The sequence below is a fragment of the Eleutherodactylus coqui genome, chromosome 1, assembly GCF_035609145.1.
Source record: "Eleutherodactylus coqui strain aEleCoq1 chromosome 1, aEleCoq1.hap1, whole genome shotgun sequence".
In the NCBI taxonomy this organism is placed as follows: domain Eukaryota; kingdom Metazoa; phylum Chordata; class Amphibia; order Anura; family Eleutherodactylidae; genus Eleutherodactylus; species Eleutherodactylus coqui.
Genome location: NC_089837.1, coordinates 121,786,653 through 121,923,407, shown reverse-complemented (window position 1 = coordinate 121,923,407; position 136,755 = coordinate 121,786,653). Strand labels below are relative to the sequence as shown.

Genomic DNA, 136,755 nt, shown 5'->3' with positions numbered 1-136,755 from the left:
GGGGGGTAATTCATTGTTCACCAGTCACAATACAACTGCAAAAACTCTCCCAAAAATGTCACTTAACTGTAGACTTTGAAGTTGTCTCATGTAAATATATGACAGAACTGTCGCCTTAAAGGGGTTGTCCCGCGGCAGCAAGTGGGGTTATACACTTCTGTATGCCCATATTAATGCACTTTGTAATGTACATTGTGCATTAATTATGAGCCATACAGAAGTTATTCACTTACCTGCTCCGTTGCTAGCGTCCTCGTCTCCATGGTGCCGTCTAATTTTCAGCATCTAATCGCCCGATTAGACGCGCTTGCGCAGTCCGGTCTTCTCCGTGTTGAATGGGGCTGCTCGTGCTGGAGAGCTGCTCCTCGTAGCTCCGCCCCATCACGTGTGCCGATTCCAGCCAATCAGGAGGCTGGAATCGACAATGGACCACACAGAAGACCTGCGGTCCACCGAGGAGGAAGATCCCGGCGGCCATCTTCGCAAGGTAGGTAAGAAGTCACCGGAGCGCGGGGATTCGGGTAAGTACTATCCGTTTTTTTTTGGGGGGGGGGGGTTTTCAACACATGCATCGGGTTTGTCTCGTGCTGAACGGGGGGGCTATTGGAAAAAAAAAAACCCATTTCGGCGTGGGACAACCCCTTTAAGTACACTTATTAACCTCCTAAGTGATATGACTAATTGTAGCCTCAAGAGCCAGGAAATTGTTTACCCTTTCATGTTCCAGTGGTCATAACTTTATTTTTTTTCATTGATTTACTTGACTTGTTGAAACAGTACATGCGTATTCAACAACATTTATTAGCTTTTTACATTGCGCCCCCCCCCCCCCCCCCCAAACTTATCACCATTGTTTTGCTATTTTTATAGCATTCAGTGGCTAAATATTAACTTTACTGTATGATCAGTAGGATTATGATTGCCAGATTTCAAGTTTCTTTTTTTTTTTTTTTTTTTTTTTTTACCACCTTTGCATTTTGCATAAAATCCTATGTATGTAAGATTTTATAGTATGGGTTAATACACATGTGGCATATATAAATGACCACAGATTACCCACCTGGATGGTGATCGCAGATTTTGCAATTGGGTCATATGAGACCGGCCTATAGTAGAATGCAATGGCTCATAGAGATATCACACAGCAGTACACTGAGTGTATATATTTAAAAAAATTACACAAGGCAATTTTATTTTTTGGTTTCCCTTTTTCCTCTCCACTAAGGATATTTAGATGCTACAGTCAGCAATGACTGCAGGGTTAATGGTGTAGAAGAGTGATTAGATGAGCCATTCCATACTCTTCTGGGGAAAACCCCATATGTTGCAACCAGAGAGCAAATCTGCCCTGAGTGATAAGGGGGTGGATATCATGAATCAAAATTCATGACCTGTCTCTCCTGGTAGAGGGAAGTATGCAGGAGAATCAGAGTTGCTCTGCTGCTGGCTTTTCTTCCCTTCCTCTTCACATACTGACTGAAACTGACAGTGAAAAATTCAGTATTCCTGTCTACACTTCAAAGGGCTGAAGCTCCGAGTTCTCTAAGGGCAACAGACATGCTTGATTTATTTACTGGCACCATAATTTTAAACCCCAATATAAATGTTGCCTCCAATAGACAATTGACCTTACCCCCTGCAGGAGAAGAGAAATTGAATATATTCTGCTATAGGGGGAGAAGGCCACACAGCTTGCAAGAAAGCACATTGAGCACTTGGCTGCCTTCCCACTGTGACACTGCTTCTGTGAATTAGCTCAGGGCAGTGACTGGTAGTACCTGCTTTTGAGGTGGCAAGGGCCCTTATGATGCCCAATTGTCAGTAGATGCCTACAAAGCTATGAGGTGCATAGTGCTAAAAAAAAAATAAAAAAAATTTAATGGGATCTGGAAACTGGAGTTCTCTGGTTGACCAGATCCATTTGAGTATCACCCGGACTCTTAAGAGCCTATAAACAACATGCAGAAATTTGACAAAAACCAAACCTTGTTCCGTCGTTGGCTTGCTTTGGTCATATTGTAGACAGTGGAGGACGGTTCCTATTGCAGCAGGCTGTCTCCCAGTCAGATGTGAGTGGGTACAATGGCTACACCTTGTCAATCATCTCTGCACCCTTCCTCCAAAACATCACCGACTGTCTCTCCGCTGTCTCTAACACTATGTCCTCTCTCTACCTAAAACTAAACCTCTCTAAAACTGACACTGGTATTTCTGCCCTCCACTAACCGACCTCATCCTGACATCTCCATCTCAGTGTGTGGCGCCACCATAACTCCTAGACAGCATGCCCGCTGCCTTGGGGTCATATTTGACTCTGATCTCTCTTTTGCCCCCTACATCCAATCTCTGGCCCGAACATGTCAGCTGCACCTCAAGAACATCGCAAGAATCCGCTCTTTTCTCACTGTGGAGACGTTAAAAACGCTTATTGTCGCCCTCATCCACTCCCGGCTGGATTACTGCAACTCGTTGCTGATCGGCCTCCCCTGCACCAGACTCTACCCTCTCCAATCCATGCTGAATGCTGCAGCCAGGCTCATCCTCCTGTCCAGCAGCTACTCGGACGCCCCTGCCCTGTGCCACTCACTGCACTGGCTGCCCGTTAAATACAGAATTCAATTCAAACTCGCTACCTTCATCCACAAAGCCCTCCACAGTGCAGCGCCACCCTATATCGCCTCCCTTATCTCAATCCATCAACCAGCCCGGGCTCTCCGCTCTGCTAATGAAACCAGACTGAGTGCCCCTTTCATTCGAACTTCTCATTCCCGCCTCCAAGACTTCTCCAGAGCAGTACCGGTTCTCTGGAATGCACTACCAAAGGCTACCCGAGCAATCCAGGACTCGCAGAACTTCAGGCGTGCTCTAAAAACGCACCTCTTCAGGGAGGCATACCGAATTCCCTAAGAAAAAAACCTCTCTGTACTCCGCCTGATAACATGCTCCCCGACCTACTGACTGCAATCCCTGCTAGCCATCATAAACCGCTCCTGCAGTCACACCGTTTCTGCCGTCACACGGCTAAATGTCTGACCATTGTCTATGTGTATAACATCGCTCACACTTCGCCATACCGTGCACATCAGCCCCTTTACCTTCTGTCTCACCCCATTACTTGTAGTATGTAAGCTCGTTGGAGCAGGACCCGCACCCCTATTGTTTCCATCAACTGATTACTATATGTAACCGTGGTTCTGTAATGTTTGTATTTTGTCTCTCTGTATTCCCCCTGTCTATGTAAGCACTGCGGAATATGTTGGCGCTATACAAATAAAGTTTATTATTATTATTAATTATGAGACAACAGGGTTAAACTGAGATTTAAACAATTAGCAGAATATGTTCTGAAATTACAAAAATACAACATTTAGGCCGCCTGCACATGGGCGGAAATCCCGCGGCGGTATTTCCCGCGGGATTTCCGCCACTGAAAGTTTGCATAGGAGTGCATTACAATACGCACTCCTATGCAGACGGCCGCGGTTTGGCCGCGCGAAATCTCGCGCGGCAAACAAACCGCGGCATGTCCTGTTTAGTGCGGGGCTCGCACTCACCTGGCCGCCGGCTCCGGTCTGCGCATGCGCCGGCTGCGCGGCAGCCAGCACATGAAAGAGCCGGGGCCGCCAGGCGCGGGTGAGTACGTGCTCGTCACTGCAGGCTCTCGGGTCGGGTCCCGCGGCGAGAATTCTCGCTGCCGGATCCGACCCGCTCGTCTGCAGGCGGCCTTAGTTGGTAAACCGCTCACCAATCCAGTGTCAATTATGTTCTGCAGCAGGGTATCTTTCTCCATACAACGGGGTGCTGGCTGTAAGCAGCGCTGTTAACCCTTTGAATTTTTCAATTCTGACAGCGGCATTTAAATGTAATGACCGAAGTGCGGGATCCTGTACAGCCTCCCCTGTGATGTAATCGTGGGTTGTCTTGCAGGTGTCATGGCAGCTGGGGGCCTTCTGAAAGGCTCCAGGGCTGTCGATGCAAACTGCGTATCAGATCGTGGTAAAATGTAATGCTATGGCATTACATCATAGTGCAGGAGCGATCAAACCACTGCAAGTTCTTGTCCTTCATGAGGACTAAAAAAAAAGTATTAAAAAAATCTAAACAAAATACATATTTTGGTATCACTGCGTCAAAAGTCCGATCTATCAAAGTAACGCATTTACCCCACATGGAACATTGTCAGATAAACAAAACTAAATACTAGAATTGCGCTGTTTTTGGGTACATTTTTTTGTTTTGTTTTTTTTTGCAGAGGGGAGTAGGAAGTGCAATTTCATCCTTCGCCTCAGGCTGCAGCAAAGCTTTGGGCACCCACAGGGCCTTTGTAATGACCCATAGGCTCTCCGTGTGCTGCTGTGTGATTATCTCTATGAGCAATTGTATTCTCCCTGAGGCCGGTCTCACACCCGATTACAATTGTGGAATCGTTACGCACTCGGATGATCTATGATATTCCGCACACATTGAAAAAATAGAACATTCACATGTCCGCGCGGATGAGCAGATAGCGATTGCGCTTTCCGTGATCGGATTTAAGATTGAAGCACAGTCTATTTTTGTGAGAAATTCGCACGAACGGCTTCCATTGAAGTTAATAAAAACCGTCCGACCCGCGGATAGGCAGCGGGTACTCGTGTCAGCGTGGGAAAAACAAATATTTAGGGGAAAAAAAATCTGTACCGTGCACGATCAACGGTGAGACGACTACGGCATTACAGAAAAGTGAAGGTACGCAGGCTCGCCAGCCGAGGTCAGAGTCAGATTCCACTGCGGACTCCCGCCTGTGCTATCCGGATCACCCCTGTGAGACTGGCCTTGGAAGAAGGACATAGAGCATGCAATCCTACATACCATGTGAATAAGGTACAGAGGTGTAGTGGGGAGGTCTATAAAAGAGCCTGATTCCCAAAACACATGGCATAGCTGAGGTTTAGCTTTTCCACAAAAAAAGGGAGTTTAGCAATAGAGCATTATAAAGTTATTAAAATTTTCTACTACTTACCATGAACTTTGCTGAAAATGTTAGAATCACAGAAACCTCAAAATTCCAGCAGAATTTCCTATTGTAATTATTCGTTACACATCTCTTCATTCCTTCTGCAAATCACAATATGTCAACAGGATGTCTTGTAAATTTCAGGCGGCAGCTGTAATCGGAAACTCCACTATGTAACTGAAAACTACATATTTACACTTGCTTCAGGTTATTGTAACTGCAATTTTCCAACATTAGCTAGAGAATGTAGGAAAACAGTGCCACTGTGTGGACGGTCATGGGAACAGCTACTGTATTTAAATCTGAAACACTATCTGCAGTAACCACTAGGTGGCAATGTTTGGTGTTTCTTTATTTCTGCACAAAATAATAAAGGGAATAGTTATCAGTGTGAAGGGTCTAGAAGGAATGGCTTCTAATGTTACGTATCTGTTTTGTCAAAACCTTTTCCAACAACAACAGACGTATTGCCACAGGTACTGCTTTGAGCCTTCAGAATTGAGGAACTACGGTAGTGATTCAGAGCGGCCATCGTTGACCTGCATGCAGTGTTGTGGCACACACAGTCCATATCATCACTGAAAAGTAATAGGTTATATGTGAAGTACGAGGGTTGCTCTGGAATTTATGGCTCCTATCTTATTGTGTTGGCACAATGGCATTTAGCTGTCAGTCCACCATCAGGGCTGATGCTGCTATTGCTCCTCTATTTTTTATTTTATGTAGCTAGAGAGGATTGGGCTCTGCTCTGCATTAGCAAAGCCAGGGTTATTGCAATCTAGATTGATTTTGAATAGCTATCTAGGGATTTGATTCACCCAGGGATTATTGACTGAAGCATTTTGTGCACTGGTTTTCAGTGCCAAGAGTCTATACTTCAGATTTTTTTGCATTTATACTATTCTATATATTTAAAGGGGTTCTGTCATAAAAAAAAAATCACTGCATCAATGAAAGGTACACATGATAGGCTAAATAATAATAATCTTTATTTGTATAGCGCCAACTTATTCCGCAGCGCTTTCAGGCATGGATAAATGCAAAACAATACAACAATTACAATATGAGGTACATTTGGTTTGAAACAAATGGGTTGGGGGTGGTACAGGAGGCGCAAGGGAGGGGGTGGGCAGGAGCAAGGCATGGGAAATGCAGCCAAATAAGGGATTTTATGTGGAAATCAGTTATTAGAAGGCAAACATGGTGGGGAGATAAGGAGATGCAGGGGTAGAGGTTGTATGCCATAGGCAGAATGGAAGGTGTGGGGATCCATAGGGAGGGGCAGGGGACCAGGTCAGGAGATTTGGTATGCTTCCCTGAAGAGGTGCGTTTTTAATGCACGTCTGAAATTTTGTGCATCGGGAATTGTCCGGATGCCTTGGGGTAGAGCGTTCCAGAGGATGGGTGCTGCTCTGGTGAAGTCCTGTAGGCGAGCATATGAGGTTCGTATTACAGGGGTGTTTAGTCTGAGTGTGTTAGCCGATCGGAGTGAGCGGGCTGGGTGGTGTACTGACAGCTGACAGGAGGGAGGCGATGTATGGTGGCGCAGCGCCATGCAGAGCTTTGTGAGTGAGGTAGAGGAGTTTAAATTTAGTTCTGCAGTGGATGGGCAGCCAATGCAGTGACTGGCATAATGTAGATGCGTCTGAGTAACGGCTGGATAGAAAAATGAGCCTAGCTGCCGCATTTAGTATGGATTGGAGTGGAGCGAGTCTGGTGCGGGGAAGGTCCATGAGTAGCGAGTTGCAGTAGTCAAGCCGGGAGTGGATGGGGGCAACCACGAGTGTCTTTAGCGTGTCCGTGGTGAGGAACGGCTGTATTTTAGCAATATTTCTGAGGTGCATGTGGCATGTTTGGGCCAGAGATTGGATATGGGGGGTAAAGGAGAGGTCAGAGTCCAGTGTGACCCCAAGGCATCAGGCATGCCTTCTGGGGGTTATGATGGTGCCAGACACTGGAATGGAGATGTTGAGGGAAGGTCGGTTAGAAGGTGGAAAGACAAGGAGGTCAGTTTTAGAGAGGTTAAGTTTGAGAAAAAGGGAGCACATAGTGTTAGAGACAGCTGACAGACAGTCGGTGATATTTTGGAGGAATGGTTCAAAGATCTCACGAGAGGAGGTGTATAGTTGGGTGTCGTCAGCGTAGAGATGATATTGGAGGCCGAATTTGTGGATGGGTTTGTCCAATTGGGGCAGTATAGATAGAGAAGAGAAGGGGACCAAGGACCGAGCCCTGGGGTACCCCAACAGCGAGAGGAAGTGGAGCGGAGATAGAACCAGCAAAGGAGACACTGAAAGAGCGGTCAGAGAGGTAGAAAGAGAACCAGGAGAGAGCAGTGTCCTTTAGACCAATAGAGTGGAGCATAGTGAGAAGGAGGTTATGGTCAACAGTGTCAGATGCAGCAGACAGGTCAAGGAGGATCAGTAGGAAGTAGTCACTTCTCCACTTTTCCGTCATCAGGTCATTTGATACTTTTGTGAGGGCAGTTTCGGTGGAGTGTAGAGAGCGTAAACCAGACTGGAGGGGGTCAAGGAGTGAGTTGTCAGAGAGAAAGCGTGTAAGGCGGGAGTAGACCAGGCGTTCTAGTAATTTGAAGATGAAGGGGAGGTTTGAGACGGGTCGGTAGTTGGCAGCATCAGTCGAGTCCAGGGTTGTTTTTTTAAACAGAGGGGATATGATGGAGTGTTTAAATGAGGAGGGAAAAGTGCCAGAGGTTAGGGAGAGGTTGCAGATTGTAGTGAGGTGAGTAATGAGAGCTGGGGAAAGGGACCGGAGAAGGTGAGAGGGGAGAGGGTCGCTAGCGCAGGTGGTGGGGCGGGCAGCGGAAAGGAGCCTGGAGACTTTTTCCTATGTCGGTTCTAATGTAAAGAGTAAGTGCTGGAGGCAGTGCTGAGGGAACTGTGATCGGGGCTAACCAGGCTAAGTTTTCAGAGATTTCTTTTCGGATGTTGTCGATTTTTTCTTTGAAATAGGCAGCTAGTTCTCCAGCAGTCAGGTCTGTCACAGGGGCCTGTTCTTGAAAACGTAGTTTTACTGGATGGAGTTTCGAGACTCGATGGAATACCGTAATGTCTATAACTCCTAATTACACAAGATCCCAGAAGGGGGTCCGCATTGCAGGTAGATTAGAGCCATTCCCACAAAGAGGAGTTCCGGGTCAGCATTTTTGAGGATAGGAAGGATGACTCCTTGTCTCCCTCTTTCTTTCTTTTTTTTTTACTTCTGTCTCTCTCCACCTCCCCTCCCTCAGATTTTCTGATGTTCCCCTCTCCCCCTCCCCTCCAATTAGCGTTTTTTTAGAATAGGGACAGTTGTCCAACAGAGAGGGAAAGTTCTGGTTTGTAGTTAAATTGATTTTTTTTGTTTTTTCTAAGTCAATTAAAGATAGGAAATAACAAAGCTGAAGGTGGACTCTTTCATCACTTAAAGGAATGGGATGGTGGGTTCTAACTGGGAGCTTACGCCACCCATACATTAATGTATATTCCACCTACTTGGTTCGGCAGTAGAGAACCAAATGGGCCCATCTGGTTAGCAGTTTTATGTAACCCATCAGCAATGTCAAACGTGCATTACCAAGTTTGTTTTGACTTATATGGTTCCTGACGATTTTGAGCTGTCCAAATGAAACGCGTTGAACCCCTTTTTTATTCGGACTCTTGATCCATCTAAGTGAACCTTGACTCTTTCTTTTTATTATGAGCCTCTGAATGTTTGACTTATTTAAGTCATACAGTGAGCCATATCTGAAGTGCTACATGCTACATCTATGGCACTTAGTTTATCCATCTAGTAATGGAAATTTGTCCGATTATCTGATTAGGAAATACTTGATACGTTATATTGTGAATTCTCTTTAGTAATCCTGGGAATAATATGAGATATTCTTTATTATGCAATATGGAGATATCAATACAGAGTAGTCTGTATAGGCAATATAGTGGATCAAAGCATTGGTATCCAGCACTAGCCTATGCAGCGAGGTATTCTTTATGGGGACCGCCATAACTCAGTAGTTGTTATTTTTCTCATTTTGCATATTGGGATTACGATACGATTCTGATCTATTATCCTAATTATCCAGTATACATATCCTTCAGTCCTCTCGTTTTCTATCCCGTAGAGGATTGCTTCTCATTTGGTTTATCCAATCCTGGGAATAGTCATTAGTTATTTGTTTGTACTAGCCCTTGTTGTTTTTATATTTAACATTAATAAAAATTATATTTTATATTATAGGGTTCTTTTTCTGTGAAGGGAATTTGTACTTATTAGATCCCTCTGCCTCGGTGATTGCACTATGGCAATAGAGTTTGAATTTGCTCACCAATATCCGGGCAATGCAATAGATGCAACAGGAAAAGTCTGACAAAATGACATCAGACCTGAAAGTACATATAAAGCAAAAGTGCGTAATTGAATTCCTCCACGCAGAAAAAAAATGCACCCACTGATATTCATCAAGGCTTGCTGAGACCAAACAGTGGTTGTCAGCACAGTGAGGTTCATCCCCGTGGATTATATCCATGGAACTTGTAAGGCCCTAACTATCGCATTGGAAATGCATTAGTCCAGCTATTCAGGTGGATGAGCTGATCAAGGCAATAACGTCACTGTTGAGATGTGCCACCCAATGCCTCACTGTGCTAATAAAGATTGTTTGGTCTCCGTAACAAGCTTTGGTTTATAAGTACCATCATATCAGACGCTATTTTGTCCGACTGCCCGTCTGCTGCCATCTGTTGCTTGGCAACAAAATTTACCGGATGTCGTCAGGAAGGTTTAAACTCCATTGCAATACCGCCGGCATCCGCTTATGATGTCGTATGTCAACATAGTAAGATAAGGTAAAGTCCCCTGTTGCACGCACTGACTCCTAGGGTGATGTCACATCATGATGTTTTCTTGACAGACTGCTTTTGCGGTGTGGTTTGCGTTTAACTTCCCCAATTATCATGAGTACCCAGTCAGCAAGCTGAGTACTCATCTCATTTTACTGACCTCCAAAGGATGGGATGCTGAGTGAACCTTGAGCCAGCTACCTAAACCAAGCAGGGATAGAACCCACAACCTTCAGGTCGTGAGCAAGAGCTTAGGACTGCATTTTTGCTGCTTTAAAACTCTGCACCATATGGGGCTCTTTTAGTTTTCATTTTGGAGCGACTCTCTTAACACCCAAAAATGATAACCCCCAAGAGACGTGCTATATCTTCAGCTTTTGACGTGTTGTCCACTGCTGAACCTGATGGTTGTTGTTGGAATGACCTTCTAGTAGGTCAGATAGAAGCTAGCTACACTGATCAGCCATGACATTAAAACCACCTGCCTAATACTGTGTATGTCCCTTAATGCCATTAAACAGCTGTGACCCATTGAGGCATGGACTCTACAACACCTTTGAAGGTGTCCTGTGGTATCTGGCACCTACGTGGAGCCTCCATGGATCAGACTTGTTTTTCCAGCACATCCCACAGACGTTTGATTGGATTGGAATCTAAGGAATCTGGAGGCCAAGTCAACACCTTGAACTCTTAGTTATGTTCCTCAAACCATTTCTGCAGTGTGGCAGGTGCATTATCTTACAGAAATGGGTCACTGCCATTAGGGGATACAGCTGCCATAAGGGGGTGTATTTGGTCTGCAACAATGATTAGGTTGGTGGTATGTGTCAAAGTAACATCCACATGTATGTCAAGACCCAAGGCTTCCTTGCAGAAAATTGCCTAGGATGTCACACTGTCTCTAGCGGCTTGCCTTTCCATAGTGCATCCTGGTACCATCTCTTCCCCAAGTTCTTCCCCAAGTAAGTGATGCACATGCACCTGGCCATCCACATAAAAGAAAATGTGTTTCATCAGTCAAGGCTACCTTCTCCCATTGCTGACGCTCTTGTGCCCGTTGTTGGTGCTTTTATATACAGATCAGCGTGGGCTCTCAAACTGCTCTGTGGGTGCATAGGCTCATACACATTAGGCTCTGATGTGATGTGTGAACTGACATCTTTCTATCAAAGCCAACAATAACTTTTTCAACAACTTCTTCTGTGGACCAGACAGGCTAAACCACATACATCAGTAAACCTTGCTTGCTCATAACTCTGATGCCCGTTCACCGGTTGTTCTTCCTTGGACCACTTTTGGTAGGTACTAACCGCTGCATACTAGGAACACCCCACAAGACTTACCGTTTTGGAGATGCTCTGACCAATCATCTAGCCATCACAATTTGGTTCTTGTCATAGTTGCTCAGATCCTTAGGCCGGGCTCACACGAGCGAAAGATTACCGCGTATTATGTGTGCACTCTACGCGCATGTAATTTCCGGTAATTCACAGGCAATCAAGCACATTGCCTTACACAGTTTTACTCAGTTTTACGTGTAAGAATTGTGCAATAAGCAAGTGCAAAAAAGAATGCAGCTTGTTCTATTTTGCCTCATATTGCAAAAGAACCTATTGTTTTCTATGGGCGTGTAATCAATGATGCATGTACATAATTACATTGTGTGTGGGCGGCATATATATGCGCAGTTGTGAAGCGACAGCATGGAAAATATAAAGAAAAAAAGAACAGGCAGACTTTCACAGGAACAATTTTTGTGCACGCATTTCGTGTGACCTACCCAATCCTTCTGCCTATTTTTGCACAGCAAAGGTCTCCACAGAAGTGTATGGGGGGTGGGCAAATACACACACAAATCCGCAATATGCTGGGCAATTCTATGATAAATAAAACACACCTGGACCACATAAAGCTAAATAGACTTTTAAATCAAGGCGGAGGGAGATGTTGCATGCATATGAATATACACGCGCAAATCAACCTAGTTCACTGTGCAAATATGTTGCACTGAGGCGAGCGTATTTGCACATCCGCTTGTCTGAAGAAGCCCTTACTCTGTTTTACATACTGTAAATAGCTCCGCAGTGGTTTATTTCATAGTATATCTTTTTAACGATGCTTTGACTTTTTTCTGTTTTTGCCAGAAAGTTCAAAACTCTCTGCTTCCCTCTGCATAGCCACAGATATAGATATGCATCTAGCAAGCGCCCTCTTGTGGTGGCTGACGTGCCTGCTCTGCTGGGAGTCTGAAACGTTTCCCTCTGGATAATCCTTGACATTAAACAAGTAATTGGGCTAAGTGCATTCAGCATTTCTGCATACAAATGAAACACTTCAATGAGTAATCAGAGATGTTTCCATTTGCTGCTGATCGGTTCCATTATATGACGGTTCTGTTAAGCTGCTGGGTGCAGTTTGCCTGCTTCCGTAATGTAGCAAGAACACGTAGCGCAGAAGCAGCAATGTTAACGAACCTTAAAATGTAATATTTTATACAGTGCAGGGGCGTACCTAAAGGCTCAGGGGCTCTGGTGCAAAAGTTCAGCTCTGTTGGGTTCCTGCCTCAGTCATCTTGTCTCCTATATTTTGCTATTATCCGCCAGGTTTTTCCATCTGCCTCAGTTCTGCTTTGTATTGTTCATGTTGGTTATTACATCTGCCTTTTCTGTCGGTATTCTACCCTTCCCATCCTGGTACACCAGCGTCCCTTTTCTAGCCCTAGTGAGAGTAGGGACCGCCGCCCAGTTGCCTGCCAGGGGTTAGCCAGGAGTGGAGGCAAGCAGGCAGGGACAGAGGTTGTGGTTGAGATCTAGGGCACCCAGGCTGGCGTATCAAGGGTAATATATCGTAACAGTATGTGGTCTGTGAATACCACATGCAGTTTTTTTTATGTGTTTTTCTTAATTTTGGTTCAAAAGTATCCCATAAAACATGAAGATACTCACACACATGCATTCAGTAATTGCCTTTTTACCTCAATTTCGAGCTGCGTTTTTGAACACTTGGTACAGCTCTTGACAGCGCTTTTTAATGCACCCCATCATTGTGATGGGTGAGGAAGTGTGTCAAAAAACAGATAGATAGATAGATAGATAGATAGATAGATAGATAGATAGATAGATAGATAGATGAGAGAGACAGATAGATATATACCCCGGACCACTTCCCTGTGTGAGGAGACCAGCACACATGGAGACGCTGTACACTGTGCAGAAGCGCAGGGGGATGGCATCATCATCAGCTTCCCTCTGTTCCGTGCTGTACCATGTGTGTGTCTGCCTGCCTGCCTCTCTCCTTCTACCCCCTCCTTCTCTTCTTCTTCTCTGCTGCTCTCCGGCTCGTACTGTCTGCCGCAGCACAGCAATCACACGACTGGCAGTGCGACAAGCCAGTAATGCACTGTATGTGCATTTGTATATGGTGGAGGGCAGCCTCTGAGCCAGTGATTCAGTGTATTAAAACTCAAAAACTGTTTAATGGTGACTGTGCAACACCCCAGAGGGATGACTCCAGACACTCGACTACTGTGCAGGGCTGGGAGGGTTAAGTGTTGGCTTGTCAGAGCGGCACTTACCAGGCTCTGGTTCCTGAGGGATGACACATAGCCAAGGCAAGAGCAGGATTGCAGGCCACCTTCGACACCCCTAGAATAGGGAATACCAATAAACGGGTTGATGGGGGTAGTAGTTAGTTTAGTTGTTATCACTTGTGACGCCACCGTTCCCACACACCGCTATACTATGCGGCTGAGAAATAACACAGAGACTTGTGTATAGTACCTCTGGTCCCCAGGAATGGTTAGGGCCCGGTATAACTTTAATTGAAGAAATAACTTTCACAAACTATTATTCAAGGCAATGCAGGTACAATTCTCTTAAGTGCAAGTAGACTAGAGCTCAGAGGTCAGGGAGGATACACAGGGTGAAACCGGTCCTACAGTCCACGTTATCTGTACGGCACCGCTCCTGGACTGGGAACACTCCAGAGGAGGAAGTGGGGTAGGGGTCTCTCCGCAGACTCTCTGGCAGACAACTATTTACATGAAGGCTTAAACAATAACACCCCGCACGGCAGGCGCGTGGATGTGACTCAGTAACGTACCTCTGTGCGGTGATCCGGACTCTGGACGGCCGCACAGGAAAAGCCTGTAGTGTGAATTGGTAGCTGTATGGTGAGCTCCGCTATACAGAATTATTGGGAATTGCTCTCTCTGTCTAGGATCTTGGGACTCACTCCACGCATATCCAGAATTCACTTGCTACGGTATATCTCTCCTCTTCCTCCATCTTCACCTACATGGAAGGTGAAGGTGCTTTCATGTGACTCTGTGTTAGCACTCAGATTGAAGACAGAACTCCTGAAGATGGACTCAACTCCTTTTCCGCTCTCAATCCCTCCTATGTATACCTTCACTCATACCACATAACATGACAGACTGATGCATCTACATGCAGGCAAGGATTTTATTAGAGTTAACCTCTCAAGCGCCGCAGCTCTGCAACACACACTGGATATGACGGGACAAGCTTTGCCCAGTGCATCTACATAGGACAAACATGTATGACATTTATGGAGGAGACCAGGATGATGTTCTGGTCCACTACAACTGCTGCAATTTTTATTCTTCAGAATTAGATTTAAAAATGTAACTGTGCTTTTAAAAAACTTTTCCTGACTCAGGAACATGTGAAAATTTTTAATCGCCGAGGGACAGGGGAATTACACTTCTTTCAATCACTAGAATTAGGCAGTTGCAGCACTTGTCTGAGTGCTGTTACTGGTCATTAGCTAAAGATGGGCCTGTAGACTTTCTATTGAGTCAGTCTTCATATAGGGAGCAGCCAGATCCCCAGTGATCAAAACTTTTCACATGTCCCTATGATATCTAAAAAGCTTTTCAAAAATATAGTTACACTTTAATTACTTAAAGGGGTTCTGTCAGCCAAAAAAAAAAATTCTATACTCACCTGTACCTCACTGGGCCGTTCACCAGACACCTCCTCGTCTTCCCATGTCCGTCCTGTAGGCTGTATAAGGCAGTGCAGAAGCTGGCAAAGTTCCAGCTCCGCAATTGCCTCGGCCACTGCCGGGCAGCAAGTACTTCCGTCCGGGTCAGTGGTCGGTACGTGACGCATCTCTCCTACGCCGGCCACATATTAACTTTTTCTTCCCCACTTCTGCCCTAATCAGCAATTCCAGCAACCTGATTGGTTGTTTAATGAATCAGTCAATCCCCCAAACATCGCTCAAGGGATTTAAATGCCGCTGTCAGTTTTGACAGTGGCATTTAAAGGGTTAATTGTGCCGATCAGCTGGCTGTAATAAACAGCCGGCACCCGTGCTGTATCAAGAGGTCGCCCCATGATCTCTCTTTATACATACCCCGACCCCGCAGGACGTAACTGTACATGCTATAGCAGGAAGAGGTTAAAATACCAAATTTGGAAGAGTGAAAAAGTACAGATGCTTGTTCTTCTATTGTTGTAGAGAGAGTAAAGTGGAGCACCTTGTAGGTGTACAAAGACTGCAACGGAGGAGTGGAGGAGGAAGGACCGATCAGCTGACCAGGCACATGCTGTCAGCACCGCAAATACACAGAGGTCAGAGCGAAAGCAGCGAAAGTCTGGGGTTTCGTTTTCCTGCTCCGTTTGGGGAGCAGGAGACAGGACTCCCTGTGGCAAAATGGCTCTGTCTCAGGACACGCTGAACGGACCCTGTTGATGATAGGTTTGCCACCTGGCCAGGAAATCACTGGCCTGGCCGGTATTTTTATCGCCAGGCTGGTGCTGGTATTATTTTTTTACTGGCCCTATTAAAGGTCTTATGGTCGCTGCATCGGCTTCGGCTGCTGCTGTCTTGGCGGCGAGGGGCCTCTACAGCACAGTGGTCAGCAGGCACCGGGGTCCCTCGGCAGCACAGTGCGGAGCGCGCGGGAGCCAACAGCGCACCGGACACCTGAGCAAACCCCCTTTTGTTCATCAGGCAATATTTAGAGTTAGTACACCGTTATACTGCCTCTTGCCAGTAGATGGCAGCTGAGTCTGTGTGCTGTAGTAAGGTATAGTTTAGAAAGTCTCCTTTCTGTGAAAATTGGGGCACTCATCCCTTATATGTTATAAAGAAATGTGAGTGCTTAGGACACTTGATCTCCTTCTGGGGGGAAGGAATGTGCTTCTCCTATTTCTGCTACTGTCTATAAAGAAGCTGAGTTATTAAAGGGAGAGAGGGGAGGGGTGGGCATCTTGTAGGCCTTGTGGTTAATGCACAATATAAACCCTAGTCCCTTTGGGTCACCAACCTGCTGTCTCACTTGAGAGGTATGAACACCAGCCCTCAATAGTTCCCAGTGGCCAACTCACCCATCACCACTGTCTTGATATACCCTGGTGCTGCTGCCTATTGGAGGTTTTCAGGCCACTAATAGTTGCTGCCATGGGAGGTGGTCACTATTAACGCTGGGGCCACTCTGGGGGATGTCACACGCGCCTGCGTGTAGATTGTATGCAATGCGAGCATCGGCAGACGACAGCGTGTTCTTGCAAGTAGATGACGTTCAGTGTGAATCATACTAAACACCATCTACTCGCGAGAACACACTGGCCCGGATCCCGCGCATGCGCACAGCTACTGGACGGGATCCAGGAGATAAAGGAGAAAATGCCACGCCCCCAGGCACGCCCCTTTTAAAGCATAGCCGGTATTTTTTCGTGACAAAGCTGGCAACCCTAGCATGATGGGGTTTCTGCTCAGCTGCCCAGCTTTTGGATGAAAAAAATCACTACATGCAGCTCTTCAGTATTTTGAGCCGGATCTGCAAAGGAATCTCCAACCGGAGGTTACAACACAGATGTGAAACCTTATATAATAAGCCTTACATAATAAGACAAATAGAAGGAAACTGATCGTTTGGTCCTTTCCTCAAGTGCTCCCCAACTTTTATTTCCTTACAAATAAGAACAAAAGCAATCAGAAATGGGAACGGGCAAGACAGCACAAGTGGAAAACTAGCCCTACATCGTGTTTAATCCTCAGCCCTCTCCCTCCATTGTAGGGAACTTAAAGGACAAGTACTTCCTTTGATGATCATGAAAAATGCTGAACTGCATTAAAGTCAAGAAATTCAAGAGAATGGTCACAATCTACATCTTCTACCTGCTCATTTACTCTAAGTAAGCAAAGTTCTCCTTAAGTGTCCTGCAAACATTTGCTAGCTCCCCCATTAATCTCATACTGCACGTAGTCCTGTAACATGGGCAATGTGCACGTAGGCAGACCTGTTCTCCCAAAGTTCAGAGATGATAAAGATTGTAAACTCTTGCGATTATGGCAGTCACTGTTTTCTTTTGAATTGTTGATTAATTTATTAGTCTGCAATATCAGATTTTATCTTTACATGTTCCTTCTGAAATATAAATATAAATGTGTTGGCGCTATATAAGGATTATTATCACATGATCTCTATACATCAACTACATTGGCCATTAGCTGTAAAACTTTCCTCATGACCTTCAGCGAACTTGTAGTTAGGTAAGGGTAGTACTGACCACCACCATGTTGTAATAAATGAGAAAAACATGTTTTTGAGACAAACCCATGTGTAATCTGACTGATGAACTATACGTCAGATGAGCAACTTTAACACTGTTGAGTGCTGTATGCAAATTATAGCCCTTTTTCACTTACGGAGAACCTCATGATTCTTGTTTGCCCGTGTGAACAAGATGGTGAAGTCATTACCAGCTCGTTCGCGCTCGAGTAGTCTGTCTAGACAGGCAAATCATTGCTGGGAGTCGTGAACTTATTGTTCAGTGTTTCACATTCCTGTGTATAAATGTAACGAGAATTCGAGACGAGAATAATTTTCATGCCGGCTGAAACTGAACAAAAAGTACACGATTCTCGTTTGTCATTGGCTCGCGTTTAAACTGAACAATTATATAGTTCATTGTTGTTAGTTAGAACGATTTTTGGAACAGTATTCATTCTATCCAAATACCCCTTTAGCACAGAAGAGTCCTCTGTGTGTAGCCGCAGTGCAGAAGTGTCTGGCAGTCCATTCCTTAAACATGCCTCTCCAGGCTTGATTGGCATCCCCATCCCGTGTCAGTACATTTGGTGTGCAGATCACTCACAAAGCCCTCCTGTCTGTACATCACCCAGCCCGCACACTCCGATCCACTCACACACACTTAGACTAAACACCTCTCTAATACGAATCTCACATGCTCGCCTACAGGACTTTACCAGAGCAGCACCCATCCTCTGGAACGCTCTACCCCAAGGCATCCAGACAATTCCTGATACACGAAATTTCAGAGATGCCTTAAAAACTCACCTTTTCAGGGAGGCATACCAAATCCCCTGACCTAGTCCCCCTGCCCCTCCCTATGGCTCCCCACACCTTTCACCCTGCCTATCACATACAACCTCCACCCCTGCACCTCCTTACTACCCCACCCTGTTTGCTTTCTAATAACTGATTTCCATATGGAATCCCCATACTGCCTGTGTACCCCCCCCCCCCCCGTGTACCTCTGAACTCACCAAGAACCAAAGTAGGTGTCAGTATTCTCTCTCTTGAGATATCATTGCCCAGAACAGCAATATTGCAAAATATTTATGTTGCCCGTCGAGTGAAACACCCTGTATAAGGTGTACATGGAGCTGATAGTTAGAATTGTTACATGTATTTTAGTGTTTCTTAACAACATTTCACAGAGAGATCCATTAAACTTTGAGGTCACTGACTCTCAGTGTCTTGGTCAAGGATAAAAAATGGTATTTTTGTAAATGCTAATAATTATGGTAGATGCAACCTAATATAAATGAATGTCGTGACTAGCAAGTTCCAGTGACTCAGCCAATGCAAGAAATCCCAAACTGATGACCACACTGCATTCAAATGCAATGCAGCAGGGCTATAGTGCATTCTTTGGCCACACAACATGGGTTGCACTGAAAGCTGCCATGTAGACCTAGTGGGCCTGCCATGTAGACCAATTGCCAGTGCATATGGTTACAACTCAGGACTAACATGGTGAGCCACACAAGGAGTCATGAGCTCACGAGTCTCCTGAGCCACTGGTTGCGATCACTGAAGTAGAGGTTCTTAGGTTTTATTTTTGTATTGGAAGAGTGTTCTTTCTTTACAAGATGTTTCCTACTGTGGTTTCAGTGGCAGGGATGCCATGGACTCATTTACAGTGAATTCAAGGATTGCTAGGGTAAATGCAGTCATATATAACAGCAATTCCTTTGTCCTGACATCTCTGTTATTTGGAATGTTATAACTCTACAGACGGACAGGTTTGCTAGAACCACTTAGCTGCACTCATAATGCCAACAAGTGGACATCAAAGTAGATATTGAGCTGAGTCAAAATGTCCTCTACTGCTGGCTGGCCAAGCTGCATCCACCCGTCATTTCCTCTTATGGGGTGTGCAGGTCTATCCTGTCTATTACTGTATATAGTCTAGGGTCTCAAGTAAGTTCTAGCATCTTAAGTCTGGGGTCTAATTTAATTTTGGGGTCGATGAAGAGGTCTTGTCAGCTAGTTGAGCATTAAGTTGGGAAGTGTTTTTGGGGGTTGTGGTTTTGTTTGTAAAGATTTGGGCCATCTGTGATTTTTGGCTCAGTGTTGATGCATCGTTCATACCTGTGACATGTTACCTGGCCAAAGTGGCCAACTGCAGCCTGCAGAGGTGTTATCAATATGGAGAACATGACTGCTATGGTCTGGTGGCATGTTGCCTGTATGGGATCTCTAGTTTCAGGGATAGCATTGTACTACTAAGGTGCCGAAATCATAATAAGCACATGTCACAATTAATTAAACCATTTCAGATATAAGATGACACTGTGATAATTCAAAATTAGAAACCATGAGACATGGACCTTTCAAAAAGATATCTACGTCTTGGCAATGCTGAAGAGGGGCGCTGTTTAAAAGGATTGGTTGTTATACCCCTGAGCTCCAACTTGTTGGTATCCCATGTATTCTTGTATATTAGTAAGCACTGAAATTGCAACGTTAAGCAGATTTCATTTGGTCAGAACCGTTGGTAGCAATTTTAGCACAATAGACATAATTACAATTGTGTGGTAGCTGACTGCAACTTTGCTGCAATTTAGCCCAATCACACTGACATGAACAGAGACCACGCCATTCACTCATATTGGAGAGGAACTCTTAACTTTCATTAAAACAAAATTGTACAAAAAGTCCCATCTTGTTACTGGTCTCAGGAAACTGGACGGCTGAAATCAGTGTGTAGTCCTAGTTGAGGTCCCATGTGTCCTTTGTGAAAACCGGGGCATTACAATATAAAGAGCTAGATATTAAGTTTATAATAGCTGCTATTCTCTCAATCATTTCCTGTATGGCACTTAATGGGTGCTGATGCTGAATGAACAGGATGTGGTACTAAAGCATCCTGTTCTGTTCCGTCCAGTCATTATGTGAATTGTCTCTAGAGCACGGGTGCTACACAAGAACTATTGTGTTTCAAGTCTCAAATTAGTTTCTTATTAAAGGCATCCACTAGTTACTTGTGCAGCAGGAGAAAAAAAAGCATGCTAGAAAAACAGTGGGGTATTCCTTCAAATGACAGTGTTTAACCATAGCAAAAGCTACCCTAATTACGTGCCAAGCTAACAAGATCGCACATTCATACACGGTAGGCTCAGACATCAGTAGTACAGTGAAGGCAGGGGGTTATGTAAGTGTTACACAACTGTGAGTTACTGCATGCAAAATGTGTGCACATTTCTTTTTTCCATTGAAATCAATAAAGTAAGTGAAAACTTGCTGCTGGGTCATATACATAACATGCAGACAGTTTGGCCGTCTGCATGTTGAGGGATGTGGTGTTTTTACCTGTCCTCTTGTATCAGTTTATCAGTGAAAATCTCCCTTTTCTTTGATTTTGAATGATTTTAGTGTAGGTACTCACAAATAAACGAGGACCCTTGACGTGGGTTGTGAGCTTTCATATTTTGGCCAAAATGCCTCTCATGCCACACTTACAGAGGTTGTTTCTGACAGTTTGGTCAAATACATGTAGACCAGTAGCCTGCTGCATGAAGATTGTATCTACATGCAATCGTGCCTGCCTCTCCCTGCCCGCTGCATGAAGATTGACAGCTTCTCCCTATACATAAAAAGTTCTGAGTCAAACTTCAAAGTGTATGCAGCTTTTCAGAATAAAACACCCATGGGTCAACAATCACCCCCGTCCTGCCACCATGCTGCCAGTAGTTCGGGGTAGCGTGAACCTGGTGACAGAATCCCTTTACGTGCCCTCTTCATTTATTTAAGCAGTGTATGCAGTATGTTCAATAGCTGAGTGTGAACACTTACAGCTAGCATGTGAACACTGAATCTAGCAGGAATTAAGCCTAACCACTTGTCATAAAGTAGCAGTAAATGAAGCTGCACAATCCTTGTACCATCGCCTCTGTGGTAATGAAATAGAAGTGTTATTTATTTTTTATATCACTTGAATTGCTTTGCTTAATTTGATGTACTTTTTGTTTTAGCAGTAGCAGCAACTTTTATGGCTTCTTTTAAATAATTACTACATAAAAGAACTCAGAGAACAGAAATGATTCTGATATACAACATGCCCTGGTTATCGGCATAGTGACAGGTGAGGGGCTTCACATATTTTATATTTTTTTATAACAAATTTATTTTAACCTTTACGGTGATTTTTATACTGTTTTCTCCCAAAAGATGACATAAAATCCCTGGGAACATATGTAACACTACATATTTCCCTAGTTGAAAAAGAAAATAGTCAAATAACAATTATACAGATGTAGGAGGTCTAGTTAGGTCCAGCAGTGAGGTCACATGACCAGAAATCCTGCGGCCACTAGACCGTATTCATCAACTAGGGAGGCCCAAATGGTAAAATACCGTCTCATGCCTTTTTCAAATGATAATCATTCTGTGTAAATTGGCCTTAAGGGCTTCGACAGACGAACATATGCGTAAATATGCTTGCCGTAACGGAGCGTATTTGCATATGAACAAGGTTTGAAGATGGCAATAATCAGGTTGTTACATGTGTGTCAGAGCATGCATGTTACTCCATTTCCGTGCAATAGAATGGCTATTTAAAGCCAAATTTGGGCCGGTTGTCTTCTTTTTCCTGCGTTGTCCACAGGGTCATAACAGTCCCCTTGTTTTTTTTAACCTGCCATAGACTTCTATGGCAGCTTGCTGCACACAACGCAGAAAACATAAGCGCGCTGCTCATGAGAACGAACCCATTGAAATCAATTGGGGCGATTCGTCACTTTTTACGGTTATCACTACTTAGACTTCTGTTTCAAAATAGGATTTTATCTTTATTTTTTTCTTCTCCCCTTCAATAACACAGAGTTTGAACGCTGCAAAGTCTTCTTATCTCTTACATGGGAGCTCAAGCTGAATGATTAGTGTCACTTATGACAAACTAGTGGTTTAGGATGCATAGTCTCATATTTAAAAGGCAGAAAAGAGAAATATAAACAGACAAAAAATATCACAGGAAATGGCCATATACTTATTGATATACTGATACAAAAGGACAGGTAAAAACCAACATATCCCTCAACATGCAGACAGCCAAACTGCTATATGGAGGAGCAATTGCACAGGTGTAAGGTACTGATGAACAACCACTCACACACCTTCCTTATAATGAGGAGGTGGCTGTTTAGTACTATTCTTGCACAAAAAGGCATATACAGGGTATCAGGCCACATGATATGTATAGTGCAGGCTTACAACCTATTAATGAAGCACATAGAACAAAGCAATAATTCATACCAAAGCCCTCTTCTGTCTCCAAGATGCTGACCTATTGATGAAACATGCGGGGTACCTGTCCTGACAAGGACGACTCCGCCTGGAACCTAAAACTAGATCAACCTATTATTCCCTAATGTCAGTGAAAACGGGGAAGAGGGGAAGAAAGAAAGGGATTGGAAAAATGTAGATACAGTTATTAAATAATATCCATGATCAATTATATGCATAATGCTATAAAGAGCAGAACCCAGCCATGTAGCTAGCTACATGCCGCTTGCAAGCCCAGATAAATGGGGAGAAGTGGAGAAAGCAATGGCAAACTACTCCCCTATTCCTGCCAAAATACTTAATGGATCACAGCCTGACAAGGATAAGAAAAGAAGGAGAACGATGATCCATAAAGTGACCAAAAGTCGGCCACGACTGAACGGATAATCATGATCATCATAAAGAGCAGATATCAAAGATCCATCACTCCATTAAACCTCTTCCTGCTATAGGACATACAGTTACATCCTGCAGGGTTGGGGTAAGTATGAAAAGAGATTGTGGGACTATCTCTCATCATACATAGCAGGTGCAGGCTGTTTATTACAGCAAACACCCGGTCGCAACAGCTTTGATCAGCCACACGGCTGATTGGGGCCGTTAACCCTTTAAATGCCACTGTCAATTCTGACAGCGGCATTTAAATCCCCCGAACAATGTTTAATGAGATCGCAGGGAGCCATGCAGGTGTCATGGCACCTGAGGGCCTTCTGAAAGGCCCCAGGGCTGTCTTAGCAGACTGCCTATCACGCCATCCTTGTGGGGTGGCTTGATAGAATGCCTGTCAGATTGCAGTATAATGTAATGCTACAGCATTACATCATAATGCAGGAGTGATCAAAGCATTGCTAGTTGTGGTCCATTAGGGAGACTAAAAAAAAAAAGGGCCGCGTCATTAAGGGGTTAATAAGATATCTTTTTTTAGGTATCTACTTGCCACCATATAGCAGATCTGAAATAAGTACTTTATATTAGCAGCCCAAGAAATCTCACTCTTGATATGTCACTCAACTAAAATCACCAACTAAAATGTCTCCTGATATGTCACATGGCGTGTGCAGGTGAAATGCCTCACTACTGATCTCAGGGCATAAACGGCAGGAAGATAGTTAAAGTAGTCATGGATGTAAGGGCACTACATGTAACAATAGAACGTGTGTTCATTAGCTCATGATAACCTCAAAGCATCTGAATAATCAGGTGAAACAGATATGATATAACATGGCCAAACATTGATAACTCAAGTCCCTTTTGTAATTCTATCCACTGCGAGGATATCAGGAGCCCATGACCACAGCAATTCCCCGCTGATTGCACACCAGGAGACAGGAGTGTGGTCTCTTGTCTCTGCAGAGCTGCGATTGATTACGGATACATCCTCGCAGCCATGGGGAAATTCTGTACATGAGCTGCTTAACAGTCTGTCCAGATGCTGCTGCATTATGAAGTACCTCTCCAATCCCAGAATAAGATTTGTCATTTTGGTCTTCTAGCAGGGATCAAGGAAGGTGGCCATTCATTAATGATCTGATATTTTGATGTGAGCTATGCAACGGTCCTTCTGCAAGCACTCATATGCCTCAAAGTGCCTAAGGGTGATGGCCCAGAGTCCATGAGGTGAGGCCTAAGAGTGTCCTCTGGCTGGTCCCGCAACATAGAATACCTAGGATTAGTGACAGACGGAAGGAACGTTGCATAGCCCCCTCCCCTGCCTCTGGACCTATATTGTCCCCCTCTTCTTCCTCCTCTATACTTCTCCCATAGGAGGAGAAATGTGTTGTTGAAGATGCCCCCTTTCTTGCCCTTTAAAGCCACCATCCCTGTGATGCTGAGTAATTGAGTAATGGCGGGCTGGCAATTTTAAGCAGCTGTGCAATGCTTGTGTTCACGCTCCGTGCGTGTGGATGGCTGGGGTGGCAGTTTTTTGTTTTACGTTCCTATAGTTGGCGGATGGAGGGCTGGCTGCTGATTTGAGACATGGTGGAATAAGCGGTAGATGTCAATGCCAGGGAAGGCAGTGGTGACTCAACTTCTCTTCTCTGTTTGCCACTGCTCGCATTGAAGGCTGCAGCCTGACTGTCTATTGAGGAGGATAGGCCTGAAGTAGGCGTGCTACTGCCACTACACATAACTGCCTCTCTGTGCTTAGAGGCTACTGCATGACCAGGGAGGGAGATGAAGGAAGAGGCACCTACAGCAGTGGAAGAGAGAGCAGGATGAGGCAGACTCTTTGCCCTTTGGCCCAGGTTGGCTCACCAAGGCATCGGGTGGTGGCAGTTGTTGTGCCTGTTCATACATGTTGTGTTGAAATTGCTTTTAGGGTGGTCGCCAGAAATCAATGTCCAAATTTCTGTGACTAGAACCCCTAAAAAGTTGCCCATTGGTGTAACCATGATATTGTCAAAGTTTCAGCTGGATCAGATAACGTTACGACCTGCGTCACTCAACCTTTAAAGTATTCTAAAACAGCTATTTTTCTAAAAAAAAAAGGGGGGGGGGCTTTCCGCTATAAACGATTTATCCTAGGAACGTGTTTTTTTTAAAGTTTTGTAAAGAATGTTCCTGGCTTCAATTTTCACTCTCACAACTTGTTTGACAAACATACAGATCGGAACATATTTGGCTTTTTCGTGGACCAGACCCAGAAAATTACCTTTTTCAAAAAAATGAAAAAATTTGCTATAAACGTGCTAAAATTAATTTTTATCCATGCTTTTGTTGTTCATTGAATTCTTTGCATTCAAACACATCAAAGTAATGTTTCAATATAAGTTTTTTCACTGTATATTTTTTTAAAATATTATATTTCTTGTTTTCCAGAGCTGTACGTAACAATGGATTCAGAATGGATTCAGAACCTCCGACTTTGTCCTCTACAGGTACAAGTGGTGTAAGTTCGAGGTAGAAAGACAAGATTTTTCTGATTGGATATACGTATGTCCCATCAAATTACTGGCAGTAAGCTGCCATCCAATGGTCAAGTTTTATGCAGTTTGCTTTACAATAAACGCCAAGTTAAACTAGAAACCATAGATGCTGCAAGGCTCACAATCCAGGAAGTACTACTTTTTTGGCAGAAAGCTAAGATATCTACCAAACATTTGAAATATTGTATTATGAAGCTTGAAAAACTTCATGAGGAGTGGAAAAAACAGCAAAAAAATGCAACCAGAAGTGTAAGTCAAGCTCAAAGTAAGAAAGTGGAAGCTTTTAAGTCAAGTTTTGATGACCTGTTTGATATTGCACATCAGGACTCACTGAAGAACACACATGAAGAAGACAGACAGTTATTGCTCCTTCAGAGACAATAAGGACATACTGGCTGCATGGGAGGAGACGATATAAAATTCCTACCAGCAAAAGAACAAAGTGCACAGAGAAAAGCAGCTGAGAAAAAAATCAAAAAGGAAACCTGTAGGTAAGCCTAGATTGCAGTAAAAATGTAGTAGCTAGTACCTATCTGGATCTATTTTGTTGTGCCTACCTAGCACCTTGGGGTATTATTGTATCTTGACGCCACCAGAACCTAGGTGTTTGACAGGGCAGGGATGCAGGAACGCCCCTGTCATGCTCCTAGCTCTCGATTGGTGATTTCTCAAAGGTCCTAGCAGCACAGCGTGTAGTCACCCCCCTGTGAAGCACCCTATATCTTGTCTCCACCACTACTTCCGGTGGTGACAAGATACAATAATACCGCACTTTGGTACCTTGATAAATTTTGCTGCATAATTGTGGCGAAGTCGACTTCTCCCATGTAGCCAGTACGTCTCTTTTGCCAAACTCCTCAGACTGATCCATGTGGACTGCTTCAGAGGGTGCAGTTGATTTGGCATGGCATGAAGTACAGGGGGGATGCTCATGGCTAATTGGTGCAGACTGACTGCTGTGTACCTGAAACTAGGAGGAAAAGGAGATGGTGGTACTTGAAGCATGTTGTGTCATCTACTCTATTATCTGTTTTACATGCTGTGGATGTCATGCACAACCAGAACCAATTATAAGGAATGACAGTTAGTAGTATTAGTGTATCTTGATGCCACTGGAATCTAGGGGTTTGACAGGAGGAACGCCCCTCCCACACCTCTAGCTCCCGATAGGGTCAATACCTGAAGATCCTGCTTTAGTCTGAAACACCATGGGATGTAATGGGATGTGACAGAGGAGCCCAGTGCAGCACCACAGTTAGCCACCTGTGCCCCGGGTCCGCCGCTGTTTCCTCCCTGGTGTGGTCATGCAGTCAGTGGGGGAGGGATGTCCCATTGTGTGCCGTGGCGCAGTCGGGTCACTGCTGTTGTCCAGCAGTGTACGTCCGCTGGCGTTCATACAGTGTCTCCTCGTGCCGAACACACTGTACTTAACACACACAGGGGGAAGGGGGGCTGCCACTGGCAAAGCCGCTTGACTGCATTCTGCAGTTCCTGAAGCCGAGCCCACTCTGTGCTTCAACACAGAGGGGGGTTCCGCTGGTGGGGAAGGCACTTTCAGAAGTGCCAATGCGCGCCTGCAGCGGGTGCCGTGCATGGCAAGAAAGGGATCTGAGGGTCCTTTCCGGTGGCTCAATGCGCGGCTGCTGCTGGGGGGGATGTCCATCCATAGTCAGCTGCTGCTGGGGGGGTGGGGGGGTGGGACGACGTGGATGGAAAGACTGGGAGCTGCTGCATTACCTTAGTGGGTTGCTAGGACCTGCAGCACAACCTCCTCTGCAGCCAATAAGGTACTGGGGCCGCCCACTATATCTTGTCTCCACCAGGACTTCCTGGTGGCGTCAAGATACACTAATACCGCAGTGGGTTTGTCTCGCCTCCTGCATAACTGTTCCATCAGTGGGAGCCGCTTGATGTATCAACTTTTCCCACCCTCTATCCCTTGCTTTCTTCTTGTTTCCTTTTTATTTATTTTTTTTTACTTTTTAATGTAGTTTCATGCACTTTATCAACTAACTTTGTTGTTAGCTGAAAACCACTGCTAGCTGCGTATGGCCTGCAAATCATTGCTAGTGGACAGGTCAGTGACTTTGAAGGATGTCTGAGGCTACTAACACGCACTGTGTGTATTTGCTGTTTCCTTGTTTTTGTTTTCTTTTTGTTTTATATTAACAAAAAAAGCATCACCAACTAAATAAGCTGAAATCCCTGCGAGGCACAATATGTGAGAACAGAAGACCACAGAGTATAACTTGCATCTGTGAGCTGTCTATTTTTGGCGCAGCAGAATTGAATTCTTCAAACTGGACTAACTAAGGTCTGCAAATAATTCGTAGTCGATGGACTGGTGACTTTGAATGATGTCTGTGGCCACAAAGAAAGAACTGCAATATTCCCCACGCCAAAGTGTTTGTCTGCTTTGCTGCTATATACGTTAACAGCAGCAAAAAAAAATATCCTCTTCCAATATATAGACCACAATTTGCATGGGCATATACATGTTATGCAGCAACTTATGCTTTCTCCAACAGGACTTGGGTAAAGTTCTCGGCTGGTATACAAGCTTTCACATCAGTATCAATATATCATTGCGGTAACTGCAATAGGTTATATGTCGGAAAAAAAATAAATCAAATTTTGGTTTATTGCACCCTGGTGGCCAATCTAGTGAACTACACCAACTGCAATATGTTGTATGTTAACAGACAAAACAACAGATCAATCATTATCACACATTTAAAAAAGCAGCCAAGATGATGGGGGCAAAATGGGAATGTTTTTGTCTGTCTTGTGAAATTTGATAGATTTGGCATACAACCTATTGCAATTAACACAATATATTCTGTAGAATATCGGGCCCTATCAACAATAGACCACCCTTATATAAGCATATAAATGTGATGCAACTTGCCTGTCCTGTGCTCAACTGTAAAATGGCCGCTGGTTACACTGCGCCTATGGTATATATGGCTAGGTCATGTGATGCAGGCATCCAATGAAACTACTACCCATATGGAAGATTGAGGACACATTTGGAGACATCGCAAGGCGCCCTGGTTGCACAATGACCTCTACAGCAGGCATTATGGGAAATTTGATTTCTGCTTCAAAGGGAATTTGTCACCATTGTTTTGCAGACAGCAGCATAAGATAGGGACAGGCACACTGATTACAGTGATAGGTCTGCTGTATCTATATGTACAGTAGTTTGGCTGCTACTAATGAAATGCAAGTTTCTTCCAGAAGACTACAGCAAGTAGTCCTCCATATTGGTAAGCTGTAGCTAGCCCCCTCACTCCACTGTCCAGTCATTGATTGACAGCTCTGTATGTACACTGTGTACATGTAGGCAAACAGTTATCAATCAGTGACTGGAAGATGGGGTGATTGAAACTAGCTGCAGCTCATGAACATTGAGGACTACTTCCTGTAGTTCCCTGTGTCTGGCTGCTACTATAACATACAAGTTTCTCCCAAACTACTGCATACACACATAGAGCAGACCTTACACTATAATTAGTGTGCCCATCACTAGATTATGTTGTCACAGAGGGCTGCAAAAACATGGTGACAGATTTCCTTTATGGGTAGCTTCTCATAGCAAATGTCATTCAGGAGTGAATTTAGATGCAAAGATGCACGTGTAATGTGGCTATGTGGAATTTCAACCATCTACACTAAAAAGTGTGAAATCCACAGTAGCACAAGGGGTTAAAAACTATTGCATAAATATACATATTGCAGTTGCATTGTTAATCTAGTTACAGGACCTTTAGACAGGTCACATGACTTTATTTACCAGTTTTGATGCTGTGGCCTGACAGAACCTGAGCTGCCCTGATTGGCTGTAGGGCTTTGTATAAAAAGGCAATTCCTGGACTGTGTGAGACCCAGCTGATTTTTGAGCATAGTGCCTTGTAAGGATTGAGCTGCCCCAGTGTCACTGCCCCTGCATCAGTAAAAAGGAGAGAGCCTATTCTCAGATGCTTGGTGCTTCCCAGTTGTTGTGCAAGAGGGAAATCTACCAATCATCCAAGGAAATATCAAGTATAAATGCTGCACATGCCGAGCTTTTACTGAACGAGCTCGTCAACAAGAGCAGATAGCCCAACAGCCAGTATCAGGATATTCAAGTTTCAGTAGTGTGTAAAACAGGAGTACAATCACCCAGCTTCTCTACCTGTATGACAGATTGGTTTGACTTCATCACTGTACAGCCTCCCCAAAAGGCACTATACTAATAGTTCGGGCAGGGAACAATGACTGCATATTTCAGCTACCAAAGTTTTCGTAAAACCGAATTACCATTGGAGACTTATTTTCAAACAGCCACAGTAGAGCAATTTGTCCTTGCCCAGGGCAAACCTGTTATGGACTGTGACATTTCTGCATTGCATGATTAGGGGCGCCCTATATATTAGAAATACTAAGTTGCAGCATTAATTGAACGTTAGTGATCTGTCTGCATTGTCTTCAAATGCGGTTGTAGGTCATATCCTTTACCATATATTCCGTAAACTATTGTTTTTCCTTATAAACTTGTGTGAAGCCTTTCCATAAACCTTCATGTTCCGCAGCTGCCAACCACTGCAGTAGAAAGTGTCATGCGTCAGGTTTAAAAACAAAAAACAGTTCAATTGTGCATGGAAATTCTTCATTCACTACAGAGATGAAGCAGAGTCCAGTACATGTCACTGTGCATGGCCATGTCTACTGTAATTGCGCTGGATAGAAGGCAGGTGGAGCCAATGTGGCCCATGTCCATTGAGCGCTGAGGGGTATTTTTAGCCTGGGTTCACACACACACACCGGAATCCCGGCGAAAATCCCGCGGTTTGGTTGCAGTGAAAAACTGCGAGATTTCCACCAGGAGAAGCGCTGCTTCAAAACCTGCGGCACATAGCTGCGGGTTTTGAAGCGGCCTGGCCGCTTGCTCTTCGGCTGCGGACGGCGCTCCCATAGAGGCTTCTGCTGGCTTTGCCGTGGCGGATTCGCCGTCCCGTGTGGACGAGATTTCTGAGAAATCTCATCCACATGGCTGGCTAATCCCGGGATTTGCGGCAGTGAAATTCCGGACTAAATTTCTGCGGCAAATCGGCCCTGTGTGAACCCAGCCTTAGGATTGGACTACCTGACTAATCTGCATCACAGCTATGCCCAAATGACTATTCCAAAGTAAGTTGATATTGGTTTACATTGTAAGCAACATTGTTATAGGCTGTATGCGATATCACTCAGGACAGAGTACTGGGAATTCTTCGGAACATTTTAGGCTGCATTTACACAAGCGAGTGCAACTTCAGTGAATGAGAAGCGGACCATTCTGACTGAGTGCATTTTCCATCAGTTTGTATGTAAAGCAGGTTACGTGTGAAAAATTGATAAAAAGGCAGTCCAATGGATGTATCTTAAAGCTCCCCTTTGAGTCAATGGGTGTGTAAGAAAAAAAAAAAGAGCACATGCGATATTCATGCACAGATTCAATGGGTGCTTTCAGTTCAAGAATCGCACCAGCAGAGGATATGCTGAAATTATTTTACACAGGCCGTTAGTCCGGCAGCCCTGCGTAGCTTCTTTTCTTGTATTGCGGCTTGCCTTCGGTCAGGTGTAGTACAGTAGTTTTATTTCTTGAAGACTTGTATTCACCGCGGCACCGGTTAGCAATGACGCAGATGCCTGCAGCCCATACACAATGTTGTGTATTTGCTGCGTGGTGGACGGCCATCCACAGCAAAATAGAGCATGCCATGATTGTTCCTCCAATCGCAGAGTACGCAATTCGTATTCGTAAGTATGAGTGAAAAAGCAAATTTACATGCTGTTCAATGGCCGCATCTTACTGCAGATCCTGCAATTAGAATCTACCTGTGTGAAGCCTAGTCTGCAAGGGAAGTTTAACCCCTTCCCGCTATAGGATGTAGTTATGTCCTGCGGGGATGGGTAACGTATGAAGAGAGTTTGTGGGGCAACCTCTCTTCATACAGCGCAGGAACCTGTGGGCAATAGCTGCAATCAGCCACATGTCTGATCGAGACCATTAACCTTTTCAATGCCACTGTCAATTCTGACAGCGGCATTTAAATCCCCCGAACGCTGTTCCCAGATCGCAGGTGTCATGGCACCAGGACTGTCTTATCAGATTGCCTATCAAGCCATCCCCGTGGGGTGGCTTGATAGACTGCCTGCCCGATCGCAGTATGATGTTATGCTATGGCATTACATCATACTGCAGGAGCGATCAAAGCATTGCAAGTTGATGTCCCCTAGGAGGACTCAAAAATAAGAGTAAAAATAAGATCAATAAAGTTTTACAAATTGTAAAAAAAAAAATAAAGTTTTAAATCACCTCACTTTTGCCATATTTATAATAAAAGAAGCTTTGCCATATTTATAATAAAAGAATCTAAATCATAAAACAAAATACATATTTGGTATCGCCGCATCCGTAAAAGTCTGATCAACATAGCGCATTATTTACCCCGCACGTTGAAGATCGTCCGAACCCCCCCCCCCCCCAAAAAAAACAGAAATGCACTTTTTTGTTGATCTGGTCTCCGAGAAAAAATGCAATAAAAAGCGATCAAAAAGTCGTATGTATTCCAAAATGGTACCAACGTAAACTACAGGACGTCTCGGAAAAACTGAGCCCTCGCACAACTATGTCGATAAAAATAAAAAAAAAAGTTATTGCACACAGAAGATGTAGGCAGAAAATGTAAAATAAATAAACTAAATAAAAGTAGTAAAGCAAAAAAGAAAAAAAACAAAACACAACGCTATATACGTTTGGTAGTGTAGTAATCATACTGACCCATAGAATAAAGTTATGTTATTTTTGTTGCAGTTTGTGCACCGTGGAAACAAGACGCACCAAAAGATGGCGGAATGTAGTTTTGTCTTCATTTTACTCCACTTCGAATTTTTTAAAAGTTTTTCAGTACATTATTTGGTACATTAAATAGTACTATTGAAAAATAGAACTCGTCCCGCAAAAAACAAGCCCTCATACAGCTACGTCATGGCTGGGAGGGGAGGAAAAAACAAAAATGGGAAACAAAAAAGAAAGGGCCACGTCCTTAAGGGGGTTAAGAAAATATAGTCTATCACATATTATCAATAAAAGATAATGGTCCTCTAAACACCAAAATTTGGCACAAGACCTGTTTTCTTAAAGACTCTGGGCTGCTTTCTCAAAAAAAAAAAAAAAAAAAGCAGTGCGTAGCTTGTCAGGAAGGGGCATGGCTTCCCTCACCAACACATTTATGTATCACTTATATTAGCCCCTGCCTGGCATGCTTATCTCTTCATATTAAGAGCATCTTACACTGATGAGATTAGAAACTGGTGCATGAAATCCTGGTGTTAACCCCTGAAGGACCAGGGTGTTTTGTACCTAAAGGACCAGACACCTTTAGGGATTTTAGCCATGTGGTGGTTTTACTGCCCCATTTTTTTTCCTTCGTCAGCTACTAAGCTTTTTTTGTTTTATTGGGGCTAAAAAGCTAAATTTTACATTACAGTTGAGTTTACTAACTACTATTTTTAATATAAAGTATATGAATGGGTTCTTCATTTTGTTTCAGACGTTTTCATATACAATTTGTATAGTTTCGGCATACAGGGTACATATGGTGACTGTTTTGGTTGGCATCGGAGGAGAATCATCTTCTTTATGTATACAAGTTTCTCTTTTGTAATTTTTTCTTATTTTTGTAACTTTTTATTTTCTTTAAAGCCTCTGGGGGTAATTCATATTCTGAAGTTAAAACCAAAACCACTTTTACCTTGTAACGGGGGCTTCTATGGATGACATCTAAAGTTGAAAACATTCAATTAATGTGACAGTCATTGGCAGAGCTGATGTGGGTCTGCTAGGAAGCTGCAGCTTTGCTGTAAGAGGGGCACCCGGTGATCATGTGATTGCCAGGTCGCATAGCAGAACTTACACTTCCTCTCTTCAGTACATAGCACTTATTGAGTGCTATACAGCCTGAAAAGGAAAAAGCAGAAGCGGATTTAAAAAAAAAAAAAAAAAAAAAAAAAAAAAAAAAAAAGGCTCTCTTTTCCTCCAGGTCCTCGGCTGCGTGACAACTGAGGACCCGACCGATTCCTGTTTGATAGCAGAAGTATGGTGTGGGATTTAAGATATTGCTCCTGCAGTAGGCTAGGATTAATTTAAGCGCTTGGTCCTTAAGGAGTTTAAATCTCCCAATCAACTTTAATAGGTCCAAGTTCTGCCAGTTTCAAGCTGACAGAAATCAGATGTCATTTACACGGGTAATTTTAATAAGTCCTTAACCCCTAAATGGCCCATTTAGACAACGTTTATCGATCAAAATCTGGTCCAAGCAGTCCTTTGAGTGATAACCGTTGTACCAAAATGCACAGCCATCATGCAGTTTTTGTGCACGATTCGCTCCTCGCTCAATTCTAGTTTTCTTGAATTGAGTGATGAACTCTTAGCGGTGAAGGCTGTTATCACAGTCAGCAGCACTGATAAGATTCTTTTAGCTAGTGTCCCGCTGGTAGTTCACAGTGGGATGCAAGACGTAAGCGCAGAGAACAATACAGCTGTTCTGCATAAGCAGAGTGATAGCGGCAGTGTCCTGCTCCGCCTGCATAGCTCTTTAGTACCTACTATAGACTATGGCAAAGATGATGGCTCAAAATGGTCACTCAAACTATTGTTTGAGTGACTTTTGGGCGATCACCTGTCAGTCAGTGTAAATGGGGCCTAAGGATGCTTCTCTCTCATTTTCAGTTTTTCTTCTCCATTTTCAAAAATTAAATCACAACTCTTATCTATCCATGAAGCTGTATGAGGGCTTTTTTTTTTACCAGGACAAGTTGTATTTTTCAATGGTACTATGTAATGTACCATATAATGCACAAAAAAAAAAAAAAAAAGTTAATTCTAAAGTGGAGTGAAATGGAAGATAAAGCAAATTCTGCCACCTTTGGGTGGGGGAGAGTGTGGTAGATCGGGTTTCTAAGGTGTAAATAAATAGCAAAAACTAGTGACACTGCATCATACACGTTGTCATACGCATTGCACGATCGTTGACCTACGCTGCAGCAATAGACTGCTCACAGCGCGGTAAAACGCTGCGTAATCTAAGCATATGGCCGTGTGAATCAGCCTTTACACATTATTCACACAGCAGTTTAAACAATGGGAAATGGGCTACTGTGGGGCCTTAATGTACTTCCAAATACCTCAGGTTTCTTAATCCTCATTGGGTACCAGTTTCAGAATTGCAATAAGCATGGCTGGGGTCAAATAGACCCCACTAGTTTCACATAAGAGTCAAGGAGGCTCTTCTTTACCCTCCAGTGGAGCAGTATTTTTAATTTTTAGTTTTTTTTGTCAAATTCTATATCGAATCCGACAGTAAAGCGGGTCCTGCAGAATACAGAGCACCATTGTAAAGAGTGCCTCTGAACTGCCACCACACACAGGGATGGATGGAGATGCACCGTGTCAAGGCACACCAACGACCGCACGTGTGAATCCAGCCCTAACGCCCCAAATAACATCTGTAGGAGGTATGAGAAAGGAAAGTGCTTGGAAGACATTCTAGAGTCAAAACTGCAATTTAATAAAATTTCAGAAAAAAGGGTGTTAAAATCGATATCTTTACAATAATTGGACAGATGTGTATGACTAAAAAACAAACAGATGTGCTCGCAGATTTATGAAATGTACATTTGCAATTGACTAAATGTAAATACTCCTTACACACTGCACTCAATCTGCATGTTGAATTTATTAAATACATTAAAATCTGCAATGTAACAAAATTTGTTTTTCCGCATACGAAATTTAACACCTTTTTAAAAGAACAAAAGATGGCTCACTTTTTTTTTTTGTTTGACAACTAGTGTACTTTTTACACTAGCTCGTCTCCACCGACACCAGCTGTTTGCTCTGTTTATTGGACGCAGTTCACAGATTACATATACAATAAGAGTGCTGAACAAAAACATGAGGTACAAAAGTGGTTCAGAGATAATAGGTCATGCAGATCATGCTAAACAGCAAAAAGGAAAATAACGTGAATGATAGAACACTGAATAAAAATACAGAGAATGTGCATAAAATTAAAAAAAAAAAAAAAAAAAAAATTACACAGCTTTGCTTCTTTGGTTACAAAGTAGGTTGAACAATTTCACAGTTTTTTTTTTATCCCACCCTAAAAAAATTATAATAATTCACATAAGTTTTCTAAAAAGCATAGGAATCATGGCATTTTTATTTATTAATTTTTTTTTATTTATTATTCCTCCCAACAAAAATCTGAAAGAAAAAAAAAAAAAAAAAAAGAAAGAAAAAAAAAAAAGTTTTCTTCATCAAAATAGCTAATCTATCATTTATTTTAGTATCACAACTGTCGCGCTCCTGTACAGGTGCAATAGGTATTTCCATACTTATGCTTTACAAAATTTACATTCAGACTGGATCATTGTCTTATATCGTAAAATAAATACCAAAAAAAAAATAAAAAAAATAAAATAAAAAGATTGCTGTTAGTGTTAGATATACATATATATGCCTAGATACGTATGCTCAGTTATTGCCCTACTGGATGCAATCCTGTTTTATCTACTATTTATGATAGATTTTACATTTATTCTCTATATAAAAAAGGAAAAAAAATAAAATAAAGAGTGTCTGTGACATTGTTCATACATATTAAGAAAAATAGCAGCCCTGTAATAAATAAAAACACATACATTTAAATGAAAAACTAAAAAGAGGCAAAAAAAAAAAGTTTCTTAAAGTATGGTGGCTCTCGCTAGGAATACAATGATTGGTTTTGCTTATGTAGAACTGACAAAACATGGCTCAGAGTATAGTCTAAAAAAAAAAGGAAAAAAAAATAATAATGCGTCCCCTGGGAGAGCCACCACAGCTCCGCAAGTAAGACCCATTGCTGGATATCAGACCTTAACAATCAACTCAGGCAGCAATTTATGTTACAGAAAACCTTCTTGCATCAACCAGATAGGAGGCTGCAAAAGTAGTCCACAAAAGGATAGACTATTATATAATCAGTTGCTATTAAATCGATATTGACTATGCCCATTGTAGGAGCAGCGAATGAGGCGTTGTTCCTTGAAGCCAACCAGCACATCAATAGTCGGACATATTAATAGCTGTAAGACATACAGAAGCGATCTAGGATACAATGATGCTCTTTCGTATTAAATAAATGCTGCAGGAAGCGGATGAAGCCCGATATACAAAGATGTTGACTGTCCAAGATGAATTACGGTAGTTGACGAGATCATAGAAGTGGGTGGCGCTAAGCTGGAGGCTTACCGCCGATTTTCCGCTGACCTCAACGTCATTGGACGCAGACAAGTTATGGAGAGTGGTAACATCTTCCATGCATTTCCGAACACCGTAGCTACTTATCGGTATGAGCGACTTTAGTAACAACACAGCTTCATTTATAACAAAACATGCATTTTTCACACGTTTTCTAGAACATAAAGTGCTGCTCTTGACCTGCACACATTCATTGGGAGTACTCATGAATGTGTGTGTTTGCATATGAAGATGCGCCTACATATAGGTAAATATAGAGAGATTTTTTGTAATTTTTTTTTTTGCAATCCGACTGTTAAACTTGATACGCAAAGCAATAGGTATCACCTCTCTCACAGCGAGAGATCAGGGAGTACGATTGTCTAATACTGAAAAGGCCAAACACACAAAATGAAGCATGGCTACTTGCTCTTTTTCTCAAATTTTTCATTTTTAAAGTGGAAAGAACAGCAGTGGCACACAAGGACAGATTGCTTTCAGATTTTTCTGAACGAGGCGAGAAAGCAGTTTTTTTGTACACTTTACGCCGAAGAAACATTCGGTTGCTGCGGGGGGTGTGCGGTCTGTGGAGCGGTGTGAGAAGTTGTAGTCACTGGAGGCGGCTGCTGACAGGTGCCAACACCCGCTGGGGTTGAAAGTTGAGACAGCTGATCGCTGTTAGAAAGGGATTTTAACAGTGCATTTTCACGTTCAAGTGTAGAGTTTTTCTCTATCAATTCCTTTATTTGTTCCTTTAGGACTTCCACCTCTTCTCTTACGGCGTACATCAAATGGCTTTTAACCAGGTCCTAGGAAGACAGAAAACACTATTAAAAATCAGCACGCAAAAAGTGTTGCAAAGTAACTAAGGATGAGCGAGTATACTCGCTAAAGCACTACTCGTTCGAGTAATGTGCCTTAGACGAGTATCTCCCTGCTCGTCCATAAAGATTCGGGGGCCGGCGGCGGGCGAGGAGCTGCGGGGGAGAGCGGGGAGGAACGGAGGGGAGATCTCTCTCCCTTCTCTCCTGCCCGCTCTCCGCCGCAACTCACCTGTCAGCTGCGGCGGCCCCCGAATCTTTATGGACGAGCAGGGAGATAGTCGTCTAAGGCACATTACTCGAACGAGTAGTGCTTTAGCGAGTATACTCGCTCATCCTTAAAAGTAACTAAAACTACCAGTTTAGTGTCCAAATACCAATAGGTCTAAAGAGAATAAAAATATATAGGTTTTTTTCCATTCATTCTATCTGATGAGGGCTGTAATAAAAGTGGACAGAAAGACAAGTTTGCAGGAAAGAAAAAATAACACTAATTTAGTTTTCATCTAGCAGCTGCATTTATTTTCACCAAAGGCTGAAAACGTTTTCGGTTTTGATTGACAAGTTTCCGGTTTTGACAGGTCCATTATGATTTGAAGTATTCTTCCAGATATCAGGAGTAGAGATGCCAGTGCAAGCTGGGCAACCGTCCAATGCCCAGCTAGTATCAGGCACAGGCTCTATTCTAATTAAAGAGGAGACCTGTGAGCACAACTCATTGGTCTTTAGACAGTTGTCTCAGCAACGTATCCACCCAGCATGCTGTGGCCCCTCAACTTCCAATGTCAAATCAGAAGGGAAAGCATTTCTTTCTGACCCTTTAAATTTAGCAACAATTTGTTTCAGTTGCCCTCTACCTTTAAGCTGTCAATACCCATCAAAAATTGCCTATACCCCTTATTGTGCTCTAGTGGTAATTGGCACAAATTAGTATTTTAGACACCTATTGGGTTTCTGCTCTAATGCAGAAACAAATGAGAATATGGCTCAGCCTGGCAAAAGCCTTGCTCACGCCCGTCAAAGATGGCACTTTCACACTATAGTATTAGGTCAGTACTTGTATGCCAAAACCTGGAGAGTCCAAGACACAGCAGAGGTGCAAATCTTTCCATTATACTCTTTCCTTGCAGGTTCCCCTCCTGGTTTTGGTTTACAAATACTAACCAGATTACTGCTGTGTAAAAGGGCCTGCAGAACCAAAGTCAAAGGCTAGCGTTAGATACTAAGAGATTGGTGGCCCAATTGGCTTGGTCAAGCATGTATGCCAAGTATTTCCCAGGTAATAAAGAATTTGGCATGTTGAACCCAAACGTGTCTGATCCTACTTTGTTGGGCTGCCCTCTTTTAAAATCGGGAAAATCATTTGTCTTATCTCGTAATGTGTAACACTCATAACTCACTTAATGACACTCAGATGCATGAATCAAATGGGGAAAAATAAAAAACCTCAAGGCAACATCAAAAATAATTTCCACATCAGAAGTGTTCAATGTGAGCCCCCTTTGTCACCGAACACTCATTAGATTCCTGCCGAACACAACTACAGGCTCATTGTATTAGCGTATCCCAACTGACTGATGCAATGGCTTCGGTATACTCGCAGATCATGCATGGTGGCATGCAGACTCACATTGCCCCAGAGGAAGGGGGTGTGGGTGAATAAATCACCACAAGATCCAAGGAACATGCAGACTAAGGACGAAGTTCACTGGTGTTACAACTTGCATGGCCAATCCATCTGTTTGGTTGTCTTCTACAGAGATAATTTCTGACTGCATTGTGAAATATGTGCGGGGGGGGGGGGGGGGGGGGGTGAGTCCGTCTTGTTGGAAGATGAAACCTGGCAGAAGCCATATTTGCATCGTCCTGGTATGAAATCCTGGGATTGTTTCCTCAGAAAAAAAAAAGGGTGCCGTACGCTTTCCAACAGGTTATAGCACAAAACACATTCCCCTTGGGGGAGACGCACATATCCTCTGTGTAGACAGGTGGGTTTTCCCTCCCCCAGATTCTGATATTATGTTTAGTAACTGAGCCTGAAAGGTGGAAGGTGGCTTCATCACCAAATACGAAAGACTCCATGGAACCATCGCTTTCCATTACAGTTTGCCTACTCTCACGGAAAGAACGTCGCCTCACTTTGTCGTCCGGTTTCAGGGCCTGTAATAATTGTGATCCATAGGGATAACATCACAAACATTTGCGCAGAATCTTCTACACAGTCGGCTGCAGGACGTCCAATTCTCCGCTTGTCCCGATGATGGATTTCGGAGGACATCGTGTGAAACTGCATGAACCCGCTCTGTTTCCATGCTTATTGATAAACGGCCGGATGACTTTCACCTACAAATGCAATCTTTTTTCCTTAAAATTGGAATACCACTTAGAAATTGTGTGCCCACTGGGTAGATTTTCACCAGACTGTTCAAAAAGAACATTTCACATGAACAGACTGGTAGACAAAAAAAATATACCAAAAGGCACAAGTCTTCATTGGCAGCTATTTTGTCTCATGTCTCCCTGACACAATAAAACTTTGTGCCTCATTCAGCAAAACTAACAGTAAGATATCCTTGTTGCCCATAGCAACCAATCACTGCGCAGCTTTCATTTTACCTCAGCAGCTTGAGAAATGAAAGCTGCGCTGTGATTAGTTGTCAGCAACAAGGGGGGTCTTACTGTTAGTTTTATGGAGTTTCCACCGATCTCAAGTTTCTATATCAGAGTGTCATTAATCATAAGTTATGAGCTTTTCTAATAATCCTGCATAATGTCTGCTGAAGTCTCCACACTCAGCAGGTGTGCTTATTGTCATCCAAATACTGCAATTTAAGGTACTTTTACACAGGACGACTATCTGAGGAATAGCGGCTTAAAGGAGGGGAGTCGGCCACATTTTTACCGTGTAAACATCCCGACCCACAGGGGGCGCTAGTCGTTTCATTTGGGCTTACAAAAAATAAAAATAATCATTTTTTGATCAAAAGTTGCCTGGTGTTGAGTCCCAGCCGTCGGTATATGAACGACTGTAGGGGTTTGGTGAAGAACCCGTCTATGAACAATACCTTGGCAAAAAAATAATGAACATTCATCACACGTAAAAGCGAACAGTGTGACCATCTTCATGATCGCTGCTCCGTGTAAAGGAAGCTTTAACGATCCAATCAATGGCACAGTCTAATGGCCCTTTTACATGGGGCCAACTGTTATCAGCGCTCCTGCAGTCGTTTAGACGTCACAGCTAAGGTCGTTGGCGCTCGTGCAGAGCATTCAGACTGATAGAAGTCACCACTAGATCGCGGGCTTCTTGCTCAGCGCTCTACTGTCTATGTGAAGCGCTGAGCGGGGAGTGTTAACACGCAATAAGAAGCCCACTTGAAAGTCAGCAATAACAAATAATAAACGACTTATGCATTTAACGCGGGACGATTATCGCTCAATTTCGTCCATTTGAATGAATTTTGAGCGATAATCGCCTTATGTAAATGGACGTTAAGAGAACAAGTTGCTCCTGAATGTGTGATGCACTTACCATAGCCTGCTCTATCTTGTTGTCAATGGCTACAACATTTGCACTTGATGAACTGAGGAGAAAAAAAAAAGAAAGAACAATTGGAGTTTGCTGCATTGCTGGGATGCGAATAGTTAAGACTTTATACACAAATGACAAACTAACATGGAAACCGGTCACTGAACAAACAACTTTTCATCAAGTCAAACTTGTCAAATTTTAGAAAAGTGTAGATTTCAAAATGGACAATAGAGAAAGTAAGCAAAAGCCTGCAAAGCCAAAACCGTGATCAACCGTGCTGCAATGTAAGGAGGTACAAGCAGCTGATCGTTTTAGTCCATCTCCCCACAATTAAGGTCAGCAACATTTACACTAATTATACTAGTGCTTGAATCTTCTCCGCACAACCAAGGACTCAAGAAAACCCCAAACCATAAAAGTGTTGATAGAGGGAACAAGTAGTCATGTTCAGCTGGAAACTGCCATTCTGACAGGGCTGTAAAACACAGCCCAATACCCCTACCCAAGCCGCTACAGGGGATATAAGTCTACACACCCCTTAAAATGGCGTTTTTAAAAAAAAAAAAAAGATAACAAAAAGACAAAGATGTGATGCGGACGGCATGGAGGCATTCAGGTTCTGTGTGTATGGTATGCTGTAGCATATTGCTCCACATTTGCTGTAACAAAGTTATAAAGTCAGGTTGAGAGACCCCCTAAACTAACACCCCCTGTCCACGGGTGAGGCGGAATATCACTAGCGTTATTCCACCACCCAGGAGCAGGGGAGAGAACTGTCTCTGTGGTGAGCCTATCTGACAGGTGGCTCACTGTGGAGAATCGCAGCATGCTGTAATTTGAGTCCCACGAGTGGAGAATCGCTATGGTTCTCTGCTCATGGACAGGGGGCTGCGCTTTCCCATCGCTGGGATATCCCTGGATATTACTACATTGCTGCAAAATTCTTGATTCTCAGGCTACAATGACCTCCAATAACTACAATAAAGAAACCCTACGGCTGCCTTCCTTTCGGGATTCTAATCCATCCTCCTAAACAGGATGCAATCCCCTGCTTGCTAGCAAACCTAAGGCTGGGTTCACACAGGGCTGATTTGCTGCGGTTTTGCAGCGGATTGCCGTTGCATATCCGCACTGCGGCAAAACCGCTGCGTTTGCAGTGCAATGCAGCACAAATGAGATTTGCCAAAAAACTGTTCTCACAGGACGGATTTTTCTCGCACAGCTGCAGTGCGGAAATGCAACTGCGGCGCGGTTTTTAAAGATGCAGCATGTCCATTCTACTGTCTCTTCCGCAGTGCTTTTTTGTCCATAGACCTCTATGGACGCAGCAAAATCTGCACCAAAATGCGCGGCAAAATGTAAAAAAGCGCTGCAGAAAAAAACGCTTACGGATTTTTCTGCATGAAAATCCGCAAGCCAAAATTAACCTTTGAAGCGGTTTTGCCGCAGAAGCAGTTCTTCTGCGGCAAAACCGCAACGGAAAAACCACGGCAAAACCGCCCTGTGTGAACCCTGTCTAAAGGAGACAGAGCAGAGTAGCATAGCCGCCAGCCACCATTAAAAATCTGTGGGTGACCTGAAGAGGGCGCTGCACACAAGATGCCCTCAGTCTGAATGATTTGGAATGCTTTTGTAAGGAAGAGTGGGCAAAGATTGCCAAGTCAGATGCCTATAGACACCTACCCAAAAAGACTGAATGCTGTCAACGGGTGAATCAAAGGATTAGTTTTAGGGTGTGCAACTTTTCCGCCCTAAAAGACTGCGTTGGTATTTCAGGGAATTGTACAGATAACGGGTCATTGCAGATGGAAATACAAGCTGAAATTATTCATCCTTGTCGGGTTTTTTAACATAACAAAAACCTGGCATATAAAACCGCGGTGTGTAGGCTTTTCTATCCAGGGATGTGGCTGCAAGCTACTGACTGGAGTGGCCACCAAGCCGGTCTGCCAGCACCTGGGAGGGCGGACTTACAGGTTATACATTAGTTACAAGCTTCCAGAAATAATACTGACGTTCAGTCCTGCCTTTAATTGGCTATTAGGACATGCCAGTTTAATTAGATGCTCAACAAATAGGTCATTGCCAAAACCATGGCAGAACTTTCCGCCTTGCATGCTAGTAGCGAAAAAAAGTCCTAAATATCAGGAAAAAAAAATTCATAAATTTATCAGTTTATTTTTAGTTGTTAAGTTACTTATTGTTCATCTTTTATTATTGTGCTATGGTTTATACAAGTGGCATCCTGACACAGGAGGGCGACTGCGGCAACAGTCGGAGCAGCAGGTGAGGAACAAGCAGTGGCTGAGCCACACGGACAGTGGACCCCATCAGTGAGTGACAGGCAATTGCCGGTGGCTACAGAGCTCACAGCAGCTGCAAATAAATGCCCGCACGGAGCACTGAGGGAGCGCTGCAACGTCTGTACTACTTTTTTTGGCTGCCCTGGAGGGTTAGGGTTTATTTTTCCTATTAGGCTTACATTTATAGCTGTAATGGCGTATTTACAGCTAATAATGTAAGCCTAACACGAAACTAATCCCTAACCCTCCAGGGCAGCCAAAAAGCAGTACAGAGGCTGCAGCTAGGACCGTACAGAAGTCACCCAATCAGGAGCTAGGGTTGTGACAGGGGCGTTCCTCCATCCAAGCCCTGTCAAACCCCTAGCTTCCTGGTGGGGACAAGATACAATAATACCCAACACTGCATATTTCAAATCTGTAGCACGTCCATTTAGGCTGTGGATTTTACCTCTACAAACAAGGTGGTGAAATCCACATGTTCCTGCAGACTGATGTGGATCCACTCAAACTCTGCCATGAGGACGTAGCCGAACATACTGTTGCTTTTCTCGCACTGACCCTCTGTATGTTAATAGGGCATGCCTATACATGGACACAGGCCGTGCCATTCTGCACAGCCAATAGATCAGACTACGGCTCTGCTGCACATCACATGCTAATCTAAATCACAACATTACTGCATTTATTTCAAGCTGCCACTACTGCAAACCAGCAATTACAAGAATTAAAAAGATTCTTAAATAATGTTTGAGAAAAGCTTTTCTGATCTCTTCAAGAGACAGTTGGTATTAGTGTATCTTGAAGCCACCAAGAAGAAGTGGTGGAGTCAAGATTGACAGGGAAGTGGGGTGGGGGGTGGGGGGGGGGGGTGACGCCCCCTGTAGCTGATTGGCTGCAGAGCTCACAGGTCGATAACGTTCAACGTGTCAAGTCAACTTTTTGATGGCGGCTCGGGTGTAGTCATACCTGAGAAATCTGCCATAATGAAGTGAGATGGGCAGTAATATGCATGAGCCACCATTATTATCCCGAAGGGCAATCTAACCGGACTGACTAGTCCATAACCGGTCCGCCAGAACTTGCTAATTAAGGAAGGTCCTTATTGGCCATTTCTCAATGATGCCAAATCACCTTAAGCAGACTTCACCATAAAGCTATGGATGGCTGCAGGAACCCCCCCTATATTACATGTACGTCATGTTAACAGAGGTTATATAGAATACTCTAACAATATTGTTGACAACCTCTGTACTAAACCTGAGCATCAGCGTACAAAGGGACGTGGTCTGCAAGTCTTCACTTCTGACTTCAGTGTTTTTCTGCTCGGTAATATTTAGTAGTTGGGTCATGTGAACGCAGTCGGTTGAGATAAGATTTTACTCTATTTTAAGTCCAAAGTGGTAAATAGAGTTATGGAGATCCGCTCATCAGGAGACACAAGAAGTCCTGTTACCAGTTATGTAACCGCGCCGTGAATACAGTATCTGTAGTTAGTGGGGCGGATGCAGCACAGATTACTTTTGCGGCTACAATGGAAAATACCTGACTCGCTAAAGTTTTCACACAAGTCGCTACAGATCACTGAAAGTGTTCTATTGACGGCCATGATTTACAGCCACCAGATGATCTTTAGGGATCCATTTATTCCAGCACTGCACAAATGACTGAAGTACAAACCAAGTGGTTCCTGAGATCTGACAGTTGGCAACAAGCCTTTAGCATTCAAGACTCTAAAGAAAGTATTCCCTTGTGACCCTCCTGGAAAATTCCACTTCCATATGGGTTTACAACTTGTATGTATAGCCTGCAGTTGTGCAAAGGAAAGATAAAATACATCTATAGAACTTGGTTACTCATTAACCCTTCACAAAACACTAGCAGTTTCCTCAGACTTTTCATAGTCTGTATCAGTTTCCGTATTTTACATTTTTGTTTTTTTTTTTCTTTTTTGAGACGCTAAAAAGCAAAGAGCTTATATGAAAATAAAAAGCCGTGTTTGGCACTGGAAGCAACTTTCTAGGATATGCCATTTGACTGCAGGAACCCCCATTGACCCCAGTTTACACTGCAACCCCCACCTAAAAGTTTTTTTCTTCTGCACAACGACATTTACCGTGCCGCAGTTCGCTGTACAGAATGGACCAAGAGGACCAGAAGGGACTTCCACTCTTTCGTTTTTGTAATCAATTGGGTGCCCAGAAATCAGATCTTCTCTGATTACGTTATGGCATATCCCAATATAACATTATGTGAGGGAATACGCCTTTAAAAAAGGTGTTCTCCCCCATCCTGTGGGTAAGGGATAACTTCTTTCGGTAGGACAACTCTCTAATCAGCAAGGGTCTCAAAGATCCCTGAATGAATGATGCAATGGTCCCACACGCACACTATTTCATTGGGACTGCGAGAGGTCTAGGTCCTGCTATCCCCCTACTGAAATGAAGTGGTAGCGTACACATGAGAATGTTATCCCATGGATCCATAGGCTTTGGACCCCCCCATGTAGTGATTGGTGGTAGTCCCAACAGTTCAAAGACTGTTTGCAGGCATGATTGAAAGCTATGTGTTTAGACAGAGGCTGAAAAACAAAAAGACTGAGTGTTTCCTACAACTGTATCCAATCTTCTGTAAGCCAATTACATCCTTGAGGACTATCAGGACTGCTGACCTATCAGTGCAGGTAAACTCTAAAGGTCCATACTGACCAGCTGTGTGAACAGGGGTCAGAGGGGGCTTTTAGCTTCTACTTGTCAATGAACGGGTAGAGAGAAATGTGAACAGCGTAGTAGGAAGTTTGATATCTTAAAGAAAAACTTGGAAGACTTCAGAACCTTTTAAGTCGCCCCCCCCCCCCCCCCGCGCGGATTTGTTGCAGAATTTCCACAGCGGATCCGCAGGTTAGTTACAGTACAGTTAGAGCAGAAAATCCACAGCATTCCCCCCTGGTTTGAATGGGATTAACGAAAATCCTGTTCACATACTTTAAAAGTAAACATTTCCACTGCCGCGTTTCCGCAACGTGTGAACGTACCCTTAAGCTGTATGTAAAGCAAACTCATCGTTCAGAAATGGTGTAAATAGGTAGCTGTGCAGCAGAAAGCCCATAAACTAGATTTACCAGCACCAACCTGGTGAGCAGAGGACATGGAACAAGTCACATTAAGGCGCTCCTCCTCATTACACAGCAAGCCCTGTTCTAGGAAGGATCACTAATGAGTCAAGGTGATGAGCAAGACCTACAAGTCTCATCGCACATGGCCCATACGAAGACGCCAACTATTCTGCACACCTGGGTAAACAACAAACTTATTGAAGGCACTTACAGCTCCAGTGTCTACATAAGGAACCTTCCAGAGAGAAACACTACATTTTCATACCACATTTGGAGTTTTCACTTTCATTCTTTCTAGATCTAAATAAGGTCGCCAGTTCGAGATATTTTTGGACTTTTCCTTCCTCTTAAAACCAAACCTGTTGATACAGCAGCGTCCTTCCCATCAACTGCACACCTTCATTTCGTACTAGGATGTTCATTACCCTTCTACCCTTCTTACATTTTCAAGCACAAAAAAAAAAAAAAGTGGGGGTGGGCACACAACCATTTTTTGGTCCAAGTGCTACATTTTTACCACCACTGAAAGTAGTTTGGTCTAACAAGCCTCATCTCCTTCCCCTTGAGTACATGGACATTACAGGGTGGAATGTAGTAGGCTGCAGCTGTTTGACAGCTGACACTCGCCACAAACCCATGTGACCGGAGCTAGCACTGACAGCTTACACAAGCGGCTACTCCTGAGCAAGGCCTCCGACTCACTACGGCCCCACCGCCCAGTGATACAACTGCTAATGGTTGCCATAGGAGCCCTGGACCCACTGAAGGCTCGCAGGGCTCTGTTATGGGACTCTATACGATGGCAAATAATTTTTTTTGTAAAGGAAAACAAGAAAAAAAACTCAAAAATCCTTTCCTTAAGTAGCAAAACAAAAAAGTCTATTCCTTTTTTTGGCAGTCAGTATTGTCATTATGGTTAACAAGTCATAACTGTACCAAAAAGGGTATTTGAAATGAAGTTCGGTGTAATGGGGGGAATTAAAAGAAAAAAATGCAATTATTTCCAATACAATTTACTGTAGAATATAATGTACCATTACAAAACATACAGCTAGGTCGTCGAAAAAAAATATAGTTATAGCTCTTGGAAAGTGAAAAATGGCTGGCAATTAAAGGGTTAAGTCATTACCACCTGAGACATTTGTGGAATATCGAAAACATATGTCATAGATGTCCCATCATTGCAGGTTCCACTGCCCCCACCTACCAGGAGTATGGGGACCCTCTTCTCCACCATCTGACACATTAAAGAGGATAAGACCATTCTGGCACGCAACTTCTGCCGATATAGAATATCAAACTACAGAAGTGGCCTACAACTCTCAAACAGTTTTCAGACACTGCGATTGAGTTGTGGTTTTGACAGCATCATCTGCATGCACAGGCGACCACCTAATCTACTACCTCCTCCTGGACTGCTACACAGGGGTTAACCGAGACCATTCTCTCAATATGGCGCCACAGTGCACTATAAGTGTTTGAACGGTCCTTGCAAGCATGCTCGTATCCAAAGAGATGGTTGGGGGCCACAAAGCCTCCGCAGAATACCTTATACCCCATGAAACTGATGTAGCACACTTATGGCTCGCGTTCATAACACGGCAGAGGAGAAAAGAGCACTACCACTTTAAATACAGAATCTAACAGTGCCCGTCCATGAAAGTAAAATGAAGAAGCTCATTTTGATAGGCGATGATGAATGAAAGTAGATAAACTCACCTATAACCACGTACCCGCCGGTGCGGAAACAAGCCCATGTACGAACGTCTACATGTCATGTTGTCTTCCACAGTTAATGCACTTAAATGCTGCAAATCTAGGGAAGCGGAGTGATGCAGCGCCTGCCAAGCTTCAGCCCGTCCAGGGAGGTGTGCACTTGTGCAAGAGACTAGTGTGTCACCAAGACAGGAGCAAGGCTTTATCAGCGGGGTGTGGAGCTACCTGCCATTCCTCATGATAGATGATGCATGTACACAAGGGGTGGGGATAGCTGGGTTTATGACTCTTTCTTGTCTTCTGAACCTCTAGGAGTCTGGTCATCCTAATCTCATTAGGTTAAGTTGATCTAAAGTAATATACCAGACACGTGTTTAGATACTGAAGACACAAACATTTAGAAACCCAGCTAAAGAGCCTACTGAGCATAATCCGGAGCTCTGATCCCCTCCACACAAGCGGCAGCGTGACTGGCAAGGGAGGCCCGTTCAATGCCGCAGATATGACGCAAAGCACACTAGAATAACTGCAATATAGGAACGTGTCACCCCTCTGCTATCAACAGAAGAACACTGCAGAAAGCTGGGCACAAACAAAAGTCTACAGCTATGGACTGAAAACCTAGTAGTAAGTCATGCCGCTCTTAACCAGCTGGTACACAAGTGGTTGGTAGATGCCCCCAGATAATCTAATGTCCGATAGCCGGCTGCCCCCAGAGATCTGTGGTCAGGGGACTGGAGGATCAGCAAGCTGGATTACTACAAGACCACTCAGGGGACCTCCGGCTGTTAATCCCACCTCTTCAAGATAATGAACACTCAGCCAATTCAGGCAGGTTTATGCCGAAGATCGCTGTTGGCAGAACCCAGGTGTACAGCCACTTTTATTCCTCACCAAGTGACATGTAATCCAAGTTTCTATATAATAAGACTACGCTTTAACTCTGCAGCCATTTGTGGTTTTACAGTTCTCCAACTACACAACATTGAAGTTAATCTGTCACTACCCGATGAGGGTGGCAAATGTTACCAGCAGGGAAGGTAAACCATCGATTGAGTCAAGTTCCAACAACTTTAGTTATTAGAGGGGTGATCCATTTACTAAAATGTGTCCAAGTTGTCACCCATCCACTGGACAGCTGAAAACTGATGGAGCAGTGGTGATCGACTGCTGGGAACACAGGGGTCCCGTTTGCCCCACGTTTGTTCATTGGAGGACTGCAGCTCCTACCCGATCTGACCAAGGTTGAGTGCAATGGAGCGCTGAGCGTACATACAAACGGGATCAGCACGTTCTCAGGATCACTGGTCGTACCCCCACCAATTAATAAGTTTTCATCCATCCAACTAAATGGGTAAAACATGAAGTATTTAGTAAACGAGAACCCCTCTATTCCACACACACACACACACACACTAAGTTTCTGTGCTCTGGGAAAGCCTATAGAGCAATACCTCTCTACAACATGTGGCTGCGGGATGTCCTGAACATATCACTGCGTTGTCATTGTCCCTCGTACCACCACTAGGGATGGCCGGCTGCTGTGGAGTGTCACATTGCACCCACTGCTGGTGTGATGGCCTGGGGGGGCATCTCTTACAACAAAGGCAGGATTGGGGCGCCCACCCTGAGATCTCCAGACATGAACACAGTCAATATCCAAAACTAAAAATCGGGATTAGTCGCTGAAGACAACCCAATTCCACTCCATAGCAGTCCAGTTTCATTGTTCTTGACACCACTCTAAACAGAGGCGATGGTGGGAGGGTGTCAAAGGCAGTACATGTAATGGGCACCATGAGACCAAATGTCCTCCAGCCAAGTGCCTGGAAATTGTTCCAACAGACACAGGGGTGTAATGATGGCGCCACATGTCTCTGGATGGTGGATAACGAAACAGTTGGAGCTATTCATGCTTGTTGGGCGATCCTCTCTACTTGTGGTCTGTCGAAGAAGTTCTGAGCCCGGTCACCTTGTGAGTGCCCTCACACATCCACTGGTCCCAACACCTTACAGTCTGCTCAGCAAGCCCAGGTGGTGGCAATTTGCCCATGTGCCCATCCAGCACAGAATCTGCCTGTGCCCGCTGCTGGCAACTCTATTTACCTGTCATTTCTGTACTGTGGATGTGCTGATGGCGCACATGAGCAGTACAGATTTCCCTGCGCCGTCACTCGGCGATGACGCAGATCCCATGACTATTCGCAATGCTCATTGTGGAAGGGCTGCGGGACGGACGGCTTCCACTGACTTCAACGAAAGCCGTCCGCCCAGAATCCGGGCTAAAATAGAGCATGCTGCGATTTTATTTTCAGCACATTGCATCCGCAAATTAAAATCCGCATGTGTGCGTGGAGCAGAGGAATCTCCACACATTTATGGGCAAATTGGGCAGAGGATCACCAGGGCCAGTGACAAATGCAGGATCCCTAGTTCAATTTGCCCGTGTGCACGAGGCCTAGTGCGCCCCCCTCTCAAACTCTGACATCTAGTGGTCAACAACTTCTACACAAGCAGAATTATTTTTTTTAAAACAAAGTTTAGTATTAAAATCGTACATGCCAGCAGAATTTATAACACATAGAAAAAAAAAATTGAAGATGGCTAATCTTGCCCCCAGAAGAAAACAAAATGTATTAAAAGCGATCCAAAATGTTACATGACTAAGACTAGAGCTAATACCAAAAGACAAGCCCTCACAGAGCTCACTCGCTGGAAGAATATGTTATGTTATGGCCCTTGGAATGCGGCGACAGACAAATCTTTAAAAAAGATCTTAGCGTACAATAGCAAAAAAACAACATTGAATACAAGTTATTCGGTACATGTACTCAAAAAAGTTATGCCATTAACAATACAAAATGGTCTTGCAACAAACAAGCCCTTCCATATTCATGTTGACAGAAACATTAAAGTTTGGGCTCTAGGAATGTGACAACTGCAAAAAAAGAAAAGAAGTTTGGCCATTAGGGTTCAAAATGGACCTGTCACTAAGGGGTTAACTAGAAAAGGTTAGGTGAATTTCCAAGTGTGTTGGCTACTAACTCCTGGGATGTGCTGTATTGTCAGCTGTGGAACCCCAGGATATAAACTAACAGCAATCACAAGTCTGCCATTCAGGATCATCATCAGGCGGATTACAAGCTGTGTGATCAAGTCTTACGTTATCACCATAATTCCACCATCTAATGGATCACTAGGATCCAAGCAGCTGACAAGTGACGGCACTAATTGTAGACCACACAAACTAGGAGTGTCTGCCAGAGACAAGCCTCCCATAGTCCCAGACCAGCTACCTTCCACAAGCATCTAAGGAGGGAGGAGGGAAGGGGTGTAGCTGACCCAGTCAGCACGATATAGTCGATAATCACTAAAACTGATGAAGTGAGACAAGTAGTAGTTATTACATTTCCTTAAGATCCCCCCCCCCCCCCCAGCCTGCCATTGAGGTAATATTTACATGCATCTGTCATAAGACTGTAGAACAATTGCATGAGTCACTTGTTTCGCTCAACAATGGTACTGACCTAGAAAGCCTGACTCCTAACCCCAACCTGTATTGACTCATCCAATCACAACGCCATCCAGAAGTTTACTTAGTTTAGCAAGATAAATGACCTAATCCAGCCAGTTGCCTGGTCTCCTTCCAAAACCAGTTCTCGGGTTACATTAAAGGAGGCTCGCCAGAGCCTGAGAAGTGCTGCTTGTGTGCATATATTACACGTAGCTACACACCAAGCGGTAGTTACACTGGATTTTACAGACGTCTAAAGAAAAACAAGTTTAAAAAATAAATTTTAAAAAAGTGTGTAGGTTGCCATGGTGACCGGACATATACCTGGGAACCGCTCCAACAATTGGCCAATAGAATCAGTGCCCTTCTAGAAAGCAACATGGAACGCCCAAATCCCCAGGCCCAGCACCGTGAATCCTGTAGGAGTCTAACATTTACCCCTACAGGCCGAGGACAGCAGCTTGTGGTCTGACAGAGCAGGAGTGCTCAGGATTCTCTTCAGCCGTGCATTTCTATAGCTCTGAAGTTTGTCACTGGCCATATGTCCACTTACTACAGCCCTTCTACAAGAGGATGTGGTTAGTCTGCTATCTCATGCACCCTCCTTGGACAACAGTGGTGTAGTCAAGCTGTTAGACGCATTTCTAAGGCTTTTTTACACGCAACGAGTATCGCTCAAAATTCATCCAAATGGCTGAAAATGAGTGATAATCGTTACATGCAAACCCAGGAATCATGCACTTATCATTTGAGCTTAAAATCCACCGTTCAGCCACTGAAAGACTGAGCAAATACATTCCATTTAAAAGCATTTTGCTCATCTTTCAACAGACTGCAAGATGTTCTTCCTGTGGCATGTTTACACTAGCAGCAAGAAGAATACAATCTGCCAGTAGCCACAAGGAGAACAAAGGAATGTGTGGCAGCTGTTTGCACAGCTGGAAGTGTTAAAAAACACACCCTGGGCTCTGCAAACAGCTCATGGAGGTCCTTTTACATGCAAATGAAGGTGATCACGTGTTAATGACCATCATCACTTTATGTAACTAGATCGCTAAATCTCATTCCTTTGCAAGATTATCTTTGCCTGTAAAATGGCCTTTAGATAGGTTTCTTTTTCAGGTTATAAATTACATCCTAAAAGTCCTGCAGTTTTTACAGTGACCGCTAACCCCAATAGTGGTCTGATACTCTGTAGAGAACTTGTCAATAGTCATCTCATTATCACCATCAGGACTTCAACACAAGGATATCAATCTCACACTTGAGCTGTCATTTCCAATGTCACAGCACACCTCCTCCCCCTCACTGCATAAGTCATGCCTAGAAGGGTCTCCCATTGAAGTAAACAGGTCAGCTCCTGTCCACTGTGTAAATGGTCCATGAAGCTACTGTAAGCAGATCTCTAAAAGCTGTTAACTGCAGCTCCAGTAATACTGTTTTCTATACATGACTATGGCTACTATCAAGTGAATTAAAAACGAAAAAAAAAAAAAAAAAAAATTTAAACAGACAAAATTAAAAACAGATTAGAAAACTGGAAACTGTTCCAACATGTGGTTACTACTTGCAGAACTGCTACATTCTTCTAAAAGAAGGAATTTTGTTGAAATACTAAAAGAATTTGTCAAGTCTCTAATACATTACAGTTGGTTATATGAAGGAACTATAACTACCCACCACCTTAAAAAGGGAAGTACAAGTGATTGTCTATTCTGAGGAAAGGTCACCAATAGTTAGTTGATCGGCTGGGGTCCACTGCTACACACGGGGGGGGGGGGGGGGGGGGGTCGTAGCAGCAGCTTCAGCTCCATACCTGGGTGTAATGGCGCTGACAGCGGGCGCCCCATCAGCTGATCGGCCAGGGTCCTGACTGATGGACCCCAGCTGATCAACTATTGATGACCTATCCTGAGGATTTCCCTGAAAAGCCACTTGAAACATTTTTTGCAGACAGGTCAGTCCAGATAACAAAGGAGCGAACCATCTTTTTTACACTGGGCAGTGAGTGGGAAGGCTCATTCCAACTAATGGCTGTCATGTGATAAATCGCGCCTCCTAAAAAGGCCCTTAAGAGATTTTATCGGAAGGTTAACAAGCTTATGTACAAACAGCATTCGATGTTATCTGGAAGTTACTTCTCCAATTTGTTCTATTTCTGAAAACTTAAGTAAAAATAGTGCAGAGGAACCTCATCTGTCCACTACAAGCCCGGCCTGGGGAACTAGGACAAGTGACAAGTCAGCAGCAGGTTGCTACAGTATTGAGCAAGTCATGTCACACAACTTGTCTGCCGGCCTCGCTCCTCACAGACCTGAATAGGAAGAGTTATATAAGAGTCCTGCACTCGCCCCGTAGTCATTCACTCTGAAGTTGGACAGTCAGTAAGGGACAACTAGTCCTTTCAGATACATAAGTGAAGTCATCTTGTCCACTCTGAAGATTACCATTTAGACTTGTACATACTATTGAGAATAATGGGCTCGCAGAGGAAATGGAGTAGCTCTCCGATGCAACCAATTGTATCACTTTTATTCTTGAAGATGCACCAAAATGAAAGCTGGTTGGTCCCTATGAACAAGAAATCCAGTTTTATTCTAGTTCATTAAGCCCCAAGATCTATTAAAATTGCCTTAAAAATGCAGGCGATTGCCTCACCAGAACACAAGGGATTGGGAGTCATCTTCTTGTCCAGGGTGCCCATTGGGGCAGTAGTCTACAAGCAGTGGCTCTGGAGCCACATATGGCTTGCCGTGTGCCTCACTTGTTACAGTAAGACATACATAGTAACAGTGTTACAGGCACATCATAGCCCCGAAAAAAGGAGAATTTAAGTGGATTAAAAAATTTTTAAAAAAGTATGCATCAAAATCTTAAAGCTGAAATACTTTCCTGAAAATTGAATTTCAGGAATTTCCCCACATTTAAAGAGTAAACATTTTTTGACTTGAAAATGCACCAGGCCACCATATAAAAACTGAAGGTGACTCCAAGCATAGAAGGCTGGGGAACTTTTGTCTTAGGTCCCCTGCACACGGGCGGAAATTCCGCAGCGGGATTCTGCGCAGAATTTCTGCCCGCAGAAGCTGTCATAGGATTGCGTTTTCTAACGCAATCCTAGGCAGACAGCCGTGATTTGTGCGCGTGAAGTCACACGCGGAAAACAAATCGCGCCATGCTTCATGTCAGAAATTCACTCCCCGGCCGCCGGCTCCGCTCTGTGCATGCACCGGCTGGCCAGCACATCAAAGAGCTGGAGCCGCGGGAGAAGTCAGTGCAGCGCTGGTGCCTGCAGGGGCTGGGGTCGGGTCCCGCTGCAAGAATTCTCACAGCGGGATCCGACCCGGCCGTCTGCAGGCAGCCTTACGGTATCATCGGCCCCATTCCCATCTGCATAAGGGCTTTTCATTTCTCAGTTCTGTTTTTGGAACACAACTGAAGTAAACAAATAAATGGATGCTTTGCACCCCCCAGTAATCTCAATGGGTTTTTAAAGAAACCGGAAAGCAAGCGGTAACCTTCCGGTGTGCTTCTGTTCTGTTTTTTCCGCAGAAGCACACTAAAGATTTCAGTTTTTAAAAATTCATTGAAATTCATGGGGAAAAACACAGATCCATTTAACTTCAGTTTCTTTGTTCCACAAATGGAAGAGAGAAGCAGAAAACCCCAATGCAGATGTGAATGGGGCCTTATTCTCATTTTGAACAAGTGGCCACTTTAAGGTTTCGTTCACATCAGCGTCAGATTCCTTTCAGATTCCCACTATAGAACAGGATGCACCAGCGCAGCGAGCGGGCCATTTCATCCTGTAACTTCCAGCAAAACGCAACACCGCTGGCTGGAAATCGAACCGACCCCATTAGAGTCAATGGGGTTCGTTTGGCACCATTCAGCCAGGGATGCAGTTTTTCTGCTTCTCCAACGGAGCCCAAAGCCACGTTCACATGTCATTTTTGTGGCCTGCGGTTTCCCCAATGTTCCTGTTAGGTTTTTTTTTAGTGCTGTACCCCTTTGGCTGTGATCGGCTCTCTTCAGAGAGGTGGAGTTATGTTATGGTCACATCTCTGTTTTTTTTTCTATTAACGGATCCATTTTTTTTTCTTTAAAAAAAAAACAAAAAAACAACCCCCCCCCCCCCCCCCCCCACACACACAAAATACTTGCTTTTGTGCAATGGCACAGGAACGGGCATCACCAGGACGAGTGTTGGCATAGTTTGCCTGTCATCTCGTCCTGTGTAAGTGGGCTATTACTCCTGGGAAGGTGTGACTTTTGCACCCTCTCAGACTCTTCAGGAATTGGGCAATCTCACTCCCGTACATAGAATAAAAGGCAAGGGATTAACATTCCCAAACCAGACACATGTTTATAGACTGAGTACCAGGTACATGCCCCGCTCCCTCTGTTTTCCCAAACATGTGGTCCGCCAATATCCTATGGCACTAGGTAGTAATTAAATGGAGCCGATATAACCCTCGTAGGCAGGTCCTCTCTCACCCTGTACCAGTCACTCGATTACTGCCTTTTCATCTAGGTCTGTACAGCACCCTGTAAACAATGGCACTTTAAAAACAATTTAGTGGACACTGAAAAAACAAACAAACATGAATTGGGGTTTTCAGTTGAACTGCTCATTCCACTACAAAACAGATTAAGAGCAATGCCTGAATGCCTTCTTTAGTCAGTGTAGTATAAGGAGCTGACCGTTCTATAAAGCCCGCATTGTTGAATCCTCCATCCGTCTAAATGGCACATGGGATCCTTCAATGATGCTACAAGTAAAATATTCCTGGATTTTATAGTATAACAGATAGATCATATACATTTATAATCTGCAGATTTGTAAGGATATTTGTGAGCAGTATTTTTACTGTCATTTTACTATTAGATTTTTCCAAATTGAACCTTTAAATCGCCTACAGTATAAATGAAGATGCCATGCTGCCTTCTGACCACTAGGTGGCATTATCAGCCAAAATTAAAATCCATGTATAGCTTAGTTCTACAACACAGGGACACACAAACCACATGCTGAAGATCCCTCTAAATATCAATACCTACAGGTAGTCACAAGGAATAGCCCGTGATGGTACCTCAGACTGCATCTAGAGCTCCACAAGTTGGCCACAAAAGGTAGATGGGGGAAAAAAATGTATCACTTCATTAAAGGGGTTGTCTCATGCCGAAACAGGTTTTTTTTTTAATTCAATAGGCCCCCCCGTTCGGCGCGAGACAAACCCAAGGGATGGGTTAAAAAAAAAAAAAAAAAAAAAAAAGTTTATTACTTACCCGAATCCCCGCGCTGCGGTGACTTTTCTTCCTTTACCAAGATGGCCGCCGGGATCTTCACCCCACGATGCACCGCGGGTCTTCTCCCATGGTGCACCGTGGGCTCTGTGCGGTCCATTGCCGATTCCAGCCTCCTGATTGGCTGGAATCGGCACACGTGACGGGGCGGAGCTACGAGGACCAGCTCTCCGGCACGAGCGGCCCCATTCACCAGGGAGAAGACCGGACTGTGCAAGCGCGTCTAAAAACGCCAGAAGACAGCGCATTTAGACGGATCCATGGCGACGGGGACGCTAGCAACGGAACAGGTAGGTGAATAACTTCTGCATGGCTCATATTTAATGCACAATGTACATTACAAAGTGCATTAATATGGCCATACAGAAGTGTATACCCCCACTTGCTTTCACGAGACAACCCCTTTAAGGTCTCAATCAGAGGCATATGAGTCCCATGTATTTAGCATGTTTTTTTTTTTTCATGTATTGAAGTCAATGGAGACCATCCGACCCACAGCTCATCTGCAATAGACATTGCGAATAGGTCGAGTGTCCACGGTCATCCGCAGTACAGGAAAAGGCATGTGGGGGTCGCAGACCGGGGTCACAGTCGTGTTTCACATGCGGAGTCCAGATCGCCCGAGTGAGACTGGCCTGAGTGGTCCAAAAGAAATCAATGGGCTTTTAGTACAGTGTTTAGTACATGGGACACATACATCCGTGTGGGATCCGGCTGCTGGAGTCACTAGTTTATGAACAGGGATAGTAGGGCCAGGGGGAAAAATGGTTTACTTGTTAGCTACTGGCCAGTTCTTATTTCTAACAGAGCAGCATGATTGAGCGCTTGGCTCAGTGCACACTAACAGCCCCACGCGTAATGCATGTGCCTTAAGTGTATCCACAAGGCCATAGCCCAAAAGAATTTCTTCTGGCCTCCATTGGGCTAGTATGTGCTGCAGTCAGTTTTCAACTAAGTAGGAAAAGCATCCCAAGGCTGGTGTCACACATGGTCCCGTAGTTCCCCACCGCCGTTCAAAAGTGTAAAAGTGATAGCAGTAGGTCAATAGGGAATTCTGAGACACCAGAAGGTGCCAAATAGCTGCTTTTTCCCCAGACTCCTCTAAATGCAGACTGAAAGAAAAAGGTCACCCAAAAACTAGATTTATAAGACGCATGACATGCATTTTATTTTTTGTTAGCATGCCTAAACCCTGCAGGGTGCGCTCCCAAGTGGCTGCATGCTTCACCCTTCCAACTGGATGCAAATTAAAGGATTTAGATCTGCACCAATTCCGCAGCAAGTCACTTGTGTGAACGCACCCGAAAAGACTAGATGTGAAGGAAGACTAAAGGCCCTTTTACACGGGCAGACAAGCTTTTCAGCGACTGCACGATTGCCGACGCTAAAGTCGTGCAGAGCATTCAAACAGAAAGGCTTGTCGGCGACTCGCGGGCTTCTCACTCACCCACCTCCTATGGAAGCGCTGAGCATTTACAGAGGACAAGAAGCCAGCGAGCCAACAAGGGGTATTTAACCCCTTAAGGACCAGACCCTTTAGGGGATTTTAACCCATGTGGTGGTTTATCTGCCCTTTATTTTTTCCTTCAGTTACCAAAATTATTTTTGCAACGTTTTTCTTCCCACCCCCCCATGACATATAGGGCTATATTTTTAATATTTTTTTCACTGACTTTTACCCCCCACTTTTTAGTTTTATTGGGATTAAAAAGTTCAAGTTTTTCAAACATTTATAGTCTTTTTTAATTAGGATATGAGTTTTCTTTATGTATATATTTTATTCTGTAATTGTTTTACTTATGTATGTAATTAGGTTTTTACTATCTGTGTCCCCCATTACATCATAAGACCTCTGGGGAACATTCACATGTTTTTGTTTCTGTTATTTGACATTTTTTCATTGTAAATGAGGCATCCATAGGAGCCCCAGTTACAGGGAAAACATCCCTTGTAGTGACAGTAGTCACTGGCAGAGCTGATTAGGATCTTCAGGGAATCCCGGCGGTCACATGACTGCCAGCCCGTGTAGTGGAAGTTATACTTCCAGTTTTACTTTTTAGTACATAGCACTCATTGAGCGCTGTGTACTAAAGAGCCAGAAAGGGTTAAAAACCCCTCCTGTCTTCTCTAGGTTATCAGCTGTGACCAACAGCTTAAACCCCTCCCCTCCGTATTTTTATTATTGGCTGGGTTTAAAGCCCAGGACCAAGCGCCATAAGTTTACGGTGCTTGGTCCTCAATTAGATAAGCTGAGTGAAAAGTCAGCTTAAACAACTGCGGACGACAAGTGAGCTATTTTTTATTGCTCAAATTCTCTTTTAAGCAAATTTTGAGCGACAATGGTTAGGTGTGCGTGGGCCTTAATGAAGACGTGAGAGGTAGTTCACAAGCTTTCTGCAGACATTAGATTTTACATTTAAAGCAACTGCTGCCCAAGAGATAAGCAGTGCTGTATGGATCTAATAGTAGGCTACTGGGCAACCTGAAGCAGAGAACGGACTACGGCACAACGTGGCAGTCACCACATGGCTGCTGTCCAGCTTGACCGATAGTGATGCAGATGAGAACCCTCCCCGTGTGCAGGGCCGGTGGGGCTTGCTAATGAATGAAGTGTTCACGAGCTCTAAATTGTGAGCAGCTGCACAGTATGCCCAAAACCATGCTGCCATTAACTTACAGCTCGTGATCCCTTAATTCATTAGCAGGCTGCACGGTCCTGCACCACTGGGGGGGGGGGTCCTTTAACCCCTTAATGACGCGGCCCCTTCTCTCCCCTCTCCCCCCTTTTTTGCATTTTCTCCCCCCCCCCCCCCCCCTTTAAAAAATAAAAATCGTAACTCCTTTATATATCCACTGACGTTGCTGTATGAGGGCTTGATTTTTGCGGGAGGAGTTGTATTTTTCAATAGTACAATTTAATGTATGAAAAAGTTTAAAAATGCCAAGTGGTGCATCTTGTTTCTATGGCGCACAAGCTGCAATAAGAATGACATAACTTTATTCTATGGGTCAGTACGATTACTAGGGTACCAAACATTTTTTAAAATTTTCTGTTGCCATCTTCTGCACGCAATAACGTTATCTTTCCATTGACCTAGATGTGCGAGGGCTCATCTTTTGCGATACGTCCTGTAGTTTGTGTTGGCACTATTTTTAAATTCATACGACCTTTTGATCACTTTTTACTGCTATTTTTCCTAGAGATAGGGTGACCAAAACTGCACATCTCTGGTATTTTTTTGTTCTGATAATGTTCACCGAGCGGTGTAAATGCGTCACTTTGATCTGATACCAAATATATGTATTTTTGTTTTAGGATTTAGATTCCATTATAAATATGGCAAACGGTTTTTTTAAATAATTTTTTTAAATTGATATTTGTTTAAACTTTATTGTTCTGATTTTTACTTTTTTTTAGTCCCCACAGGGCAGAACAACTTGTGATGCTTTGATCACTCCTGCACTACGATGTAATGCCATAGAATTAAGTCATACTGCGATCTGCGGTGATGGCTTGATAGGCAGTCTGCTAAGACAGCCCTAGCCCTGTGGCCTTTCAGAAGGACCCCGGCTGCCATGAAACCCACACGGATCCATGTGAACATCATTCGAGGGATTTAAATGCCACTGCAAGAAATGACAGCGTTATTTAAAGGGTTAATAGTGCAGATCACTTGCGCGGCTGATTGCAGCTATTGCCAACGCGTGTCAGCTGTAACAGCAGATGCGCACGCTGTATTAAGAGGTCGTCCCACGAGCCCTCTTCATACATACCCCGACCCCACAGGATGTAACTGTACGTCCTATAGTGGGAAGGGGTTACAGGAGTTGTCACATGAAAATAAATTGAATCACTTATCCACAGGGTAGTGGATACATAATTGATAGTTGGGAGGTGCAAACACTGAACAAGAACACCCATCCTGAGTCTGCTGAGTGAACGCAATGATGATGCACAAGTGTGGCCACAGCTCCATTCAGAACCTACCTGCGCACCACCATTCCATTAACCTGGGGAGGTCCCAGCAATCACCCCTATTGTGAATAAGTGATAAATGATTTCAAGGCATAACCCCTTTAAAAGGTGTTTTCTGGCTAAATGTTGTTGATAACTATTGATGACTCATCCTGTGAATAGGTAAACCGCCAGGGACCTACCATGTGGGATCCCTGACAATTAACTGATCGCCCAGCCCGCTGTCAGTGCAGTGGGACAGGATGTCATCAGTGTCAGAAGAGACAGAGGACTTAAAGGGGTTGTCTCGAGGAAGCAGTGAATTTTTTTTTTTTGCCCAGTCCCCCTAATTAAGCATACATTACTAAGCCCCCCTGTAAATGACTTTTCTAGCTGGTTTGTACTTACAGTTCCAGCAACTTATAAAAATTTTCCCAACATGGCCGCCGGCTTTTTTCCCCGTCACTTGCTGTAGCCCGACGTGCGCGCTCCCGAGACGCTACCAGCTGTGTCTCCCTGACAACCAGATGCCCCGCACGGCACACAGTCACCCACCGCCAGGCAGCAGGTAACCGACGCTAGACCCCTGACAACAGACGAAGGCCCCCCCGGCCCAGCGGCAGCCCCCCCCCCCCCCCCGGCAGAGCGGCAGACCCCCCCCCCCCCCCCCCCATCACTTACCTGGGCGGCAGGACGGCGAGAGAGCTGGGCGGCTTCTCGGGACAGCTGGGCGGCTCAAGTTTCTGCACCTTCCTCTAAGAGAGGATGGTACAGAATGGCCGCTCCAGCGCGCTCCCGAGAAGTTACAGCTCGTCTGCGCATGCGCAGAAGAGCTGTAGCGGCTAGCAGGCTGAAGCGGCTCGTGCTGAGAGTAGAAGACCGGACTGCGCAAGCGCGTCTAAAAAAGCAAGCCGCCAGCAAATTTAGACGGAACCATGGAGACGAGGACGCTAGCAACGGAGCAGGTAAGTGAATAACTTCTGTATGGCTCATATTTAATGCACGATGTACATTACAAAGTGCATTAATATGGCCATACAGAAGTGTATAGACCCACTTGCTGCCGCGGGACAACCCCTTTAACTCCCAATTGATTTCAATGGAAGTGAAGCTCTCTTACGCTTTCAGTTCCGACACAGATGACGTCCGGCCCCACCGCACGGACAGCGGGTGGACAATCAGCTGATCTGCAGGGATCCTGAGTGGTGACTCCTTATCAATTAACTATTGATAACCTATCCTAAGGACAGGTGATCAATAGAATTTGCCAAAAAAACCCCACAACTTTAAAAAAAGAGACACTGTTCCAAAATAAACAAATAAATTGGAGGCTGCGTTCTTGAAGTGGTTGTTCTTCGGATATGAAACCAAGACACCGGATTGGCAGCAACCCCAATACATAGTCATTGACGTGAAATAAAAAAAGGTAATGGAAATTTAGCATTATGGCCAATAACCACATTCCAACTGGCGACTACTGCGTTGAGTAAAACACTACTTTTAGATGAAAAATGTCACTAGCAAGGAGCTGTGGGTCCTTTTATGGTTCCGTAGAAAAAAAGAGGAGTCTTTTTCCAGGCTCTCCATGGAGGACAATCGTTCCCTACTCTTGTGCCACAACTATCCCCGTTTATACCTGAAGGCTGCTGTTCCTTAGATGCGAGTGCATACTGCGGCAATGAGCACAGCACTAGCTTACAGACTTGAGTGCGATCGAGCGTCATGTTTAGACACACCTCAGTTGAGGTACGATTGGGTTTTCTCACATTGTCATGTTTGTAGTACACCCACTAAATAAATAGGGCCCGAACTGTTAATTCCTGTTGATGAACTGGTTTTTCTCTTTTACCGAACTCTAGGGATAAGTCACATAGCAACCTTAACGACAAGACTCAAAATACCACTTCCCAGAGGAAAGGAGAGAGACGCAGAATAGCCAATGTGCTGAGCTGGAAGCAGTCAGCATTGTAACACTTCGGATGGTTTCAGAGCCTGGATCCATGTCAGCAGTTCTGTAGACCGTGTGCGATGTGAAATACATTGTCTTGTAGATTAATAATGCCATCATGCAGAGTAAAAAACATACTATACAAAAATCACAAGTGCAACAAGTCCTGGGCATTGTGATTACAAGCACACACTGATCACACAATGCAAGGCACAAGCGCGCAACTCAAGGAAGCCCAATCACTTAAAGGTTACCAGCCCACCAGAGATTAGCCGAATGCAAATTTCATTTAATACATTCACGAATCACTCAGAAACCAAAGCGGCTCCAGGCCCTCGCAGAAGTACAGTGAGGGCTTCTCACCGATAGTCCCCTACCCCACATCTTGTTCATTCCTGTACTCTGACGGACTCCGTGCACCCTTTCCAATAAGGGAAATTAAACTTACCTTTTCCATTTCTTTTTTTTTCCTGTTTGGGACTTCGACTGATTTAGCAACTTTTTCTATGTTCATACTGTTAATCCCACTTATTGCTCTTTTACGGTATCCCCTGCTCCCTTGACTGCTCTAATCCAGTTCCAAGGTCTTCCAAAGCAAAATAGAAATACTGTAGATCTAAAAAAAGACTAAAAGGGGGAAAAAAAGGTTGGACACAATTAGATTATATAGCTCCCTCCACATGTACCAAGGATCACAGGACTTGGGAACTGAGGTTTCTGGAGCAAAAAGATGCTATTTGGTAATGGTTTTGCTTGGGTGCAATACAAAAAAGATTGACCCTTCAGCAGAGGTGATCATGAATGTATGAAGCAGATGATAAATGATGGCAACACAAGAGACTGTCCGGTCTGTCACGGTACAAGACTAGGTCCTAGATAGGATCTGGGATCCATAAATGCTGCCAAGTATGTCCTATGGAAACAGTCCTGTTTTAATGCAGCACAGTAGGAACATACGCAAGACCTCACAAGGCTTCTACATCTACCAAAAAGTGCTATGGACAACCTCTGGTCATGGAGAAGGAAGTCCTTCTACCATGTAATCCCTTTCCAATTCACTAGCTGACTGACCTCAACTAGCTTACTCCATGAGCGACCGTGGGTCTATGGCTATTAGAGGACTATGTGGGTCAAGATTTGTGTAAGTTCAAGCATCATTACTAGCTTGCACTAATGCCATTTGGCCACTTATAATACACTCCAAGAGAAAAAATAATGCAGCCAGATAGAAATGTTGAACCTGCCGTAAAACTCAGCATGCGGTTACATCTCAGGCAGATATGTAAAGGATTACAGTTGTGGTCTGAATTGAAACTGGGCTCTTGCCATCAGAGGCTTTATAGGCAACGGGGAGAGCCTTTAACAAAGTGGCTCTCAGAGGCTACTTCTGTATATTGTACCTCTTATTGAAAATATTGACTTCTAGACATGCCTCCAAGATGCATTGAAGACACCTTGCCCAGTTAGACATTGTGAGGGGTCACATTATTGGAATAAGAGAAGTAGGATGGTAGTTTTGACAAGTTGTTAGGTGGTGTTGGGAGCAGTGGTTATGCAAGGGCACGGACACCGGACGAACAAGCTCTGGACAGTTCAGACCGACCACCAGTATAGGGCATGGTTAAATCCAACAAGCATGAGCAGATTGGTTGTCCACCATCCAGACATAGGTGCAACCTTCAATACCCTTCCCGGACCATTTCCAGGCACTTAGCAGAAGGAAATTTGGTGCCCCACTGCCCAAGAAATGTCCTGCCATTGGCAGCTCAACACAGACTCCTTTGTTAAAGTGGTGTCATGAATGAGAAATCTGGGCTGCTATGGACTAGAGCCGTATTCCAGGTTCAATTTGGGAGCTACCGACGGTCATGTTAAAGTACGGAGGCCGTGTGGTGAGCTTTTCCAGTAGGATAATGCTTGACCGCACACACACAGGAATGCCTCCATAACATTGCCACACTTCTCTAGCTTGCCTGTTGGCAGGATTTATCGCTGATCGAGCATTTATGGGACGCCAGATTCAGCAGCTTACAAGTGCAGGATATGGAGGCCAGGATATGGAGGCCCAGTTGCAATATCTGTGGGCAAATGTGCCGCAGGAGAACCTACAGAGCCTGCATGCCTCCATGTCCGACTATCTCATCATGTAGGCTAGCGGAGGGCCACCGAGGTACTAGAGCCTCCTATGAATTGGACAGTTTTCCACAATAAACGAATCCTTTCACATTAATATTGTGATCATTTACATATATAAAGTTTCATTCGATTTCAGCAACTCTTTTGCGCATTATTTTTCGTCAATGAGTGTACTTACTAGGCACCACTGTGGAGATAGAAAAAAGGTCAAGCCCTTTTGTGTGTCTACTGAAGACCTATTGAAGTCTGTGACCTCTTCAGATGTTCCTTTTACAAGAGGTATTTTATATACAGCTTAAAAGAAATTAAAATGTAATGATGGCAAAATGAGGTACAGAGGAATTAAAAGGAGTTCTGTTACATACATAGGAGCACACGATTTGCAGTGGGCTTTCCACTCCGGCTCCCCTTTATTACTACATTTTGTCACCCTTTTATTACCTTCTTCGAGTAAATGGTTCTAGAATAGCCCAAATTGACCAGATAACCAATACGGTTGGTGTAGTAGGGAGAACGGAACAAAAAGAAAACAAAAAACCCTCCAATGAAACACTAAACAATGTTGTACATCAAGGGAGAGTAATGCAAGTCTTTCCCGTTACATAGAGGAATGGAAACCTGGGACAAAGTGTAAGCAGAGGTAAAACCGACAAGGGAAGAGCACCGGCAAGATGACAAAACACCGGTTAGAACACTAAAAAAAAAAGTAAAATTAGGAAATAAAAAAACAGGACAAGAGGGGAATAAATAATAACTGGAAGACACGAACTGGATTTGAGCAATGAAGGGAGCAGGTAAAACCTGTAGTTAAGAATCACACTCCTTGGAATTACGATTTACAGAGCCAGAATTGATCCACCAGCCTGCCAACGCTCCATCATTTTCATAGCACCGCTCCCTCATGTTAGATTACAAAAATCAGATAGAAATCAAGCTTTATTGCAAGCAGTTCATGCAAACTTCTGCATGTGGCCATACAGTAGTCATACCCATCACCCAGTCTCTTTGACCCTCGGAACTTGACTTGAAATGCTTCATAGAAAGCAGAGGAGGGATTCCTGCGAGAGTCAAGAATCAAATGAAAAGAAGTTGAAAACATTTGTGCTACAGGTGATAAAACACAGGGGGGGAAATATTACAGACTGTTCTAACATCAAATGCCCATAGATTAAAGGAGGCCCCCCACCTTATAGTTTGCATACAGGTCTATACATTTGTAGAATTGGCATCTACATTCTTGAAAAGATGCACTTCTCATGCTGCTCTGGCAGCCATCCGGGTGGAGCTGCTCGGCGAAGTGCCTACTGTGGCTTGAATGACGTCCCTTCAGCAAAGCAGTCATCACAAGCCTTGAGCATGCAGCACTGCCCTCTATTTCGGGGACACACACCTGTGCATGCACCGCAACCCATTGGAAGAGATTTTAAAAACCTGCTTCTGACCACATCTCTTTGCCGAAGGGATGTAAATCGAGCCAGGCAGAAAAAAAAAAAAAAAAAAAAATATATAGATGGGAACAGACAGCACGACTCCAAAAAAAACTAATTTTCATCCATCAAGTCAACACTGAAAGTACTTCTCTTGAAGAATGCAGGTATGGATTACAGAAAGAGCGCCATGTATATACACTACAAGGGAGGGGTGCTGGTGGTTCCCTTTAAACAGGACCATCAGCCGAGTACGAGGAGTATACAGCTGTACTTACGAAGAGCTAAATTTAGCCTTAAAGCAATCCTGCAGGCTCACCCTACCTTAAACTTAGTCGCCTCAGTATAAAGGTGGCTATTACCTGACTCATAAGACGCTGGTGCTTTATAATTTGTACTTGCTGCAATAGAAATCAGCTCTCCATGTACTGACTCCCTGGTGACCCTATGATAAACTTGTGTTTACGTACAGCAGCCAATCGGGGTAGAGAAAGCAACAGCCTGAACCAATCAGCAGGCAGTGGGTGTAAGATTCCAAACACATTGTAGCCAAGGCCGGTCTCACATCTGCGTTGGAACCTCCAAACTGGGGTTCCGTCACAGATCGGGCTCAAAATGCCAGAAGTAAAAGGGTTGCATGCAAAAACCGGGAAGCTGGGCGGAAATTGAACGGACTGTCAGTCAATGGGGTCCGTCCGGAACTGTTTAGTCCCAAGACGGAGCCAGTCGGTCGTGGGGATTTCCCTTTCCTGCTCCCAGGATGGCGCTATATGCTGGCTAAAGCCAGTACTGCATGAGGTGACACATTGGATAGGCTCCAACAGCAGAGAGGCTGGCAATATATAGTAAGGGAACCCCGACGGACGTCTTCCAACATCAGAGCTGTCCAGCCTTAAAGCATAAGGTCTTTAGACGTCAGACAGTGGATTGGAAAGGGTTAAAAGACTTTCTAGAGAGTGCCAAGTCTATTTGGCTCCATGCAACAAAGGCCACAATTGGCCATAGACCAAAGCATTGCTATGGCTGGTCTTCACCTAAAACGAAACCAAGAGAAGCCATCAGCAGCAAAAAAGGTGGATACTTCGAGTCACCCAATTAATCTAGCCATCGGTGTGGATCTCAGCATTCAACCCCAGCCTAGTGAACGGATGCCATGTCGCAAGTCCTTTAGGGCTGGAGGTACACTAACAAGGAAAACTGCCCCATTGAATACTGGTTCAAATCTGTGGGAGACAGGATCGGGGCAGATTGATATAGTTTTGCAAGAGCTTTCAGTAAAACCTTTACTTTAAATTCCTAATTCAAGGTTTAGGAGTCCAGTGGGAAGTCCTAGTCAGTGATACATAGCATACATAAAAAGGGAAGGCTTATTCAAGAAAGATTGTCAATCACTGGATAAGACCGCCCACTTGACTCCTAACAGTGAGGAGTGATTTCTACCAATTGGAGGTTATGCTGAATTATATATGTTGTCTGTAGATAACATGTTATGTGTGACAGGTTTCCTATAAAAGTAGATAAAGCTGTACTAATGCCATTCTATACCAAAAAGGTGAGGGAAACAGTTTCTCCGTATAACTCATCTGAAGGCAACAACAACTGCAAGCAGCAACATTCCCGCTTCATTACATACATGAAATCCAAAGAGAAATGTCTGACTGGTATTTTTATAACTGAAACCTAGACTTAAAATAGTAAATTGAAGCTAAACTCGTGCCAGCGAGAAAGCTGCAGCATCACTTTTCCTGTAAGTACCCACAGCTTTGAGCAGAACTGGTTCCTCTTCCTCTTATGTAGTGGTAAGCTACACTTTGTACGGTCTACCACCTGCTAGTAAAAGCCTTCCTCAGAAGATCGGTACTAACGATTTAGAACATGTCCATTATTAGTTCCAGAATCAGACAAGCAGTAAATGGTGTGCAAGGCTACATAGTGGGGAGCACAAAGGAGCAACTGCAATCCCCGATGCTTACAGTGTTCTCATACATGGTAGATTGCCATTGAGTCTTCTCCGTAATTAGGCTTTTGCTACATTATGATGCTCAGATATTACTACCAACCAGCCGCATAGTAGTATACGGTATAGCCCTAGGAAATACAGTTACAAGCTCCAAATCTTTTTAGGACTATATGAGGAATACCGCGTTAAGCACCTCCCCATATGGCATATCACATAAACACGCCATTACACTCCGATCACTAAAGTCCAACTGCCGATTAGGAGAAAGAATGGCCTGAGGTCTCTCGGCATTTCACCGGCTGCCCACCAGGGGGATGGAGCCATGCCTACAGAGCAATGAGCATCGCTATACAGGGAAAATTTGTAAGAGGGCCCCAGCTAGTGAGCTTACCCCCTTGTTCAAAGCATCAGTGAGTCCTAAAGTCAGAAAGAGTCCAATGACACGCAGGTCTACCCTTGCAGGACTCCAAATGGTGACTAATGAGACCAAAATATATATATATATCATTTAGTGCCTACCTTTTTAGGCTGGGAAGCCAAAAGGCACCCAAGTGATGTTTTATCTTAGAGTCCTGCTGCATAGTAATAAATGTAAACTAACTATTCCATACCTCCTAGTACTTATTGGATAGAGGAAAGTTTAAATCTAGCATTCTGGCTACCCGCAGCCCCAACTAGAGAGCGCTGGAGTCCCCGCATCCTGTGATATGCAGTAGCCAGCTGTCCTCCCTGTTAGGCCTCGCAAAGAAAGGCATTTTTTCCAGCGTTTAAGGGCTCCTTCACACAGGCGATAGAGATTTCACTTTAGGAAAATTATGGCAAAATTGCAACTTTTTTCCCGTGATTTTTGAGCGCCGGTGCTGCCTTTTCTTGCAAAAACATCGCTGCCGCTTGTGCACTATTGTTCTCTCTTGCAGCATCGCATGAGTCAACACATCGCAAATGTGAAGGAAACTATTGAAAATCATTGGTTTCATAATTCTGCCTTCTCACGCATTCTTGCATCACACGATGCTTTGCCCATTAAAAAGAATGGACTGAAAATGTGGTAGAATGTGGGTACTGCGTTTTCTTCGTGCTGGCATTGCTTGGCTGCGTTTATAACTCCACTGAAGACGCAAACGCTGTCAAAAACACGTCAACGCAGCTGGAAATGCAGTGAACTCTGCGGTAAAAAGGTAAAAATGGCCTGTGTGAGAAAGCGGCCTTAGAGCGGCGCCTGGAGGTGGCGAGAGCGTAGAGCACGTAGTTTTCTGTGGACGCTGCCGGTTGGCAATTAGTCCAGAGAGACAGTTCAGTGAAATCGCCAGTCGGCTGGCATGTACTAGTTTGAGTTTTTCTAACTGTAATGTCGATCTTTTGCCGACCAAAAATGGAGATTTGGCCGCCTAATTTTTAGACTTCGAAGCCGAGAGGCACCCATGTGATTTTTCTTGACAAGGGTTCAATCGGCATGGATGTTGATCGTGGCAGTTAACCCTTTATAGGCTGCTGGTAACCAGCAGACATTCAAACCCCTCAATCACCTTCTCAATGAGATTGTGAGGGGTAGTACAGTAGCCATGGCAGCCTGGCGCTTTCTGACCGATTGCCCAATAGACGCTTGTGGCATGTCTTACACTGCCTATTTTTATAATCACATTCTGATTTTTTGATAGTGGAGAGGAAAAAAGGTCCCATTATTAAGGGGTTAAAGCACGGAGGTTTGAGGTGGGCGCTGTTGAGGACATGAAAGATGTCAAGTTCTTAGCGGAGATCTGCACAGATGCGTCCCAGGTAACCTCATTGATTCCACGGCAGCGGAGAGCAGTTGCTTTAGGTCGCCTACATTCTATGGCCTCGAATATCTGCAAGGGGCATTTAAATCTTGGAGAGTTCTTCTACCTTTTCATGTCACTCAGGCCGTTGTATGCCACCTTATCTATGAATGAAGCAGCTTTACTCTTGCATCACCATTTATAGTCATCCATAGGATTACCTAAACAGATTTAAAGCCCGTGTGCCCTCCTTATATACTTCATGCCAATTAGGGATTGAATACAAGCAAAAGGGAAAAAAAATAAAATTTTCCTTGCCATGACCCTTTTTTTCCTGTGCAGGTTTTTCAGATGTCTCAGTGCCTCTCGATCTGTAATTGCTGTTGTCTATGGCCGTCTTCTCCTGGGCCTTGGACACATGCATGGTGCTCCCAGAAGGCTGTCGAGTCTGTTGCTATAAGCAGCAGCCTGTACTCTGCAGGTGAAGATCTAGGACGAAAGATGTGGCATTTCAAATTCCTCTGCAGACCATTGCCAGTGAACAGCCATTTCCACCGTTGCCTCCTTCTATAAAGTCTGCACTCGCTGGGATACCAGGACATTAAACTATTAGATGCCCCAATAAGAGATGGAGTAACAATAGCCCTATTAGGACATGTAATAGAGTGCTTTAAAAGTAGAACTATCTTGGTGACAAATCTGCTAATTGGTTACAGAAAAAAAAAAAAAAAAAACCTGCATGTTCCTGGGCTTTTGCATACGCAGTACTAATCTCTCAGATGGTCACGTGCTGCTCACACGATGCACATGAAATACGCGCACACAGAACAAAAACGTGGCATTTCCTAATTTGGGTCAGGAAGAGTTCCTTAAGGAGAAATGATAAGCACCTAGATGATGTGAGGAAACTTATAAGGCCACACATGCTCCTCAGGCAAATATGCAAATGGAGAGATGGAACAATACCTCTACAGCGCCACTTATTGAAAGGCAGCATTACTGCGAGTCAATTTTTAAACAAGCTTTACAACAATGACTGGGAAAGGTCAGCCAAAGCCAGAATAACTATACACGTCCTATCATGGCGCTTATTACACTTGCATACATGCCAGGTGGACTATAGGGATTGAGCGTACGCGTGTACGTGCTGCATACTCCCACGTGAAGACAATGCACGTTATACGCGAGTGAGGCCCCAGGCTGGCTTCACAAGGGCGAGAGTATGGCACATGATTAATGCATTTCTAGGCGCAGAGATATGAACCCCATTCTTTTGAATGGTGTCATACACATGAGCGAGGTTTTCAAATCGCGGCACGTTTTATCTTTCTGTGTCCTCTCACAAAGCAGCGCCCATTGTTTCCAGTGGGGCCGCTGGCAGCATCGCTAGGGTCACACAATGCAAGGTCTGCTGTTGGAAGCAATGGGAGAAACTCCATACTTCCCTGAAGTGGTGCAAGGCTGTTTTGACACAAAAACGCCGCACATTGGTGGGGAATTCACATGTTGGCGCGGGCACAATATAGGGACAAGATTAACCAAAAGTTCAATAATTCAAATTTTGGTGTTTAAAAAATAAGAAAAGGAAAAAAAAAAAAAGAGGATTTGGGGGGGGGGGGGTTATTCCCAATCTCCTCTGCCATTTCTGTCCATAGAAGAGTTGGTTGGCTTTCCTGACACCGAGCAGAGGAATCAATATCTGGAGAATGGAGTATTTTGGAAATAAACACCTTATGGGCAAGTGCATCGTTTTGTGATTTCTAAAACCCTTAACTAGGAACCTGAAGATGGCAATATCCCCTCTAAAGTAATTGTTTTAACCGGTTTTCAATTACCGGACGCCAGACAGGGAAAGTCCTCCTAGGTCTATCTAAAAACACACACAGTGGGTATTCCCATATTCAGGAAGCAGTACCCACCATCAGGATAACAGCGAACTGCTGCTCTGCAGTGCAGCAGAATCTCTGCCCATGTATACAGGCAGGGGTGTTCATAAGACCTTCATGTTTTCGGGCCTCTTCAGACCTACTTATGGCCTTAATCCAATCCTGTAATGGTTTACATGTAATATCCCAAACACAGCACCCCTGGACAGGACCTGAACCAAACCACTAACAGGTCTCAGTTTTGACAGCTTGCTGTTCATTTCTTGCATTTTGTGTCTGAAAGTATAACATGGTGGACTACACCATTTTTTCTGGCGCAAAGTACTGGAAAAGAATGATACCTACTGATACGGAGCCCTATTAGTCTCCATTTCAGCAGTTTTCATTAATGGCCAAGAAAGGTCCCACTCAAGGGTGCAGTTTTCTGGCAGCCGCTTGTTCTGCTCTAGCCGTTAGAAGCATGTGCACAAAGTCAGGAGGTATACTGTTAGCCAAAGGTACTGCAAGTATGGCTACCTTTAGGCTGGGTTCACACAGGCCGGATTTGCAACGGAAATTCCGTCCAGGATTCCGCCGCGGCGAGTCCGTCTGTGTCCACTAATCCCGGTATTAGCCAGCTATGTGGATGAGATTTCCCAGAAATCTCATCCACACGGGACGGTGAATCCGTGCGAAAAATAGACAACGCTGGAAAACATCCAGCGCTGCAATCGAACGCATTTCTTCGAGGCCTCATAGAAATCAATGAGATCGTTATACCGTAATATTCAAATGCTGCGGTAAAATTGCCTGTGAGAGGTCTTGCTGCTCATTGGTAATTTGTAGTACAAGCTAATTCTCTTGTAACATTAATGCTCGGCGCAGTCAGTGGGTCCAGAAGAAGAGGACGCCAAAGAACATGCTGGCTAGACAAACTGTACCACCGATTGTGCACACAGTATAATCTCGGCCCACAAGAGGTTCTAGGCAAAAAAAAAAAAAAACACCCTGAAATGTTGTTGTCTCAGCAACCTTATTTGCATATTTTTGCCTTTCCTTGAATTTTAATGCAACAACCCCCAAATGTGCTTTCACCAATGGATTCTACGCACCAGGTTTAGTATTCCTGGTTATTTCTACTAAGTACTTCCCACTAGAAGAGTGAGACTGAGCAATGAAAATTTGTGTTTCAGGAAATTATATGACCCCAGACAGGAATACATGGAGCAACCAATCACAGCGCAGCTTTCATTTTATCGCAGCACTAAAAGGATTGAAACCGGTTGCCTATGGCAACCAATTATAGCACAGCTGTTATCTTCCCTCAGCAGTGTAATATCTGGCTAGTGCATTCACATAGCATTAATCAGCATGGGTGTGCTTCCAGGTATTTATGCGCACGTTCTGATATCCTCTGTTCTTACGTAAAATGTCATGTTTTGCATTGCATGGGTACCTGGGCTATATCGATGTATAACGCATCTTCAGCACCAGGCGATGAACACTGCCGTAATTAAAAATCAAAGACTCAGATTTCCCCTTCAATTTTTATTGCCAACAGCAACCAATCACAGTTCAGGATTTGTTTCTTATACTTCTGATGTAAAATAAAAGCTGCGCTGTGATTGGTTGCTATGGGCAACAGTTTTTTATTTTGGAGGACTTCCCTAAGTGCGGTGCCAGACTCATTGCTGTGGCTCACTCTGTATATTCCAGGACTGCTTCTCATAAAATTGCCGTGCAACGCAGCGGAATACCTTCTAGTGTATACATGAAGTCAGCTGCCCTGCTATCTTTATTAGGCCTCATGTCCACGGCAAAATAGCATTTTAAATCCGCAGCATTTCTCCCGCATGCGTGATCCGCGCCCCATAGGGATGCATTGGACACCCGCAGGTAATTAAATACTTGCGGATGTCATTTTCCTTGAGGCGCGGGTTGCGTGTGCGGGAAAACACCTGCAGCATGCTTCATTTCAGTGCGGGGCTCCCGCAGGCTTCTATGGAGGCCGTCTGGATCCGCGGCACACCCGCAGCTAAATTTCTGCTCTCCGGCGTGGGAGAAAAAAAAAAAAATAGAGTGCCGAGCACATCCGCCGGGCCGAAGAAAGAGGAGTCGACCGCGACAGAGGGCAGATCCGCAGCATCCGGACAGGTAAGTAATTCTTTTGGGGCCTCATGTCCGCGGGAAGGGAGGGACCAGCTGCAGCATTCTGCATAGAGAATCCACAGCGGGCCTGATTTTCCCCGTGGACATGAGGCCTTAGGTGTTTTGGGGAAAGGTAACCAAATTGAAAAAAGAAAACTGATTAATGCAGTCAAGTCACATTTCTGGGGCTTATCTAAGCCGCACAGTTGCCAGTTTCATCACTTTTGTAGTAGAACAGCCAGACTGTAGCCTGTGCGGAGCTAAAGGCAGAGCTAGGGCTTTGCAGGACAGAACCCGTTACCTGTGCCAGGAATGGTGCCTGTGGGCAAGTAATCATCACATGAACAAAGGGCTCAGCAGTCTGTCAGATAAAAGGGAATCTCAGGTGGAGAATAAAACCCACCTGCCTGCACCCCTGAATCATCTTGTAAGCGCACACTTGTGCCCCCAGGTAACAGATCTCACTGCCCGCTCCGACCTCCCTGGCAGGAAGCCTCACATCTCTATACAACTATATCCCCGATATCTGGGCAAGACCCTTATCCTTCAGAATATCTAGTGGGAAAAGCATTTCCACAGCCAACTGTAGGACTGCGGAACAAGACCGCATACGAGGGGGAGCTGATAAGTATGGAGCCTTACCCAGAAAGCATTGAGGTAGGAGGCTGTAAATTGCAGGGTGTACTTGTCTATTTGTCTACATTCAGTGATGATAAAATCATCTTCCTGTGATTTTAACTTATCTTTTTTTTCCTGGTCCCAAGTGCCCATGGCAGCATCTCCAAAGATGGTCAGTGTGGTAGAGCATAGGACCATAATAAAAGTTTCTCCAAGGGAAAGGCGCAAAGCAGATCCATGATGAAGTGTCACAAGCTTTGGGTGACAGCAGTTAAATGTTGGGTTGTAAATTTTAAAACAACTTATTTTGGTGTTGAAAGTGAGAAACCCAGTGGAAGGCCGGTCTCCGTCTCCTTGCCTGCAAACGTGAAAGCCATCCATGACATGATCGTGGAGAACCGGCAAATATCAGCCAAAAGTACTACTACATATCTGGGGATATCATGTGAGAGAGTTGGTGCCATTATCCACAACGACTTGGGAATAAGAAAGCCTACAGCCAAGTGGATCCCAAAACTTTTGATGATCGAACAGAAGACGAGACATGTGGAGACATCGGTGGCTGGTGGAGCATTTTGCAAGAAAGGAGTCCGATTTCCTGGAACAAACTGATGACTGGTGATGAGACACGGATCTGTTATGATCCAGAGACAAAAGGAACAGTCTAAGGAATGGAGGCATAGTGGTTCCCCCAGACCACAGACCTTCCATGTGCAAAGGTCAGCAGAAGCAAATGGCAACCATTCTTTGGGATAAGAAGGGGGTTCTGCTCGTGGACCTCCCAAAGGGTTCAACCATCATTGCAACATATTACTGTCCGGTACTAACAAAGTGGAGGCAAAATATTAAGGAAAAACCAAGGAAAGCTCTCCAAAAGGTGTCATCCTGTTGTGTGTCAATGCCCCGTCACACACTACAGGTGCCAGTATTACAAAAATGACCTCCTTAGGCTTTCAACTGATGCCCCATCCACCCAACCTGGCTCCGCCAGACTACTATCTGTTCCCCAATCTCAAAAAACACCTAAAGAGACAATGTTTTTGGAGTGTTTTGGATGCAACTAATGCTGCAAATGAGTGGTTTGACCAGAAGTTGAAAGAATTCTATTTGCAGGGACTTAAAAGCTGCAAGAGAGATGTTACAAGTGCATCAACATCCTGGGGGAATATGTAGAATAGTGCGGCCATTTCAGCTTCCTAGGTCAATTTCGTTCTGAGTAAGGCTCAATACTTAGCACCCCCTCGTATATGCACTTGCCAATCCTTCAGACATCAAAAAGGACTACTTTAAAAATGGCAGGTCACTTGCACTGAACTGGTATCTTTAACACCTACCACACCCTGTTCTGCCAGTCCCATACAACATGTTAACTAACCTGTACTATTCCATTCTGGCACGGGCAGAAAGTAGGTTCATACAGCAGCTTTACAGTAAACCACTATGCAGGGGAAAGGCTGATCATTATCAGCGTCTGTAGATCTGTTACAGCGTGTGGAAAGTATAGAGAGTGAAAGCAAGGAAGTCAGGACAGTGAACTACTGGCAGAATGCTAGGCTTCCTACATGTCCCCTACATGAAAGTGGATTGCAAACAGCAAAACAGAAGAGGAATACCACCTGAAAAATCAGAACTTCCATATATGAAACAGCAGCAAGTGAGATGGTAGGGAGAACCGGTTATATTTTAGAAACCTTGTTGAAAACTTAAGGACGCTTTAATGGTGGGATAACCTCTTAAGAGACAGCAAGACAGTCACATTACTTCTCTGAATGAAACAAGCATTTTGGAAGTCATATGTGATAACGATATGATTTATCATCATCAATTAACACTACACAGGCAAGCATTTACGCAATTAATGCACAGGGCACCTAAAAACGAGGGGCTCACAATCAGGTTTTTTTCAGCTACCTGACAGTCCACAATCCCTTCTATTCATTATGTTCCTGGAAGTCAGCCTGAGCAGTTCATACTGGTCAGCTATCTATGGAAAATGATCTGTACTCTGTTCTTAGTCCAGCACTCACATTTTACTTCTGTTCCAAATGTGAAGGACTTTTCAAGGAATGTTCTCCTCTCCGTGCAACCACGTTACCCAGATGAGGCTTCACAAAAACATCTCCCGAGTTCATATGGGAACATACGAGCCATAAATTACAAGCAGAATAGAAAACATCTAAATATGTATATCACAACATGTGGTTCAGCGGTTTGCGGTGACAACCCAGAGCAAATTAAGAAGCTGACACAAAATGATAGAGCAGAACTACTGCCTAATGTGCCCTGCCCTCCTCCTATACGCACGGTCCTCACTGCCGATTCCCCAATACTTTAAAGGGAGCCGTCACGTCTCCGCAGCACCCTGAGCCAGGGATGCCGTTATATGGAGCCTGGTCATAGACTGGGTCTAAACAGACGGCCAGAGCAGAGGAGAAAAGAAAGTTTTACAGAATTGTTCAGCTTGCTCCATAAGTGAATGAGAACGACTGAAAGCTTAGACCGAACGATTAGTAAACAAGCAAACAATGATTTTATGGCGGCATGCAATTAGCGAACAATCGTTTCATGTAAAAGGGCCTTAACTTACGGCACCGTTAGCGGAAGTGACAGAGCCGGGTGATATTTTTTTAATATTCGCCCGCCAACATGATCTTGCGCTGTCACCTGGCGGAGTTTGCATGGTGCAGGAAAAACCAACTTTGATTTTCAGCGCTCTTCACCGGGTGCCGGCGCAGCAGGATCACGGGAGTGTATTAAGAAATACATTTTAAAAACCAGCACCTTGGTTCATGGTGCCGTAGGGATGTGACCGGTTCCCTTTACAGGAAAGATCACACACACGGCAGATACACTGCATATGACCTGCTGTGGATATGCATGCAGTAAATATAAGGGATCTTCTCCCCCTGTCCTGAAGGCTCACCAGCTTCCCCACCAGACATGCATCACAGAAAAGGGAAATCTACAAACAATGGAAACGGTCATATACGTACTGACACAGGAGGGCAAACAAGTGCACCAACTTCAGCATGCAGGCTGCCATACTGGCATTATAGCTGCCTGCATGCTGAGGTTGGTGCACGTTTGCCCTCCTGTGTCAGTACGTATATGGCCCACCTGTCATGTGACCACTGCAGCCAATGACAGGTCACAGTGGTCACAGGGTTTGAGATGTAGTCTGAGGAAAGAACTTCCTGAAGTTTGGGGAGGGGGTCCTGATCCACAGCAGCAAGTCTGAACCAAAAGGATTCTAATAAATATCCCTTTTGAATATACACTAAATTGGTGACTAGAATAAAAGGGTCTGCCGGGTTCCAGGAACAGCCAGTAGGGCATGCGAGGGGTGGGCAGGACATAATGCAACAAGAGAAAAACAGTTACCCTCTTAGCCAACACCAGAAATTTGTAGTGCATGTCACATTTCCCCACAGCATCTAAAGGCAAGCGGTTATGTCCCTGTAGCACCATAAACTAAGTTATGGCGCAGTTAGGGGAGCTAACTGATGTATTTTTTTTATACTCACCTGCTCCTTGGTTCCAGCCCTGTCGGCCGGGGAAGAGAACACGGCAATCTGCCTCCCTTTTTGGAAAATACTTTTTTTTTTTGTTTTTTTCTGGCCATTGCTGCTTGAAGGACCCACTCCCCCCTCCCCCATTTGATTTTTGTGTGCAACAAACTAATAAGGCATTATATGTATTTTTATCATGAAGCATTTGCCATTAGAGAGGAAGCGTGTTCAATTTATTGTCCGGGTCATTATGAAGCAGCAATACCAAACGTTCTTATTCATTTGAGGGGGAAGAAGAAAAAAAAAAAAAAAAAAGTTTTAACATTTTTTAACTTGATATTTTTCACCTTTAGGTCCCTGTAAAGGTCTGTGAACCTGTGATCCTAGGATTGCTCAGAGAATACACTCCAGTATGTTTTTTGCATTTGCTACCACCAGCAATGTAAGACCCAGAGGCTATTGTCAGGCATCTGGTTGCTATGGCAACCAAATAGAAGCTCACTCCCTCTGTTAACTACTTACATGCTACAACAATGACCACAACATGTAAGGTGTTAACAGCAAGGATCTGAGCTCTCTCTGATCCCCACTGTTGCAGGGGGACACCGGCTGCTAGTTAACAGACTCACTGTGGATAGCGCAGGCTCAGCCCCTTACCATACATGTGCAGCATTTTAGGCAAACCCCCTCCCTTCATGATGTACATGTACATCATGTGACTGGAAGTGGTTAACTTCACTAAATGCTACTGCCTCCAATTTTTAAAGGGGCACAACTTTACCTGCGCTTAGGTGGGGTTAAGGAAACATTTGCTGCTAGATGGACCTTTTCAGCCATCCCCGATATATCCCATTTTAGTAAATACTTAAATTTCTAAACAAGACCCTTCTGGAGCATCCTTCCAGGTGCACTCACACGTTGCAGAAACGATGTGGGGTTGTCCCACAGCAGAAATGTTTACTATAAAAGTGAATGATATTAAAGCAAATCCTGTTCCCATGTAGAGGAAAAAGCCTAAGACTGCCTGCAGATGGCCAGGTCAGATCGCAGCGGGGCCAGACCTAAGCCCCTGCAGGGACCAGCGTGGCACTCACCTCTCCTGCGGCTCTTTGATGTGCCGGCTGCCGCCCAGCCAGCGCATGCGCAGAGCGGAGCCAGCGGCCGGGGAGTGACATTTGTGCGGGCCACTGTGAGACCCGCACAGAAATAGAACATGCTGCGATTTGTTTTCTGTGCGTGATTTCGTGCGGACAAATCACGGCCGTCTGCCTAGGATTGCGTTTTCTAATGCAATCCTATGGCAGCGGCCACGGGTGGAAACGCTGCGGGAAAGCCTGCCGCGGATTTTCCGCCCGTGTGCAGAGGGCCTAAGAGTATTGTGACAATCAAAAATAGGTGGTGATTAACATACTTATGTTTTTCATGATGGAGGAATAACGTAATAGTTTAACCCTTTAGTGACCAGCCCATTTGGCACCTTAATGACCAGGCAATTTTTCTCATTTTTATTATTTTATAGCCCGTTACGTTTGGATTTTTTTTTTGTTGTCAGCCATATAAGGCCTTTTATTTTGCAAGGCAAGTTTTATCCTTTAATGGTACCACTAATCTAGTTTTGTTTTTTACAGTATAAATAAAATGTTACCTTTAGGCCTACTGCCCACAGAATTCCACAGCGGAGTCAGTCACAGTGCCCCCAGAGAGACCCCATATTTACTTCCGGATCCGCCGCCCCGCATGACGCGCGAGCAGTGTCATGTGACACGCCCACAGCGTCACATGACCCAGCCGGCAGGAAAGCTGTGCTACAGCGGAAGATAGTGTGACGGACGGCTTCCATTAACTGCAATGGAAGCCGTCCGCGCGTACGCCTGCGGCAAATAGAACATGCCCCAGGTGATTGCGGGCGCTTTCGCGAGGCGGAATTTCACGGTGAAATTCCACACTGAGCATTGCGCTATTAGGTTCAATAGAACCTAATAGCTGTGGCCCAACGCCGCGGATTTCCGCTGCGTAATACGCCCGTGGGAATTAGGCCTTATTCTGCAAGTCAATCCAATGAGAGTGATCCTCAGTTTCTATAGTCTGTTACTTCTAAGGCGTCACTCACAGGCGTAGGCTAGCTGTGTAATATGTAGTACACATGGAACATGGGGATTTTAAACATGCATAGTCTATAAATGTGCCACACACACGGAAAGCCCAAGACAAATGAAGGGGCTTTTAGCACTGCGTAATAAGCAGACATTCAATAATTGGATTTTCATAATATTTTTAATTTTTCCCCAGCAACATAGCTGCATGAGGTATTGATTTTTGTGGCTTGAGTTGTAGTTTCCATTGGCACCATTGTGGGGTAAATAGGACTTTCTTTATTGCATTTTTGGCAAGACAGAAATGGAAAACAGAAGTAGTTTTGGTATTTAACAGAGCGTACCGTGCAGTATGACTTATATACTAGCTTTATTCTTTGCAGCAGTGATTACAGCAAGACCAAACTTATATTTTTTATTGCAATAAAAAGCCATTTTATATAAAAAAAATGTCATTTGCATTGCCACATCCCACAACCTATAATATTTTTTAATCAAATGAGCTGTGGCAGGCCGTGCCCACTGCGAGAAGAGCTGGAGTTTTCATTTACGCCAATTCAGGGTACAGCCGTCTTTTTAATGCTTATTGCAGTTTTTGGGAGGCGGATGTGTGAAGATAAAGCAAGTGCCTTTTTTTTTATTGCAAAGAAAATAAAATCTGGTCACCGTTTAGGATAACAGACATTTTATACTACAGGTCATTACGAATGCAGCAATAGAAGTTTTTTTTTATGAGAAAAGGGGAGTTTGTAGAAAAAAAAAAGTTTACCACATGAACTCCCCCTCCACATATTTTTCTTTGCCTCAAAAAGATGCAGTTGATCGCTGTTATACTACACTGCACTACTTATGTACTACAGCGTAGTGTACTTTAGACAGCTCAGCAATCAGATCTTGACAGAGGCAGGTTCTGATAGTCTGGCATGCCTGACAGAGCTGCTGTGGGAACCCAATGCTGGGTGCTGATGGAGGACATGCTGTGATTACTATTGATCATGGTAAGTAAAGGGTTAAATGGTTGGGAACAAAGTACTCTCTGCTCCCAGCCACCATGGGAGCGGAGTACTTCTTGCCAACATGGGAGTCCCATGCTGACCATCAATTAGGCGGCTGTGTTTTTAAGGCAGCCAAGCCCAAGGTCCCTTAGCGACTGCTGTAAATACAAATATGGCTATTCACTAAGGAAATTAATTGACACCTATTTTATATTCACATTACTTCACAGGGGTGTAAGCGTACAACGCTGCAAGTATACAGCAGCGCATATACTCTGCCAGCAGAGATGGCATACGGCTGTGATTGGCACTGTGCACGCCTGGGATTCTGACATCACGGGTACACAGCGTGATAATTTATTTTATTCTTTATTAAATTCCCCCCTCTGTGCTGAGCGGGGCGGAGTATTGAAACACTTGCTGTACGAGATGCATGCGTACGGACAGGGATTCATACTCTACCCATACAAGGGCTGCGCATGATACTGAGAAATAGAGCACGCCACTGTTCATTTCTCCTGCGCAGTGCCCACACGCAGGTGTGAAGGGAAGAACGGAATTGCAAGTTACGTACAGGAAATACACGGTGACAATACGACCGTGTGAATGAGCGCTTAAACTGAGAATGGGGATGGAGGCTGCAGCATCAGCGGCTCGTTGTAGAACAGTTCACTCCTCTTCTACAATCAGTGGCTGATGCCATGGGCCGGGCACACAGCAGCTGCCAGTGCTGTTCCAACTCTAGAATGAAGCAGCACAGCATGCAGAGCCACTTCATCCGGTTACATCCCGCTGAATGCCAGAAGGACCCCCTTACAGTCCGCAGGGTCCATTCCATCCATTTAGCCAGCAAGTTCCATATCCCTGCTCCCCTAACAGAGTTCTAAAGCACGGATGTCAACCATCCCCAATATCCGTCAGAGCAGACAGGGGTGGTAGATAAATTCTAGTACAGGTTTCTCACAGGCTGGATGGACGGCAGTCATTTTCTTCATTTCTCCGGAGAACTGCTTCAGGGCGAGAGCGAACGGAAGCGCAGAATTATGAAACCAATGATTTTCAATGGTTTCCTTCACTTCTGTGAGGTTTTCACTCACGCAATGTTGCGAGAACAAAAAATGGTGGCATGTCCTATCTTTCTGCATTTTACTTACGTTTCTCCAACACGTTTCCCTATGCAGGCTGCTCAATCACATCGCAAAGCAGGAACTTGATTCTAACATTAGAAAGTCCTATTGATGTAAAAGAATAAAAAAAAATCTGATTTTGCCGCGGCGATATTGCGATTGCCAGTGTGCAGGAGCCCTCAAAAAGAACCCATCACCTCCCTATAGCACCATAAAACAAGTTACAGGGCTGTTAGCAGTATTGTACTAAAATACTCCCACGCTGCACTGAAGTCTGACTTTCAGATTGCCGTACACACACTCTCCATAGACTTGTATGGGAAAGTGTGCACACGGCAATCTGAAGAGTCCGATTTCACACTGATGTCTGGAGTTGAGTTTTTAAAGCCCCCAACTTACCCAGCGGTCCAGAAACCTACCAGGAAGGAGCCATGCTGGCGGCGAGCTGGCTCTTACATTGGTCATGTGAAACCTATCATTAGCGCTGGGGATCCATCACTCACCTGTGATGAGGTGTAGAGGTTACAGGTGAACTCGTCTCTACGGACTGCGCTACGTTCCAGTACAATGTAGGCTTGTACATCTCCTAAGATGCTCTACAGGGGAGACCAGCGCCACCAAATATATCCTCCATGCTGGTGAGAGACAGAGGGACTATGTGATGTGCAGGACTTCATCATTACTAACGACGCATCTACACACCTTGCTGAGCAGACCTCACATTCCACCTGGAACATCTGCTCTCAAATTATAGGCAGCTGAAGTGGGAAACCCAGCAAAACCTCATAGCGGCAGACAATGTAAGCCTTAGCCTACCTCCACATGGGCAAGTGCGATAGCGTGCTCGTATATATGCCATGTATCCACAGCTGGGAGGAGGTAGAAACGCCTCGCATCTGTGAAATGCCCATGGGTGACAGGATTGGAAGCGTTTGCCATTGATTTCAATAGAAACCTCACATCACACGGCCTGCGAGGCATTAAAGGTCCCATTGAACTAAGGTCAATTGGCGATGCGTTCGAAGAAGGCGGATAGATAGGACATACCGCAATTCCCCCCCTTATAATGCAGTGTGGGAAACCATCAGTGGCATTTATGACTCCTTTTAGAGGAATGAGGTTCATAGTCGCACGAGATTCTGTGCATCTCGCAACACACAAATCTTGCACGAGTTCCTCGTCCGCATGAAGCCGGCCTTAGGGAATTCCATTTCCAACACCTCCCCAGGAAGGGGTCAGACTCAGGACCCCCCCCACCAGCATAATGTGTGTAACGCACAGCGCTGGAGGCCCAGTCATTACACTGGGACATGCCTGAAGAAAGGAGCAGGCCCATAACGCACACCATTACAGTCATGACACACATAATACACAGGCTAGACACATTAGTCAGAGGGTCCCTTATAGACATGACTATTGTGACTGTCAGATATTACACGCAGGAAGACTAACTTATTAATATACATGGCCATGGAAAAGTAGCCCAGCAGCCCACGTATGAAAGCAGTCTTAAAAGGAAACCTGTTGCCCATAGCAACCAGTCACAGCCTTCATTTCTTATACGGCTGAGGTAAAGTGAAAGCTGCGCTGTGATTGGTGGCCGTTTCTTATACTGCTGAGGTAAAATCAAAGCTGCGCTGTGATTGGTTGCTATGGGCAACACAGATTTTCTTTTGGACAGCTTTCACAAATCTACTGCTGAGGTAAAATGAAAGCAGCGCTGTGATTGGCTGCTGTGGGCAACAAAAGCATTCTTTTAGACTGCTTTCTTAGGAGTGTGGGGCTACTTTTCCATGGCCCCCTGTCGAAACAGCACCGTACTCCGCTCTTCAGTCACACCAGTCCCTGCTCCAAGGAGCTTACAATCTATTACCTCGCAGAAAGCATCCATCCCAATAGTCACCACACCTCAGCTTCCATGTCAGGGGATTTACCAGTATACTGTGTGGTCAGGTACCCATATAGAAGCTGTAACCCGGGCATGAAGCAGACTGCGCCCATAGGAAGCATTACTAACCGCGCTTCTACCGTAAACCACCACAGTTGCGTTTCCTGCATATTTCTTTAATGCTGCCCTTCGAGGCGGCATAAAAGATGCAAAAACAGATGTTTAAGCTGCAATATGTGACTGGGGATACTGGAAATCATAAAAAGTACAAACCAAGAAGATACTCAGAAAGTCAATCCACCCATAAAGAATTCCAACACATAGGGCTGCCATAACGGCGGTACTAAAAGCGGAGGAGAATGACATCTGCATACCACATGTCCTCTTAAAGGGCTTTCCCAAATGTGACTTCTACAAGACTGGAATAGGAAACAAGCTTAGCAGTCTGAGCGCTCGTACAGCGCCATCTCCAGCGCTCCCAGAGAAATGAAGGGAGCGGAAGCCTAGCGCTGCAGCCATTCATGGAGTGGTCAGACCTCACTCAGGACAAGTTACGTTGGGTTCACACAGCGCAGATGCCCGTGTAGAGACTGTCAGACTTCAGCTTCATTTACGCTCAGCGAGAATAAGTAGGCGAATAGTAAGCAAGGGTTTTGACGTAACAATTACCGTTCATTGTTGTTCTTTTGAACCAATTCTGCGTGATAATTGTCCCATGCAAATGGCCCTTTAGTAAAGCGACAATCACGATAAACGTAGACCCCGTATTTGCGCACTGGCGTGGTGGGCAAAAAAGCGTGAAACACTAATTGCACTGGAATGAAAGTATCACATCTGGAACGCCTTGGACATTCCAATCGGTGTGTGCGCCACACGCAAAAGAGCATGCCCTGCGGGAAGAAAAAGTGCAGTGAATGACGCCGATACGCACGCAAAAACCCTCATTCTGTATGTAAATACATGGCGCTGAGGCGCACACGTTCATGTGAAGCCTTTCAGACAGGTGTATGGGGGTTGTCCGAGAAGCTCAGGTGCAGCTGGCATCGTACATTGCGTGTTCTGTTGTCGGAGGTGATGCGGGCTGTTTCTACACCATACATTGCCCAATTATTAAACATTCACACGTGTGAACTGTTCCATTAATGGGTCCCTGTGAAGTCAGTTACACCGGCAGCACACGGACCGAAGACACATGTGAATAAGCCCTAAATGCCAGCCGATCATGTGTACCAATGTACTCCAACAGTGGCGTGCGTGGGTAAGACTATACTCATCCAGCTCCCCCAGAACATACAGCAGTTACTGCTTAGTACAAGGAGAGCAAATGCCAACAGTCTGCAACACAGTTACTAGACCTCTAGCTGTACCAACAGTGCCACCCGCACAGAGGGCATCACAAGTGGAACGGATCAGTCCCGAAGCATGGTACGAGCGATATTGGAAGTGCTAGTCTAAGTCTCAACCTGTCCTCGTTATGTATGGCGGTCACGCACGCAAGTCTATTTAGAGCCAAGGATGAAACCGGTCCCATCTCCGACTCTAAACAAGTGCTTAAACACTGCGGCCCTGCCTCGAATCTGCCTATGGACAACATCTGCATACAATTTGTATGTTCTCCAAAAACATAGATGGTGAGCTCGGAGGGAGATGTGATGCCGAGTGCTGCATACTATGCATGTGCTCTATAAATAAAGGGAGGTGTAACCCGGCCTGGTGAGGGCTCATGCCTATGACGTGTCCGGCGGAGGGCTCAGCCACTCAGCTGCCGCGCACACAAGATTAAAGCCTGCTGGAAACAATGGACACTCCAGATGCCAGACTTGACAGAAAACTGCTCGGAGAGAGGGGATGTGGAGGATCTCTTCCAGCCACTCCTTGGTGACTATCACCAGGCCACGTGCCCCCGGCAGCCAATACACTGTGGGTGAGCTCATTCATGCAGCAGGGTATGAGAGATCCTGTCTATTCCTAGATGTACTCAGACGGGTCACCAAGAAGATATTATGTAACATCTCCCCATTACACCTGGTTAGTCACATAACGCTACATTATAAGTGTCCCGAGAACCAGATCTGCTACAAAAGAACAAAACTCATTGATTCTACTGCAAAGCCCGCACCGGAGCCGAAAAGGTAAAAGTTTTGGGGTTTTTTAAAACACTTCCCAAACCTGCTGGTGGAGAGCGTCACTCACTAGACAGACCGTCCACAGGTTCCTGGAAAGAAAGGCACATATAGAAGAAGCATAAGACAAAAGGTGAAAAGCGCCATACCTGTCATCCTCACCATCAACAGAGATAGGTAAACCAAATACGGGTAAGTGAAGAGGGTTCGTTAGAGGGTCCATGATAGGAGCTTTCACAAAAGACTTCTCAGAAATCAGGGGGATTGGCGGCTGAGGTAGGGGTTCAGACTTTCTCCGGTCATCGATCTGAGCAGCCGAGGGCTGGCTCTGAAACGGACTAACGGTTGACTGTGGCAGACTGCTTGTACCTTGCACAGGTGGAAGCCCAACTGTCGGGATCAAGCTGTTACTCCTACTGACAGACGTATGGCTACTCAACGGAGACTGGACAAAAGTCGAAGGAGCAGTTGGCATAGTAACAGGAGTAGCTGACACACTAGGCACACTACTTGTTATTCCAGAAATCCCAGAAGTGGGCACGCTGTGCAGGCCGGGGGTCATGGCGTGGTGCCCACCAGGAATGTTAGAGAGCTGACTACTTCCAGTCCCTTGCTGCACCGAAGCCGCTTGTTGCATATGAACCGGATGGCTCGTCGTCAGTCCTGACCCTGGACTCACAGAGTCACCAGGTTTTGAATGAAGGCCCACCATAACCTGCGCTCCACCGGCTTGCTGGCCTGGAAGACTAGATGGAGGAGGAGCGGCGGCAGTGGCGTTGTTGCCTGCCGCTATCTGCCCGGATAAGTGTTGCTGCACATAGTCAGTGCCCATCATATGCCCTGATGGCATCTGGGCTTGGGTGTAGGTGAACTGTTGACTTCCAGAAGCATTGCTCTGCTGCGGCTGCTGACTGATACTGCCACCAGGCTGGGCAGCAGCTACATTCTGGGGGGTTGCTTTGCCATTGTGCCCACTCTGTGCATGGATATAGGACTGGCCCGGTTGCCCCATCATGTGCTGGGCATTGGGAAACTGCGAAACAGCGCCACCTACAGGCTGCTGCGCTAGGGTCATCAGCTGTGACACAGCAGTGTCGGCTAGGGAGTCCGGGCCATGCCCTGCGTGCACGGAGCCCACGGTGGCGCCCAGGCCGCTGTCCCGCTCCCGGATGGACTCGGCCGTCCTGGTGATGACCGTGCTGTCAGAGTCCCGGTCGTAGTACTCGGTGCACGTCCAGCGGCCGCGCCGGTAGGGCTCCCCGGAGCCGTGGTCTAGCTTGATGACTCGGAAGCGGGAGCTGCAGGCTGCGGCTGTGGCCGGGGCCGCGCTGGGTGTCGCCGCCTGCTGGGCGCTGCTGCTCCGGAGCGGCGCCTCCTGCTGGGGCTGCACGTTGGGGGACATGGTGGCGGGGGTCTCGCTGTCCCCCACGTTGTTGAGAGTCTCCTCGGACGAGCTCCGCTCCACCACGTCCTCAGGGCCGTAGTCCGTGGCGCGGGACACATCGAAGATCTCGGAGGAGACGTCCTCGGTGCGGGACTCGTCGGGGTCGTCCAGGCTCTCCGTGTCCTCCGTGATGCTGCTGGCCGCCTGCGCCGTCGTCACGCTGGTGATCTGGAAGCAGCTCTTCTTCTTAGCCGGCATCTTGGACATGACGAGCGGCAACACGTCCCCCCGGGGTGGGAGCGCCTCACTGCTCCGGGCGCTCACTCATCTCCGCCGGAGAACGATGAAGAGCCGCTACCGCAGGCCCCGCTAGGCCCGGCCTCCTCTGTCACCACAGGCCGCTGGCTCTCACAGATGGCGCTACCGGCTTCGGTCTGTAGTGGAGGAGGGCGGACAGGCCGCGGCGCCCCCGCTCGCCCCTACGTGCAGGCCAGTGCGGCGGACATGTCAGGAGGAGGAGGTGGCGCTGTCCCGTCCCCGGATCACTGAGAGGAAGTGAGAGAGCGAGGAGGCTGCCGCTGCTACACGGGACGGCGGAGAAATGTCTGTTAGTGACGGCGGCTCCGGCGGACACGCCCACCGCCACGTGACGTCAGCCTCCTCCTCCTCTGCCTCACACTCAAATCCTAACCGCTGTCATCTATCTGCTTTGTAGAACGCAAGGTGGCCGTCGGGGGCGCTGTGCAAGCAACGGGGCGGGGCTATAGTCATTCATAAATCTCTTCTATTGGACGGACTCATACTGCGTCACATCATAAGGAGGGAGGAGGAGAAGAGGCAGGAGAAACCATTTCCCTTGGGCATTGCTGTGAGGGGCGGAGGAGGGGGGCGGTGCCGATGGTACGTCCCAGCATTCTGCTGCCGCTTTGTCTGTGAGCCGCTTGTGTTGCAGTCAGCTGGGAGTTGGTATTTTTTAACTCCTTCGCGGCTGGCTGGCGGTGGGCGTGTCTCAGCAGTGGGATCCGTACAAGTCGGATTATTTAGTAGTTCAGTTACTTGTAGGCTGTGGGATTGGGAAGTATGAAGCCGCACAGAATTCACACTTTGTTGCAGACTTGTAGAGATCCAGCCACTTGCCACCAAAGTAATCACATTCACGTTAAAGGGACTGAATTGGAGTGTCTGCAGCAGCTGTATGGGGTGTGATTGTAGGGTCACATGGACCAAAGGGGGGGCAGGTATAGTTCTCTTCAATTAGAGTGCATGGGAACAGACATATAATAAGTAGTGCTACACTCTCCTCTCCCCACTGTGTCCGGCTCCGCAGCTGCGGGTCTCCCCTCTGGCGTCACGTTCGCAGGCTGCCCCTCAGCCTGATTACGCTGCTGCAGCCAATAACAGAGCCCAGCGGTTAAACCAGCGGGACCGCAGCCTGTAAATAAATGGAGCAGCACTGGCGCTCAACAAAGCGGGTAGAGGGCAGTATATGCCGATTGCTTATTTTACTGCACGGAGAACAAGCTTTTAGTGTGGGTTCACACAGGGCGGATTTGCCGTGGAAATTCCGTGCGGAATTTCGCAGCGGCAAATCCGCATGCGGCCGCTAATCCCGGAATCAGCCAGCCATGTGGACGAGATTTCTCAGAAATCTCGTTCACACGGGACGGCAAATCCGCTGCGACTAAGCCGGCAGAAGCCGCTGCTGCGGCGCGGATTGGCCGACCGCAGCATGTCCATTTTTTTTCCCTCTGCGGCCACGCTTTCCTCTATGCAAGCGCCGGCCGCAGCGTAAGAGCGAGCGGCCGGGACGCTTCAAAACCGCCGCAGGTTTTGAAGCAGCAGTTCTCCTGGCGGAAATCTCGCGGTTTTTCGCTGCGGCCAAACCGCGGGATTTCCGTCGGGAATCCGCCCCGTGGGAACCCAGCCTTAGTATAAGAATATAAGTTTGTCTTGGGGGTTAACCACGTTGTCTTTAGCTCCATCCATTTCTGAAGTGACCCGGACTAACTGCGGATCTCCGGACACATGTATAATGCTACAAGTTAAGGTCTGGGGACATAGTTCGGAATTCCATTAAAGGAAATGGACGCAGCTAAAGACAATGGGGCTTATTTATTAATACCGTCGAAAAGTTGGACAGTGCGAACGTAGATTAGGTAGTCTTAAAATGTGCCGGTTTATCACTATATGATAAATCTGACAAATCTTAAGACTGTCTAGTCCCGTGGTTACAAACCGTCTGGTCACCATTAAAGTGATTACTAGCTAGGGTGCCGCCACTCTCGGGCTGGTAATCACTCAGTGGCACTGTTATGGGTGCACAACTTGACGTCAGTGTGTGCACCCAGGATCCCCCTCCCCTGACCTGTAGAGGAGAAGAGAGGAGGTTTCTGAGCGCACACACGTCCGCCCAAAGCAGTACCAAGCAGAGTAGCAGCACTTTGAAGTCTAGGAGGGGGTAAGTATATGAGTTTCAGGGGGGCACTATTACTACTGGGAATACAGTGGGAGGTCGCTATTACTACTAGGGCTGATATAGTGGACACTATTAGTAATAGTGTCCCCTAGATCGGCCAAGGAGTAATAATATTACTACTGAAACCAATATAGGGGACACTATTACTACTGAGGTCACTGTGGGGTCCCTATTATGACTGGGACCAGTATAGGGGTCATTATTATTACTGAGGCTAATATAGGGGTCACTATTACTACTGAGGCCAATATAGGAGACACTATTACTACAGAGACTACTATGGGGGTCACTATTACTACTGGGGCTGATATAGGGGACACTATTACTATCGAGGCCACTGTGGGGGGACTCTATTTCTACTGGGACAAATATAGGGGACACTATTACTACTGGGGTCAATATAAGGATCACTGTTATTATTGGGGCCAATATAGGGGAAACTATTACTACTGAGGCTACTGTGGAGTCACTATTACTACTGGGGCAATATATTGCTAATATATTGCACACTATTACTACTGGGTCCACTATGGGGGTTACTATTACTACTGAGGCCACTGTGGGGGTCACTATTACTACTAGGGCCAATATAGGGGACGCTATTATTACTGAAGTTACTGTGGGGGCCAATATTACTACTGGGGCCGATATAGGGGACACTATTACTACTTGGGCTACTGTGGGGCTCACTATTACTACTGAGGCCACTGTGGGGGCACTATTACTACCCAAGCAGATATAGGGGTCACTATTACTACTGGGACCAATATAGTGGACACTATTACAACTGAGGCTACTGTAGGGTCACTATCACTATTGAGGCCACTGTGGGGGACACTATTACTACTGACACTACTGTGCGGGTCACTATTACTACTGGGGCCAATATAGTGGACACTATTACTACTGGGGCCAATATAGTAGACACTATTACTACTGGGGCCAATATAGTAGACACTATTACTACTGGGGCAGATATAGGGTAAACTATTACTGCTGGGGCTAATATAGGGGACACTATTACTACCTAGGCTACTGTGGGGGTCACTATTACTACTGAGGCCACTGTTGTGGACACTATTACTACTTGGGCCAATATAGGGTGCACTATTACTATTGAGGCTACTGTAGGGTCACTATTACTACTGAGACCAATATAGGGGACACTATTACTACTAAGGCTACTGTGGGGGGCACTACTACTACTGATACCACTGTGGGGGTCACTATTACTACTAGGGTGACTATAGGGATCACTGTTACTACTGGGGCCAATATTGGGGACGCTATTACTTATGAGGCTACTGTGGGGTCACATTTACCACTGAGGCCACTGTGGGGGTACTGTTACTACTGGGACCAATATAGGGGTCAATATTAATAGTGAGGCCAACATAGGGGACACTATTACTACTGAGGCTACTGTAAGGGTCACTATTACTTTTGGGGCCAATATATGAGACACAATTACTAGTCGGGCTACTCTGGGGGTCACTATTACTACTGGGGACGACAAAGGGGACACTATTACTACTGAGGCTACTGTGGGGGTCACTATTACTCCTGGGGCCAATACAGGGGACAGTATTTCTACTGGGGCTATTGTGGGGGTCAGTATTACTACTGGAGGCAATATAGGGGACACAATTACTACTTATTCTACTGTGGGGGTCACTATTACTACTGAGGCTACTGTAGTGGTCACTATTACTACTGGGGCAGATATAGGGGACACTATAACTACTGAGACCACTGTGGGGGACACAATTACTACTTGGGTGAATATAGTGGTCACTATTACTACGTGCGCCAATGTAGGGGACACTATTACTCCTGGGGTCAATATAGGGTAACCTATTACTACTGACGGTACTGTGGGGGTCACTATTACTACTGAGGCCACTATAGTGGTCACTATTACTACCTGGGCAGATATAGGGGACACTATGACTACTGAGACCACTGTGGGGGACACAATTACTGCTTGGGTGAATATAGGGGTCACTATTACTACTTGCGCCAATGTAGGTGATACTATAACCAAGGGCGAGAAGCAAAGATACAGGTCCATATGCAAGAGTGCGGCAGAGAGTGAGTCTATAAAAGGAAGTGATGAAGAGCAGTTAGGCAGACTCAGCCAGGAGCGAGTGAGGAGAGGCTGCAGTTCCGTAGTTGGTAAGGAGGAGTATTTCAGCAGTTATCGTTTCCCAAGGTAGAGTATGGTGATCAACCAGCTCCCTTGGCATCTTACAGCAGAGAACACAGAAGATCTTTTAAGAGGTCCATCTTCATTTACAGTGAGTTATAGCTACCCGATAAAGTTAAAGCCAGGATTAGCCACACAGCCACTTGTCCCTCTGCTTCATCAAATCCTGCAGTCAAATCTAATTAAATTGTTTCATCTGGATTTACTAGTAGGGAAATTGTCTAACAAATCAAATCTTCAGGAGAATAAGACAGACCGTTGAAGCTTGAGTATCATGAACTCAACAATACTGTATTCTTGAATACCTACTCTAAATACGTCTTCAGAGAATTGTAAAGTTAAAGGGGTTGTCCCGCGCCGAAATGTTTTTTTTTTTTTCAACCCCCCCCCCCGTTCGGCGCGAGACAACCCCGATGCAGGGGTTAAAAAAGAACACCGGAGAGTGCTTACCTGAATCCCCGCGCTCCGGTGACTTCTTACTTACCTGCTGAAGATGGCCGCCGGGATCCTCTCCCTCGGTGGACCGCAGGGCTTCTGTGCGGTCCATTGCCGATTCCAGCCTCCTGATTGGCTGGAATCGGCACGTGACGGGGCGGAGCTACACGGAGCCGGCATCCTGCACGAGCGGCCCCATTAAGAAAGGAAGAAGACCCGGACTGCGCAAGCGCGGCTAATTTGGCCATTAGACGGCGAAAATTACTCGGCTCCATGGAAACGAGGACGCTAGCAACGGAGCAGGTAAGTGAAAAGCTTCTTATAACTTCTGTATGGCTCATAATTAATGCACAATGTACATTACAAAGTGCATTAATATGGCCATACAGAAGTGTATAGACCCACTTGCTGCCGCGGGACAACCCCTTTAACCCGTTGTTGCAAAATACCAAAGTTAGTAAATCTGCTCACTCTCAGATTACTAAACTAAACTGGACTTGTCTCCGTTATTTCCATGCCATCATCCAGAGTGTCCAACTAGAGTGTGGCGTCACCGTGACAAAGTTTAGCCCTCCGGCCATACCTGCTGTAAGTTCATTTGGGGCGTTACACATTGATGTAGATTTTGACTAGAAATCAGCTGTGTATCCACAACTGATATCATACTGTGCTGCGCTCCCCCTCACCTCCTCTGTAGGCTTCCCGCTGTCAGCGTTCCCCAGCTTCCGGTTCCCAGTAGCCTGGTCAGGTCATGTTGGTCAGGTGAGGCCACAACAGGCCGCTGGGAACCAGAAGCTGGTGAGCGCTGACAGCAGAAAGGCTTTGAAGAATGTTAGGGGGAGCGCCACATACAGTAGTATGAAATCAGCTGCAGGTACGCAACTGATTTCCAGTCAAAATACGCTCTAATGGTATTCCAGTGCTCCAGCTAGGAATCAACCACAGGACATTCTTCCCTGTCTGTTTTGAAGAATGGTCCTGTCCTTTTTATAACAACAGAGGTAAAATCATACGGTGTGATAAGCCCCGCCTCCTGACGTCTTGGCACTTTGCAATAAACAAGTGGGTTTTGACTTGCAGTTTGGGCACTTGGTCTCTAAAAAGGTTCACCATCACTGGTCTAGTCTAAGTTTAGACCATCTATTAACTGGCTTAGTTAATGCCAAATTACTCCAAAATTTTGGTGCAATTTAGATCATGTCCCTTTTTTGGAAAAGTCGAAAAAAAGGTTCAAAAGTGTCTAAAAATATATGATAAATGTGGCACAACTATGTAACCATGCATAATTAGAAAATAAGCCCTAGTGTGGTTAGCCCCTTAAATGTGTTTCTGGCTAATTTTTATAGATGACCTATCTTCAGGTCATCAAGTTGATCAGCTGTGGTCCGCCATGCAGAAATGTGGCACATCAAACTGCACATTTGGGGCAGAAATCATAGTCTCGCGAAGGCTGACAGATCCTGGGGGCAAATAAAGGATTTTTAGCAGGGGTTTCTGAGTGAATTCGCACCCCTTCTGCTACAAGGGGAGCTGATGTTAGCTTTATACTATGTTTGAGTTCATATATAAGTATTAACTTTTCTTAATGCACTTTTTTTTGGCATACTGGGAAGTAAAAATAATAAGTAAACCATATTTTACGGGATGATACGAATATGTCAGTGCTAGATAAATTTAGGGTTTAATATGTCTGTACAATATAAACATGTTTTGGGTGAAAAAAGGCATTTTTGTGTCATTGCCTTATGAGAGGCATAATGGTTTTATTTTTCTGTCAGTGTAGCTGTATGAAGCAGCTTTTTGATGGATATTTTGAGGTTTTTATTGGTACTATTTTGGAGTAAATATAATTTATTGATTAATTTTTATAATATTTTGGGGGGAGAATGCAAAAAAACACTACAGTTCCACTGTTGTGTTTTGCAGGTTTTCTTTTTTCTGTGTGGTAAAAATTACTTTATTCAATACAACATTACGATTGTGATGCTGCCACATTTGTGTTTTTTCATGCTCTCTAAAAAAAAAAAATGTAAAAAAATGTTTAAGGGCCTACTTACACAGCTGTAGGCGTTTTACCTGCGCCCGCCGGCGCTGTAAAAACGTTTGAACGGCAAAGGGCCCTGTGCATATATGCCAAAGCTGCAATACCATGGGGCCTGGGGAGACATTTCTCCTTCCCTCTCCCTCGCCCGCTCACCTCCTCTCTCCTCCCCTCTGGCCGTTTGCAATGTGAAACACTTGCCGATCCACGCCGGAGAATCACTAGTTCCCTGACATAGGGTACTTCATAAGCAGCACACTTTGAATATTACTGGACTACTTTCCTGAAGTGATGCGAAATGTTTTTGACACAAAAACACCTCGCATCTGTGGGGAAATCGCACGTTCCAGAGCGGGATATTGGGCCGAGTTTCCTGGCCCAATATCGCGCTCGCCCATGTGAAATTATCCTTAGGTCCTGCCAAAGGCTTTTGGCAGACCAAGAGGTCTTTGTTAGGTCTCTGGCTGCCATAGTAAAGCATTGGCTGGTAGAGGGAGCTTCCTCAAAAACCTTACATGCTGTGGTTGCTACTGCAATCAGGAATTAACTGCGTATCAGTATATGATATTAGTAGATATATCGCTCCCTATCACCATGGAATACATGGCGCTGTCAATGCACCCTGGTACAGGCGCCTCGGCAGCCTCTATTGAGCTCCGAGCTAGTGGTCAGGTGATTCTACTTCTGCATCACCTGACCAGCGGCTCGACGATCACTAGAGGGCACCACACTAGAGGCCGCTAGGGTCCTGTGCGCAATGTAACTACTAATATCACCCATGGTGTGGGTTTTTATGCGGAACTTGTTGCGGAGTTTATCGCAGCGGACACTCCACAGCGTTTCTGCCCTATGTAAGGCGGTCGTTAAGAGTTTAACAGGTGGTAATATTGAATGCAGTCTGGGCTGTATGCATTGAAGGGGTTATCCAATGTTTTATCCTGAGGATAGATCATCAGTAACTGATTGGTGGGTGTCCGCTGCTCATGATCCCTGCCAATCAACTGACTGAAGGGACTGCGTTGCTTGCATGCCTCTTCAATGTTTAGATCTAAGCATGAACCTGTTCATACTACGAAACACCATATTATTTATAGCAACTGTTCCCAGTACTACAGGCTTGTCCGATTCACTGGGACAAGCCTGCAGTACTCAGAATAGCTGCTCTAAATAATACCGCGTTCTGCATATGAACAGGTTAATGCTCTGATGTAAAGATTGAAGAGGCCGCTGCACTCACACAAGCAATGCAGCCCCTTCAATCAGCTGATTGCTAGGAATCCGGAGCGAAAGACCCCCACTGATTTGTTTTTTGCTGGACGAACTGTAGTTTTTATCAGTACCATTTTGGGGTACATACAACTTTTCGATCGTTTTTTTAGAATATTTTTTTTTAAGACATGGGTGATTAAATAAGTGCAATTCTGGTGTTGTGTATTATTTTTTCCTAATGGCATTTACCATGCTGGATAAATAAGTTATTTTAATAAGATCAAACTTTTACTGATGCTGCAATACCTAATATGTCTTCAGGTTTTTATATATTACAAACAGGAAAAGGTTTTCTTTTAAACTTAATATTTTTGTTTTTATAACAAAAGAACTTTATTTCACTTATATTAATTTGTATTTTTTAGCCCCCATAGGGGACTTGAACTTGCAATCATCCGATCACTTCTACAATATACTGCAACACTTCAGTTTTGCAGTATATTGCATTTCTGCAGGCATTCTATTAAGCCCTACCACAGGCAAGACATAATAGGTGGGAATACATGGCAGCTCTGGGGGCCTTAACAATGTCCTAGGCTTCCATCACCCTGTGATTTCATTGCAGGGGAAGGGAGGGACTTTGAAAAACAGAGGGAACTCTTGTCCTTCACAGCAGCATCCAAATGGTTAACAGGTACGGTCGGAGCTACCTCTGATTGTGGCTGCTGCAGCCAGATGTCAGCAGCCCAAGATAAGCAAAACCTGCTATATATGGAGCCGGCTCTGCTCCGGGACTCAATCCTTCCATCCCTTGGTGCTGGAAGGAGTATATGTACGTTCTTTTGCTTGAATGGGTTGAGTTTTCCCCTAATGTTGCTTGTAAACAGCTAGAATTTCATATCTATGCCTCTTTGAAAGGAAGCCGTGGATTCGGTGCTTTGTTTAAAAAACTGGTTTGTATAAGCTACATAATGAAATATAGAATATAATTCTTAACCCCTTAATGACCAAGGCAAATTTTGGAAATCTGACGTGTCATTTTGACATAGAATAACTCAGTTAAGGTTTGGCATATCCAAGTGATTCTGACATTGTTTTTTTCATCACATTTAGGGGGTAAAATAGTCCAATAGAATTTGTCGATATTTTTTAAAAGTGCCAAAATTGGGAATTTTTTTTTTAATTGTATTTTTTTCACATTTTCAATTGCAATATCTCAAATATGTGCAAACATACTGTACAAATTTTTGATAATAAACATATTTCCATCTGCTTACTTTATTCTGGACGCACATTTGAAAAACGTTTTTTTTTAACCATTTAGAGAGACGTATAAATTTTACATTGATTATCAACATTTTGAGGAACACTTTATTTTCCTACATTAAGCCAAGATTGCAATGGCTCATAGGTGTCAGAACGATAGATACCCCCACAAATGACCACATTTTAAAAACTACACCCCTTCCCCCACCCTATTAAAATTGAAAAATAAAGAATATATAAAAACTACACCCCTTAACGTATTTACTGAGGGGTGTCATGAGTATTTTGACCCCACAGTTTTTTTCAGGAGTTAATGCAATTTAGAGGAGAAAAAATAAAATTTCATATTTTTGCAAATATGTCATTTTAAAGGCAGTTTTTTTTATATAGCACACGAAAATGACAATTTACACCCCAAAATGGATAGCCCTGTTTGTCCTGTGTTCAGAAACATACCCATTGTGACCCTAATCTTATGTCTGTATGCACAACGGGGACCAAAATGAGAGAAACAGCCGGAGTCTTTCAGAACAGACATTTAGCTTGAAGGTGTTTTAGGCCCCATTGCCCACTTGTGGAGCCCTTGAGCGGCCAAAACAATATAGAACCCCCACAAATTACCCCATTTTGAAAACTAGACCCCCTAACTAATTCATCTAGGGGTGTACTGCGTATTTTGGCCTCACGGTTTTTGAATGAATTTAAACAAAGCACAAAGAAAAAATTATGATTCTCATTTTTTTGGCAATTGTGTCATTTTAAAACCAGATTTTTTTGTACAGCACATATACGAGTGAAGACTTGCACCCCAAAATGGATACCCCTGTTTGTCCTGTGTTCAGAAACATACACGTTGTGGCCCTGAACTTCTGTTTGTATGCACAACAGGGTCCAAACCGAAAGGAGCAGCCGGTGGCTTTCAGAACAGACATTTTTCTTGAAGGTATTTTAGGCCCCATTGCCCACTTGCATACAGCGGTCCCCGGTGACATCTCCCTGCACTCTGCCATCTTTGACAGAGCCATGCGCAGAGGCCCGCGGCAGGTGCAGATTGCTGCGAGACATCACGGAGCATGGGGGTGAGTATTTTCAGCTGACCTCCTATATCCGATCCATGAGGGCAGTTGAAACTTTAACTTTTTTAGACTTTTTTTTCTCACTTTTCCGTGATCGCCGTTATTTATTGGATAAAAGTGATCACAGGCCGGGGACCGGTCACTGCGGTCCATGGTGACATCTCCAGCCTTTCAATTTCCCGGGCCTCCCTGCCTTCTGTGCATGGGGTTGACATAATGAGGTCTGGCAGGCATGCACAGAAGACCATCGTCAGGTCCTGGAGGACCAGATTGCCATGGGACATTGCGGAGGATGGGGGTGAACACCCTCAGCTGCCCTCATGGATCTGATCCATGAGGGCAGATGAATCTTTAACTTTTTAAAAATGTTTTTACACTTTAATGTGATTGGCACTATCCTTTGGATAGCACCTATCGCGTGATGGGGGGGGCTTCCTGTGGCCACCCATGACATGGCCACCTTCTGGTAACCGACAACATGGAGCTGTCATGTCATAGCCTACGTGGCTTTATTTCTCGGAGGAAGCATGCTTTTAGGTCCCTGGGGATTGAAGCCCACTAAAGCAGGATGTAAAAAGGCAATGGGGTGGTCTGGTCACTAAGGGGTTGAAAAAAAATCAGCAAGTGAAAACCATTTTGAACCCTGTAACATTAAAAGGGTTGCCTAGCTGAAAACTATTGATGGCCTACCCTTAGGATTGCCGCACTGGAGTTCGACCTAGTGCCCGACCGGTGACCTCAGTTTACCTCTTCACCGTCTTCTCCTCTGCTGCTCCATTGACTTCAATGGAAGCCAGCCTTGCGGAGCCCATGCAAAATTGCAGCTTGGTGACTGCTATGATTGCAGAATGGCAACAGGACGGACGGCTTCCATTGACTTCAATGGAAGCCGGCCTTGCGTAGCCCACACAAAATCGCAGCTTGCTGCAATTCTTTTCACGCGAGCAGAAAATTGCAAACGATTTCCGCTTGTGGGTAGAAAATTGCATTTTCTCATAGCATGATATGAGCTGGATTTGCTGCAGAATCCGGATGCGGAATCTCGCTCCGAATTTCGCAATGCAAATCTGCCCGTGTGCAGGAGGCCTTAGGAGAGGCTGTCAATAGCAGCTTGGTGAGGGACTGATGATTGGGCTTAGCTGTTCGTTGGGCCACTGTGCTTGTACATGGATTCCATGTGTGCAGGCCAGTCATGGTTTTACAGGAAAAGTTCCCACTCAAGTGAATGGGAACTTGACTTGCAATACTAAGCCAGGCCACTGCCTTGAGAACGGAGCTGTCTGCTTCCTGCAGAAATCATCTCAGTGCACAAGAGAACAGACGATCAGCAAGGGTCCTGAGTAGCAGACCCCATCTGATCTAGTAGCGATGGCTCATCTAAAGAAAAGGCTATCAGTAGTTTACAATTGGACAACTGCTTTAAATGCCCATAATTTACAAAGGTCTGTGCTAAATCTTAACCCCCTGAAGACCAAGCCATTTTCCATAAGGACCAAAAAATGTGTTGCCTATATTCATTCTGATGGTCATAACTTTTTACATTTTCTGCCGACATTATATGAGACGTGTTTTCTTACACCTTTATAGAACAGAATGGAACATTTAGGCCACATTCACATGACCGGTATTCTCACGTGAGTTCTGTCTGTGTCCACGATGGGCAGAACACATACAGAAAAAGAACCCATTCATTTGAATGGGTTCTTTCACACAGGTAATTTTTTACTTGGACCCATGGCCTAAGTTTGAAAAATCTCTGTGTGTTCTATTCTTGTACGAATCTCGTCCGAGAGTAGGACATGAAATGTGCAATGTCCCACACATCGCACAGCACATAGGCAGGGTGCCCATGTGTTGTGCAATGCAAGTTATGCCAGAGAATCTCAGGCACAACTCGCTCTTAGCCATGGGAATAAGACCTTATGTGAGTCTCAATATGTATATAGTTTTTGTTTCTCACCAACTTCCCCTGTAATCTTTGTTGTCAATAGCAACCAATCAGAGCTCAGCTTTCATTTCTTATACTGCTGAGGTAAAATTAAAGATGTGCTGTGATTGGTTGCTATGGGCAACACAGATTCATTTTTGGCCAGCTTTCATAAGAGCGGTGCTGAGCTAATTTTTGTGCCCCGTTTTATATATTCTAAGACTGCTGTTCATAAAATCACCATGCAATGCACGAGTATATTACTTAGTATGTCATAAAACGTATTATATGTTAAAGTATCGTGTTTGCATGGATTTTTAAATCTTTGACTCTTTTTCACAGATATTTTTAATTGATTGTTGTTTAAAAAAATAATGCCATATTATTTCTAATAATGATTTTACATATCTACATACAGTTCATGCAAGTACATTAGTCTGTACATACAATATCTAAATGTGTCCTAATAGCATTCTCAGCAGACAGCCCAAGGTTAGTAACATAGTATGTTAGGCTAAAAAAGACATATGTCCATCCAGTTCAGCCTATCCCCCCCAGTGTTGATCCAGAGGAAGGCAAAAAAAACCCAAAACAAAAAGGTAGAAGCCAATTTTCCTCATTTAAAGAAAAAAAAATCCTTCCTGACTCCAGTCCGGCAATCAGAATAATTCCTAGGTCACCCACCCCTCTGAAGTAATTAGTGATTATATCATAATATTGTATCACTCAAGAAAGGCATCTAGACCCCTCTTGTACTCTTATCAAGTTCACCATCACCATGTCCTCAGTAGAGAGTTACATAGTCACTGCTCTTACAGTAAAGAACCCCCTTCAAGGTCAGTGTAGAAACCTTTTTTCCTCTAGATGTAGAGGATGCCCCCTTGTTACAGTCACAGTCCTGGGTATAAACAGATGAGGGGAGAGATCTCTGCATTGTCCCCTGATATAGTTATACATAGTTATTAAGTCGCTCCTCAGCTGTCTTTATTCTAAACTAAATAGCCCCAATTTTTATATCCTCTCTGGGTATTGTAGTCCACCCATTCCATTTATTACTTTAGTTGCCTGCCTTTGTACCTGCTCAAGCTCTGATATATCCTTCTTGAGTACCGGTGCCCAAAACAATATTCCATGTGTGGTCCAACCAGTGACTTGTAAAGATGAAGATGTTCTTGTTATGTGTGCCTGGACCTCTTTTGATGTACCTTACGATTCTATCTGCCTTGGCAGCAGCTGCCTGACACTGGTTACTTCAGTTAAGATTACAGTTAACTAAAATCCCCTTTTCAATGTTAGTATTACCCAGTGGTTTCCTATTTTAGTGTGTAATGGTGACATGGATTTCCTCTGCCCATGTGCAGAACCTTACATTAATCAGTGTTAAACCTCATTTGCCACTTTTCTGCCCAAATCCCCAACTTATCCAGAATCTCTTGCAACCACATTCTGTCCTCTCTTGTGTTAATTTCTTTACATAGTTTTGTATGATCTGCAAATATTGATAATTTACTGTATAATCCTTCTACCAGGTCATTAATAAATATATTAAAAAGAATAGGGCCTAATATTCACCCCTGTAGTACCCCACTAGTAACGGTGACCCAATCAGACAATGTACCATTGAAGGTTCCTTCAATGGACCCATGTCTGTCTACCCACACAAGATATGGGTATAGGTCAAATTACAGATATCACTACTTTGCTTTTCTCTTGTATGCCACAATTTATTTTAATTGCTGCATACAATGGATTAAACACCAGAGTTCAAAGGTTTCCATCATCAGAGCAAGGCCCTGGCTGAGTATCAGACCACAGAGGAGCAATGGTCATGCCCACATCATCGGAGTGCTTTAATACTACAGCATGTACTATTTTAATGTTGGTCATAAGGGTTAAAGGGGTTGTACCAGATACAACCTTTTATCTCCTTATGTACAGGATAAGTAATAAAAGTCTGATTATTGGGGGTCTCACTGTCGAGCCCCCTACTTATCCAGAGAATAGACGTTCAATGGGCCCCTCTTCCCATTATACCCCCCACAGTGAAGAGGAGCTTAAATAGAGCTGTGGTAAAGCTTGTGTGACACTACTCTATTCATTTCAATAGGACTGCTGAGAGTTTGCCTAGCACATGTACTAAACCCCCTCCATTCAAGTTCCTCCTACAACAGGTGTTGCAGTGAGAATTAGAGGGGGATTCATGACCCGCCATTTTTGAGTTCGGTGGGAGTCCTAGTTGTAGAAACCCCTATTAATCAAACTTTTATCATTAAAACTTGTACATAAGTAATAAAAATTAATTATGTGGATACCTTTTTGATGTAATAGAATTGTGGTTTCCATTCTCTGTTTGCTCAGGGTTACATTGCCCTTTATTAATTATTTTAAAAATGCAAGATTTTTATCATTCTACTTCTTTAAAGTAGACTTGTTCTAACTGAAAGATGGATCATTTTTGTATCAACATATTCCCCAGACATCTGTTGGATGCCAATTCCCATAAAACTTTTAATTACATCAAAAGTATTTGATTTAATAATATAGCATTGCGTAATTACAACCTAATATTCAATAAGAACAGTTAATAACTGTGTAGTAAAGAAACCACAGTTGAATTTGGCACAGTGAAACGACTTCAGTTAGTATGCTTTATTCCTGAAATGAAGCAATCCTTTCTAATTACGACTAACAGGTATGTTACGATCCTAATGATTTTCATATTTTTCAGCAATTCTCACAACACCTTTATTGGAAAGCAAATTCATTCCACTGTAGAATCCTATAGTAAATGCATGAGGCGCATTCAAGTTAAGGTCTCCTAATTGTTTTCTAAAAAAACTACTTACCCCAGACAGCTGAAAGTATTGCCACTTCTCAGAATAACCTCCCTTTTGACATTTGCCCAACTAGAAGGAGCATTGTATGGATAAAAGAGCACATGTGCAGCCTTTTCCGGACATTATTCTTGCAGTGCATCTTCAGGACTTCATGCAGAGAACCTATGGAAATGTAGACAATCTCTTCCACAGTCAATTGGTGGTCCTCCGTAACCACTTGCTCCACTTGAGAATCATGTGGTCAGACTGCTTGGTGCATGGCCGACGCTCCTTTGGTTACTCCTCAAACAATGTTCAGCCTTCTGTGAACTGTTGCATGTACAAATGCACATTTTTCACATCCATGACACCTTCAGCACGTCTCACTCATTTGGTAATAAATGTTGATGGGTGTAATTCCACAGAAGCGAAAAAAATAAATGATTACACTATGTTCTTGGAATGTGAACATCGCCATTCGAAGTATTGAAAATGCTTCTAACTCCAGCCGCTGTCACATGTGTTCTGTGCAGTGGAGGATGCTACCATCTGTCTCACTCCTGAAGTATGCACGCATCTTCTAAAATGTGTCCGGTGTTTCTGCCTGTTTTAATTCCTGAGAAATAGAATAAGAAGACCACAGTACTTGTGTGCACTTTGCAGTTTGCACTAAGAGAGTGATACTTTTTTTCTCATAACTCGCATTGAATGGCTGGCTGTGATTGGTTCAACGAGCACCGCAGCCATTGCCTGAGCCACGCACTCGAGAACCAATTAGAGCAATCGTTTGTTGGAGGCGGGGGTTACAAACCCCATTACCAGCAAGCAATCTTTTGTCAGCGCTGAGAACTGCAAGGAAGCCTGCTGGAACTGCAGAGACCAGCGGGAGGGTCCCGGATGGCACCTGTTAGGTAAGTATAAGATATACCCCGAAAATAAGACCCTGTGTCTCTTTTGGGGCAAAAATTAATATAAGACAGGGTCCTATTTTGGGGGAAGCACGGTAGTAGTTGTGTATGTTTGTATACATAGTATGTGTGTAATGTGTAGGTATATATATTCATAATACTAGATTGGCCCGATGTTCGCTACGTGAACATAAAATGTTTCAAAAGTGGTGGTTGTGGACTTCTAAATCTGCTTGGTTAGGTGATTATTTAGAGTGTCACTTTGTATTTGAAGCAGATATCTAATATAAAAAAGCCTATAGGTCTCTCTCTGTTTGTCTGTCTCTCTGTCTCTTTGTCTGTCTGTCTCATTATCTGTCTCTCTCATTATCTGTCTCTCTCATTATCTGTCTCTCTGTCTCTTTCGTTGTCTGTCTCCCTCTCTCACTCTCTCTTTCTGTCTCAGTATCGTTGTATCTCTCTGTTTGTCTCTTTCATTCTCTTTCTTTCTCTGTCTGTCTGTCTCTCGTTCTCTCTATTGCTCTCTCTTTCTGTCTGTATTGCTCTCTGTCTCTCTATCACTTTCTCTGGGTCTTTCTATTGCTCTCCCTGTCTGTCTATCACTCTCTCTCTGTCTCTATTGTTCTCTCTCTGTCTCTATTGTTCTCTCTCTGTCTCTATTGTTCTCTCTCTGTCTCTATTGTTCTCTCTCTGTCTCTATTGTTCTCTCTCTGTCTCTATTGTTCTCTCTCTGTCTCTATTGTTCTCTCTCTGTCTCTATTGCTCTCTCTCTGTCTCTATTGCTCTCTCTCTGTCTATTGCTCTCTCTCTGTCTCTATTGCTCTCTCTCTGTCTCTATTGCTCTCTCTCTGTCTCTATTGCTCTCTCTCTGTCTTTCTATCACTTTTTCTGTCTGTTTCTCTCTGTCTCTCTATTGCTCTCTCTTTCTGTCTGTCTCTCTATTGCTCTCTCTCAGTTTCTCTGTCACTCTCCCTCTCTCTGTTTCTGTATCGCTCTCTCAGTCTGTTTCTCTATTGCTTCATTTCTGTCTGTCTCTGTTGCTTTCTCTATCTGTCTGTCCCTCTATTACTCTCCCTCTGTCTCTCTATCACTCTGTCTCTCTATTGCTCTATTTTTGTCTGTCTCACTAGCTATCTCTCACTTTTTGTCTATAGCTCTCTCTGTGTCTCTCTATCACTTTCTCTCTGTATTTCTATTGCTTTTTCTCTCACTGTCTCTCTTTTTCTTTGCTATCTCTGTCTCTATCACTCTCTCACTCTGTCTCTCTATTGCTCTCTGGGTCTGTTTCTCTATTGTTGTCTCTCTCTCTTTATCACTGTCTCTTTATTGCTCGCTGTCTCAATCGCTCTCTCATTCTGTCTCTCTATTGCTCTCTCTATCTCTGTCTCCCTATCGTTGTCCCTCTCTCTCTATCGCTGTCTCTCTATCACTCTCTATCGCTCTCTCACTCTGTCTCTATTGCTCTCTCTCTGTCTCTCTATCATTGTTTCTCTCTATCACTCTCTCACTCTGTCTCTGTTTCTATCGCTCTTTCTCTCACTGTCTCTCTACCGCTCTCTGTCTCTATCGCTCTCTCACTCTCTCTATTGCTCCCTCTTTGTCTCTCCATCGCTGTCTCTATCGCTTTTGGTTGAGCAGTGTATGGTGCTTAGCCACACTTCATTCATTCCAGCGCATGCCTAAAGCACAGCAGTGCACGCCTACAGACTTAGGACGCCCACCCACTGGCGTTTGCGTTTGCCGCGGGGAAAAAACGCAGCGTTTTCGCGGCTTTTCCGTTAATTTCCATTGACATTCATGGGTGCATTAGGAGAAAAATAAGGACACATATGCAACTGACAGTTCCTATGTTAAAAACGCAAACGCAACGCAAAAAAAACGCCAGTGGACAGGAACACATGTTATCTCTATGCCTGTGCAGGAAAAACGCAAAACGCAGGTAAAAAAACGCCAGTGGGTGGGCGCCCTTAACATTGTAACTTCCAACCCACCTGGCAGGTCCCTGAATGTATTAAACTCACATTTGATGATTTTAAGGCACCGATGAGCGTGTGTGTCATCTAATGACCCCAACATCATACACCAAAGTTACAGCAAAGGGGGCAAAGTGTGGTGCAAGAAAAAGCATGTAGGCTTATTTATATTAGATGAGTGTGTATGCCTCTGTATATAGAGTATATTTGTGAACGTATGCCTATGTGTGTGCAGGTATGTGTAAAAGTGTGTGTAAAACTTTGACTATGTGCATAGGTGCACCTACAGTATGTGTGTATATGTACGACTGTGTGTTGATGGTGGATTCATACTAGCGTTTAATCTCCACTTTGGCTTTTTGTCTCCCGGTTCCGTTTTTGGAGCAGATGGAATTAAATTGATCAATTTTTACCAGCATTGGTTTCAGTGGGGTTTTCTACCCCTTAGAGACCAGCCATATGTGTTTTTACTGCGGTCACTATCTAAGGCCAGCATGAAAGCCTTGTGTCAGGAAGAGCCGGGACACGGCTGTCAGTAAGTTCCTGCACTAATGGCCAGGAGCAGAGAGACCTCTAGTCCTGACTGCTTAAGGGTGACTACCCACTAGCATTTTTTTTACTGCGAAATTCGCAGCGTTTTTTTTTTCTGCAGGGGTCTATGGGCCTTGTAAAGCTAAAATTGCGCTCGCGAAAAATGGTGATTTCGTGGTAAATCGTGATTTTGCGCGATCGCAATTTTAACATTACAAGTCCCATAGACCCCTGCAGAAAAAAAACCGCTGCGAATTTCGCAGTGAAAAAAAACGCTAGTGGGTGGGTAGTCACCCTAACACCTTGCAGGCCGTTATCAATAGTGATCACGGCATGTAAGCACGTAACAGAGGGAGGGAACATCCCCTGTCATCCATCTATGCATTCCCATGCCAATTAAAGCCGAAGCTCAGCCAATTCATAAATCCTGCCTTCGCAGTGTGATGGCTGTGATTGGTTCTTTAATGGCACCTCAGTTAATCAATGCAGCGCTCTATGAACCAATCACAGCCATCGCATTTGTTCATTGAGCACTGCATTGCTCGGCTGAGCAGCACTCAAGAACCAATTAGAGCCATTGCTTTCTGGAGGGAATCCTGTAACCGGGAAGTGATCTTCTGTGGGCGCCTGAGGACTGCAAGAAGCACTCCGGAGCACTGGAGAGCAGCAAGAGGGACCCAGACCGAGCCTGCTAGGTAAGTATAAGATTTTCCCAAAAATAAGACCTAGTGCCTCTTTGGTGGCAAAAATTAATATAAGACAGGGTCTTATTTTGGGGGAAACATGGCAATCCCACAAAAAACAAGTCCTCAGTCAACTTCATCAACGAAAAAGTAAAAGAGTTCTTATTTTTTTAAATCGGGTAGGTAAAAATAAGAATGAAAAATCAATATCAGCTTTTGACCATGAACCTCACCTCATACGATTTACTAAGTCATATACTCCCACATCCTCTATTCCTCCTCAGGAGATCAGTTGAACGTATTTGGAGAATTCAGATAATTATCTCACTGACCACATAACAAAGACAGATTCATTTAGATGCAACTGCCTTAGGATGAATGCCCACTGACGGTTTTATACCGCGATTGGCCGCCTGCAGACGGGCGGGATTTCTGCCACTGGAAGACTGCATAGGATTGCGTTAACAAATGCAGTCCTATGCAGACAGCCGCGGTTTGGCCGCACGAAATCTCGCGCGGCAAACAAGCCGCGGCATGCTTTATTTCGAGCCCCGCACAGAAACGTCACTCACCCGCCGCCGGCTCCGGTCTGCGCATGCGCCGGTAGCCGGCACATGAAAGATCCGGAGCTGCGGGGTGCGGGTGAGTACGTGCTGCTCTCTGCAGTCGCTCGAGTCAGGTCCCGTGGTGAGAATTATCGCTGCCGGATCCGACCCTGCCGTCTGCAGGTGGCCTTTCCCGTGACAGAAATCCGCATGTGAATTCTGCAGCTATTAGGTTCTATTGACCTCTTGTATGCTTAAATAATACGAATATATTTGCAATTTGGTATTTACAAAATAATTAAACTTATAACTTCTGATAGAGACCCATATGTCCCATATTATGTTGCCTATTCCAGATCTTTCAACCTGAAGTTTTGTAACCTGCATTGCCAATTTCAGATGTACTCAATAAAATATGATTGATAACAAACTGAAACATTTCATGGTTTTTTTCTGTTATTGATTTTAACCCCTTAGTGACCACCCCATTGTGTTTTTACATCCTGCCTAAATGGGCTTTAATCCCCAGGGATGTAAAAACATGCCTCATATGGGGATTAAAGCCTGTGGGCTGAAGACTTAACAGGTTAAAAAAAAAGTGTAAAAAAAAGTTTAAAAACGTAAAGTTTCATCTCCACTTACAGATTGTATCTGTGAGGGAAGATGAAATTACATATAAAGGTCCCCGGATTTGTCCCCCAACGGGATCTTTATCTGCAGACCTTTTCCAGCTTCGACACAAGTGCCTGTCAGCAAAATGGCGGACGCATGTGCAAAAGTCAAGGATTTCCTGGGCAATAATCTCCCTGCTCCTGGCTACACATGTCAGATTTCCAAAATTTCGCTTGATCATTAAGGCACAAGTAGGCTTGGTCACTAAAGAGTTAATGGGAGAAAAAGCAACCATTTAAATTCAATTTCACTTCAGTTTCTGTGCTCCAAAAACAGAAAAGAGAAATTGAAAGCCCCAAACGGAGCCCAAACAGAGATTTAAATGGGGGCCTAATACTTTTTTTTTTAACTCGCTAATATGGTACCAAGTATTTTTTCTTTTGTCCATTATTACATAGCACAAAACAAAAATGTTTAGTAAAAGACACAAAGGAAGTGTTACGATCGTGTGGGCAACCTAAGCACGGGAGCCCACACGATCGCACCCTAAAGGGAAATGTAATGGATGGGATGGACGCACACAGGTAGCACCAGGGTCACACAGGATTCACACAGGTTTCAGGCAACTGACCCTGTCTACACGGGAGGATGGCATGGCCCTTCCTAAGCGGGGAACATTGCCCCAATAAGGGCAGCCCAGCGGTCTTCGGAACTCGGCCCTAGCTGATCCTAGGAACCACGCCACAGAACAGGAGACATACACATGCCACATGACAGAAACAGATCCACAGGATGCACAGAGCCAGAACACAGAGCATACAGCAGCCAAAATGAAACTACTAGTAACAGATAAGCTGAACGTAAATACCAGGTATTAGTTGACATGTTGTACAAGATGTTTGAAGCTAGCGGGCCACTTCACTGCTCCTGGTTATACCGCTAGTCCCTACACTAACCAGGAGTCCAACAGAACCAGACAGAGTTCACACAGAACGCTGCAACAGAACAGGACACAGATAGCAGGTCATACAGCAGACTGACAAGAAACTGACAGAATTTAAACGTACAAACAGACATGAACCATCAAGACAGAAATCACTCAGCAGAGCTTGCAACAGGACAGAACAGAGCACTGGACACACAGCCAGCTGCATCAGGAACAGGACAGAGAACAGGGAACACAGCAAGACAGACTCCACTCAGAACTCACATGTACACACAGCAAGTCTATGTGTACTCATACCGGGGGGAATAGACAGTCAGCTACACAAGCTAACATAAGGGAGTGTCCAGTTAAACCAACTGACACCCGGAGTAAGACATAAGATTTCTGGAGGCTGCACCTGAACAGGGGGAAGGAAAAGGGGGCTGCATGTACTGCAGACTAGGACGACAGGTGTCCAGACAATCTTGGGAAAGCAGAGCCACACAATAGACTTACTTGCAAACACAGATCAGAGTGGGAACAAGCTGAACATGACTGATAACAAGTTACAGGCCACAGAACCAACATGAGTACTCACCCTAGGGGACCCAGCCAGAGACTGGCAGGAGCTGGGTTTATATGTGAGAACAGATCCAGGAGATTGGCTAGCAGGAAGTACCACACCCAGCCAGCTCAATTAACCCTCAACCGCCTGACTGTACTGCTAGGAGTACATAGTACCACAGATCCCAGCAGCACACGTAACAGTAAGCTACTGCTCTTCAAAAAAATTGCAGCCCAAGACTACCTGGATGTTCCACATTGCTTCCAGGAAAATGTTCTATGTATAAATGAGATAACAGTGAAAATATTTAGCATAAATGTACAATGCTATGTTTGGAGGAAAAAGAACCCTGCACACCAACACTAAAACCTCATCCCAACTATGAAGCATGGTGGCGGGAACATCATTGTTTGGGGATGGTTTGCTGCCTCCGGACCTGGATGCCTTGTGATCATTAAGAGAACAATTCATTCTAAGGTTTATCAAAACATTCTGCAGCAATCTAGGGGGGTATGGGCCACAGGTCGCATGGTACATCCCCATGTTCATTGAATATATTTCGCTATATATCTCAATTTATGCAATATTTTGCGATTAAGTTCAGAACCAGGCCACGGCCTGATTCCGGGATGTTTTTCCATTATTATCAACCAAATTTCATTCCATTTTTCCCCTCATCTTTGGGAATGCCAAAAGTATTCAACCGACTCTGTCACTCAATCCTCGAATGTACTTCTTTGTTTTACTGATAAGTCGGTCTTGTTTATGATATTGTGTTGAATGCGATGTACTAAAGGAAAACCAATAAATACATTTTGAAAGAAAACATTCTGCAGCAAAATGGAAGGCCAGCAGTCCATGGTCTCAAGTTGAAGACAATGACCCAAAGCGCACAAGAAAATCAACTAAAGAATAGTTGAAAAAGATTTGTATTTTGGAATGACGAAGTCAGAGTCCCGTTTTTAAAGCGGTTCTCTCACAATAACCCACACAATTCTGGAAATTCCAAAGGGTTCATTTACTTTTTTCTTCCAACTGTAGGGTTAAAGATTGTAGGTAGTATTTCTCATCCTGATTGGCCGAGCAATAAAATTGTCCCAAGTTTTGCAAAACTGAATCGGGTAAGTCCAAATCACAAAAAAATTGAATTTCCCATAATGCATACTGCAGAGGTCAGCATGCAGCCAATCAGCAGCTAGGACACCTTGCTGGTGTAACTAAATGTGTCCTCCATCTTGCATATGGGCAACAGCTTCATTAGATGCCTGCATCACATGAACTAGCCATATATAGCATAGGCACAGTGCAATAAGCAACCCTTTTACAGTTGGGCACAAGACAGAGAAGCTGTATCACGTTTATATGCCTATATAACATGTGGTGTGTTGTTAATAGGAACAGATATCCTACAGAGTATATATTGCTGCTGGTGTGAAGGCCTGTATACCAACATAGAACTTGAATGGGTTTTATTGGAGGGAGCAGAGAAAGAAACAGCATCATGTTTTTATGCCTATTAGAAACGTGACTTGTACATTGGGAGAGGGAATATTTCTGTTGCTGTCAAGGTATATAGCGGCAAATCAGACAGACAAAATACACTTTGGTGTGGGGAATATTGCAGTTTTCTGTTTGTGACCTCAGATGTCATTCAAAGTTGCCAGTCTGGCCACTATAAATTATTTGCAGACCTTACGCAGCTATCAGCGGGATATGGGAAATGACATTATGCTGCGCCAAACAGGGACTGCGCATAAATATACAAGCTGTACTGTGTGGCCTTCTTTTCTCACTTATCATGCCGCCCTCGGACATCATTCAAAGTTGTCACATATATTATTTGCAGCCCTTATACATCTAGAAGTGTTTATCTGCAAACTACAAAGTTAGCTGATAAGTTACATAAAATTACACTAAAAGGTAAAAAAAATAAAAGATAAATAAAAAGGACACTGAAGAAAGTAAGGGTTAGGGAGAGTGGTGGTTGTAAAGGATGGGCCAAGTTGGCACTTCAAGCAAGCAGCACACCTGCTGTCTTGAATAGTGTAGTTTGTGGTAGCACTACAGCTGTTCCTTGGAGCACACCCGTGCTTGAGTGTTGTGTTCACCTTGCAGCATTTGTCCTTTATTACATTGCTTTTAAAACATTTAAAACAAGCAGCACACCTGCTGTCTTCTTTGGCACATTTGTTGATCTGGGAGCCCCTCCTCACAGTCTGCACACAACAATCAGTTTAAACCACAATGTTATATCATCAGAAAATTGAGCGATCTTGCACTTTCAAAATATGTGAACTATTACATTTGCTAAAGTTACGGTTTATGGATAATTTTGTAGCTGTGTTGCATGGAATGGAGTGGGCAGTTCTGTAATAACACAGCTCTTTTCAAGGGTTTCATAAAAGCTCATTGATAAGTGTGAAGGAATTCTTATTCAGACAGAGTAAAGTTACATTTAATATGCAAAAGTAAAATTCAACTCTTCTACCATGAAATTACATGTTTCAAATTCAGTACAAACGTGGAATAAAATGTCCAGTTTTGATTTCACTTCTCGCATTTTTCGCAACTGACTCTAAGAGCTCATGTCACTTTTTGGAGGCTTTTTATTGCTTTGTTTATTGTTCCTGTTTTTTTACCTTTCAATTTTCCTTCCGTAAATCAGCAACTGAAAAACCTTCAGACTGGGGTCACACAGGACCGAAATCCCACAGAATGACCGCAGGGAAAGACCGGGAGATTTCCGCGGGAGAAATGCAGCTTCAAAACCCGGGGCCTATCGCCGCAGATTTTGAAGCAGCTTTGCCATCTGCATTCCGCTGCGGTCATCTCTCCCCATAGAGAGGAGAACAGTGGCTGCAGAAACGGGGAAAGAATTGACATGCCACGGCTTTGAATTCCGCGCGGCTTGTCCGCAACAGATCGCCCGCAGCATGTGGAAGAGATTTTTGCAAATCTCGTCCATTTTGCTGCTTTATCCCGAGATAAAAAGCTGCAGGCAGAATTTCCATGTAGAAAGTCTGCACAGAAATTTTGCTGCAATTATGCCCCAAGTGACCCCAGCCTCACACTCATTTTTGTGACTCAACTTAAACTTATAGCTTATCATGCATAAATACTTTTTGTACATTTTTCAAAGTGCTCATGCTGCTATAGCAACCAACTTGATCACTTTTTTATCTGTCACCCTGCTGTGAAAAAAGTACCCAGACTCTGATTTGCTATCGTGGTATGAGGATCAGTCCTACCATAGGTTCATCGTCCATCCTTTTCTACTCAGGTATCTGGGGAGTGTGTGACTTTGGCGCTTGTCGGCGCTACGGGATAACCCCCCCCCCCCCCCCCCCCCGCTCGTAACAGCTTAGTTAATGCAGGCTCCAACATACATGGACACAAGATCTTCTTTGAGGCATCTCAAAGACCCATCCCTCAGCCCTATCTAACCCTCCACTATTTCTCCCCCATGATTACCCCTTCTTTATTTCCCCTTTATTTCTCTTTGTTACGATTAGATTTGTCTTTCCTTTTTTTTCTCTTTTTTTAACTAGTTAGATTTATATTTAAGCAAAAAATATTGGAAAGAGACTACCGAGATGTAAGTCCACAGATTTTGCTGTAAAAACACATATCTATCCAGTTTAGCCTATTTCCACCCCCCTTCCTTGTTGATCCAGAGGAAAGCAAAAAAAACCAAAACAATTTACCCAACTTAGGGGGAAAAATTCCTTCCCGACTCCATAATGGCAGTTATCAGAATAATCCCTGGATCAGCATTTGAAAGATCCAATCTGACTCCAAGACCCGGATCGGCAACCTCTCTGGTTATTTAATGTCTATATCCTGCAATGTTGTACCACTGCAAAATGACGTCTAGTCTTCTTTTAAATTCCTTCATTGATTTTCACCACATCCTCTGGCAGAGAGTTCCATAATCTTACTGATCTTACAGTAAAGAACCCCTTTTCTGTGTTGGTGATGAAACCTGCTTTCTTCTAGACATAGAGGATGCCCTCTTGTTACCGTCGCAGTCCTGGGTATAAACAGATCATGGGGGAGATCCTTGTATTGTCCCCTAATGTATTTATACATAGTCATTTGGCCGCCCCATAATCGCCTTTTTTTCCAGGGTGAATAATCCCAATTTCAACAGCCTGTCTGGGTATCCAGTCCTCCCATTCCGTTGATTAATTTAGTTGCCTGTCTTTAAATTCCCTCAAGCACTGAAATGTCACCGGTGTCCAGAACTGTGCGCAGTATTCCATGAAGGGCCTGACAAGTGCCTTAAATAGTGGAAGCCGTTGTCCCTATGCCTCTTTTACTGCACCCCAAAACTTTATTTGCCTTTGCAGCAGCTGACTGGAATTGATTGCTCCAGTTAAGTTTACACTTAACTAGTACCCCCAGGTCTTTTTCCATCTCACTTTTCCCTAGTAGTACCCCATTTAGTGTATATTGGTGACATCTGTTTCTTCTGCCCATATGCATAACCTTAGATTTGTCAATGTTGAACTTCATTTGCCATTTTTCTGCCCAAGCCCCCAGCTTGTCTAGGTCCGTTTGTAGTCGCACATTGTCCACCACTGTATTAATTGTCTTGTATAATTTTGTATCATCTGCAAATATTGACATTTTACTATGTAGTCCCTCTATCAGGTCTTTGATAAATATATTGAACAGAATGGGACCTAATAATGAACCCTGTAGCACCCCACTAGCAACGGTGGACCAATCAGAGTACGAAACTTTTATTACCCCCCTCTGTTTTCTATCTCCAAGACAGTTTTTTACCCAGATTCACATGTTTTTGCCCAGACCGAGAAGCTGATCAAGTTGGTTTGACATGATTGACCCCTCATGAACCCATGATGAAGAGGAGTTATACCATTGTCTTTCTTGAGGAATTCCAGGATGGTATCTCTCAGAAACCCCTCAAATATTTTTCCAATTATTGAAGTAAGACTTACCGGCCTGTAGTTACCAGGCTCTCTTCTTGACCCCGTTTTGTATATTGGAACCATATTGGCAATGCGCCAATCTAGTGGTATAATCCTGTTCTCAATATAGTCCCTAACTAATGACATCCATGTTTGTGTCTGGAGATCTATGGGTGAGTGCCTCAATCCTGCCTTTGCTGTGTCGCAACACCACTTTGCTGCGGAGCGTCTTTTATTGCTGATGTGATGTTCTGGGGGTCCATCGCATTTGACAGTCAGTCACCCCTAGTAGTGGTATGAGGGACAATGGCAGCTCAGTGATATGTTCAGGACATCCTGCAGACACATGTGTTGTCTCTCAGGGCAGGGCATCCAAGAGGCATTTTCCAGTAGGATAATGCTTGGCTGCACTCTACAAGGGTATCACAGGAATTTTGCCACAACATGGCCACACTTCAGATGTCTGCCTGGTTGACAGGTTTATCTCCAATAGAACATGTATGAGACCATCTGGGATGCCAACTTCGACAGCCTATGAGTTTGCATGACCTAGAGCAGTGGTCCCAAACTTTTTTTGCACCAGGAATCGGCTTCTAGCAAGACCATTTTTCCATAGCCCGGCAGGGCAGGGTTATGGAGGGGGTTTGGAGTTTAGTGCATACTTATCATTTAATTATGACATTTCTAATGTGAATGTGACTCAACTCACAATAGGTTGAGAATGAGTGGGAGCACCGGGTTTGTTTTCCTGGATCAGTGGGCTTGTTTTCCTGCAACAAGATGGTCTTATCTAAAGGGGATTGGAGATAATGACACCCAAAGTGTGTTCCTTATGTAGATTTTGACTGCTTCTTTGATGTGGAAATGGTGCAGAATTTGCCGCAGAGATTTCCGTTGAGAACATTCAGCAGCATTTCCGCCACATGTAAACATACCTCAGCGGTAATAGTGATCCCCAGAGCGGCCCCAGCGGTAATAGTAACATACCACAGTGGCCCCAGGGGTAACAGTGACATCTCACAGCAGCCCCAGTGGTATCAGTGACAGCCAACAGAGTGGCCCCAGCGGTAACAGTGACATCTCACCGAGTGGCCCCAGCGGCAGTAGTGACAGCCAGCACAGTGGCCCCAGCGGTAACAGTGACAGCTCACAGAGTGGCCCCAGCGGAAGTAGTAACAGCCCACAGAGCAGCCCAAGGGGTAACAGTGACATCCCATAGCGGCCCCAGCAGTAACAGTGACATCCCACAGCGGCCCCAGCGGTAACAGTGACATCCCACAGCAGCCCTTGTGGTATCAGTGACAAACCACAGAGTGGCCCCAGCGGTAACAGTGACAGCCCACAGAGTGGCCCCAGCGGAAGTAGTGACAGCCCGCAGAGTGGCGCCAGCGGTAACAGTGCCATCCCACAGCAGCCCCAGTGGTATCAGTAACAGCCCACAGAGTGGCCCCAGCAGAAGTAGTGACAGCCCGCAGAGCGGCCCCAGTGGTAACAGTAACATCCCACAGCGGCCCCAGCGGTAATCGTGACAGCCTGCAGAGCGGCCCCAGTGGTAAAAGTGACAGCCCGCAGAGCAGCCACAGCAGTAACAGTGACATCTCACAGTGGCTCCAGCAATAATATTGACATCCCACAGCGGCCCCAGTAGTAATAGTGATATCCCACAATGACTACCAGTAGTAATAGTGACATCCCACAGCGGTCCCAGTAGTAATAGTGACATCCCACAATGGCCCCCCCATAGTAATAGTGACATCCCACAGTGGCCCCAGTAGTATTAGTAACATTCCACAGCGGCCCACAGTAGTAATAGTGACATCCCACAGCAGCCCCAGTAGTAATAGTTACATCCCACAATGGTCCCCAGTAATAAGAGTGACATCCCACAGCGGCCCCAGCAATAATAGTGACATCCCACAGCTTGCTCAGTGGTAATAGTGACATCCCACAGTTGCCCCCAGTAGTAATAGTGAGGTCCCACAGTGGCCCGAGTAGTAATAGTGACATCCCATAGCAGCCCCAGCGGTAATAGTGACAGCCCGCAGAGTGGCCCCAGCGGTAACAGTCACAGCCCGCAGAGCAGCCCTAGCAGTAACAGTGACATCTCACAGTGGCCCCAGCAATAACAGTGACATCCCACAGCGGCCCCAGTAGTAATAGTGACATGCCACAGTGGCCCCAGAAATAATAGTGACATGCCACAGTGGCCCCAGAAATAATAGTGACATCCCAGAGTGGCCCCAGTAGTAATAGCGACATCCCACAGTAGCCCCAGTAGTAATAGTGACATCCCACAAAGGCTCCCAGCAGTAATAGTGACATCCCACAGTGGCCCGAGTAGCAATAGTGACATCCCACAATGGCCCCCAGTAGTAATAGTGACATCCCACAGTGGCCCCCAGTAGTAATAGTGACATCCCACAGCGGCCCCCAGTAGTAATAGTGACATTCCACAGCAGCCCCAGTAGTAATAGTGACACCCCACAGCGGCCCCCAGTAGTAATAGTGCCATACCACAATGGCCCCCAGTAATAAGAGAGACATCCCACAGCGGCCCCAGCAATAATAGTGACATCCCACAGTGGCCCGAGTAGTAATAGTGACCCCCCACAATGGCCCCAGTAGTAATAGTGACATCCCACAGTGGCCCGAGTAGTAATAGTGACCCCCCCACAATGGCCCCCAGTAATAATAGTGACATCGCACAGTGGCCTCAGTAGTAATAGTGACATCCCACAGCAGCCCACAGTGGCCCCCAATAGTGACATCCCACAGCGGCCCCCAGTAGTAATAGTGACATCCCACAGCAGCCCCAGTAGTAATAGTGACACCCCACAGCGGCCCCCAGTAGTAATAGTGCCATACCACAATGGCCCCCAGTAATAAGAGAGACATCCCACAGCGGCCCCAGCAATAATAGTGACATCCCACAGTGGCCCAAGTAGTAATAGTGACCCCCCACAATGGCCCCAGTAGTAATAGTGACATCCCACAGTGGCCCGAGTAGTAATAGTGACCCCCCCACAATGGCCCCCAGTAATAATAGTGAAATCGCACAGTGGCCTCAGTAGTAATAGTGACATCCCACAGCAGCCCACAGTGGCCCCCAATAGTGACATCCCACAGCGGCCCCTAGTATAATAGGGACATCCCACAGTGGCCCCCAGTAGTAATAGTTACATCCCACAGCGGCCCCCAGCAGTAATAGTGACCTCCCACAGCAGCCCCAGTAGTAATAGTGACATCCCACAATGGCCCCCAGTAATAAGAGTGACATCGCGCAGTGGCCCCAGCAATAATAGTGACATCCCTCAGTGGTAATGGTGACATCCCACAATGGCTTCAGTAGTAATGCTATTACTACTGGGATATTTATAGGGGACACTATTACTAATAGTGCCCCCTTTATCAGCCCCAGTAGTAATAGCGCCCCCCTCTGAGACCCATATACCCCCCTCCTCCTTGTGGAAGCGCCGCTACTCCTCTGCCTGATGGGCCGCTAACAGCACTGATCCCAGTGCACACTGTGAATGTCAGTGTGCTGCTGGACGCCCCCTCCCCGTACTCTCGTGGAACCTAGTAGTAGAAGACATCAGGGGAGGGTAGAGGAGGATCCCGGCTGTACACTGATGTCACAGTGTGGCTGGGATCAGCGCCGCTAGTAGCGCTGGTTAGTGAATATCGGCAGGGGAGCCCTGGCCCCTGCCAGTATTCACTACAAACGCGGTGAGCGGCCGATGGTGGCGCCACAGACCAGCAAAAAAAATCCCAATGGCCCAGTCCCGGTCCACGGACCGGTGGTTGAGGACCTCTGACCTAGAGGCTCAATTACAGCAAATGTGGACCGATATGCCACAGGATACTATGCAGAACTTGTATGCCTCCATACCCACCTGTCTCGCATCCAAGCTAGAGGCGGCCCAACATGGTACTACAGCCTCCTTTCAAGTGTTCAGTTTTCCGCAATAAGTTATCTTTTTGCTCCGACATTAAAATCACTTACCTATATCAACATTACAATAACACATATAAAGTTTCATTAGATTCCGACAACTCCTTCTACGTGTTTGATTTTTTTTGACAATGAGTGTAGATGTCTAACTTCTCTTTCCTCCATCTGTAAAGAATGTCCCCTCTTCCTTTGGACATTCCTTGACAGTTTTTTGCATTTTTACATGTAAATGATGTGATCTTAGAATGCATTTATAAAGCAGTAATATTACGTTGGGATCATGGGTTTAATCTCTTTTTTATACACCCTAAAATCTTATTTGCTTTTGTATCAGCTACTAAACATTGAATACTTATCTTATTTGAAACCAGAATACCAAAGTTCTTGTCTTGCTCCATTAAAGGGGTTGTCCCGCGAAAGCAAGTGGGGTTATACACTTCTGTATGGCCATATTAATGCACTTTGTAATGTACATCGTGCATTAATTATGAGCCATACAGAAGTTATTCACTTACCTGTTCCGTTGCTAGCGTCCTCGTCTCCATGGTGCCGTCTAATTTCAGCGTCTAATCGCCCGATTAGACGCGCTTGCGCAGTCCGGTCTTCTCCCTGGTGAATGCAGCCGCTCGTAACGGAGAGCTGGTCCTCGTAGCTCCGCCCCGTCACGAGTGCCGATTCCAGCCAATCAGGAGGCTGGAATCGGCAATGGACCGCACAGAGCCCACGGTGCACCATGGGAGAAGACCCGCGGTGCATCGTGGGTGAAGATCCCGGCGGCCATCTTGCTAAGGTAAGGAAGAAGTCGCCGCAGCGCGGGGATTCGGGTAAGTACTAAACTTTTTTTTTTTAACACATGCATTGGGTTTGTCTCGCGCCGAACGGGGGGCCTATTGAAAAAAAAAACAACCCGTTTCGGCGCGGGACAACCCCTTTAAGTGCTGAATAGGCCAGCATTACATGGATTAAACCAAAAACATTAAAAGAGCTTACATTAGACCTGTCAATATGAAACAAAAGGACACTTATTATATGAGGTGCATTCAAGTTCTAAGACCTCCTAATTTTTTCTTGGGAAAAGGAGCCGATTGAAAAATGGGGCACATTTTAGAAGACATGGGCATTCTTTGGGGATGTGTGAGACAGATCCACGCAGCATCGTCAACGTGACAGTGGCTGGAGTTAGAAGTGTTTTCAATACTTAAAATGACAACATTCACGTTCCATGAACAGCATATAATCATCTCTTCTCTTCACTTATTTGGAATGAGATCCAGTGACATTCACCATTAGTTGAGTGAGACATGCAGTGAAGGTGTCATGGGCATGAAAAACATGCATTTGTGAGTGACAGTTCAAAGAAGGTTGAAAGTTGTGAGAGAATCAACCTATGCACCAGATGTTTTGACAAATTGAATGTGCGAGGGGAGCAAGTGGTTATGGAGGACCGCAGATTGAGGGCTCAGTCAGATGAGCGTTTTTTTGCATGTGCCTATGTGCTCAAAAAAAAGTGCGTCTATTCGAACCATTGGTTCCCTATGCAGTGTTCACATGTCCGATTCATTGAATGACAGCTGAGCACTGCCTGTGATTGGTCACAGCGCTCAGCCAATCAGAGGCATTCAATGAATGGCTGAGCACTTCCCTTTGATTGGCTGAGCACCGTGACCAATCACAGGCAGAGCTCAGCTGTCATTCAATGAATGGCTGAGCACTGCCTGTGATTGGCTGAGCTCCTAGCCAATCAGACCCAGCACTTTCTGGAGGTGGGGATTTTTAAATCCCACGCCAGCATAAAGTACTTCAGAATAGTACTAGAGCCCCGACAATGCCGGAAGGTGATGTATATATATATAATTTTTTTTTTACAGCAGCTAGGGATGATTTTCAGGGAAGGGCTTATGTCTCAAGCTCTTCCCCGAAAATTACTGTGGGAGTTGCCTGCATCCCATTGCTTTCAATGGGGCCGGCTGCAGTAGTGTCGGCCCCATTGGAAGCAAAGGGCACGGAGCTTTAGTCATGCGCATTTTTAACATGCGTGAAGTGCCTTTTTTTGCGCACATAGGTGCGCAAAAAAAAAACGCTAGTCTGACTGAGCCCTGACTGTGAAAGAGATTGCTTGCGTTGTTGGCATTTCCATAGCATCTGTGCACACCATCCTTCGTGAAGGCCTGAAGATATATTGCAAAAAAAACCACTGGGAAAAGGCTGCACATGTGCACTTTTCAAGACCATGCTGCCGCTCATTGGACTGCTCTGTTTCTTTATGACAACAAATTTGAAGAATTAGAATAGCTGCTTTACCTTGGAGAAACCTAAATTATGGGTTGCATTTATAGCAATATATACCAACCACACAAAAATTACTACCGGAATCACTGCCTTAAAAACAGCAGTATTTAAATAATAGAGCAGCCAGTAGCTGCGGGGAATTTTCTTGGCAGCGGGTCAGTACATAGACAGGATTTTACAGTGTCTGCTGCTTCATAGACAGAATACATTCATACATACCAAATCTTCAGAAGCCAGTAAGTATATGTTAGGGAATTGCTGTTTATACTGGAGACTGGGTTCTCCAATAGTAATATGCTTTTTACTGTCTACTGTATTAGTCTATGAAAAACCAGTGTAGCTATAGGGGTCGCATTGGTTGCAATTTTGAGCCAGCCCCTAAGCCAGGGGTCCCAAAAGTCCCACTCGCAACATTAACTGAAGCCCTCTCCTGGCATCTCCATCCACCAGAACTCAGTGTCACCGCTTCACTAAGTCTATGGTGCAGCTATGTGTCCGTCGGGCTATGTGACTTCCTGCTCCGCATAGCCCAGCTCCTTTCTTCTCCTAGGGTGAGGATCCGGGCTATGCAGAGCAGGAGGTCACATAGCTGACAGACACATAGCTGCACCATAGACTTAATGAAGGAATGATACTGAGTTCTGGTGGGCGGAGGGGCAAGAGCAGAGACATCTACTAGATGCCCCCACTTTGCATGTGCAAGAATTGAACTCATTGATTTCAATGGGTTTGTTCACATATGTATATTTTTTATGCACATTTCGGTCATGCAAATAAACCGCAGCATGCTCTATTTTCCTGCGCATTTGTGCACCAAAAGTTCCTATAGAAGTCAATGAGGATGCACAAATACACAAAATATGCTAGAAGATGCATGAAACACTGCATAATTGTGCAGGAAAAAGAACATAGCTGGGACTCATTAGACTAATTACCAATTTCAGTCGGCGTACGCATGCCTAGTGTGCGGAAAACGTACAGTAAAATACTCTGATGTGTGCGTAAAAAAACATTGTTCATGCTTTGAAAACACTGTGCTAATGTGTGCACAAATATGTATACGCCTACGTGACACCGGCCCAGTTCCATCAGAGAGGTGAAGGAAGGAAATGTTTCGGGCGTACACACTGCCGTCAGAGTGCACCCGGGATCTGCACAGAGAAGAGGAGGAGCTGCGCTGACTGCAAGGAGGAAGTAAGGGTTGGGGGGCTATTATTACTGGGGCTACTGTGATGTTAATATTAATACTGGGGCTAATGTGATATTAATATTACTACTGGTGCTACTGTGGGGTAATATTACTACTGGGGCTAATGTGATGTAAATATTACTACTGGGGCTACCATGGGGTTAATATTACTACTGGGGAAATGTGGGGTTAATATTATTACTGAGGAGGTTAATATTACTACTGGTGTTACTGTGAAGTAATATTACTACTGGGGCTAATGTGATGTAAATATTACTACTGGGGCTACCGTGGGGTTAATATTACTACTGGGGAAATGTGGGGTTAATATTATTACTGAGGAGGTTAATATTACCACTGGGGCTACTGTGGGGTTAATATTACTAGGGCTACTGTTGGGTTAATATTATTTAGGGTGTTAATATTATTACTCGGGCTACTGTGGGGTTAATATTACTGAGCGGGTTTATATTAGTACTGGGGCTACTATTGGGTTAATATTACTACTGGAGCTACCGTGGGGTTAATATTACTGGGGCTACTGTAGGGTTAATATTACTGAGGGGGTTAATATTATTACTGGGGCTACTGTGGGGTTAATATTCTTACTGGGGCTGCAATAGGGGCCAATATACGGGATACAATTACTACTAAGGCCACTCTGAGGGACACTATTACTACTGGGGGCGCAATAGGGGTCACCTATTACTACTGGGGACGCAATAGGGAGTCGCTTTTACTACTGAGGCCACTGTGGGGGTTTCTATTACTACTGAGGCCAATTTAGGGGATGCTATTACTTGAGGCCACTGTGGGGTACACTATTAATACTGGGGCCAATATAGGGGATGATATTACTACTCGGGCCACCAATATAGGGGTCACTATTACTACATGGGGCGGATTTGCTGTGGAATTCACAGTAGCTGTAGCAGTAAAATTGATGAGATTTTGAAAATCTCTCCACACTCTGTGGAAAAAAATCTGCACAAAATCTGTGCCGACATTGACATGTGGTGCGGGATTTAAAGGGGTTGTCCCGCGGCAGCAAGTGGGGTTATACACTTCTGTATGGCCATATTAATGCACTTTGTAATGTACATCGTGCATTAAATATGAGCCATACAGAAGTTATTCACTTACCTGCTCCATTGCTAGCGTCACCGTCGCCATGGATCCGTCTAATTCTGATGTCTTCTTGCTTTTTTAGACGCGCTTGCGCTGTGTGGTCTTCTTCCTGGTGAATGGGGCCGCTCGTGCCGGAGAGCTGGTCCTCGTAGCTCCGCCCCGTCACATGTGCCGATTCCAGCCAATCAGGAGGCTGGAATCGGCAATGGACCACACAGAGCCCACGGTGCACCATGGGAGAAGACCCGCGGTGCATCGTGGGTGAAGATCCCGGCGGCCATCTTAGTGAAGGAAGAACAAGTCGCAGAGCGGGGACTCGGGTAAGTAATAAATTTTTTCTTTTAAACACATCCTTTGGGGTTGTCCTGCGCCGAACGGGGGGGCCTATGGAAAAAAAAAAAACCTTTTCGGCGCGAGACAACCCCTTTAATTACACAGCATGTTAATTTTAAATATAATGTATATCAATAGCCCATCCAGTGCTCCAGTGTTCCTCTCTGTTGTGATAAGTCATGCCCCTAACCCCTCCCTTGACCACACTATCCCTTTGAAACTTCTGCTACATAAAGGGCTCCATGGCTGAAAATGTTTGGGAGCCGCTGCTTTAGAATGATAGTTTTCTAATGTGTGGGGCCAACTTACATGTTTTCAGTCTTTGAATGTAAACATTAAAACTTTTACCTCGTGACAGCAAAATGTATATTAGAAAGTTGCATAACTTTTAATTATACTGTAAATAATTAAGCCTTTTTTTCATGATAAATGAAAAACATCTTTATAAATTAAGTGGGTGTTTTACTGACATTTCATATACGTGTTGGAACAGTATCCCTTCACTAAACTGGAGTAACTTCACTTTGTGTATTTTCTGATTCTCATAATCATGAATTAAATTGGAAATAAATCAAGACTGTATCATGCCAAAACTTTTACACAAGATCATGCTTAACATTCCACAACTTGGAAAATAGTCAATCACTTAACACATTGGAGGAAAGCCATTTCCCATTACATACACACCTTCAATGTAGATCCCTACAGCAACAAAACACCAACTTAATACTTTATAGTCATCTAATTGTCCATAAATACCTGTTTAACAGTGATGTGAAAGGAAAACTCATTAGTACAATGTACAGCGAAATTCAAAATGTATATCTTCTATTTTCTATCAGATATATTGGTATACCCTGATTCCCTAAAGAAAGTTACTAATATACAGCACATTCATACTAAGCCATTGATATCAACTAGTTTTGAGTGATTACAGAAATAATTGGGTTGTGAGCAACCAAGCCGATTTTAAAAAATACTTCCAATTCCGACTTCCATTAAAATCAATAGGAGTAAGATTCAGGTTCTCTAATTTGGCCTCCTTGAGTAACAGTAGAGGTGGTGGTCCAGTGGTTAGCACTGTAGCCTTGCAGTGGTGGGGTCCCAGGCTCAAATCCCCATCAAGGTCAGACTCAAACATAGAACTCTAGAACTTCAAGATAGCCAAGCCGACACACTGTCCGTTTTGGCTCAAAGCAGAGAGCCAATATTTTGGCGATTTTTGCTAATAATCTGATCAGGATGATCTGATCTACTGGTGTAGCTATAGGGGGGGCAGGGGTAGCAGTTGCTACCAGGCCCTGTAGCCTTAGGTGGCTTACAGACCCCTCAATCACATAAGAACCAGTGCCTTCTTATAAACAGCACTTGGTAGGTAGGGCGCCCAGTTATAGATTTTGCATCGAGGCCGAAGAACTTCTAGTTACGCCTCTGATCTGATCCAATTTAGCAGAAATCATCCTAAATTCTTTGCCTGGCATGTTACAATGAGCAACACTAATATCAGCACATTTAGCCTTTAGCTGCTACCTCAACTCTAACCATATTCACTTGCTCAAATTTGGAGGATATGTACTTACTGTATGTTTCTCAACGATACATCTCAGAAGCCAGTTTTTTTGCACCCAGAACTAAATCAGATGATGTAATCCTTTGATCTTAACATGTTATTGTTTTCTACTACACGTTCTCTGCCTTTTCAATCGTGAGACTCCTGCATGTGCCAATTTTTGTATTTTCTATGAATTTGTCGCCAGCTTTGAACCAGGGTCTGTTATCCATCAATACCTCTGTTCTTATCAATTTTACTATGTGTTTGTAATGCTGAGCCTTTCTGCAAAAATTGTATAGTACATTCTGCTTCAGCTTTATGTTATTATTCAGTGGTGCACAATAGTAATTCATTAATAATTAAGAACTTATTTATAAACCCATAGGCGCTCCATGTGCTGCATTATGATACCTTATTCTTCTTTCACACTGAATCTGTAGTGTATGTTCATCATACATGCCAGGAAAGTGCCCGATGCACACAGTGAACAGAATCATTCATCCAACGGAGGTAAATTTGCCCTTGGTTCAGATGGTTTACCTTTTTTTTTAAATCTGTTTTAGAAAGGAGAACTCTTTTGAAAAAATGTTGTAAATTATTAAGGAATTCTTCAGAGGAGACCATACTATAACACCTCCATAGGGAGAATACCTAGAAGGTGTGAGCAGCCGAAGATCACCCCCAAAAAAACCGCTAAAAGGCGATCGTTTTAGCGATAATTGTTGCGTCTAAATGTGCGCCCATCGTGCACTTTTCGTGCACTGCTAGCTGATCATTAAATTCAGTCCAACCTAAAAATCGTTGTTCACTCTTATCAGCAGTTTTCCACGGGGAGTGCTGATAGCATTGTCTCCCGCTGGAGAACAAAGGATCTGAGCACAGATAATAGCCCTAGGGCTATTAACTGCATTCAGCTAAGGCTTCATTTGCACACTTAATTGCTCTTAAGTAGCTGAGTAGCTACTTAAAAGTTTATGCAAAATGATCGCTCAAAGCTGTCGCTCAAACTGTCATTTGAGCGATCTTTGAGCGATCATCGGCTCGTGTAAACCAGCCTTTATAAGGCCATGCATGCTCCTCTGGGAACTTTATGCAAATGGAAGGGTAGAACAATGCCTCTACAGCGCCACCTATTAGAAGGCAGTATTCCTGCAAGTTAATGTCAGATCTTTTAACAGGCTTTGTAACAATGACGAGCAATATAAGCCAAAGCCAGAGTCTTCTCCAGAAGGAAAAGATAACCATGTACAGGCAGACCGTTTCAGGGTTTTTACCCCTCATCAGTGGGTAGCAGGTTTCTGGCTTGAGAGGCCTATGATGTGAGTCGCAAGGTGTAAGGTTTCTCCTTAACCCCTTAATGACCAGCCCATAGACTTTTTACGTCCTAGCTTGCTGGGCCTTATTCCCTGAGGATGTAGAAATATGTTTCCTGCAGGGATTAAAGGGGTTGTCCCGCAAAAGCAAGTGGGGTTAAACACTTCTGTATGACCATATAAATGCACTTTGTAATATACATCGTGCATTAAATATTGGCCATACAGAAGTTATATACTTACCCCTCTGGTGTTGGCGTCCCCATCACCATGGCGCCGACTGAAGCCTTCTTCTGCCTCGACTAGACGTGCTTGCGCAGTCTGCCTCTTCTGTCCCGCTGAAGGGGCCGCTCCGGCGTGCTCGCGCTGCACAGGTCTTCTGCGGTACCTGGTCACGTGATCGCCGTTTTCCAATTGAAAACGGCGATCACGTAAAAGTAAAAGAAGCGAAAATTTCACCTCCAATCACAGATCAGATTCGTGAGGGGAGGGGAAATTACTTACCTAAGGCCTCTGGCGATGTCCCCCGGCGGGATCTTTATCAACGGACCTTTCGCCAACTTTGGCGCATGTGTCCATTAGCAAAATGGCAGACGCAAGTGCAAAAGCTGTTGAGGGCCCTGGAAATTTAAAGTCTCCTTGCTCCTGGCTACTAAATGTAGCCAAGAGCCTGGAGCAGTGACCGAGGGCCGCAGTGAGTGGTCCCCGGTCACGTGATCGCTGTTATCCAATAGATAATGGCGATTACGTAAAAGTTAAGACACAGTTGAAGTTTGATGCGCCTTTCCTTTTGAGCCCCGTTGTGCATACAGACATAATATTAAGGCCACATTGGGTATGTCTCTGAAAACGGGACAAACGGGGGTATCCATTTTGGGGTGAACTTTTTCATTCTTATGTACGCTATACAAAAAAAAATGTTTTTAAAATGACACCATTGCCAAAAAAATTAAAATCGTATTTTTTTTCCATCTACTTTGCACAGATTCATTCAAAAACTGAGGGGTTAAAATATACAGTACACCCCTGGATGAATTCGTTAAGTGGTCTAGTTTTCAAAATGGGGTCATTTGTGGGGGTTCTCTGTCGTTTTGGCCGCTCAAAGGGTCTACAAGTGGGCAATGGGGCCTAAAACGCCTTCAAGCAAAATGTCTGTTCTAAAATCCACCTGCTGCTCCTTTTGTTTTGGGCCCCATTGTGCATACGGACATAATTTTAGGGCCACAATGGGTATGTCTCTGAACACGGGACAAACAGGGGTATCCATTTTGTGGTACAAGTCTTCATTGATATGTATGCTGTACAAAAAAAAAGGGGTTTAAAAGTGACACAATTTCCAAAAAAATTAAAATCGTAATTTTTTCCTTCTGCTTTGCTTAGCTTCATTCAAAAACCGTGGGGTCAAAATGCGCAGCCCACCCCTACTTAAATTCGTTAAGAGGTCTAGTTTTCAAAATGGGGTCATTTGTTGGGGTTCTATATCGTTTTGGTCCATTAAGGGCTCTACAATTGGGCAATGGGGCCTATAACACCTTCAAGCAAAATGTCTGTTCTGAAAGTCACCGTCTGCTCTTTTCGGTTTGGACCCTGTTGTGCATACAGACACAAGATTAGGGCCACAATGGGTATGTTTCTGAACACAGGACAAACGGGGGTATCCATTTTGGGTGCAAATATGCATTTTCATGTGCATTATAGAAAAAAATCCCATCTTTTAAATGGCATATTTGCAAAAACATGAAATTTTATTTTTTCTCCTCTAAATTGCATTAATTTCTGAAAACAAATCCGTGTGGTAAAAATACTCTTGGCCCCCCTCAGTGAATAAATTAAGGGGTGTAGTTTTTAAAATGGGGTCATTTGGGGGGGTATCTATCATTCTGACACCTACGTGTTTTTGCAATCTTGGCTTGGTGCGGGAAAATAAAGTGTTCCTCAAAATGCTGAAAATCTATGTTTAATTTGCACGTCTCTTAAATGGTTAAAAAAACCTGAACTTTTTCTAATGTGCGCCCATAATAAAGTAAACAGATGGAAATATATACCTTAGCAAAAATTTGTACAGTATGTTCGCACATATTTGAGATATCGCAGTTGAAAATGTGAAAAAATGTAAATTTTTTCAAAATTTTCCCAATTTTGGTGCTTTTAATAAATATACACGGCTTACTTTTACCACCTAAATGAAGTACAACATGTGGCGAAAAAACAATGTCAGAATCACTTGGCTAAGGAAAACCTTTACGGAGTTATTCCATGTTAAAGTGACACATGTCAGATTTCCAAAATTTGGTCTGGTCATTAAGGCACAAACAGGCTTGGTCATTAAGGGGTTAATGAGAACACCTAATAGGTGTGAGAACAGTATGCTCACATTCTACAGTATATCACATATGTTCTGCCTGCACTCTGTATATGTTATTTACAGTAAAATGGGTTTAATTCCAAACATTTTTGTCCAAATATCCAATTTTATTGTCATTTATATGATGAATAGAGATGAGCGAACACGTTCGGCCCCGCCCCTTTTTCGCCCGAACACCGAACTTTGCGAACACCTCGGTGTTCGGGCGAAAAAGTTCGGGGGCCGCCGTGGCAGCGCGGGGGGGTGCGGCGGGGAGTGGGGGGGAGAGGGAGAGAGAGAGGGCTCCCCCCTGTTCCCCGCTACTGCCGCCCGCGCCGCCGCGCATCTCCCCGCCCCCCGGCGGCACCCGGACACTTACGCGCGAACACTGCAGTGTTCGCTAAAGCCGGTGTCCGGGTGCGGATGTGTCCGTAACGGACACGTTCGCTCATCTCTAATGATGAATATTTGTTGCTTCAAGCTATATGCAGATTATTTCAGATATTTGTATGGTGTTTCCCGGGTTAGATTTCCTCCCACACATTGCTATAATTGTAAAACAAAGCATTGAAACTATCTGTTTTCCCACTCATCCTGATTTTATATTCTTCTACTACATGAAAACAAATGATTCAACATTTTCATGATTGAATACAAACGCTTCAATTGGAGACATTTAATGATCCATAGAGTTACAGCTTTAGCTTTGGGCTATATTCACACAAATTCAAGCGTATTTGTGCGCGTTTCTGCTAAATGAAATTTGCTTATTTACGTGCATAACTGCATTATTTACTTTAGTTTTTGTGAGGGTAAGTGGTACACAATTGCGCGTGAGAAAAAATGATGCACCAATGCTGCCAGCCAAATGGCCATATTTTTTGAGAATGCCAGATGTATTCTTTTCCTGTGCAAATGTACAGAAGAATAGAGCACGCTGCATTTTTTTCTGCAATGCAATTGCGCATGCAAAATGTGTGCTTATGAACGAATCTATTAAAATCAATGGGTTTTATTTACTAAGTATCTTGCGTGCACAAATTTCATGCGCAAATACGAGGGCAAATATGCCCATGTGAATGCGGCCTTACGATATGTTCTCAAGATAAATGGAGATGTTCAAACCATATACTGTAGCGTGCCGTGACTACACACCTTCCGAGAAAGTTTCTGTACCCTTCCAAAATGAAGTAAATTTGGGATGAGTATTAGAGATGAGCGAGCGTACTCGGAAAAGCACTACTCGCTCGAGTAATTTGCTTTATCCGAGTATCGCTGTGCTCGGGTCTGAAGATTCGGGTGCCGGCACGGAGCGGGGAGCTGCAGGGGAGAGCGGGGAGGAACAGAGGGGAGATCTTTCTCTCCCTCTCTCCCGCCCGCTCTCCCCTGCTCCCCGCTGCGACTCACCTGTCAGCCGCAGCGGCACCCGAATCTTCAGACCCGAGCACAGCGATACTCGGATAAAGCACATTACTCGAGCGAGTAGTGCTTTTCCGAGTACGCTCGCTCATCTCTAATGAGTATACATAAGGGGCTTAAAGTTTAAAATTATATTATGACTTTTTAACATTCATTATTGTCCATGAGATACAATGTAGGAACCTCTTCAGATTCTGGAAATGTTAAAGGATATGACATTATTAGTGCGGCACCAGGAACTAATCAAATCAGCTGTATTGTACAATATATGGCCTTTCTTCGTAAAACTCCATATAGACTTAAAAATTTCAGTGTAGATTTCAAAGCATATCCTCACTCAAACCTGACAATTAATCATTTCAACCTTTCTTCCCACGCAACCTCTTTTTTCGAAAATACTGTTTGTAAGATGTGCTGGCACAATTAAAAAAATGGTCACAAATGTACATGTAGCTTTTAAAGCAATCATAAAACTCTCCATAGAGAAAACCATTTTAATTTAAAGGCTATGGACACCTTCGGGGACATTTTTTTTAAATTTAAATGAATGTATTTTGGGCAGAAAATGATTTTTGCAGAAAGGTTTAAGTAAAAATTTAGTACTGTTTGGCTTCTGCAGCTTATACTTATCAATGTATGTAGCAAGCTGCAGAAAGCATCTCCCTTTAGCTCCATCAGTAAAGCCAAAGTGGTAGCTTGGTTTTCAGCCCTTTTCTCTCTGCTCCTGAACATTTTCTTAACTAATTTCGAGTACAACAAATATAATTTTTATTGCGCTCATAGATAAGCTGATAAAGAACAGAGAGACTATATAGAAGCTAAGGCATCGGTCACATCAGCGTTTTTGTTTTCATTTGCCTGCTCTGATATGGGAGCAGAAAAACAAAAACTAATGTTCGAATGAATCCGTATCATGATGGAACTGATTGGCACTAAATGGACCCCTTTGACTATAATGGGGTAAATTCAGTTTACATTTGGCCACCTGGCATGCAGCACTATTTCATCCAGTATTTTAAGGGAAATCAGCAATGGCAGCTCTGAATGGAACCTCTGATGCTGACCTCTGTATAGTTACCGGTGCTTAAAACTGCAGGTATGGCCCTCATTAAAATCATTTGAAGTCGTGCCTGCAGTTACAAGCGGCAGCCACTACAGCGAGGTCGGTGCAGAGGCTCCTGCTCTGACCCCGGCCGATCATCTATTGATGACCTATCCTGATGATAGGTCATCAATAGTATTTACCATGAAAAACCCCTTTAATGATGATTTTTGGCTCACTGTACACAATAACATTTACTCATCAATGATGTGTCAGATAATGTGTATAACTGAACCTTCAATTCAAGAAACTCTGCTATAATATGTTGTGTGACTAATGTATTTGCAAAGCAAATAATGTACATTTATAGTGTATCTATGTACTTTAAATATACACTTTAATTATTTGATGTATGAATGTAATGTTGCTTTCAAAGGGGTTAAATTAGGATGACATCCCCTGATCACTTGTTTTGTATATGGTCATTATAGAGTTGGGTCTCCTGGCTGTTGTGAGCTGGAACAAAGGGCTGCTATGTAAGAGCGGCTCCAGCCTTGATGGACCCTAGTCATCCAAGATTTACAGTCAGTCATAATTGAGCCATATTGAGTAGCTGTGTAAAGGCTTCGACAGACAAGTACTGTAATTTTTGTGCTCACAATGCCAGTTCACACTCGCATATGTTGCTCCCCTTCCGTGGAATAGAACGGCTACTTAAAGCTTAATATGGGCCAGCTGTCTTCTTTTCACAGCCCTCCCCTAGCTTTTTTTAACCTGTCATAGACTTCTATGGCAGCTCCCAGTGTAAAATGCTGAAAGATAGGGCAGGTCCTATCTTTTCTCACGCACAAGAAACATGCTCATAAGAACAAACCCATTGAAATGAATGGTTTTGATTCCTTACGTTTTGCGGGCATGAATTTCACACACACAAAAACACATACAAAGCCCTAATACTAAATTTCACCTGTGGTGGTTAGAGAAGCAAAACCTGCAAAAAGCTGCAGGGGTAAGCACAGTACTTTAAGGACATGGCCTATTTTGGCCTTCAGGTCACAGTAATTTTTTTTTTAGTTTTTTTCTTCTTACAGCATTCTATGAACCTTAAGTTTTTCAAAAGTGCCATTTTATCATTCTTTTTTGGAAGGAGAACAGAAATTCTGCTATTGTCTCGTTTTTTATCCCTTCACACTGTTCATCATATGGCATAAATAACATTTTAACTTTATTCTATGGGTCATGTTTACCGATTCCAGATATGCAGTGTTGTTTTTTTTATGTTTTTCTTTAAATATATATTACTGTTTTTGCACAACAAAGACATTTAACATAGAAAAATATGACTTTGCTTTGCTGCTTCCGATAACTATAACTATTATTTTCTATTCTTCCCACAGTTGTAGGGCTTATTCACAGGAGTGTATATCGGCTGGTCGATATACGCTACCATCTGAGTGGCCTTCCCCCCTCCCCCCGCATCCCCTCACCGGGTCTCTGCCTCTCTCCTCCCCGCCGGCTGCTTGCAATGGGAGGGGAGCTAAGCTCCGCCACCATCCCGCCCCTCCCAATTGCCAACAGCCAGAGGAGAGGAGAGAGGCAGAGAGCCGGCTAGAGGGAGGGAAAGGGGAAGACAGCTGAGATGGTAGCGTATATTGTCCGGCCGTGAAAACGGCGGCCGATATACGCTCCTGTGAATAAGCCCATAGCTTCATGAGGGCTTTGGGGGGTTTAATGGGAAAAAAAAACATAATTTCCACCATTGTTCTTTCTTTTTTACATAATTTACTTTGCTTAAATGACATTTTAACGTTATTATATGGTTCATTATGAATGCTGTGACACCAAATATGTATATTTTTGTACTTTCAATTTTTTACTATCTATGGATTTTAAATGGATTAAAAAAAACATGTTATAGCATTTTTTTTTCTTAAAAAAGGCCAAATAGAGGAACATATTCAATTTTTTGAATTTGTTTTTATTTTGTTGTCTGTACATGACTCTGGGTGTGGCCATCTTTCCTGAGCTGCATCTAATAGTATTTAGAGCATTTAGAGATATACGTTACAGCAGCTTCATGGGCCATTCACATGATTGACTGCAACTGACCCATTGTCAAATGTATGGGAGATTTAGGTATCTGTCACCTGTGCAGAGGTAATTTTGCAGGGAGGGGGAATCACTAGTCACGGCATGTCAGCAATTGCAAATGGTCAATCTTGTTATCTACATATAGGTCAGTGTAATCCTACCTGTGATGTTAGTGAGATGATTGCTGCAACGTTTTCTCTACAGAACAGTAAGTATTGGACTATTATTAGGCTCTGTGGTCAGTGTGAAAAATGAAGAATTTTAGGGATTTTTGAAAATATTAGATTGTGAATCGTGATAGAAAAAAAGTCACCAAACACTCTTAAAAAAAATGTTTAACACAAAAATGTGATTTATATAATGTCATTTTTAAATAACACATTCTCTTTAAATAAACTTGATTGAATCTTTTTTTTAAACTTTATTTTAGTCGCACTCTGCAATCCTTTGATCAATTATACTGTGCAATGCATTTCTGTACTCCTGCATTGCACTGTATTATTGCTTATCATTGTTTTACCGATGAGCAACTTATTAGGTCTTGCCAAAGGTCAAAAGGATAGTCCAGTTGAAAACTATTGATTGCCTATTCTTAGGATAAGTCATCAATCGTAAGCTGGCAGAGTACATTGCTCAGGATCCTCACAATCAGCTGTTCTCTGAGCTAATGCACTTGTATGCTAAGCTGACAACTCCATTCTCACTGCGGTGGCTAAGTTTGGTATTGCAGGCAAAGTTCCCACTGAAATAAATGGCTGTAATGCCAAGCCTGGCCATTGGAGTGAGAATGAAGCTATCTGCTTCCTGCAAGAATCAGCTCAGTGTACAAGCATATCAGCCCAGAGATCAGCTACACTCCCCGCCCCCCCCCCCCCCCAAAAAAAAATGTAATAAAATTCATACAGCACATTATATGTACCCCGGAGTGGTGCCATTAAAAAATACAACTTGTTCCACTAAAAATACGTTTTCATATGGCTATGTCAATGAGTTACGTCTCTTGCAATGTTATTTTGAAAATCATTTGGTCTTAGAGGCACAACATAGGCTGGTCTCTGAGGGGTTAAATATTTTAGTAACAGTAACATACTATTGTCTCTTTTCTTACTAATACTTCAAATGAATCACATCAAGTACACATCCAACTTATAGCGCAGAAGCAGTCTGCAAACTTATTGGACATATCAGTGAATAAGACTGGTTTTACACGGTTTTGCATGCAATTTATTTTGGCCAGAAGTAGTGCTGCCAAATGTTACATCAAAGTCTAAAGTGAGACATAAAAAGCGCTGAATATAAAGCATTTTGGTTTGTGGTATATTGGTGATAGCTCTCAGATTGAGTCCTTACATCCAGACTCTGGCACACAAAGAGCAAGTGGGATTTGTAACAGGTCGCGAGGCCCAAGAAAGTACCATAAAGACTCTATCATTGATCACCCAGGTTCACAGGACCAGTGGCCCTCTATGTCTCTTAGCGGTTGACATTGCAAAAAAGCGTTTGTTAGAGTACACTGCGGGTTCCTGGCCGCAACTCTTATGAAAATAGGCTTGGGTGAATGGCACCTTATCAGCCCCCTTTCTGATTAGAAATAGAGTAAGACAGGGCTGTCCACTTTCCCATACTTTACATATTGGTCATGAAATTGTTAGCTAATGTCCTCAGGAAAAACGACTCTATCCTGGGAATAAAGCTAGGGGACATGGAGCATGAGTGGTCATTTTTACAGATGATTTGTTGATGTATGTCTCCTCTCCTAGAAGGGTCTCCCAGTCATTGTTCAATAAGTTAATGGATTTGGTAGAGTTAGTAATTTCAAGGTAAATACCCAAAAGTCTGAAGTACGGAACATTGTCTTACCAAATCGGGAGGTGAACCATTTTCAGAAAACAGTCCTTTTCAGAGGGCGGAGCATGTCAATTAATATTTAGAGATTCATCTACCTGCTAACATATATTGGATGTTCGCATAAATTATAATACCCTTCTCTGTACTCTTGAACCTGATCTTACAGCTTGCAATTATCTTGGGTTCGTAGGTTTAAAGCCCTGAAAATGAACATCATACCTAAGCTGCTATGTGTGTTTCAGACCAATTCCTCTGGCGACCAATTGGACTACATTAGGAGTCTTGCTCCTTGTACTTGTTCTTTTGCGGGCCTGGCATAGATTTGCTGCCTGTTACTACCTGGTCACTTCTCTTGGCCCTGTTACACCCCTGTTGGTAACCCCTTCAGGCTCTCTCTGATTTGGAAAGAGGTCTCAGGACCATATCAGGGTCTTGGCTACGATATTTTTAGCTATGTAGTTGTGATTTCTTCATTTTACCTTCCATCTAACTTGATGTTTGAAGTCATCCCCTTTGAAAAGTTATGCCTCTCATCTGTGAGTTCATCACATGTGGTTTCCTTGATGTATGGTCTGTTGTTTGATGGGAAGTCTAGGGACTCTGCTCCTAGGTGGAGGTAAGCTTTGGAGAAGGAGCTTAGTCAGACCTTCCCTGGGAAATCTGGAATAAAAACTTTGCCCTTGCTCATAAAATGTGGCATACAGGAGCTTAAAGGGGTTGTCCCGCGCCGAAACGTTTTTTTTTTTTTTTTAAACCCCCCCCCCCCCGTTCGGCGCGAGACAACCCCGATGCAGGGGTTAAAAAAACCACCCGCACAGCGCTTACCTGAATCCCGGCGGTCCGGCGTCTTCATACTCACCTGCTGAAGATGGCCGCCGGGATCCTCTGTCTCCATGGACCGCAGGGCTTCTGTGCGGTCCATTGCCGATTCCAGCCTCCTGATTGGCTGGAATCGGCACGTGACGGGGCG

At 44.4% G+C, this 136,755-nt stretch overlaps 1 protein-coding gene across 2 annotated transcripts; it reads right to left on the bottom strand.

Moving 5' to 3' along the window:
* Positions 1–35,356: 35,356 nt before the first annotated feature.
* TSC22D2 (TSC22 domain family member 2) lies at positions 35,357–88,770 on the bottom strand. Of its 2 annotated transcripts, XM_066599661.1 has the most exons (4): positions 86,923–88,770; positions 66,253–66,321; positions 41,273–41,324; positions 35,357–37,728 (listed from the first exon to the last, which is right to left on the bottom strand). In XM_066599661.1, exons 1-4 carry the CDS (start codon positions 88,422–88,424, stop codon positions 37,462–37,464), a joined length of 1,890 nt encoding a protein of 629 aa, XP_066455758.1. In that variant the 5' UTR covers positions 88,425–88,770; the 3' UTR covers positions 35,357–37,461. The 2 variants fall into 2 exon arrangements, with proteins under 2 accessions (XP_066455758.1, XP_066455767.1); XM_066599670.1 differs by lacking the exon at positions 66,253–66,321.
* Between the last annotated feature and the right edge of the window lie 47,985 nt (positions 88,771–136,755).

What these genes read in the sequence shown, in the direction of transcription:
- TSC22D2 (XM_066599661.1), bottom strand. Translation starts at nt 88,424, where the DNA reads ATGTCCAAGATGCCGGCTAAGAAGAAGAGCTGCTTCCAGATCACCAGC. An exon ending in TCAAAGAGACTGGGTGATGG is followed by an intron (nt 41,325 to 66,252) that starts GTATGACTACTG and finishes TTTTCTCCTCAG; the next exon opens with TTCATCAAGTGCAAATGTTG. An exon ending in ACAAGATAGAGCAGGCTATG is followed by an intron (nt 37,729 to 41,272) that starts GTAAGTGCATCA and finishes CTGTCTTCCTAG; the next exon opens with GACCTGGTTAAAAGCCATTT.